The 142206-nt window shown below is 32.4% G+C and overlaps 18 protein-coding genes, 1 non-coding gene and 1 pseudogene across 20 annotated transcripts; 9 read left to right on the forward strand and 11 right to left on the reverse strand.

Moving 5' to 3' along the window:
* The first annotated feature begins 4191 nt into the window (after window positions 1-4191).
* Window positions 4192-6753, forward strand: LOC114393690 (F-box protein CPR1-like). Its single transcript, XM_028355088.1, has 3 exons — window positions 4192-5473; window positions 6066-6130; window positions 6322-6753. The coding sequence occupies exons 1-2, from the start codon at window positions 4335-4337 to the stop codon at window positions 6103-6105; spliced, it is 1179 nt and encodes a 392-aa protein (XP_028210889.1). The 5' UTR covers window positions 4192-4334; the 3' UTR covers window positions 6106-6130; window positions 6322-6753.
* A 2104-nt stretch (window positions 6754-8857) lies between these two features.
* LOC114393455 (E3 ubiquitin-protein ligase UPL5-like) lies at window positions 8858-11165 on the forward strand. The gene is made up of 2 exons (XM_028354813.1): window positions 8858-9799; window positions 10645-11165. Exons 1-2 carry the CDS (start codon window positions 9151-9153, stop codon window positions 11163-11165), a joined length of 1170 nt encoding a protein of 389 aa, XP_028210614.1. The 5' UTR covers window positions 8858-9150.
* Window positions 11166-15891: 4726 nt separating this feature from the next.
* On the forward strand, window positions 15892-22175 carry LOC114391951 (E3 ubiquitin-protein ligase UPL5-like). The gene is made up of 3 exons (XM_028352974.1): window positions 15892-17839; window positions 20089-20678; window positions 21541-22175. The coding sequence occupies exons 1-3, from the start codon at window positions 16090-16092 to the stop codon at window positions 21802-21804; spliced, it is 2604 nt and encodes an 867-aa protein (XP_028208775.1). The 5' UTR covers window positions 15892-16089; the 3' UTR covers window positions 21805-22175.
* A 1519-nt stretch (window positions 22176-23694) lies between these two features.
* LOC114392302 (histone H3.v1-like) lies at window positions 23695-25394 on the reverse strand. The gene is made up of 2 exons (XM_028353379.1): window positions 25227-25394; window positions 23695-24335 (listed from the first exon to the last, which is right to left on the reverse strand). Exons 1-2 carry the CDS (start codon window positions 25239-25241, stop codon window positions 23994-23996), a joined length of 357 nt encoding a protein of 118 aa, XP_028209180.1. The 5' UTR covers window positions 25242-25394; the 3' UTR covers window positions 23695-23993.
* A 5483-nt stretch (window positions 25395-30877) lies between these two features.
* Window positions 30878-34559, reverse strand: LOC114391437. The gene is made up of 6 exons (XM_028352448.1): window positions 34053-34559; window positions 32980-33091; window positions 32674-32845; window positions 32178-32362; window positions 31696-31855; window positions 30878-31239 (listed from the first exon to the last, which is right to left on the reverse strand). The coding sequence occupies exons 1-5, from the start codon at window positions 34436-34438 to the stop codon at window positions 31721-31723; spliced, it is 990 nt and encodes a 329-aa protein (XP_028208249.1). The 5' UTR covers window positions 34439-34559; the 3' UTR covers window positions 30878-31239; window positions 31696-31720.
* Window positions 34560-38405: 3846 nt separating this feature from the next.
* LOC114392420 lies at window positions 38406-41667 on the forward strand. Its single transcript, XM_028353553.1, has 3 exons — window positions 38406-38639; window positions 40840-41061; window positions 41178-41667. The coding sequence occupies exons 1-3, from the start codon at window positions 38484-38486 to the stop codon at window positions 41397-41399; spliced, it is 600 nt and encodes a 199-aa protein (XP_028209354.1). The 5' UTR covers window positions 38406-38483; the 3' UTR covers window positions 41400-41667.
* Window positions 41668-43405: 1738 nt separating this feature from the next.
* Window positions 43406-46535, forward strand: LOC114393082 (rho GDP-dissociation inhibitor 1-like). The gene is made up of 5 exons (XM_028354343.1): window positions 43406-44145; window positions 44443-44509; window positions 44951-45169; window positions 45309-45433; window positions 46178-46535. Exons 1-5 carry the CDS (start codon window positions 43879-43881, stop codon window positions 46247-46249), a joined length of 750 nt encoding a protein of 249 aa, XP_028210144.1. The 5' UTR covers window positions 43406-43878; the 3' UTR covers window positions 46250-46535.
* Window positions 46536-51993: 5458 nt separating this feature from the next.
* On the reverse strand, window positions 51994-55665 carry LOC114394109 (alkaline ceramidase-like). The gene is made up of 3 exons (XM_028355682.1): window positions 55473-55665; window positions 54254-54568; window positions 51994-52731 (listed from the first exon to the last, which is right to left on the reverse strand). Exons 2-3 carry the CDS (start codon window positions 54505-54507, stop codon window positions 52221-52223), a joined length of 765 nt encoding a protein of 254 aa, XP_028211483.1. The 5' UTR covers window positions 54508-54568; window positions 55473-55665; the 3' UTR covers window positions 51994-52220.
* Window positions 55666-57165: 1500 nt separating this feature from the next.
* Window positions 57166-60669, forward strand: LOC114391403 (probable carboxylesterase SOBER1-like). Its single transcript, XM_028352405.1, has 6 exons — window positions 57166-57496; window positions 58039-58091; window positions 59110-59233; window positions 59379-59500; window positions 60169-60276; window positions 60365-60669. Exons 1-6 carry the CDS (start codon window positions 57235-57237, stop codon window positions 60455-60457), a joined length of 762 nt encoding a protein of 253 aa, XP_028208206.1. The 5' UTR covers window positions 57166-57234; the 3' UTR covers window positions 60458-60669.
* A 4479-nt stretch (window positions 60670-65148) lies between these two features.
* Window positions 65149-66040, forward strand: LOC114392558. The gene has a single exon (XM_028353735.1). It carries the CDS (start codon window positions 65205-65207, stop codon window positions 65811-65813), a length of 609 nt encoding a protein of 202 aa, XP_028209536.1. The 5' UTR covers window positions 65149-65204; the 3' UTR covers window positions 65814-66040.
* A 6548-nt stretch (window positions 66041-72588) lies between these two features.
* On the reverse strand, window positions 72589-77307 carry LOC114393227 (serine/threonine/tyrosine-protein kinase HT1-like). Its single transcript, XM_028354497.1, has 3 exons — window positions 76220-77307; window positions 75088-75543; window positions 72589-73443 (listed from the first exon to the last, which is right to left on the reverse strand). Exons 1-3 carry the CDS (start codon window positions 76658-76660, stop codon window positions 73195-73197), a joined length of 1146 nt encoding a protein of 381 aa, XP_028210298.1. The 5' UTR covers window positions 76661-77307; the 3' UTR covers window positions 72589-73194.
* Window positions 77308-79373: 2066 nt separating this feature from the next.
* Window positions 79374-81674, reverse strand: LOC114394111 (tropinone reductase-like 3). Its single transcript, XM_028355685.1, has 6 exons — window positions 81461-81674; window positions 81262-81378; window positions 80562-80696; window positions 80288-80413; window positions 80085-80186; window positions 79374-79993 (listed from the first exon to the last, which is right to left on the reverse strand). Exons 1-6 carry the CDS (start codon window positions 81587-81589, stop codon window positions 79844-79846), a joined length of 759 nt encoding a protein of 252 aa, XP_028211486.1. The 5' UTR covers window positions 81590-81674; the 3' UTR covers window positions 79374-79843.
* A 1176-nt stretch (window positions 81675-82850) lies between these two features.
* Window positions 82851-87485, reverse strand: LOC114391930 (EH domain-containing protein 1-like). The gene is made up of 16 exons (XM_028352946.1): window positions 87132-87485; window positions 86979-87058; window positions 86765-86833; window positions 86608-86665; window positions 85983-86038; window positions 85840-85882; window positions 85694-85755; window positions 85126-85239; window positions 84926-85028; window positions 84765-84814; window positions 84513-84641; window positions 84175-84426; window positions 84002-84081; window positions 83567-83693; window positions 83223-83366; window positions 82851-83147 (listed from the first exon to the last, which is right to left on the reverse strand). The coding sequence occupies exons 1-16, from the start codon at window positions 87214-87216 to the stop codon at window positions 82962-82964; spliced, it is 1638 nt and encodes a 545-aa protein (XP_028208747.1). The 5' UTR covers window positions 87217-87485; the 3' UTR covers window positions 82851-82961.
* A 793-nt stretch (window positions 87486-88278) lies between these two features.
* LOC114391931 (RPM1-interacting protein 4-like) lies at window positions 88279-91809 on the reverse strand. The gene is made up of 3 exons (XM_028352947.1): window positions 90556-91809; window positions 90202-90405; window positions 88279-88519 (listed from the first exon to the last, which is right to left on the reverse strand). The coding sequence occupies exons 1-3, from the start codon at window positions 90847-90849 to the stop codon at window positions 88484-88486; spliced, it is 534 nt and encodes a 177-aa protein (XP_028208748.1). The 5' UTR covers window positions 90850-91809; the 3' UTR covers window positions 88279-88483.
* Window positions 91810-93623: 1814 nt separating this feature from the next.
* LOC114394314 lies at window positions 93624-93756 on the reverse strand. The gene has a single exon (XR_003662719.1). It is a non-coding gene; the product is annotated as a small nucleolar RNA snoR111 (small nucleolar RNA).
* A 315-nt stretch (window positions 93757-94071) lies between these two features.
* LOC114391929 (protein CLMP1-like) lies at window positions 94072-97105 on the forward strand. The gene is made up of 2 exons (XM_028352944.1): window positions 94072-94265; window positions 94377-97105. The coding sequence occupies exon 2, from the start codon at window positions 94390-94392 to the stop codon at window positions 96718-96720; it is 2331 nt and encodes a 776-aa protein (XP_028208745.1). The 5' UTR covers window positions 94072-94265; window positions 94377-94389; the 3' UTR covers window positions 96721-97105.
* A 3824-nt stretch (window positions 97106-100929) lies between these two features.
* LOC114392269 (1-aminocyclopropane-1-carboxylate oxidase-like) lies at window positions 100930-103049 on the reverse strand. The gene is made up of 4 exons (XM_028353328.1): window positions 102866-103049; window positions 102542-102771; window positions 102085-102418; window positions 100930-101491 (listed from the first exon to the last, which is right to left on the reverse strand). Exons 1-4 carry the CDS (start codon window positions 102968-102970, stop codon window positions 101201-101203), a joined length of 960 nt encoding a protein of 319 aa, XP_028209129.1. The 5' UTR covers window positions 102971-103049; the 3' UTR covers window positions 100930-101200.
* A 10330-nt stretch (window positions 103050-113379) lies between these two features.
* Window positions 113380-114508, reverse strand: LOC114392708. Its single transcript, XM_028353926.1, has one exon. It carries the CDS (start codon window positions 114239-114241, stop codon window positions 113645-113647), a length of 597 nt encoding a protein of 198 aa, XP_028209727.1. The 5' UTR covers window positions 114242-114508; the 3' UTR covers window positions 113380-113644.
* Window positions 114509-121226: 6718 nt separating this feature from the next.
* LOC114391923 (probable transcription repressor OFP9) lies at window positions 121227-122014 on the reverse strand. Its single transcript, XM_028352936.1, has one exon. It carries the CDS (start codon window positions 121749-121751, stop codon window positions 121293-121295), a length of 459 nt encoding a protein of 152 aa, XP_028208737.1. The 5' UTR covers window positions 121752-122014; the 3' UTR covers window positions 121227-121292.
* Window positions 122015-125387: 3373 nt separating this feature from the next.
* Window positions 125388-131766, forward strand: LOC114393361 (annotated as a pseudogene). Its single transcript, XR_003662553.1, has 16 exons — window positions 125388-125839; window positions 126203-126364; window positions 126440-126561; window positions 126894-126947; window positions 127051-127157; window positions 127539-127644; window positions 128065-128128; window positions 129002-129090; window positions 129181-129312; window positions 129443-129613; window positions 129701-129816; window positions 130030-130141; window positions 130291-130375; window positions 130527-130571; window positions 130912-130980; window positions 131162-131766. The product of XR_003662553.1 is annotated as a pyrophosphate--fructose 6-phosphate 1-phosphotransferase subunit beta-like (transcript).
* The last annotated feature ends 10440 nt before the right edge of the window (window positions 131767-142206 follow it).

Raw genomic sequence — 142206 nt, forward strand, 5'->3', positions numbered from 1 at the left:
TAAGTCAATAAAAAGTTATGTATTAATAATATTTTATAATATCGTTTAATTATACATTATTATATATATTATAATTTGTCTTAAAAATTATATCAATAATAATTTATAATAAATAATAATATAAAATTATTTTATACACTTAACATATAACCAATAAACTCTTATATATGTAATAAATTTTTATTTATGACAAATATTTAATATAATTATATATTTATAATTTAAATTTGAGTTCACAAGTTATATTAACTATCGGTTAATTAAATTAAAATCATTTTACACTGGTTAATGCACACACTAACAATAATAAAGTTGATAATCAGATTTTTTTTTTCTTAAAAAAAAAGAACGACAATATGTTGCCTCCAGTCCATGGAAATGTGGAATTCTTGATTTGATTGGAAGATAACAAATAAAATATGAGCAATGAATATCCTGTGGCGAGGGAGTAGAGAATAGAGAATACTGATCACTTTCAAGTTTCAAGGGCAATATTCTGTGTACGAAACTTCCCAAGACGAGCGTAATGACGTCGTTCATGTAAGAAGCTATCCCAAAGAGAGGGAAGAGAAAGAGGTCACCGCATCGAGGTTGACAAACAGACATATAATTACGAGGGACAACAAGCCTCCTAGGATCACATACAACTTGTTGATTTCAGTGTTTCTTGGAGTCGAAGAAGAATGGAAGAACACCTCGGACTGTGTTCTCCGCTCATTTTCGACACAACACAAAGGTAGAGGAACTAGGAACAAGCTATATATGACGAGCTCGAATCACCAGCACAATGAGCAACACCTCGCGAATGAGCTTTAGCAACATGGGAGAGCATGCATGACTAGGAGACTTATTAAGTGTGAGGAAGTTATTTTGAGCAAACATTTCCATACATTTTTGTTCATTTCAAAGCCAAAGTTTTCACTGATGGGACTTGCCGTTTTTCAAAAATCTCATATTCATATGTCTCTATCAAATAGACAAAAAATCTAGCAATTCCCTCTCATTTTTCTTCACTTCTTCTTACTTCACTAGACATAAGAATATGTTTGATCGGGTGAAAGGAAGAAAATTAAATTTTGAATTGAAAATAAAATAAAAACTTTTAAATTTGTTTTAGAAATATTTTTTCTCTTGTCATTTTTTTAATTCTCTCTAACTAAGCAAGAAACAATATATCATTGCATGTGAATTCTTTCTTCTGTATTTTCTTCCTCCCTAGCTAGACATATCATGAAAATCTACACTCAAAAAGTGTCTACTAATATTATTTTTTTGTTAAATTGTAATTTTAAATTTATAATTTTAGTTTTTCTATTTCTAAATCAAAACATTTAGTTCCCTTATTTTTTTAAATAAATTCTTGTATAATGATTACGTACCGAGCAATATATAATAAGGGTACACTTTTGAGAACGATGACTAAACAGCATATATAAGGGGTGAATGTATAGTGAAAATGGCTCTTAGTAACCGCAAACACTGTGTTCGCAGGCAAATAGAAAAACTGAATAAGTTTGCAATTGGCCAACAAAAATGCGCAATCAAAGGCAACACAAAAATTGACGATAAGTTTGAGTCTGAACTGGCTCTGCTCCTAAAAGAAAATTCCCAACATAAAATTGAACACACTATTCAGATTAGTGAAATTATGATATTAGTTTTTCTTTTCTGAAAAAAGTAACTATTAACTAAGATATAGGATGCTCAATGTTATTAGTTATCAATCATAACGGCAAGGGTTTACTAAAATCTAACAAATATTTGGTGTACGGTATATATACTTTAAAATTGAAGAACTAATTTTTGGAAGGAAAGATTTTTTTTGAAGAAACATATTTGAAGAAGAAAACATCCCTCGTTACAAGCTAAGATTCCCTTCTGCAAATCAATAATGTCGAAATTTAACTGAAAAATCTTGATGTATTTAACTTTGCTAAGTTTTTTAAAAAAACTAATTTTGGTTATTGCACCTAACTGTTTGTAATTTAGAGGCATGCAGCGTCGGGGCGTCACCTTGGATAAGGTTTGCATATCTAATTGCTCAGCATTTCTTATCCGTGACTGGTTCGTATCTGGTCTTGTAAGCAAATAAACCTTGTCTAACCCACAAAAGTGCAGGTCTGCCAAAACACAAATGCTACTTGCAATATTACTATGCTAATAATAAGGGGAACAAACTAAATTGTTTATGCCGTGGACACAAATTGTTTTCTTATACATTCATTATTTGATGAATTGGGGACCATGGCAGTAAATTGAAAATACTCTTGCTCGCAGTAACTATTATTATGTGCAAATGTAATCAAATCCAATACATAAGAGATAATAAGGTATTTCATTACAACAAGAATATGGTATTTCATTACAATAAATAAATAAGAGATAATAAGCTGATGCTTTTGTTGTTTACATTTTGTAACTCAGTAGGTAATTAATAGCTAGATTTTTGTACCATTTTGACATTCCTAGGTATTGTCCAGAACTTCGACTGAATATAACATTAACATTAGATTGTGTGATGAGTCTTTTAAGTTTTTAACATTCCTAACCATAAGGTCTGCTCTATTTTATTGAGCGAGAGAACACGGGGGTCCAAAAATCTTTAGCATTTTTTCCAGGCCATATGAAGAGCTCAAGCTTTGTAGTTCCTATTGAATTGGGCCTTAGACAGACCTCTCAAGCTTACATGAATATGGGAGTTACTATTGCCACTACAATAATTTCTGTATGCACTACCAAGCCTTAGCAAACTACCATTTTACCCTTCTGAGGTTTTCTTACACCCCTAACCCTTCTCCTTTCTTCTCTCACTTCTCCGTCATCTCTCTCTTCCTATTTAACAACACCCCCAACCATTCCCCTTTCTAATTCATCTTCTACTATCTCTCGTTAGACTCACATGAGATAAGGTAATTTTTTCTATCCAACGGAATCACAATTTTATTGTGTTAAGACACAAGGAAATGATGATTTTATTTTTTTTTGTTTTCAAAACCCACAGCGAAATCATGCTTTTGTTGTGCATACATGGGTGCCTACAAAATCTAAAATGAATATATTTTTCTATTGTGCATTTTGTATGTGGAAACATGTTTCCATTTTAAATTTTGTATGAGCCTCTTATATAACAAGGAAAATACATTTTCGTTGTGGCATGAAAACTACTTACAAAATCTACATCATAAATATATTTTCATATTATACTTTGTACGCATCATCCTTTGCTGCAATGGATAAATGTTTTCTTTATAGATTTTGTACGGGATTATACAACGAAAATATTTTCGTTGGAAGGATATTTTTGGAAATTTCCAAAAACTACCCAGGTGGATAGTGTGAACAATTTTGGTAATTTTAGAAAAATAAAAAAAGTAACTTGAGAAATATGCGTAAGCTAACCTAGGAATTAGGACCAGCCAGAACGCCAAACTTTTACACCAGAAAGATACATGATTTCGAGAAATTGATTTTGCTAGATTTTGCATGTCTTCACTAGTTCTACTTCACATGATTCCCACCATCTAGTCTAGTTACTTAAACTACACGCAATTGGCTTGGAAAAATAAAATACCCTCCATTTACAGTATGATTGGTTTACATAGGAAAAAAAAAGTCAAAAGAAAGAAATAGAAAAGTAGAAAATTATCTAATTTCTCAAGTAATTTGATAGAAGAGAAAATAAAAATATTAATTTTTTTCTGATTTACTTATATAGAAAGTAAAAAGTAAGAATATATATATATATATATATATATATATATATATATATATAAAATAGCATAAACATCTTTAAATAAAAAGATATATAATAATAATATTGGAATAAGATAAACAAATATATAAAAAAATATAGTGATATATTATTTTCATTCATTTTTCTCAAAGCAAAAGAAATATAACTAATAAAGGCTTAATTATATTTTTATTTTTAAATATTTCAATTGTAAAATTCATCTCCCAAGAGTTCTTCTAAAACTAGAACATTAAGTTAAGATTCCTAGAAAATTTCGTAATAATAGCGTTACTTACATTATTATTATTTTAGAAAAGAAAAGAAAAAACTAAGCAGGAGGGAAGGAAAGTAATATTATTTATTCCATTTTATACGGAATTGGTTTTAATTACAAAGTACTCTACTAATATAAATTTAGAAAATTCATGGGGGAATGTGGTAAGTTAAACTTACTTGAAATGGGCATAGTCTAACTCCAGTAAATAAAGTAAAAAATGTGGTAACGCGTGTTTCAGTAGAGGTTTGCAGTTGGTAAGTAATGACACGCAGACACAGTCTGGATTTCTCCAGACGCAAACCCTAGGAAAGAAGAAGGAATTGGATGCATGCAAATCCAATCACAGTATCGAACATGGCAAATCTTCCGGTGGAAGTTGTCACCGAAATCCTGTCCCGTCTACCGGTGAAGTCGGTTATCCGGCTGCGGTCCACCTGCAAGTGGTGGCGGTCCATCATCGACAGCAGGCACTTCATCCTCTTCCACCTCAACAAATCCCACACCAGTCTCATTCTCCGGCACCGCTCCCAGCTCTACTCCTTGGACCTCAAATCCCTCCTCGACCCCAACCCCTTTGAACTTAGCCACCCCCTGATGTGCTACAGCAACAGCATCAAGGTCCTCGGCTCCTCCAATGGCCTCCTCTGCATCTCCAATGTCGCCGACGACATCGCCCTCTGGAACCCTTTCCTCCGCAAGCACCGTATTCTCCCCTCCGACCGCTTTCACCGCCCCGAATCCTCCCTCTTCGCCGCCCGCGTCTACGGCTTCGGCCACCACCCCCCCTCCAATGACTACAAGCTCCTCAGCATTACCTACTTCGTCGATCTCCACAAACGCACCTTCGATTCCCAGGTCCAGCTCTACACCCTCAAATCCGACTCCTGGAAGAATCTCCCCTCCATGCCCTACGCTCTCTGCTGCGCTCGCACCATGGGCGTCTTCGTCTCCGGCTCCCTCCACTGGCTCGTCACCCGAAAACTCCAACCTGACGAGCCCGATCTCATCGTCGCCTTCGACCTCACAAGCGAGACCTTCTGTGAAGTGCCGCTCCCTGCAACCGTTAACGGAAATTTCGACATGCAGGTGGCTTTATTAGGTGGCTGTCTCTGCGTCGTGGAGCATAGGGGAACTGGATTTCATGTCTGGGTCATGAGAGTGTACGGATCTAGAGATTCTTGGGAGAAGCTTTTTTCATTAACAGAGAACCACCACCATGAGATGGGATCGGGAAAATTGAAATATGTGAGGCCTTTGGCTTTGGATGATGGGGACAGGGTTTTGTTCGAACACAACCGTAGCAAGCTCTGTTGGTATGACCTCAAAACTGGTGATGTGAGTTGCGTTAAATTACCTTCTGGAATTGGAAACACAATTGAAGGAACGGTTTGTGTACAAAGCCTGGTCCCGCCAACTTTACTGAGCCTGCGTGATGAGAGCCAGGAGAAAAATAGGAAGAAAAGGTACCAATGCAATGCTGACTCATTGTTTTTCTCTTCTCTGTTGTCAACGATTGAGTTCCATAGCCGTACTGGAAAAAAAAATTAATTTTGATTTTATTATACTGTGTGGCTCTGGGTCTGTCTAGTTGTGAGTTGACCATAAGCTTGAGCCAAGTCCACCCCTCTCTATTGACAAGTGAAATGATTGATAAAGTAAAGTTTTAGTGTCAGGTTTGATGTTAATGACTAGCTAGGGGAACCTTTCCTTCTCCAAGTCAATGCAAGTCAATGTAGGCTGTCTCACTGTCTGGTTCAATTTTAGTTAAAAATCCGAGCATGCATGCTAGTGTTCTCTTTGTTGGAATTAATTTTTCAAGGTTGGACTGTGGAGGGAGGGTTTTTTAAAAATTCAAGGTAAGCATCTTATGGTTGGTATTTATCTTATCTTATTATAAATAAGTAAAATACGCTGTCTCCTGAGATCTTTGTCTTATACTCTAATAATTACCCCAAATTTAATCTAATTCCTATCTTGTTAGTGGGCCAATTTTGAATTTTCAACTCTCCTCCTCTTTTTGTGATGTTGTTGTGCTTACTTTAGCTTTTTTGGCAGGGATGACTTCCTCTCTAAGGGGTTCAAATTGACATTGTAAGCGGGAAAAATATGAAGAGGAAATGGTATATAGCTGAAACTGGTTTATCCTGTGAATTGAGTTGTGATCTTGTTCTGAAATTAGACGCCCCGGTTCATGTTAAACAGTTGGAATGATCAATACCAAAAACCACTCTTTTTATTGTTAAAATTTGGGGACTTTCAGTTACCCCTCCCTTTACTGGCTTGAGTTTGCTCATGTTGTTTTTCTCATCAGGATTGAAGGGGAACCAAAGTGCTATAGTTCACAATTTTCAATACCAAGAAATCGATGATAAAATGGATCTCGGGTAGATGTTGCTTTTGATTCCTTTCCTTACATTGGAAGCTGTTCATCCCAACAAGGAGAAAATTAATGCGCCATCTCCCGTTTTGTTTGTAATAAATTTGTGTTTATATTTTATACTCCTACGCTGCTAGATACTTGATGAGTTCATTGCCCCATCGGGTGGGTTTATGCATCTATGTATTTATTGGTTGTAGCCACCCTTATACGGGCCGATGGAATAGGCGAATCTCATACAGCTTTACATGAATGGTTATCTGTTAGAAGAAAGTAAGTTTTGTTCGCTTGATTGATAAATGATTCGGAACACTGGGATTAGAATGCTTTGTAACAAGTCAATGATACCGTTTTTCATACTGAAAAGTAAGCAGGTATTTACGATTTATGACAAGAGGACCGTCATTTACACAGCAATAATTCGTCACATTTGTCAGAAAATTACGAAGGATGTTATTCATCAAAAACTCGATCTAGTGATATTTTCCTTGCTGTCACTCAAATTAACTCAATCTTTCAGGGTGTGGGTCAAGTCTTTAACTTACTGAAAATATTTTGTAATGGAAAACAAAATCATAATGAATTTCGGCGTGAGGATGATATATGCAAGAGCATGACGAGTTTTTAAAACCGAGGAAGAAAGTATTTAAAAAGTGGACACACCAGCATGATAAACTTCAAATTTAATTTCTTCGGAAATCACCCTCTGGCACATGAAGAACTGTTACAGTATTGCGACAGTAGACGTGACTTGTGTGTTTGCCAGTGTTGGTGATGGAGAAGTTGTCCAAGCTTCTTGCGGTTGTCCTTCTCGAGAGTAAGACGAGTACACGATGTTTAGGAATTTTAAATTGGATGAGAGTCTGTTATGAGTAGAGGTAGGGGAGAAAGACTAAGCTACTTGATTTCGAGGACCAAGACCTCTTCACAAGCTAAGTATCAAAATTCTTCTCTGCCTTATTCATTGATTGGTATTGCTTTTATACACAACTATGGAAGTGCATATGTAACAGAATCCTAACAATTTTTAACAGAATGATAATTGCTTCTAACAACCTGAATATTGTTATAACTATTATTTGAACTCCTATGGCAGATTCCTATGACAGAGCACTGTTGTGATCAAACGAAATCCCTCAAGTGACTAGGCCTTGTACTGATCTTCTTGGGCCTACTGCTGCATCTTCTTCCTATCAGAGTCATGGGCGGAGGAATGGGAAATGAAGCAAGTGATTTGAGTTTGTTCTAGTGGAGCTTTGAATTGGGTGATTGGCGATCCATGATGGAGTGAGTATTCAATATTCTTTGTTGTAAGCATAGCTTTGTCATTACTTTTAATTTTGAAGATTACAAGTTGCGAACTGTGCACATGAGAATTATCACTTAAATGCAGCTGTGTTGGATGGAAAGTTAACGTTGTTGATGTCGGGTGATGATGGAATATTGGGTGAAAGAGTCTTGCGTGAAGCCATTCACTGTAGCACGAGAGCATCTGGATATATACGAGTCCCTTAGCATATTCAAAGAGCAATCTGGACATAGATACGTAAAAAAGTTACGTATGGGAGTAATCGCCTTATTGTTATATTATTGTTGTTATACATTAGTGAAATTTTCTAGTATACAACAATTAATGAAAAATTGGGATAATTGGAATTTTCAATTTTGGGTTGGAGGTTTGAACCGCTAGCTGGAAATTTAGAAAACCAGCACAAAAGAAATCAAGCGTTTTGAAATCTAAAGCTTTTTTCTAGAAAAATATTTACAAAGTTGATGTCCTGAAGACGAATAGTTGTGTTACCAGGCAAGTTGTTTGTACTGTGTAGTTTGTTATGTTGTTTTAAATGTCAAATTTCTTGTAATAGGTTATTGGTCTAAGTGGAGGGGAATAAGATAATAAAAATCATCTACTTTTCTTCGTATGATTACTTAATAAATGGAGAAAAAATATTAAAAATAAGTGGGGACTTACATATTGAGTATTCCTTCCAAAATAAGGGGAAAAAAAAGGAGAGAAAAGAGGTTATATGTGTTAAAATGGCCCAAATCTCCTTATTTTGCGAATTAAATAACATCATCTATGATTTAGCAAATAAAGAATGTGATTTTTTATATATTTTTAATGGATTAAATAATGTGATTTATCTCCTAAATATTATTATTATTATTATTATTATTATTATTTTATGATAGGGTTGGGTACTCACATACCCATAACCACCATCGTTTTCGTTAAAATTTGTGGATAATTAGTGTACCTCAGCTCATAATCCATTAAGTGGATAATTACTTTATTTATGATGGATAATTTTTTTGAGTAATAGTAGAATTTGGGTAAAATTGTGATCCCAAATATCAATGTATGTGATTAAAATTAAAAGGGCCGTTTGTGTAAGTTGTTTAAAATTTGGAGCGTACAAGTAGATTTGGCTGTGGATCCTTGACGAGCGTATCCAAAGCATGAAGCGAATCCCAGTGTTGGAGCAGAGGCAAACAGCTTGAGTGGGAACATACTCTGGCCTAGTGTTCCATTCAAAAACGACGCCAACCTTCAATTAGTTGAATCTGCCTTGAAGACTATCAATGGTTTGATCACCAGCTCTACGTGTCCCCTTACGCAGTTAGGCACTTTTTCAGTTCTTGTCGCAATACCTCGTCTAAAACATTGCACGGGCAGTGTGCGAGTGTGGTGTTGGGGATTTTTCTGCATTCTCGATGCCTCTGACGACTGCAATTTAGGAGCAACAAGCTGTCAAGGATTCTATGGCTCAAGACAAATTCCATAAGGATCTCTTGCTCGCGGGAGAGATTCAATATCTTCATGGTTTGTCCATTCAGTTGTTGGACAAAACTGATCAGTGCCTTCAAAAAATGGACCAAAGTTTGGCTGGCCGGGAAATGATGGAAGGGGATAATCTTTATCCTGCTTGTTCTCATTGTCTTTCAATCTTGAAGGAGTTGTATCAAATTTCTAAGCTTTATGATGGGGCTGAAGAAAAGCTTTGGGGTGTTTTGATGCGTCAAAGAAGTGTGCTGTGTCTGCTGATAGTTCGATATGCGAAGAGAACCGATGAGCATCAGTGGATTCTAAAGCGTAGGTGTGTGACCAATTTTGAGTCTAGAAGGCATTTGGCCATGATGATCTTCCCGGAGGTAAAAGAAGACTACAAGGAGTTGCGCAAGATGCTTATTGACAGGTCTCAGTTATTGGCTGAGTCTTTTGAATGCATAGCACTTGCTGAGCCTGAATCTCTACATGCTGGCCTGTTTATGAAATTCCAAAATGAGGAACCTACTGGCCCAGGTGTACTAAGGGAGTGGTTTCTTCTAGTATGTCAAGCAATATTTAATCCACAAAATGCTCTTTTTGTGGCATGCCCAAATGATCAAAGGAGATTTTTCCCTTATCCTGGTAACTTTCTCCTGAAATTCTGAATGGATTTTTTTTCTTCCTTCAATACCTCTGCTGTTTGCTATGCATTTGGAATGCCATTGAGCCGAAAATGTTTGTTTGACCAAGGCTTGCATTTTTCTTATATGAAAATACTTATACAATATTTACAAAATAATCTTTATTAGGATTATAAAACATGAGGCTTAATATGATCTTATTTTTCTCACATGATCCTTGTGTTAACGCCCACATAGTTTAGTGGAAGTCATCTCATTTAGTTGTGCATCTTTACTCATTAGTTTTCTTAAATGAAATGCACTCCTATATCCTTTTTGTGAAATCCTTGGATTTTTAGTCTTATGACCAAGAAGGACATTGGAAGAAGTTGTCAAGAGGGATCTTATGGTAAATAATATCTATATGACACTTTGGTCTTTAAACGAGCCAAATGACATTATGTGATCCATTTAGTTGATCTCACCTAATTGGATAAAACTTTGTTGTTGTTGTTGTATTATCTTAAGCTCCCTTCAGTCACCTTATTGAAGTATGATGCAATGGCTCCTTGTCTGTTACTCAAAATTCACATGTTCCATTATCACATGTAAATACGTAGGTCAAAGGCTGTTCACATTAACATATTCAAATTTACCCTTGTAAAAAAAAACATTCAAATTTACATTGTGTAACCATCATGTTTTAAACTTGAGTGCCTAGTTAGTATTAATAGGGACTTGGGTTGCTTGTGCATGGTTAGTGTTCGTATTTTTCTATGGTGTTGTATATCTTGTATTAGTTGCAATCATTATTATAGCATGTCTGGATAATCGAGTTTAGCTTATACTTTGTGTACTTGCTTGTAGCATCTAAGGTACATCCTCTGCACCTTGAGTACTTCAGCTTTGCTGGTCGAGTTATTGCATTAGCTTTGATGCAAAGGGTGCAAGTGGGTATTGTTTTTGATCGTGCGTTTTTCTTGCAATTGGCGGGAAACTCTATTACATTAGAAGATATAAGGGATGCAGATCCTTATCTGTATACTAGCTGCAAGCAAATATTGGATATGGATGCTGATTTCATTGATTCAGATGCATTAGGACTGACATTTGTTAGAGAGGTGGAGGAATTAGGACAGAGGAAAGTGGTTGAGCTCTGCCCTGGTGGAAAAAACCTTGTAGTTAATAGTAAGAACAGGGACAAGTATGTTGATATTCTTATACAGGATCACTTCGTAACATCCATATCTGAGCAGGTACCACATTTTGTCAATGGTTTTGCAGATATTCTCTCAAAGTCAAAGCTCCAGCAGTACTTCTTCCAAAGTTTAGACCTCGAAGATCTTGATTCGATACTGCATGGGAGTGTTGCCAAGTATCCGTTGTAGGATATTTCTCGATCTTCTTTTTTGGCTTTACACATGTTCTCGTTCTTTATAATCCCGATTTATTAACTATCTTGGACCGTTAGAAGACCTTAGTGGATACCTAACTTAAGGGGTTTGGCAATAACAATAATTTTAGCTTATAGGTTAGGAAATGATAGATTTTTTAAGTCTTGTTGCCAGTGTTAGCAATAACTTTAAAATTTATAAATGACCTTTCTTTCACTTGCAGGTGAGTATAGGAACCAATATGATTCAATCTCTTAGGTATATTAATCAAGATTTGACTCTTAAACATATATAAAGAAAGTTTTCAAGATGAGTAAAGTCTTACTCATCAACATTGTATAATTCAAACATTTTGATCCCTAAATATTTCAAAGTATCCCAATATTTCTTAACTATACAAAATGCTTTAGTTTAGTCATTTTTACTTTTATTGTCATTCTGCACTAAAAATAAAATGAATGATGTTTTGAAATGTAAGGAAGAAATTTTTAAAATCCCATAGGTTTAAACTCTAATTTTATGAGTATACTTGAATAAATTTTCATTAGTTAGACGAATTTCACTTTGATATATTAGTAATTCAAATGTAGTCAATATTTTGGATGTTAGGAGATATCCTTAATATTCATACAGAATATGAATAATACCTGCTGAAACATGTGATAGCAGGCTAACAGAATAGTTTAATCCGGATCACAAGTTGCTCAAATACTTGCTCGTAATAACCTCTGGTTAATATTGCATAACCTTATTATTTAAATCAAATTTCATTTACAAATAAATATTTTATAGGTGGATGAATTTTATGTTGAGCTTTATAAAGAACCAGTTATGTTTATTTTTTGGTAATTAACTTTTAAACTAGATGTTACCTAGCAATGTGCTAACTTTTAGTTTTTATTATTTATAAATAAATATATTTAATAAATAAATACTTAATATTTATTCTAATTAGTAATTTAAGCTTTATAATTTGAAATCTTAAAGTTTTTAGTTAAAATATATTTTTATAATAAATATACTTATAATTTTACAAATTACAACGGAAGCTTATATTTAAAGTTCAATAATTATATCTTTTTACTTTGTGTTATTTGTTGAGAAGAATATTTAGATCTATTTTAAACTTTATACACATAACATACTTATAATGTGTGCATTTTTACATGTTAAGCAATTTTTGAAGACTTAAAAACTTTATACCGATTATATTTTATGTTTTTCAGTGAATTCTTAACTTGATCTTATATAATCATGTTTTGAGTTTTGAATAAAAATATTTTGACAAAAAACACTTTCATCGATCTAACTTCTATTATCATAATTTTATGATATTTTAACCTGACAAATTTATTTTAAAAGACTTAAACAAGGGTTTAAAATATTAAATCAAGAATATACAGAAATTTAATTAGATTTTTTTTTCTTTTTAAAAAATTAAGTGATTGAACATAACTAATTAATATGTTAAAGTTAAAATTTAAACATTTGAATATTATCCGAGCTTGATAGAAACAATTCTTAAACAAACTTAATTGAATACTTCTTGATCGAATTTTGAATTTTGAATTAGTTAGATTTTTTTTTTATGATGAATAGAAGAATTAAGACATATATAATTTATGATTAAAGAAGAGAGAAAAAAAACACTTATTTTAATTTTAATTTTTTTCCTTATTTTACTTTTTCTTTGGTCAAACAAATGATAAATGATGACAATTTATAGTAACAATTAACAAGGGACTGTCATACAATTATACAGCCATGAATAAAGGCTATATTATTAGGTTAGAGTGTGAACGCTTAACCACTTTGACCGAAGCGGAAGGTGATGTACGCGCGTTGGAGAAAGAAGTGCAGAAACCGAGTTTATGAAGAAACACCGACGGACGGAAGGAACACGGAAATGAATGTGCTCTATCTCAGAAGTGATAAGTGAGAAAAATTCTAATTCCTCATCATTTTTTCAAAATTCATTCGATCCATTATTTTTTTTCATAATATTACCGACACTGCTTTCCTTTCCGAATAATGCTCGTTGTCGTTGGACATTAGTAACCAACCTATACCTATACAGCACATCTTATAATTTCAGAGGCAGCAAAATCTAAATATAGAAATATTAAAAAGGTATAATATGGTAAATAGAAAATATTAGATGTAAATGAATACTAAAATTTTATGCAGAGTTGTTTGCTTCAGTGTGTTCTTCATTTCACATTTGCATGTTGTTTACTTCATAATTTGGCTTGATTCTTATTGTTGCTGCTTGACCTGTTCGCACATAAATGAAAGAGGCATATTCTTTTTTTCAAGCCAGGGCGAATCAATGAGTCAATGACCACCCTACATAATTATCCTACTTTTTGAGCCTTAAGCCTTTTTTCTGTGAATTAGCTTATTATAAGTCTAAAAGGTGAAAAAAAATATTTTGTCTCTCTTGATTGGAATTTGGAATCAAGGATTAAGGAATTTTCTCTTCTTACGAAACATTTGTGTCTTGATTGATCCTAAGTACGGGGTTGTGTTGTTTGCTTGAAGCCTTGAAGAAAAACAACGGTTTTAAGTTTGGGATAAATATACGGCAAAATTCAGTCAAAATAAATAAATATGCAGCAAGATTAATTTTTGTGTTTCAAATACTGAAAAAAAAAACAGTAAAAAACTAATGAATAAAAATAAAAAGGAGAAAGAAAAAAGCAAGAGTTCAAAATTGATATAATCTGAATTTGCCGTGTAAAAAAAAAAATAGTTCAAAAAGATGTACTGTACTATTGTTTTATGTTTCATTATTTGTCTAAGATTGCTGTGAATCAGTGGGTGCGAGAAGCAGTCAAAGTGTCAAACAAAAAGAAAAGAAGTGCGTGGGAGAAAGCATATTAAATGTCAAGGAATGATAATAGTATTTTGATCTAATATGCCCATAATTTCAGTTACTTAGCCTAGTTCCAAACACTTTCTCATCTATGTCCCTAACTCCGTTATCATTCTAATTAATTTCATCCCTTTAGAATACATATTTTTCTTATTATGTTTTTTTTATGCATGAATGCTAATTTTGTTTAAAATATCTATAAAAGATATTCAAATTTTTAATTCTTTTATTCCTCTTTTCCTTTCATCCTTAAACTTATATTTCCAACCATAAAGTCACTCTTATTATTTAGATCAAAATTTTATCCCTTATCCTACCATGACAACACATTTGAGAGGACAAACATTTGTTGCATACATGATGAATTGGAGGAACAAATTTAAAATAAATAAAAATAATGTGAGTTATGTTGATTTGAAGGACATAAGTGTAATAATTAGTCAAGTTAATTAATGTCTATAACTATGTGTAATTTTTTTTTATAAATTTGTAACATATAACGTAAAGAAATAAAAAAAAAGTCATGTATCAGTTTTTTTAATCAAACGAGGATAATTTATTTTCAAAATTACCAAAGATGGTAGATTTTTGAAGAAAAAAAATTCATTTATGACAAGTTGTAAATGAAAACAGGACTTTGTACGCAAAAGTCATAAATTTTGTTATATTTTTTTTTTATTTTCTTGTGGAAGTCACGAATAAGATTTTTTTTTCAGTTTTTTCATCTTTTTTCATTATAGACATTTCACCACCTTTAATATTGTGTTTGATTACGAAGGATAAAAAAAATAAACTGTGTAGAAAAAAATAAATGAAAAAGTGAAATAAAGTAAAAAGAGAATAAAAGATAAAGTTATTTGGTTAAAGTGAAATAAAATAAAAAATATTTATGTTAAAGTTGATTGACAGATAAAAATTCAAATAAAAAGTTTACTTTTGTCCAAAAAACTGCTTCATGGTATTTCTCTATTATTGTTTCTTTCAGTCCATTTCATTTCATTTGTACATGTATTTACTGTTTTGTAAAACCCAGTTTTTTAAAAAAAACTTTCATACCATTCTCATCCGACCAAACAAACTTACTTCTTATATTTTTGCTATATTTTGAGTATTATTTTATTTAATAACACAATAATTAAGATATTAGACTCCTTAGTAAAATTAGATATTTTCACCGTTTTCAATCATTTAAACCCATTATAAAATAAATCCTCACTCAAAATTTAATTACTTTTATAAAATTTCACCTTGTTTGATAGGAAATGGGATCTTCTAACCTTTTTTGTTTGCTCCAGGATGTTTGAATAGAGCTGCTTACACTTTAGCTAGTCTAGCTTTTGATGTTCTAAAAGAATTTTGTATTAAGGAGGTTCCTCATCAGATTTTGTCCATTGTAAATGTGGAAGAACTTTAGCCCCTTCATTTGAATGAAATCGTTGACTTAAAAAAAAAAAAACTCATCATTTTCACGAGTATATTTTGAGTATTTTTCACACATTTTCACCGAAACCAATCACAATATAAATGAGGTGGCGGAGATTGAAAAAGGTGAACTTAGAACGGACGGCTTTAGTAAAAAGGTTTTTTATTTTTGATTCTTATAACCTAAGAAAAAGTCTGACAGGTTCTATGCTAAGTATACAGTAGAGGTCCTTGGGTGAATAAATATAATACAAAAATTCCAAATAAGCATCCGCTGCTTCCAAAAGGCAGAAGGGCCCCACCATCACCTTATTCGTGAGATCACCGTTGGATAGTTCCAACACACAGCGGAACACGACACCGTTTGGCAGGGAATTAAAAAATAAAAATAAGAACAGACACACACAATGTAATAATAGTATAAAAATGAAGCAGCAAGGGGATTAGAACATGGTAAACCACGGCAAAACAAAATCCCAAACTCTCTCTTACATTTCACACTCTTCATCTCCCTCCGTCGCGGCTCGGCTCAGCTTCCCTGCACAGCGCGACCAACACACCGTTCCGATGGCTTCTTTGGCTTGTCTCTGACCCACTCTCGGCGGCCGCGGCGCCTCCTAAATGTCTGTCATCGAAACCCCCGCCGTCCACCACCGCAGCGGGGGCTCAACCGATCACCGTCACCCTTCCAAGCGCAAATTTGACGATGAAGACGACGAGGATTTCTCGGACTTAGTCTGCGTGAGGATGCGGAAAGACGAGGCCAAGGCGGTGAATTCCTGGTCCGCCTCCTCCTCCGACGCCGGCGGCTGCTCCGCCTTGCAGCGCCAGCAGCGATCGCACATCCAGTTCTTCGTGCGAATGATGTGCGGCGGAAACACGATTGTGATGCAAGCCTTCCCCGAAGACAGCGTGAAATCGATTCACGAGCGTATCCAAAGCATGAAGGGAATCCCATTGTTCGAGCAGAGGCTTATTTATCGCGGTAAGCAGCTCCAGTGGGAACAGACTCTGGCCGAGTGTTCCATTCAAAACGACGCCAACCTTCAATTAGTTGGTCGTATGCGCAGCACCGAACACCCTCAAGCCTGGCAAGTTATCAACGACATGGTTTCTCTCGTTTACCGTCTTTGCTGCGGCGAAACTGTTCACGATTCCTTGAAGACTATCAAGGGTTTGATCACCAGTTACTTGAACATGACGCCCAGAATTGACAACGACTCTGCCTCTGGTTACTTTCAGATTTTCATGTCTTCTTCTGCCCCTGCCGTGCTTGTTATGCTCTACGTGTCCCCTTACGCAGGTAACAAGGACTGTGCTGATTCCTCTGTTAGGCACTTTTTGAGTTCTTGTCGCACTACTTTGTCTAAGGCATTGCACGGGCAGTGTGCGCGTGTGGTGTTGGAGTTTTGTAAATTGCTTAGGAGAGTGGGCTGTCAAGACCCTTTGTATCTCTATTGTCGGAGTGCTTTTGGGTCCTTGTTGGAAACTGCTGGAGTTTCCTATGCTGCTTCTGCTTCTGGCAATGTTAAGGGGCTGGTTTCGATTCAGGATATTTTCCCCTTTGTTCGTGATCTTGCCAGTAGCTTGTTGAGGGATTTGGACTTGAGTATGGTATCCCCCACGGCCGTGGGGCCTTTGTCAAACGATGTTGGGGATTTTTCTGCATTCTTAATGCCTTTGAGGACTGGAATTAAGGAGCAACAAGCTGTCAAGAATGCTATGCCTCAAGACAAACGCCATAAGGATCTCTTGCTCGCGGAAGAGATTGAACATCTTCATGGTTTGTACATTCAGTTGTTGAACAAAATTGATCAGTGCCTTCAAAAAATGGACCAAAATTTGACTGGCCGGGAAATGATGGAAGGGGATAATCTTTATCCTGCTTGGTCTCATTATCTTTCCATCTTGAAGGAATTGTATCAAATTTCCAAGCTTTATGATGGTGCTGAAGAAAAGCTTTGGAGCATTTTGACACGGCAAAGAAGTGTGCTGTGTCTGCTGATTGTTCGATATGCGAAGAGAACTGATGAGCATCAGTGGATTCTTGAGCATAGGTGTGTGACCAATTTTGAGTCTAGAAGGCATTTGGCCATGATGATGTTCCCGGAGGTGAAAGAGGACTATGAAGAGTTACACGAGATGCTTATTGACAGGTCTCAGTTATTGACCGAGTCATTTGAATACATAGCACGTGCTGAGCCCGAATCTCTGCATGCTGGCCTGTTTATGGAATTCAAAAATGAGGAAGCTACTGGCCCAGGTGTATTAAGGGAGTGGTTTCTTCTGGTATGTCAAGCAATATTTAATCCACAAAATGCTCTTTTTGTGGCATGCCCAAATGATCAAAGGAGATTTTTCCCTAATCCCGGTAAGTTTCTCCTGAAATTCTGAATGGTTTTCCCCCCCAATACCTCTGCCGTTTGATATGCATTTGGAGTGCTTTTGAATGGAAAATGTTTGACCAGGGCCTGACATTTCTCATCTGAAAACACTTGTACAGTGTTTACATAATGATCTTTAGTAGAGTTATAAAACATGTTGAGGCTTAATATGATCTTGTTTTTCCAAAATGATCCTTGCCCCCCCCCCCCCACACGCACACACACACAATTTAGATTAAATTCGTGTTATTTATTTATGAATCTTTACTTATTAGTTTTTCATAAATGAATTGTGCTGCTGCTATTTTTGAAATCCTTGGATGATTTCCATTGGCTTGTAATGTAGGCCCACTATGCTTCAATTTATTTGGCTTTGCAGGGGACTATACTTTAGTGTGGACATTGACACAGACACTAAACATGACACAACATAGCTAATGTCTTAAAAAAATATAGGACAGGACAGCACACGTACAACACAGACAAAGGTATTGAAGCAAAGAAAGAAACTTACATATTGACCGTTTATGTTTTATGGAGTTTGATGAAAAGGTACTGAAGCAAAGGAAGAAACTTGCATATATTGACTTGGAAAAAGCTTATGATTGAGTGCCAAGACAAGTGTTGTGGAAGACTTTGGAAAAAAAGGTGTTCACATGGCTTATATTTGGGCTATACAAGACATGTATGAAGCGGTAACTACTAGTGTGAGAACTCTAGGAGACAAGACTAAAGATTTTCCTTTAATGATAGAACTACATCAAGGCTTAGCCTTAAGTTTTTAATTGTTTGATCTAGTCTTGGATATGCTTGCTAGGGACATACAAAAGGCTATGCCTAATTGCATGTTTTTTGTGGATGATATAGTTTTTCTTGAGGAATCAAGGGGAGTAGTCAATCTTAAACTTTGGAGACAGACACTGAAAAGGGTTTTCACTTAAGTAGGAGTAAGGCGGGGTATATGCATTGCAATTTAGTAAGAGATGAGAAATATGACTTGGAGGTAAAAATGAGAGAAGATGTCATATCATGTGTTTCTAAGTTTAAGTATCTGGGATAATACCACAAAATGATGGAGAAATTAATGAGAATTCCACACATAGGATACAGGCAAGATGGTTAAAATGTAGAAAGGAATTGGGGGTTAAACTTAAAGGCAAATTCTATCATACAGCTATACTTTATGGCAAAAATGAGAATGTTAAGATGAATGTGTGGTCATACAAGAAAAGACAAAGTATGAAATGATTATATACAAGGAGAGCTTGGTGTAGCCCCAATAGAGGAAAAAATGATAGAAAATCGATTAAGGTGATTTGGACATGTACAAAAGAGGCCACGGAAGGCACCCATGAGAAGATTAGATTGCATTAGTTTTATTCCTACGAAGAGGAAAAGGAGACCAAGAAGAACATTGGAACTTGGAAGTTGTCAAGAGGGATCTTATGGTAAATAATATCTTGTGAGATACCAAGAGTGGATGAGTTTTATTATTAGAATAGAAAAAGAGATTGACAGATTGATCTACTGCCTCCCTCTCCTAGAGCACCAGCTCCGCAGTACAAATTCAAGAGAAATTCACCAAAGAGTGCCTCCCCCTAATAGACTGTTCAATATTTATAATTCTCTCTCAACTAACTCCCTAAAAGATAAAATCCTAAAGATAAGATATGATAACATAATCCTAAACAAATGATAAATCCTAAAGATATATGCTGTGACAGAATTCAAATAGCATAATCCTAAACTAAAGATAGATCCTAACGATTAGATCAAATAACAGAATCATAAATTAAATCTATTGATCTATGAGCTGGGCTCTATCAATATCTTTGAAACTTTGGTCTTTAACCAAACTAGATGATGTTGTGTGGTCTATGTAGTCGACCTCATCTACTGCAATAAGGCGCTGTTGTTGTAGTATTTATGCTTCCTTTTGTCACCTTTTGAAGTATGATGCAATGGCTCCTTGCTTGCCTATTACTCAAATTCACATATTTGATTATCACTTGAAAATACACAGGTCCAAGGGTTTTCAAACTAACATATTCAAATTTACATTATGTAACCTGCCCCACCATGAATGCTTTTGTTCTAAACTTGTGTTCCCAGCTTGTTGCATGGTTGGTGTTCAATATTTTTTCTATGTTGCTGTATATCTTGTATTAGTTGCAATCATTATTATAGCATGTCTGGATAATTGAGTTTAGCTTATACTTTGTGTACTTGTTTGTAGCATCTAAGGTACATCCTCTGCACCTTGAGTACTTCAGCTTTGCTGGTCGAGTTATTGCATTAGCTTTGATGCATAGGGTGCAAGTGGGTATTGTTTTTGATCGTGTGTTTTTCTTGCAATTGGCGGGAAACTATATTGCTATAGAAGATATAAGGGATGCAGATCCTTATCTGTATACAAGCTGCAAGCAAATATTGGATATGGATGCTGATTTCATTGATTCAGATGCATTAGGACTGACATTTGTTAGAGAGGTGGAGGAATTGGGACAGAGGAAAGTGGTTGAGCTCTGCCCTGGTGGAAAAAACCTTGTAGTTAATAGTAAGAACAGGGACAAGTATGTTGATCTTCTTATACAGGATCGATTCGTAACATCCATATCTGAGCAGGTATCACATTTTGCCAAAGGTTTTGCAGATATTCTTTCAAACTCAAAGTTCCAGCAGTACTTCTTCCAAAGTTTAGACCTCGAAGATCTTGATTGGATGCTGCATGGGAGTGAAGATACCATTTCTGTTGAAGATTGGAAAGCACATACTGAGTATAATGGCTATAAAGATACAGATATTCACATATCTTGGTTTTGGGAGGTATGTGCATACTGCTATTATTGAATCAAAAAGTCTGTCTCTATGTTTTATCTTCCCCCCCCCCCCCCCTCTAGTGGCTAGTGGGAAACAAGTACCTGCTACGTGATGTTCTCTAAGGCGGTCTCTGTGATCATTTTATCAATGAAACAGAATGGGTTTTATTGCCTTATTGCTTCATAGAGAGCATCACTGTGGTGGCTACTTGTAAAGTTTCCCAGCTGCCTAAGGGAATTGTTTTCTATTCACTGCTCTTGGAATCCACAACCTGGTCAGCAATCGTGCTAGTATGCCAGAGTCCTTGACTGTGTCAGTGTAAATTATTCCTTTCCTTTAGCCCTGATAGGCTCAGCCTTTAATGTGCTTCATATTATTTATCAACACCTCTCTTCTGTTGTACATTATCTCTAAATTTTTGTTGCTGAAGCCTGAATCATAATTGTCATGCCTTGTTTGCAAGGAGACTGGTCAATACTGCAGCCATATTTTTCTTCTTTGTAACTGTACTAACAAAATTGTTTTGGTGATGATTGTCAGTTTGGGCCCTTATTCTGATAGTATCTAGCTTTTTTACATTTCGAATATACGTTTATTTTGCTGTTTAGTAATGTCATACCAAACACTATTTATGTCGTGGGTTTCTAAGTGCTAGCATATAATTTCTTTTGTTGTGAAGTCTGAACAAGTGAGTATTCACTTCCCCTGTGTCTAATTGATTTATCGATGATCTCTTTTAAACTAAAGCTGGGTGGTTTTTAGTTAGTTCTTGAATGCTTTTCAAATAATCAGTATTTTAAGATTTGTTGAGAGATGCTGCTCAGTTTTTTCCCTTTTTATGTTGTTTCTGTTGAAAAACACTTGGCAGATTGTTGAAAGAATGACAGCAGATCAAAGGAAGGTTCTTTTATTCTTTTGGACATCTGTAAAATATTTACCAGTTGAAGGTTTCCGTGGTTTGGCTTCCCGTCTCTACATATACAGATCCCTTGAACCTGGTGATCGCCTGCCTTCATCTCACACATGCTTTTTCCGGCTGTGTTTCCCAGCTTATTCTTCTATTGCTGTCATGAAAGATCGTCTTGAAGTCATCACTCAAGAACACATTGGCTGCAGTTTTGGTACTTGGTGAATGAATACACCTGCAATCTGAATAGAAGTGGTTTTGACTGCACATAAAATTATCTTTGTACAGATTATAGGAGTATTCCATCTGTTCTCTAATTGGATAATGTGACAAGTTGTCTGTTTTGCAAAGTAGTCAAGGGTTGCAGTGGCATTGGTCTTTGTAAAATGTTTATATGGACAGATTATAATAAAACAGGGTTTAAAGAAAGAAAATTCGATCTCTTTTGTGATCCTTTGATGTTCTAGTAAATAGCTGATTTTGTCATGCCATGGACATGGGGATATAGTTTGGATTTGGCCATTTGGGATAATTCTGCTCTGAAATTTAAGCCAATTTACGGCTTGCTCAGAAAGAAAATTACGGCTTGCTGTTTACTTGCTCCCTCCCCCAGTAGAAACAACAAAATTTTTAAACCAACTGTCTTCATCTATAATAATTATATTCAGGTCTAACGACTTTTTTTTTTTGTGGTTATTATTTTGCTATGATTTGTAATTGTTTAGCTACAATAGATAACGACTAGTTTGTCATAAGTTTTGGTTATCAACTTATAACTGATTCGTATCCTTCAAAAGATATACTTATGTTGCTGTATAATTATGTTGTCTCTTCTCATAACCTGCTTCCAGAAATTGTTTTCAGATATTATGGGCGAACTCTTCTTTTCTTGTTAAATCCGAAGGGTAACAAATAATATTACAATTGTTTCCTACTTTTCCCAATTTTTATACAGGTATCTTTCAGAAAATATTTTTTTTAAGTACAACTGAACACTTTGGAAACAGTTAACAGTAGGTTTGAACTTTGGATACAAACTTTTCGCTTAAGTAGAGTAAGATAAAGTGAATGTACTGTAATTTTAACGAGGCAAGAAGACTTCAGCTTGGAAGTAAAATTGGAAGAGGATCTGATATGACAAGTTTTTTTTTTAAGTTTAAAATATTTGGAACCAATTATATAAGATAATGGTGAAATTGATGGAAATGACAAATACAAGCAAAATGACTTAAATGAAAAAAATATTGTAGGTTATTTGAGATCACAAACTACTTATCAAACTTAAAGATAAGTTTTATTGTATAATTATACATCAAATTATATTATATAATACTGAATGATAGATTTTAAAGGGACAACGTGAGAGAAAAAAATGAGAATAACAAAAATGAGAATGTTAAAATAGATGTATGATCATACAAGAAAAGATAGAATACAAAATGATATTATACGAGAATATTGATTGATATAACATTCATTGAAAAAAGATGAAAAAAAAATAGTTAAGATGATTTAAGTATATACAGAGAAGATCACAAGAAACAACACTTAAAAAATAGATTGTATGATTTTTAGTTCAAAAAAGAGAAAAGAGAGAAACCAAAAATGACATTGAAGAAAATTAATAAAAAAGATTTTAGACTTAATAATATTTTTAAAATTAAGTGTTAAATAATATCGTATGTTTTATGTAGTTGATGTTAATTAGTAGGATAAGACTTTATTAATAAAACACTGGATAAAGTTCAATTGAATATTTTATTGAAGATTAGTCTTCAGTTATACTTAATGTCATTTCTTGTTTGTTGACCATAATAAAACAATGTGATACCAGTGTCACATAACCGGATACAGTTCACGCCATATTTATTAATCTTTTATTTTTCGGCCTCGCCCCCAAACTTTTTCCTCGGCTCGCTGGAATGTTTTGTAATTATCTAAATCTCGAGCATCAAGAAATTAAAGTCCTAATTCTTACAGTTTTTCTTAATACCTAGTGTAGTTCACATTTATTTAGCAATAGAACATAGTAAGAATAAAGTTACTTAACAACATCATGCATAAACTTTACGTGTGGAACTGAAAGCAAGGCTAAAAAAATTAGAGTTTTTCACATAAGAAAATAATAACAAAAGTAAATATAATTTATTCAAACCAAGAGGAACAGGCAAATGAGCAAAGTAATTTTCATCCCCAAACTAGAGCAACTATAGTCCACCTCAATGCATAACATAACCCATAGAATTCTCGTATCCTCCGCTTGGCATGCATACTGAGTGGTGCTTATATATATCCTTCATAAATCGTAAAGCCATACCCAAAGACTTACCATTACAATAACAACATTAATAATATATAAAATAAAAATGCAAGAACCTCTTTTTTCCCACTCACAATAACATATATCAATGGGCTTAAACTTCAGTCTTCTCGACAGAAACTTGTTCTGTTTTGGGTTCCTCTACGGTTTCAGCTGGTTTGTTCTCCTCCTGCTTCTCTTCCTCCACTGGTGCTGATTCGGTTTCTTTAGTCTCCTCTTTCACTTCTTCTTCTTCTTCTGTTTTCTCAGCCTTCCCTTCCTCTGTAACTTCTGTTGCCTCATTAGTCTCAACTGCTGCTTCCTCTTTTGCTTCTTCGTTGACTGTTTCTGGGGCAGTAACCTCGGTGGCTGGCTGTTCTGGGGTAGTTTCCTCAATCTTGGTTACCTCAGTCGTTGTTTCATTCTCTGTCACAGTTGTTGGTGTTTGCTGTGCAACCTGCGGGATCCATTTTCATTAAACTAAGCATTCGATAATCCAAGCTTAAGATCGCATATTCTTGTGAATAACAAGCTAAGAGATCGATGGGGGCATCACCAAAACTAATATGTTACCAGATAAAAAATAAAGTTAATGAATAGTCTTAATTTTAAAAACTTCAATAAAAATTTTAGTATAACAATCTAGAATGTAGTGCTAAAAATACGATGTTACATCATTCACTAATTTTATTTTCTTCTTATAACTGAAGAAGTGATTCAACGTGGAATTTACTGTTAGTGTTTCTTCTTTGAATCCAAAACAAGAAGTGGAGAAGGCGTTAGTTTGAAGGCACAGCAAGCTTAACACAAGTAATACACTACTGAGAAAACGGCAGTAAATTGATGCCTAATGATTGATCTTTATTCTTTTTACTTAATTTGGATTCAACTATGGTTATAAAAATAAAAACCGAGAGAGATCTACATGAAGTTATTGATCACAAGCCATTCAATAAATACGTAAGAAAAGTATAATCAACCCACTGGAAAATGTTGCGTGATCAAGATGGTTATGAAGCACAGTGACACTGATCATCCTGGCTATCGAGTATATATATATAAGTTCGGTTTATAATATATGATCAAGATAGAAAGTCGGAAAAGAGAAAAGAGAAACCAAAACAAGAAAAATAAAAGAGAGTTGATTTGTATGTTGATGATTAGGAGTAAATGTGGCGTGCTTGAATCCAAAATGCATGTAGATCGCACATCAGAAAACATCAAACGCGTTCTGATTCGACGATCGAGAATGAATCGTGGCAAATAAAACTGTGAACATTATTCACAAATGGTTGATTGGTTTCCATAATCTAGATAGAGGATCGATAAACAAAACTATGGAGATTACCTCAACAGTGGCCATTTGGAATGCAAAGAGGGAAAGTAATAATAGGATGAAGTATGAACTGGAAAGGAAAGCTAAGAATAAAAGAGAGTGGTTGTGAGTTGATCCAAGTAAGAGAGGTTTAAATATATAGTTGTAGAGTCTTTAACACTAATACCTTCCTAGAGACTGTGAGGAATGGTCACTTCCAAGAATCTTTTTCAAGCAGACACCTCATGCCACTGTATACCAAAAAATTAAATGTAATAATAACAGACATCACCATTTCCGGTTGTAAATGATTTTTGTTTCCTTTCATTTATTTTTCAAAAATATTACTTTGACAAATAACTAGAATAAGAGATACACGAATATATATATATATATATATATATATAATATCACTATTTATATTCATATATTAATTTATAATTTATGCTAGCATATAAATTAATAAAATAAATTATTATTATTATTATATTATTTTTAAATTTTTATTATTAATTAATTTAGTAGTAATATGAACCAAAATTTTAATTCTTTAGAAAAAGACTCAAATAAAAAGATATAATAGAAATTAAAAGGTTATTTAAGCCTTAAAAATATTAACTAAATTTTTCATTAACATAAATTAATTGTTATTTTGGCCTAAATAGAATTTTAGTCCTTCTTTTTATTCAATTTTAACTTTGTACCATTTTAATAAAGTAAAGACATTTGATTCTGTTATTTTTTTATTAATAAATTAATTTAAGATTATTAATTATTAAAAAAACCTCTTTAAATAACTTGAGAATTTAGGTGAACATTAAAATGAAATAATAAAAAATGATTTTAATTAAAAATATACTTGAGTTATATATATATATATAAAAGATGAAAATATTTATTAAAATTTCACATATAATTAATATCTGAAAAACTTATTTTACTTGTTTTATAATTTTTTTTTAATTATATTGTTTTATCCTAAAACTCAAATTCAAAATCTTATCTGAAAACGGCAAGTTGAATTTTACACTAATGAACTTAAGGTTAGTAAATAAATAAATTAATATAATCCATGTCAGCAAATGAAAAGGCAATAAGGGAGGCAGGGGCGGTGCTGATGTGGGTCCATATGAAGTAGGGATCATGGCAAGTGGCGATCACTACCGTCCAAGCGAACCTCACAGGCAGTGATGGCCCCCCACATACGCATCACAGTCAGTCAGTCACAGAGCAGCCATAACCGTTAGATTTGCGCACCCACACGCTCGATGCTTGGGTGCCACCTCACATCACCCCTTCATTATTTCTTTCCCATGAAAGTTACTCTTTTCTCGTCTGTGTTAAATAATTTTAATTTCATAGCACTTTTAAAAGATATCCTAAAGAATTAATTAAAGAATACCCCAATCTAATTAACTCCAATCTTGGATTGAATCATTCTAACGCTGATGAAATGGACCAATAATTGTGTAGCACATGTATACCCGTAAATCATGGAATCAAGCCATGTGTTACTCATTGGCTCTTTTGTTTGGTAATGTGAAATAAATTGAGTTAATAAAAAATATTTGGTTAAAAAAATAAAGAAGAAAAATAAAATCAGAATACAATACGAGTAGACCGGGAGAACAAGGGAGTTTTCACTAAAGAAAGATTTGGCCGTGTTTGTTTTATGTTTTTAAAAACTATTTTTTCTTAAGAAAGAATAAATATGATTAGAATTGTTTATAATCATTTTTAAAATGAATACTTTCAATTTTAAAAACTAAAAAATTAAAACATTTTAAAGTTATTTCAGTTTTTTTATCATTCATATTTGTTCTTATATATAATATATTTTTTATTATACCAAAAAAATTATTATTTTAAATCAATTTTATAAAATAAATTCGAAAAAAATAAAAAACAAAAATACAATTACGCATTTAACAAGAAAAAAAAAGGTAGATTTTTAATTAGTTTATGAAGAGAAGAGTCGCAAATTAAAATAATTTATCATCTTATTATTATTATAATAATAGACAAATATTTTTCTTTAAACTTAAGCAATTAAAGTATCACTTATTTCGTCAATACAATTCACCCATTTTAAATAATTTTGCTCATTTTCATTTCGTTTTTTTTCTTCAATACAAGTCACTTCATCTCATTCATTTTGAGTGATTTTTTTATTATAGGTAGAAATTAAACGTGATATAAAAAAGTTTATAGCACTCATACATTTTCAACCAACTGAATTATACACTCTTAATTTATTTATTTCATTCTGTGTGATTAAGTTACACAATTTTAAAGAAATTTAGTTCGTTGTTAAGTTACTCATTCATTAGCTCAAACATCTCAAATTCTTTATTAATCCGTAGTCGTTTCTTAATATTTTTTTACTGTATTAATGATATTCTTTTTAATGGAATGATGTAATTATCTTGCAGTAAATAAAAATACATAATTTTTTTTTATTTTGATAATAATTTTACATGCGCGTGAAATGTAGATCATTGAAATTTGGTCATATATGCATTTAGCTTGTATTATTGTAAAGATTTTTTAAAAATGTTGTCTATATTTTATACTAAAAAACTGAATGTAATAAGATAATCATTAAATTAAGAGTTTAAATATTTATGTATTGATACTAAAATAAGTAATTGTTTAAATTATTTTAAGATAATTATTTTAAAAACAAATAAATTTATTATATATTGTGAGTTATGATTGAATGATTATATTTTTTTTTTACAGAATATAATATTTTTTCTCTTAAATTAAAGTGTGTATAACCCAAGAAATTAAATCAATTTTGGTATTTCCTGATTGTATGTATAATTTTTTTTTAAGGAAAAATAAAATCATAATCTCTAAACACCTGCACCTCAAAAAGTTAAATTCATGACTTTTATAATCACCTTTGGTAATTTTTGAAGGTATAAGATTGGCCCAGTTGAAAACAAGTGAAGAAAAAAGGAAAGAAGAAGGAATTATGTGTTTGAATCTTTGTTATTGATATTTTTAATAAAATTAACAGATTTGTTAATAAAAAAACATTGTTAATTTTTATAAGAAGTGTGTTATATACATGCAGTTATTATCTTAGTCTAAAAATAGGACGCTCGAATTTGTATATAATGATGTTTCCAACGTGTAGACACGTAATATTAAGATGGAGTCACATCTCCGTCTTGGTAAGATTCATGGTATACATTACTTTAAGACCGAACCCGAAATTGCTGCTATGCGATGGGGGCTTTTCCATTAATGTTTTCTAAATTATAACCACAGAAGTGTCTAATGCAAACAATTAGATTTGCATTATTCTTTTTATTTATTTATTTATTAATATTTGCATTATTCATATCAACTACTTCTTAGCATAGGTGTCAAGATAAATTAAAGTGTTGGCGTTGCCAACTTCAAGCAGAGAAAGATCAAGTGGCCTTGACTGTAACTTTTTGACTGGATCATCAAGTCTATTATTTTGGGAATTTATTGAAATATACTGATAATATAAATAATTTTTATATTACCAATTAATTAGAGTTTGTTATATTATTATAAAATTCTTAATTTTATTGATAATTATTTAAGGTAACATATCTAAAATACTATTTATTTAGTCCAAACATGAAATTACAAACGCTTATATTCAGTCCATGTTGTCTAGTGTGCAGAAAGATAGTTATTTATAAGCATTTTGACGCTCAAAGTATGTTTTGTACTTATTGAAATTACTGGCTCAAAGAAGAAGGCTTATCGGTGGTGTTATATAATGGTCGAAGGATAGAGCATGTGAAGTTTAGTGAGAGTTTAATCCCTTGCGTGTTGGCCTGAATACATCAATGTGCAGCCGAGATGCATGATTCAAGTGCTGCTCCAAAACACTATTTATTTAGTTAATAATAGACATTTTTTTAAGAAAACAACGTATTCAAATCAAACTCTTCATTATTTTAAAGGATAAGTATAAACTAGAGGAGGATGCCTCGATTTAAATTAGAAAATAGTATTCAAAGTATCTATTGTTGTGCTTTGTGCTAGGGATCTCTTAATTAAATTATATTGTTTTAGGGTGATGTTTAAGAATAGGATTGATAATTTATACGGACAATTTATAAAATGAGTGAGTTTTTATTTTAGTTTTTGTAAAGCAAAAATTATTTACTTCTGGTCCTTTTAGATTTTGAAATCGCTATTTTTAGTTTTTGTAAACTGAACGATTTTTGGCTTTAATCCTCCTAAAATATTTTTATTTAAGTTTTATTTCTCGAAAATCTGAAATTACTATTTTTAGTTTCTATTATTTAATTTAAGGCAGATAAATAAAATCTATTTTGGGGAAGTAAAAAAAAATAGACATGTGATGTGACGATATATATTCTTCTTCTCACGAATACCATCATCATATTAATGTGGTTTCAATATATGTTTCTAAACACCATAAATTTCAGCTGATTAAGGATAGTGAGTTGAATCTTACCTTGACATTGCAGAAGAGATCGAGGTTCCAATCCGAACATATTATGCCATTTTCCGTTTATTTAGCAGGTTTTCATTACGTTTCCAGCTGCCAACCCATACGAGAAAGATAGTTAGTTGGAATGTTTTACAAATATGCCATCCATGCATTCTAATCTATACGCCAATATTTTATTGTCTGATTGTTAATTTGAGATTTGTGACTTTTTTGGGTAAGAATGTAAACGATTCGATTCGAATGCGAAGCCTGCATTTTCATGTTGGTTCAAAATGGAATCTTCCAAAGGCTGGTCTTTCCTAATAGGGACTAGTAATGCCATCGTGATCAAAGCTATCACAATGGCTTATATATAAGCTTTACCTAATAGTTGAATAGTAGATTACCTGAAAAAAAAAAGGGATAAATTAAGTAATCCATTCTATCCCAAATTCAGGTTTTGATCAATTTTTATGTAATACAATTTAAATCTTTTAATATGCAAGAAAAATTAATGACATTAATATATATATATTAGTAAAATTCATTATCATCTAAACCACTTAATAATTTCCCAAACAAAAAAATCCAAGTATTCTTTTTTGGTGTAATAAAAAAATATTGAAACTTCTTATTTGACACTCAATTAAATTTATCCATTTTAGGATAAAGTATGACATTTAATTACGACTTCATATCCAAATCAAAAATCAAATATTTAAATCTTAGTTAAGGACTTAGTGTAAATTACTTTTGTCAACAACTAGACTCCAAGCAATATTTCATCTTATTAGTTATTATTGGTTAGAATTTTCAACTAAAATTAGCACTGGTTCCAAACACACGTGAATAAAAATGATACGGGAGTTTGATACAATTTTGTTTGGGAGGAAGAAAGAATGGATGAACTAATAATGGAATTAAGAATAGCTTCGATACTTTAATTTTGAGGTAAAGAATTATTGATCTTTAAAATATGAAAAGCCACAACAAACCCACTGATACTCGTAATTTTGAATCTTTGAATCGAAATGATCCATTCTGTATCTACAGACCACAGCTGTTTCAAAAACATCACATGATAAACTCTAGTTATGCTAATCATTTCATTCTGTATAAACTAGCTCAATGGCATTCCAATTATGAAAATAGTAAACATAGAGACAAGACGAAAAATATAAGTATACATTAGAAACTTCAGATTAGATGTAAGTCTGCACACGGCTCATGTATGTAAAGCCAAGAGATTTTTCACAAAATTTGGTAAAAACAAGGTGCATTTCAGAGTAGTTGGTGTATCTCAATGTACAAAAGTATCACTAATTCGATCAGCCAGTTGAGGTTAGACATTGAGAACTGATAAAATAAAATGCACGGGTAACCTAAAGGGCATATATTAAATACAATATACTTCTTGCCTAGCTCAAGGTATACATTGTCATTCTAAACAACCAACCTAATAACCGTCAGACAACATACAGTTTACATACGTCAGTGAACAAAGAGATAAATGAAGTGACAGGAATAAGTAAAAAGTTCCTATACGATCTAGCAACGAGCAGAAACATATAACCAGCGTTTTGTGCAGATCATACCCTGCATCATAATAAAAGAAAAATTGAACTATTTATCAGTCAATTTTCATGTGTAGACCATAACAGAACACTCGTTAAAAACTCACAATGACATAAAATAACTCATGAAGATTAGCATCAGAGTGGTAACAGAGAACACGGAGCTCAGGAAAGGAAATGAGGCGGGAAACATACACAGAGATATTGCACAAGTGGGGAAGACAATTTCAAACATACAAAATAAGTAGGGACATAAAGAGGATTTAGTGGTCAATCTAATATAGAAATGGTTGGACTCTTGAATAGTAAAAGAAACATGCAAGTTTCAATTATTCAGTATTGTATAAAGAAAAAACATATAATGGAAAGGGGCGATTTGTTTCTGCCATGACAAGCTTACTGAAGAAATGCTTTAGAAAAAAAAATCTCATGAGGACAATAGTAAACAGATAAAACTAAGATGAAAGAAAAAGTTAACCTTATATGGCAATAATTGATCAGCACTAACGGGTGTCAGACTGTTTAAATAGATGATGACGTGCTAACATCTCTGGTATTCCTAAAGCAGAAATGCTTTCACATCCAAGTAGCTCTTGAAGCTTTGCATCGCATAATATCACCATTGAATTTAAAGGATCCTACAAATAATATGCAGCAATTGTAGATCAAACAATTATGGACACCAATAACGCCAGGAAAAGAACTTCCTAAATGAGAAGAACAAATATTCCCTAATCTTTATCCATTATTCAAAAGAAAAAGACTTTTCTTTATTTTGATTTATTTTTGGCTTTCAATCATGATTTGATTTCAAGTTAATTGTTTGAACAACTGTTTAAACTTCACGAGAAAAAACCATGATCTTAATTCTTATGTAAGTGTTGGAATTGTCAAAACTGAAGGTTGGAGCATCTCTGAGTTTGTGGGCATGCAAAACGTAGTGGACATATGACTACACACCTCCAAATGGTGAAGCTTGATGTACTCCCAAACAAGTCTTATGGCTTCAGACTGTTGCATCTCTCTTCCCTCAGTGCCCAAAAATTTGGCAAGCGCTTCAGATATTGCCACGGTAGATGGAGCAGGTTCAGCACTTTCAGTCTTAATTTCAGTATCCACCTTCACTCGTTTAGCCTGTGACTCCTCTGGAGCAACAAAATTGAAAGCTATTTAGATTAAAGAACCAACAGTACAAAAGATGGTAACACAGCATCCTCATTAATGTGGGATTTGGATAAACTTCTCGATAAGAAGGTAAAATGAATTAAGTTTTTTTCACAAGTTAAAATCAACTTTTAGAGAATCTAAATGAGAGAAGTTTTATAGAAAGTTAAACTGCATAAGTTATTTTTAATTTATGGGAGAATCTTAATTTATTTTACCTTCTTATTTTCTTTTCCTATAAATACTTATCGAGAAGTTAATCCAAACAGAGCATTGGGTATTTACTACTTACTTGTAGGACCAAGTGGGATAATGTGTTTAGCTAGCAACTGATTCATCTTGAACATATCGGTGCAGTCTGTCTCAAATACCAAACGCAGGGCATCATCACAAATTATCTTTCTTTTGTTACCAGGATCTTGGAGGTTGTTTTTCTTTATGTATGCCCACAGCTGCCTCACAATCTGAATTGAGCATATTATAGTGTTCCAAAAGAATTTGTTTCTTAATCAGTGGTTTATTTCAGATAAATAAAAATTCATGTTTTTTACTATGAAATTAAGAGAGTATCTAAGTTAGTTAGGGAAAAGAAAACTACTTCAGTTCTTGGCATTGCCGGCTCACCAACAACCGCCTGAAGTTCAGGAGAAACACCACAAACTTTGTTTAGACCACCAGCACCACCTCTTCTTTTGCTTCCAGTTTGCACACTGGTAAATCATTTATAAAGAACACCAACACACCATCTCATATGTTAATTCCATCACGCCATTCTAATTACAATAGAGACAGATTGGAGAAAATCATGCATGTTCAAAGCTAATCAGAAGACGACATCAGGCACAGATATTGATCCTCAGCCTTCAAATTAACTTAATATGCAATACTGTAGCAAATATGCTAGAAGCCTAGAACCTATCGTGTGCATTACATTTACATCTCAAGGCAAAGGCTTAAAGAGTGAAGAAAGTCACAATATAACATGGGCTAGCAAAACGCTAATTATGTTCACGTACATATGAAAAATATATAAATATAAGCTGTGTTTGGACAGTATATTTAAAAAAACAATGCATTTTAAATTTTGAAAAACGACAAATAACATTAAGCAAACAAGATTGTCGCACGTCCTGGTCAATGGAATGGGAATAAATACACAATAGGGGCAGGAGAAGGCTAGCAAACAACAAAACTACAAGAGGACAATAGTTTTAAAGAAAGTGATATTTGGGGACCGGGGGTATTCTCTTCCAATAAATAAAACTATTATTAGTATAACGTAATAAAATCATCAAACGGAAAATGACATGACATGAACAAATTTACAACTATTTTTACAAAAAAAAAAAAGTTAAAGCTATGAAATTTCAACGACAAAATAGAAAAAAAAAACTACGGTGTCCAATAATAATAACAACAACCAACCAACCCTTAGTTTCTAGAAATGGAACCGTATTCGAACTGCATACAATATAAGATCAACCCAAGATCGTAACGGTACTTTGGACGAAACCGAAAGCGGACAGCTCTAACCCAAAACTAAGTCGAAGCAAACAAAAAACCATCGGAGCTAAGATCTTAATTAATTAACGGGACAACGACAAACCCCATGAAGACTCACCCAGTTAAGAACTTGAATAGCAAAACAAAAGGGCATACGAAAAATCGCACCTTTCTTTGGGCACTTGAGGAGGGGCAACATTTTGAGGAGGAAAGGTCTCGACTTTACGCGGTGGAGGAGGGTGGGGGTGCTGCAGGAAGTTGATCTCGTCATGGAGGGCAAAATGGGAAGCAAAGTGGGTGGTTGGGAAGTGCAGTTGGGTGTGAGGGGCAAAATAGTCTTTGTGAAGTGGAGGAGGGTGAGGAGCAAATGTCTGTGGCTGTGACCGGAGAAGATGATCGATCTGGTCTCTGATGAAACTGGCCTTGTGAGAGAGGTCTAACCCTAGTTTGGCCTCCAGCTGCTGAACGACGCCGTTTACCGTAGTTATGGAGTTTGGGTCAGAGTGACGCAGTAGGGACTCCACCCCTTTCGCTATATCTTGGTCCGTCACCATTCTTCTTCTTCTTCCTTCACCACCTTCATATACCAACAGAAAAAACGGCTGCTTATACCTTCTCTCTTTCTTCTTCTGTTTCTCTGTCTGTCTCTCTCTCTTTATAACATCGAAATCACAAAAATGCCCTCTATTCCGATTTCGAAATGTAGGAAATGACAATGGTGTTGTGTGGTGAGGTTATCACGGTGTTTGGTTTCTCTTTTCATTTTTATTTTTTAAAAATTATTTTTATTTTTAAAAGATTAAAATTTTGAAAATATATTTAATTTAATGTCTTATTTTTTATTTTAAAGAAATAAAAACATTGTGTTTCTAAAAGAAAATATATTTTTAAATTTATTTAAAATTATATTCTTTGTAATTGTATTTTTATTTTATTCAAAATGAGTTTTTCGATTTTAATCGAAATTTTATTGTTTCTAGTTTTTGATTTGTTTGAAAAAATATTTTCACTAAAAATATTTTTAAAAATATAACAAAATATATTTTCATCATCATTTTTTATTTTCAGTAAAAATAAAAACAGAAAACTATGAAACCAAACACCCATTAATGATAAAAGTGTAATTTCGTGGGATAAAAGGGAGTAGTGGTTGAGGGGTAGAAACGTAAAAAGGGGTAAAGGTTGCAGTGGGAAGGAAGGGGCTAGCTTCTTTTTGACGTTAAAGATGAATGAAATGTGGCAAGACATGGATAAAGTGGAAACCGTCTCCATCTCTTTAGACTTTGGCAACGAGGAATGAGGTAAAACGGAAGCAATGTGGAATTACAAAAATGCCATTTATCTTCCAAATCAATGAGTTTGAGTGGTTAGGGATTAGGGGAGTTTGGTCATCTAATTAAGATTGTCTAATTGGTGGGGGGCTTCATCTACTACTCAGCTAACACAGTCAACGTAGAGGAATGGAGAATTTCAGTCCTAGTCCTAGACAACAACCATGGTCCATGGCCCAGTTTAACCATGTTTTAAAATAGCCAAATATGGAAATCTACCCTCTTTGTTTCGTTTTTAGCATACGGGAAATCCTTAATAATTTGGATCCATGAATTTACTGCACTGTGTGACGGGTCTTTTTCACGCAAAGATCTCTAGATCGAGGCAAATTAGATGTTACATCCCCTAGCCCAACCTCAGTGTTTATTGGTTACACTGTGTTTGCTTTACTTCATTTACACTTTTCGAAGCAGGTTAAAACGTAAATTCTTGTCTCACTTTAAATTTATATATTCAAGTATCTGAACACTAATACAGACAGGTACTTAGTCGTGTACATGAATTTAGGATATTGATAATAACTGATGTCTTTAGTTTCGTTCACGAGGTAAAAATCATGACCACCAAATAGTAATAAGCTTTAATATAATTTCATGATTTACATGTTTTAGTTAGTTTAAAAATAATTTTTTAGTTTTTATAATTTATATTTTAATTTTTTTAGTTTTTATAATTTAAAAGTAGTTTTTTTAGTTTTTATAATTTATATTTTAATTTTTTTTAATCCCTATAGTTTGAAAGTAATTTTTTTAGTTCATATAATTTATATTTTAATTATCTTTTAATCTTTGCTACAAATATAATATATATATTATTAACTATAAATTAGTTATATAAATTATCAATTATTTTTTTATTATAAATTATCTTACAATAAAATAGTTATAAATTACTTGTTAATATCTTTGTAATTAATTATAATTGATAATATTGCTCATATTTTGATGGTAAGGATTAAAAGAAAATTAAAATATAAAATATATGATTAAATAATCACTTTCAAATTATAAGAACTAAAAAAATATATAAATTACGAAGACTAAAAATATCACTTGTAAAACAGAAAAACTAAAAGAGAATTAAAATGTAAATTATAAAAACAAAAAAATCGCTTTCAAACTATAAAGATTAAAAAATATAAATTATGAAATTATAAGGAACAAATTAAACCTTTTAATAATAATTTTTTAAAACTCTTCAACTTTTAGAGTAGTAATTAGTAAGGTTAACATTGATTTTCTTAGGAGAATATTCCTCGATCAAAAATAAAATATTGATAGTAAAAATATTGAAATTTGAGTGATTTTTAACATACTAATGAAATAGAATCAAATTCATAATCACATATTTAAAAGAATAAAATAAAATGATTTGCTAATCATATCATGATATTTGTTAATATGAATGATTTTTTAGTTGGATTGAACAAATAAGTTAGTTAAATTATACACAAAAGAAAACTGAGTATATTAAGAAAAAACGAGGCTATAAATTTCTTAAGTACATGCAAATCTACGTAAAAACTAAAAATAGTCATCACAAAATCTCATATAGATCTATAGATCTAATATATTTAACTGTATACAAATAGTAGGTAGTAGGAAAGATACCTGTGCTGATGTTTCTAAACATATGTTAAAGTGCACCTGGTATTTTTGTCTTCAAGTAGAGTCGTAGAGATATTAAAATGTAAGAGAATTCTAAGCTAGTTGTTCTAAAACAGATCATATAGGATGACAATGGAGAGAGATAAAAAAGCTAGCAATCTTTCCACACCCGGTTATACTTACAGGGTATCAATTAAACAAATATCCACAATTATATACAAATATTTATGTGTTTCTGTAAATATTTGTTAAGATATAAATATAATTTAAAAACACTAAAAAAATTCATTTTATACATACATTTATATTAAAAAATAACTTTATAAAATATATTCATAGTAAAAATAAATAATTTTGAAATATAGATTTATACTAAAAATAAATTCAAGCAATTTACTTTATATATAATTAAAAGTATTTAAATAATTATATGCTAGTGTACTTTGTTACAAGTATCTTACTACTTGCGCACCACCCTATTAATAAACGTGTGTCTGTCTTATATTCTTAGCAAAACCTGCAGCTAATTAAATATTTTTTCTTTTAATTTTTTAAACAATATATCAAAGAGGTTAGTAATATCCTAATTATTTTTTGACCAAAATATCCTTAATTATTTTACAACAAATGTTATGAATTACTAGTAAGAAGATAAATTTATTCTCTCTCTTGTGAAAATGAAGAAGAAGACTAACATATGTTAAATAATTAAGTGAAGAGATGAGTTTAAATACTTTCAAGGGTAATTTTGAACAAAAATATAAATTGCTAAAAAATTTAATGTTATTGATTAAATTAACCAATCTCTTAAACAAATTCTTAAAAAATAAGAACGAGTTAAAATATGAATCATGTTAATTAGTATTTTTAGAACATTGATTAAAAAATTAAAAAAGCAATTGAATTATTTATTATGAAAATTACATGAGAACATAAAAAAAATCATAAATAATATAATTTTGTGCTTCTTAATATTTATTTTCTCTTTTTAGTTTCTTAATCATGAACCTTTATCATTATATTTAATGACAGAAGATTATGTATACTCCTTTACTCATCTCTAATTATAAGAAATAATTGATTAATTTAGTTATTAACACTAAATTTATCTTTCCACAAAAATATTAAATTTATTTATAATTATAATATTTTTTAAAATTTATCCTTAGTTTTATTAAAAATCTATTCATATTCTCTCTAATATGGAAAGAGACAATTTATGATATTTTAGTCAAACAATAGTTAATACATAAAGAGAGATAAAGTAAAATTTTATGATATAAGAAAAAAATTATTGCCTATATTTTATATATTTCATAAATAAGAACAAAGTAATAGTGAACATATATATATATATATATAAATTGTTGATTATATTTCATATATTTCTTTTAACCATTAGATTTAAGAATAAAAGAATTACTTGTGTAGGTGGATCTTTTTCTTGTATATAAAATATATAGGATTCGTGATTGAATTAAGGCAACCGAATACAAACACACAAAAAAAAAAAACAAAGAAATTAGGCAACCGAATCAAAATTAATTTAGGGCATAAAGGGATGATGACGATTTCAGCTAAAAAGATAATATGATAATTGGAGTTAATAAAACACAAGTGAAGTGACATAGAGAGGAGAGAAGAGAAGGAAGAGGAGAGCATGGCAGAGATTCAGATTCTAAACCTCGGAGGCCCGCCAAGCTTAAGTACGAGGAAACTGCCATGCCATTCGCATTCCCAAAACTGGACTTGTTTGCAGCACAAGCTCAAGTGCAACGGCAGATTCCTTTGCCTTTTCTCCAACAACAGAAAGGAGGTATCTACTGTTTGGTTTTCCTTCTCCTTGCATTTGGGAATGGGCTCTATGCTAAACTTTCCACAACACTTGCTCTTGCTCAATTCTCTTTACTGCACTTTTTAGCATTTCGTGGCACTATTTGTCCAATCATGGTTTTTACATTCCTTCTCTAACTTTTTTTATAATGGCTTATCAATTGGAGAGGAAAGCAAACATGGATAACCATGCATTTCCTCTTGTTTGGTTGAAGAGAAATTGAAAGAAAAGGGAGACAAAATTTGTCTTCTAGAAACAAATTTATTTTTTCCCTTTCATTCTCTTATCAATTCAATTTTTTTTATCTCCTTTCTCGTTTTCTCTCCCACCGTACCAAACACAGCATCAGTCTCACCTCCAATAGTTCTCACACTAGTAGTTTCTCAGTTGTAGATGTCTTGTCTTGTATTGCTTAGATATAAGTCACGCTATACCTTAGTTTTCCAAAGCCTTCCACAATATTCTCTCTAGTCTTGGCACTCGATCATATGCTTTTTCCAAGCCAATAAACTTCATATATAAGTTTGTTTTTATGTTTAAGCACCTTTCCATCAACTTCCGTAGAAGATAAGTAGCTTTTGTTGTAGAACTTCCTAGCATAAATCCAAATTACATATAGGAACCAAAGTGTTCCTTCTCTACTGATCTGATATCACATTTCTTAGTGAGCTAAAATGATACATTGTTCTCCGACACATTTCCAAACTAAAATAGGAATACTTTTAGGACCAATAACTTACCATTATCCATCATTGCAAGGACTTCTTTTGCTTCCCAAACAGTCAAACTAAAATCCTTGCCCATCATTGGAAAATCTAAGAATTTAGACTTAGGGCTTAACTCAACCTCAAAAATGGGCTTGTAAAGTGAGGATTGTCCAAGCTTTATAAGCTCAATTTTAGTCATCTCAAGTTGATATGGGCCTAAACACCACCCTTGAGGCTGGCAATTAAGGCAATCACAATTAAGACGACTTTCCAACACATCCTCTCGCGCCTAGGGCTATCATCTGGAGAGTGGCAAATGCAGGTGGCCCAATAATGGATCTAGAATAGGGTTTGATACCATCCTATAATTTGGACTCAGTGTCTAACTCAACCCTAAAAACTAGCTTGTAAAATGAGGATTGCTCAAGCTTTATAAGCTCTATTTAAATCATATCTATAGTTGATGTGGGACTAAACACTACCCTTGAGGCTACGATTAAGGGAAGCCCAAAGAAGCCGCAATTAAGGCAACTTTGAGATAGAAAACTTATAAAAATAGGTCTCTCAGCTCTCTTTGATATCTTGTGGGGGAGTGTTGAAAGTCAGGACTCAAGACAGAATATTCTACATTTATTTTATAGCAGTTTGTTGGCAAGAAATCTCTGATCTAGAGGAAACAATATATCCTTTAATTATTTGTATTTAATGTAACAAGCCTATATAAACCAATCTATGTGGTGTCTTCAATCACCTGATGACTCCTAATTGTGATAGATGCTTCTTCAAACTGTGCCCATGTGGATGTTGGATCTTCATCCACTGTCTCAGCCTCTCTCTTGTCATATTCAGCAGTGGAATCATTGCTCTCTCCATGAGAGAGCTTTGATACCATATCATATTTTGGATGGGAATGCAAAGTTGGTGAGGTCAAAGATCATAAGTCTAAAAGAATAACAGAGGAGTTCCATAGAAGTAACTTTTTGTATTGAATGAATAAAAAATGGTGATATAAGAAGGACTTACAAGTATTTATAAGAATGCAATGGAAGCTAAACTAAACTATAACAGAATGATGCAGGCAGTTACAACTAATTGACTGATCTCCTAACTGAATGATTTGAGCATATGCAAGTTAATTTCTATTACTTGTCACATGACTATTAGATGTCAAGGCGATCCCATAATGTAATGCTGTGTTTCAATTCCTTTTCCTTTAGGTAATGTTTAGAAGATGCCTTACACAACATGATGAAGCCGGCAGAATATTTATACTAAATAACAAACCAAACTATCAGTTGATATTGATATAATTATAAAATTTTGGCCTCATGATTGGTTATCCATGGAAATAGTTTATCACTAAAATAAGTCAAATCTATTTTGAATCTTGAGATGATGGACTTTGTATAGTCCTTGATGCCTCACAAAGCTGGTGTGAAGGGCACTAAAAAACTGAAACTGAATTTGAATTGCAGGAACAAGCTAGAAAAGCATTAGAAGGTGCACTAAGTGGGAAGAAAAATGAATTTGACAAGTGGAACAAGGAAATTAAAAGAAAAGAAGAGCTGGGAGGTGGAGGTGACACTGGTGGAGGTGGTTGGTTTGGGTGGGGTAAACGGTTTGGCTGGTCTAATGATGATAATTTTTGGCAAGAAGCAAAACAAGCTATTCTTACTATACTTGGTCTTGTTCTAGTAGTAAGAAGTTTCCTCATTCCTCTTTCAACTCTCTTAGTAATAGTCATGAATTCATAATTCATAATAAGTACTATGTGATAAGTATGATATTTTTCCTTTCCTCTCTGTATTTTCAGTATCTCCTAGTTGCAAAAGGCGATGTGCTCCTTGCTGTCATCTTCAATCCATTGCTATATGCACTTCGGGGGGTGAGAAATGGATTTGGTTTCATTTCATCAAAAGTCTTGAAAAATACTTCTACCAGCAATCAGCCAGATTTTGGTGGACTTTCACAGAAGAAAGCTTATCAGCATACTTCTGCCATGGAGAATGTTGTAAGAAAATGGGGTAGTGACTAGTGAGTAAATCTTCCTGTAAAGGTTTGGCATTACCCCTATGATGCAGACTGCTATTTATATTATCCCTCTTAATTTGTTCAATATCACCTTTGCTCCAAGCAAATATTTGTGCAGGGGATTTTTGTTGTAACTCAAAGTTTGTTTATTTCCTTGACATCTGAACAATGGTTAATTTTTGTTTCCTCTTTTGTTCTCCTGAGAAGTTAGTTAAGACTACAAAATGATCCTTTACAAGCCTGCAATTGATAAGGAAAATTTGTTTGTGAAACTGGGTTTTAACTTTCAACTGTGGTTCTCTAATACTTATTTTGTATATTGTATTAGCTAACCATAGGTCTGCTCTCGTTGATGCTAGGCTGTTTGTAAATCAGTACCACTTGTACTGCTTTCATTAATATATATAATATATCTACTTTTGCCGTTCAAAAAAATAAACTTTCGACTGTGGTTACTTCTAAATTTTATTATCAACTGCCTCTTGATTGGTTTCGTGTTTCGGTTTTGTCATATTTTATAAAAATATGCCATGAAAGTACAAGATCAAGTACGAAAACAAATATTCTCGTTGGCTTGAATACTAGTTTAGTGTACAAACAGCTGAAAAATGCCCCCCAAAAGATGCCTGGTGCATTTTCAGTTCTCTGTAAACCTGCAAAGTCTTATTATTATTATTATTATTGTTCTTGATTGTTTGGAATACAATCCTTACGTGGTATGGCCTGTCATTGAATTATTTGCTCATTTCATTTTCATCTGAGCTTGTCTCATAATTTAAACACCAGATTAGCAAATAGAATATTTTTTTTAGTAGAGTTGTTATTTTTTTGGTTAGATATTTCTATTAAGACACATTGACCCCAAAAATGCTCTATCAATTAATGAAATAAACATGAAAGCAATTTGTTTACGGTTGCATTAAATACTCCAATACCAAAATACTTAATCAACAGCCGAGATTTTATTTGATTTTATCATAATTGTCACGCTAGGTAGCTGAACGTCAACAAGCTCCCGAACAGTAAGATGATGCTCATTAGGGTGAGATGTTCTATTTATCAGAAAAGTGAGAAGAGAGGCAAGTAATACTTAATTGATGTTGCCACAAATCATGAAACTCAAAGAAAAATAGAGGATTACCAACAAAGTAACTCATTGTGTCTGATTAAAATTTGATAAAAGATATATTGACAGTAGGTAAATGCTCTGTATATAGAACTTATTTCTAACAAGCTAATATTACTCTTAACATTACTTTCTAACTAATCAGAATAAATTATAAGTTTCAGTGTATATCGATGTGCGTCCCAAAAGGTTAGACACACGATACCTGGAGGCAAGAATATGTACTTCAATAACGTAGTTCAATAATTTCTAGGACAGTTAAATAAATCTGTTCAAAAATAATTATTGATTTTTGTATTCCTTGAAATAGTTGGCAATAGATTGTTTAATTTTTGTTTAAGCAAAATGTGAGACCGCAACCAATCATAAATGATGAGAATATCTTGCATTTAAAATGTTTTTGTTCCACCCGAATATAATGACGTTATGTGTTATATTTCAAATTATTCTTATGGACCTAAAATCTACGTGATCATTTTTTCGTTGGAAGAAAACTTCATCGTGAAGATGAAAAAACTAGTGAGGCAATATGCACTAAATGATATATTTGGTGGGGAAATACAGACTCTTTTTTTTTTTTTTTTACATTCTAAGATCCATCAATATTTAAAAGTCACGTTAAATATTTATTTTTTATTTTATTCACAAAAATTTAAAGTCGAAACTTTATTTAAACGAAACCAATAAACTTCTTAATTAGTTTTTTTTTCTTTCGATACTCTCTTGATTAGTTCTTACACCATGGTAAGCGTGGAATGTATATATAATATTGAAATTTTGTTTAGGTCACCAGCTTATGGATGGTTTATTGTCAGCTTTTAACATTTTTCTTGATAGTAACGGTATTACCCATAAAAAAGACTGAAGGAGTCAAACTCCATGTTTAGTTCACCACCCAACTCAAACCTCGATCAATCTTATAAATTGTTTTAGTTAGGTCAAGACTATCAATTCGTTATTTTCGTTTGTTTTATATGTATAATCTTTCTATATATATATCTTGGGTTTAAATGTTACTATATTTTAAAATATAAATTTGCAGTTAGTGCTACAAGAGTGAGCTTCACGATGACGAGGAGTCTCTCCCATATTTGTCGTTGAATATTTGTGAATTGCGGATCACCACACGACCATTTCCTTCCCTCTTTGTTGCCTTCTTGACATCTTTTGTTGCTGCAACACTCATTTTTTTTCAATTAACCTTTTCTTCCTCAACGAAGTTCAATTCTTCTTCCTTTTGCACGTAAGTTGGACAATTCAATTCAATTATCTTCGTAGCGGGTTTTCTTGTGTTTCAAACTGGCTAGGTGGTGGTTCTTGTAAAAAGCTAGCTTCCATCTGGGTTTTGGCACCGTTGATGTCTTTGGCCATTGGGGTGGTCTCCAATTGCAAAAGCAATATGGGTTTTGATGACAACAAAGGCAAAGAGGTTCCTGAAATGCAGCACTCGGGAAAAACGGTTCATGTTCATGAAGATGAAAGTGGCGATGAACGAGGCACGAGTCTCAGTAGACACATGAGTGAAGGCTCCATTGCTGCCACCGAGGATGAAGATGAGGACGTTGAGAGGAGGATTGACTTGGGTCCCCAGTGCACCTTGAAAGAACAGCTTGAAAAGGATAAGGTTTCATCTTTTATTCTCAAAGATCTATATATATATATATATATATATATATATTATGCTTTGTTCTCCAGATAAAACTTAGATGCAATTCTATAGATATTTTTCCATCAAAATTTCAGTTTTATGTTGATAATTTGATTAATAAAGATTTGCATTAAAAGTCAACATACGTTAACTCTAATTCTAGTTTGAAAAACAATGTCAAAAGAACCTAATTAAGGAACTGTTCTTAAGTTTTTTCCTTATTCTTCTGTGTATCATTTATGCCTGTGTTGTGTTTTCTGCTTGAGTTCTTAGGATGATGAGAGCTTGAGGAGGTGGAAGGAACAGCTTCTTGGCAGTGTTGACATGACTTCTGTTGGTGGTAATTGTACTTGTTCAATTGCTATCCTTTAAAGTTAAATTGGTGATTCGGTTTCTTCTGATTTCTGTTTGTCCAGATCATCTTGATCTCAAACAGGAGTCTAGTCGTAAGCTTTTTAACAGTCAAATATGATGTAAAACAGAATGTTGTTCAATTATACTGTGAATTGATAATAGATTTAAGAAAAAATCTGTAACATCTTTTGAGACATGAATAAAAAAAATCGAAACATTTCTTTATAGTTTTCTGCCCCTAATATTGCTGCTGGCTTATCCTATTGATTATACTAGTGTTTTGATGGTTTACTGCATGTTAAGTGATGATTTTTTTTAATTTGTGGTTGCATGTTTTGTTGCTTCCCCTAATGACAGTAATTTTGCCATAGAATTGTATTTATCAGTTCTCGACTTAACTTTTGACATGTTTTTGTGAATACTTAAGAATCTCTGGAGCCAGAAGTGAAGATACTGAGCCTTGCAATCAAGGCGGCCGGTAGAGAAGACATTGTTCTTCCAATACCAGAGTCAGGAAATCCCAGTGGCTTATGGTTTACTTTGAAAGAAGGTAGCCGTTACAGTCTCATGTTCACTTTCCAGGTCAGCCATAATATCGTTTCAGGTCTCAAATACACCAACACTGTATGGAAAACTGGTCTCAAGGGTAAGTAGTTTTTAAAGTAAAAAAATAAAATAAAATTATATAAGTAAATCTAGCTCCTAAACATTAGAAATTATATAAGTTTATTCATTTATTAATCTTTAAGTTGACTTATATATCTCATTATGGGGCCTTGTTACAGTTGACAGCACTAAAGAGATGATTGGAACATTCAGCCCTCAAGCAGAGCCTTACACGCATGAGATGCCCGAAGAGACAACACCATCTGGGTTATTAGCTAGAGGGCAATATTCGGCTAGATCAAAGGTACGTAGTAGTTACTAATATTTAATGCATGCTTCCTTAATGAACAGCTTGTTAATATTCCTACATACGGTTTGATTAAGAGGTTTTAAAATTGCTAGTATTAAACCTGCAATGGTCACGAGATCCAGCACTGGTGCATTAAATAAGAAAAAAACTTGGCCTATCCTGTCTATATGTCCAACTGTCCGTATTGATGTTGTGGCTTGTTTTGGAAAGGAAGTGAGCACAAGTTAATGTCTCTTTGGCATCAATCATCCCACCAATAAATGTTCTAATAAATTTGTTGCCAGACTTCATGTGTATACATTTAACCACTTACTATTAGAAATTCAAATTCACGGGAGTACATTTCAAATTTTAGTCCTCAAAATTACTATGAATTGAGACATTTTAACTTCTGATATTTAATTTAAAAACTTCCTGTTAATTCTTAAATTTACAAAACATCATTGACTTTAGTTTTTAATTAGTACAAAAACAACAATGAAAAAATAAAGTAGAAAAATATTAAAATGGGAAGTTTTGTGTGTGTGTGTGTGTGAAGTTAGGAACTAATTAAGAACTTTTTAAAAAAATCTTAGATACTAAAATGTTGACATATACAATATTCTCAACTCAAGGACTAACAATGTAGAAGTTTAATCCTCTTTGTATCCTCACAAGTCATCTTTAGTTACAGTTTTTTTTATTTTTATTTGGATTAATGCATTACTTGACCTCCTATTTTTGTGTCACGTTTTTCAGTTTGTTGACGATGACAACAAGTTGTATTTGGAGATCAACTACACTTTTGATATTCGGAAGGAATGGCATTAGGAATGGCTCCGTAGTCATTGTTATTTGAGCTGAAATCGCCTTCAGTGTTTACTTGTTTCTTTCTTCATTGTTTATTTATCTCTAATCCTGTCTGAAACCAGTAATCTTAGCAATAAGAAAGGGATTTTTTTTGGAGGAAGAAATTGATATTCATTTATTGGCGGATAATTTTGTCAACAACATCTAGTATGCCTCTTTCTTTGGGTGCTCTGTTTAATTTTAAGTCTCGCTCTTTGTAACTACTAAGCTAATAAGGAGCATTTTTCTGAATTTGTTTGTGCCACTATATCTTATTATTATGTTCTTTCAGGGTTTTTTTTTTTAGAAACATTAGGAAGACTGTGATGACTGGAATTTAAGCAAGCTTGAGGTGTTGCTCTCACTTGTGCTTGTTAGCTGCTTCTCAGAAAGATTGGAACTTGAAAATATAACCTTGAGCTTGTATTAAATCAAAACCATACCTCAAAGATCAATAGCCAAGTACACCATTGCTAAAAGGTGAAAAGGATTCCAGTGACTGAAAATGAACATGAAGACATTCAAATCATTGACTTGCTTTGCTTTATTGTGTCCATTCAAATAAATAAATTTGCAAAAATAGATAAATAAATAAATTTACGTTCCCTTCCTCCGTCCATTTAAAATAGTGAAAGGAAAGTAAAAAATAGAATTCACCGAAGAGTAGAATAAATGAAGAAAAATAAATAATTGAAAAGTAAAAGTTAATAGCGGACTAAAATGAGCACATTTACACTTTGCATCAAATATATTATGAACATGACTTCATTAGTAGGACATATTGGAAATAATTGTGTACGGGTAACATCCAATACATCATATAATTAATTCTAATAATAAAGTGTTATTATTATTTTTATTATTTTTTATACTATTTGATAAAAATAATTGATTTGATAATTAAAATTAAAAATTTGTTATCATAATAGAGATTAGGAAAATGAGAATAAGTCTCTTATAATTTTAATCTAAATTATTCTTGATCTTAAAATTATTGTGAACAAGACATCAATCATTCATATAGATCAATATATATGTAATGATTTTTATTGGATAAAGATTAATAAATTTTATTTATTAAATTTCATATATAAATGATGTATATGTGGATGTCACTCAATTGAGAATTCATAATAATTAATATTACTTTGATATGTCAATAGGAAGTTCTCAAGAAAAAATATAATAGTTTTCTTTGATCTAAGATTATTATAATAACTAACAAGTTATTTCTTATATTGTAATTTTGGACACCTAATGTCTTAGGGTTTGAACTCTATAGTAGAATTAAGACTTTGGCAAGATAATTGAATGAAAGAAAATTTTTTTTAAAAGTCATTTATTGATTAAATGTAATGTGATAACTTATTAAAGTTTGATGAATAATTATTACGACTTTAGTATTGAACTTAAAGGATCACACATAAACGAGTGTTTCAATCTTTAAAAAAAGAGTAAATAATTTATTTGATAATTAAATTAGAGAATTTAATTTAATCAAATAAATATTTTAGGTGAATATTGTTATATTCTTTGTTAGCACCAAGAATATAATTAATATAAACAAAGAGTATTATGTTATAAATGTGAAAGTTGCCATAAAATAAGAATAAAAATTTATTGCTACATATGAGGATCAAACCATATGATTACTTATTGAGATTAGTTATGTAATTATTTGAGAATTATCTTTGGACTTATATTAGGAAGCTTATTAAGATAAAAATATATAAGATAATTTTTATTTTCAAATATAAAATAAAAATATATGAAATTATTTTAACTAAAGTCTCTTCTTTTTAAAAAGTTCAATATCTAGCCATATCTAAGATTACACATCATCACAGGATTCTTCAACAGGTGTTTTTAATGGAAAAAATAATTTATAATATTTTTGTAAAAAAATTATAAATTTTTACAAAATATATAATGTTATGGCAAAAAAATCTAAATATCTATATTCTTATAAATTATAATTATTTTCTACACATTTTTTTTTATTTTAAAGATGTATGCTTTTTTTTTATAGTTAATACTACCAAAAACTAAATAAAGTGATAAATTAATATCAAATTATTCTCTCTTTTATCTCATAATTTTTTACATTTATTTAAAAAATAATTGTTTTATGGGGATAATACTATTTTTTGTTGGGGGCAAAAATAAAAATTGTTAGATATATTCATGTAAAAAAAAATTGGGGGGCAATTGTCCCTATACTTATCAATGGGGATCTTTTGATCCTATTACATTATTAATTATATCAATCATTTATCTATTGCTTCTAATTTTTTTTAGGTGTCTACATCCTTTGCATGTCTATGGTCCTTTTTCAACTTTTTAAATGATATACATTATGATAATTTATACAAGTATTATTACCCTTTTTTCAAATAAGATAAATAATGATATATAGCAAGTCATGTTATCATATTTGTGGTGTCACACAAGGATTAATTTTAGCTCCATAACTAATTTAAGTAATTTTTTATTAGATAAAAATAAATTATAATAATTTTTACTACTAATATGTTTTTAAAATAAAAACATCTAAATTCACATAACTTCAAAATTACTTTTAACTAAAATGAATTTAATTAAAAATAATTTTGTAAACTCTTACTCAAACAGTATATTCTTATGGTCAATACATTACACATACTTCACATTTCATAGAACTTCAATCAATGGATAAAATTACTGCACTCTTAACAAAAAATGAAAAAGAAGAAGAAATTGGGCCATTAATATATCCCCTTGTGAGAATGTAGAGTATTCATGCATCTGCGTGTTCAATTTTTGGCTTGAAACTTCTTCAGTGGGTGATCGAGTCACACATTTCCACTAAATTTTATCCATTCTCTTTAAATTCACTGTGGTGGTTAACTTGCAAAACATGCAGACGTTAACGGATTAAACAGTCACTATCCTTGCTTCAAATTTTGGAAGAGACAGAAACATGAGGAAGAACATCCACTGCGAGTTTGATCAAGGTTTCCTCTGCAGAAGAGTCAAATGAATATTCTCTGCAGATTGATGAGTAGAATGAGTTTTCACTTTCACTGCTATTATAATAATAGCAATAATAAGGCTCTTTCTCCTCTGGGGAGCGAGGCTCATCAGGTGAGTAAAATATGACATTATGAGGGAGTTTAAAGCTCACTTTTTTCTGTGATTTCTCACTTATGCTTCTACCAATTGATGTGGAACTTAACATTTCTTCATTACGGTTCATGGGTCTGTCCAGGCATAAACTGTCTTTAGCTTCAGCTATCAATGATCTAGGAACTTGACTCACACAAGGGTGCACCTTTTTCTTAGACTTAGATGAACATGAAGAAGAGAATTCTCCTGATCTTATATTAATGTAGTCTGGCTTCAAACCTGGAGAAGCTAATATCCAATCTTCTAGAGTCAGATTTGGAACCACCTTCTTCTCTTCTGTCTCCATCTCCTTCTTTCTTTTCGATATCTTGCAATACATTCCTTGCTTCTCTTTCTTCAAATTGTTGCCATCTGATATATGGTAACACAGCAGAACGCAGAGTCTACCACCCATTGTTGTGATATAAGAAAAGAAATCAAAAGAATGAATATGAAAGAGAAGGCATGGATGGGGAAGAACAAAATGTGATTAGTGAACTGATTCAGTATATCTTTGAGAGTTTATAAAGGGATAATGAGACGGAGAGGCCTAAAGCAATAAGAAATGGATCTTCACGATCATAATTGCTTCCTGGTTATTATCAGCGTTGTATTTTTCAAAGTACTTCATAGGTTGGGTTATTGGACAATTACTTGATTCTTGGAATTTTACTTCATTTTTTTATGGTTTTAAATTTTATTTTGGAGCTTAGTACTTAGTTTAACCATATGAGGACAGCAGAAACGTTAGTTTCTATTATTTATCTCCAGGATTACAAGAAGACAGTTTCTAGGTTGATCCCCCACCTAATAATTTCGATGGATTCTAATTTTGACAAAATTTGATGGTAAAAATGATGGTGCCAAACACAAAAAGGACAATTACCAACAAGAAATGGGTGATTCATTTTTGTTGTTATTCTGTGGCTTTGCTGGATAACCTAGATTTTAATCCCTCTCTTATGGGCATATTAATTCAATTATAATGACATATTGCTGATAAAAAAAATAATTTATAGTCATATTGTACATTGCAACGTGCAAACATTATGCGTTCACCTTGTTCTGTAACAAATCACTAAACTTTTTTCCTCGAGTGAAGGAAATTTCTTTCCGTAACTTGAGTGTTTTACTTTTCAAATTATGTAGAATAGTGATTTAAATTATTATCAATGTATAAATATTTCTATTTGAATTATAGTCTTTGACAATTTAAGTTTACATGGTTCATAAAAAATAAAAGAGACAAATTAGTTTACTTGATTTCTGAAATATGTATTATAATGAATATTAAATAAAAACTATGTTAACGAATTCTTATATCTGATGGAGATAAATTATGAATCATTATTATTAATACTTTGTATCACCACATATAGTGTATATATATATATATATATATATATATATATATATATATATATATATATATCATAAAATGAAAATTTTATATAAGGACATATTAATATTTAAAAATCTATTTGATTTAAAAATCCTTTGTTATTAGAAAAATCCAGTTTCAGTCCCGCGAGAAACTTCTAAGGACAGCCTTTTTTAATAATAAAATAAGAGTGCTAAGATAACACTTTCCTTGACAAAAAAAAAAAAAATCTTTTTTTTAAGAGAAAAGAAAAGTTATCTCACATACTTCTTTAAACACATTTTTTAATTAGTTTAATTTTATTAAAAATTATAAAATTAAAAAAGAAAATCATTGAATTATTAAAATTTATATAGAACCTACAAAATTTTTCTTTTTCAATAAAATTTAACTAATAAAAAGTGTTCGGCCTTACAGTTAAAAAACAAAAGTATGTTCTTAATATTTCTCGTGATAAAATGTCATGCAATTAATATATAACAAGTAAACAACCCACATGTTTCCTTTGTTATTATTTTGCTTAGTCAATAAAAATTCTTGCCTTTCAAACAAAAATTATTTTGTATTGTATATAATTGGATCACCTCGTAAAGAATCAATTTGATAGTTGAAATTCTTGTCAAGTCAAGAATTTAGGGCGAAATTGTTGTTTATTTAAAAAAAAAGAAAATTGTTATTCTTCGGCATTAAACTTTATCAAATATCACATTTTGAGATTCCACTCATCCTTTCAGTCAATTAAATTCTCAAATGTTATAAAATAATTAATATTATTATATATAATATTAAATTTTTTAATATATATTTAATACACATAAATTTACATAATAAATTTTATGATAATTAATTTTAATTTAATAATTAATTTATTTATATATAAAATTTTTTATTACACTTTAATTTTTATTTAAAATTTATATATGTAAAAATATACATTACAATTAATTTTAATTTAATAATATATTTTTTTACTTATATAAATTTTAAATTAAAAACATAAGTTTCATAAATATTTATATATGTAAAAAATTAATTATTATATCAAAATTAATTGTCCCAAAATTTATTATTTAAATTTAAAAATACATTAAATATACATTAAAAATTTTAATATTATATATAATGATATTAATTATTTTATAATATAATTGATTTATTAATTCAATTTGTTAGAACGACGGTGCACGAAACAATTGCCCCATTTTAGATCTAAGGTCTAGGCTCAAGAAAGTAACCAACGGGATAATTATGGTACATGTCCTAGTTCTACACCGAAATATGTAAATAATCAATCATCATTTTCAAGCCAATCTAAACCACAAAACTATATAAAAAAAAAAAACTAACAGGGCACATGGTTTTCTAACAGCTTATCTTGCCAAAATGTATCATCAAAGAGAGGCTTCCTTCTTTTCCCACACATTTCTATCACTGGCTTTTTGGTTTCTCAATCTTGACATACGGTACACCCATTAAATGAAGAACTTTTGGAGACCACCCACGCTGTTGAGCCCGGCAAAACATCAAGAATGTGTTGGCAAAGTAGGAATTAAAACCCATGAACACATGCCACAAAGCATGACCCTGAGGGTTAATAGGCCAACGGGAAATCTCTTTGCAGAAAACACGATCACAGAACCCAAACAAACTTCCTAATACAAAAGTAACTAAAAATAGCTTTGCAAGCCGCTTGGCTGAAACATCTTGTGTGTAAATGTAATACTTGTACATTCTCGGAACGCAGAGGAGAATGAGAATGATATAATGCACTTTGAAGCCAATACCAAAATGAAACACTGAATGGGCAACGGCAAACAGAGCACCATACACGAAGAGGAAGATGGGCATTGTACTGCGGTAATGCCAATCTGGAGAGTAGAGGATGTACATGTACAGCAACACCTCCCATACCATAGGAGTTTCATCACTTTGCTGTTGCCTGAATTAAAGCTCAACATCTGAACAATAAATAGTCATCCAAAACAGAAAGACATTGAATTATTGACAAACAAACTACTACAATTAAACAACCCATTTTTACAAGAGACACAAACTTAAACCTAATAATACTTATTCAACAGAAGAAAAATGTAACCAATGATTAATTCCTGGGGAAAACTGATGCATTTATCAGCACAAGCATCATTTTTTTAATTAATAGGCAACTGGTCCCTGGAATTATTAATTATTTAGTCCTTGAATTATTTAAATGTGCAAGTTAGCCCCTAATTTCATAAGATTTCATATCGCATCAATCCTTCTTGTACCTCACTTTAGTCCTTATGAATGACTTGACATTAAATTTGTTAACTTAGCAACTAACTAAAATACATAAATAAATCAAAAGACTAAACTGAAACTGAAAGATAATTTCAGAATTAAGTTGGGGGGTTGATAACCCAAGTCAAATCCCATCATAAACCCTACCCTTATTGTATCTAAACCAAATTAAGAAACTAATTATTCAATCTGAATGTCACAGAATTGAACACCTTATGTATAAAGAAACCTGACAATCTCAATGACGGTAACTAGCTTAGTAGTACTAAAATGGTTCAACATTTAACATAAACATCAATTATTTTATAGCACAGCTTCATATTCAGTGTTCAAGTACACCATTGGAAAGTATAGAATTTCTCCCAGCAACAAAAAGGGTATAAAGTCTCATCCACATATGCAACCACACGTGAGAAAAATAGAGATAAAATCATATAAAAACTATCCACCTAATTTAACTAGACATATCATGCTTGAAAACAAGTATTTCTGAGGAAATAATTGTTTTTTCCCTCAACAACTCTAGTTAGTTGTTAAAAAAAAAGACTCCAAAGCTAATCCAAACATTTAGTCAATATGCATGAGCGGAAGTATTTTCTTTCAGTTTATTAATTTTGGAATATACTTTTGGCTTTCAGCATGTCATCCACCATAATTATATTGGTGAAACTTTGGCTTTCAGCCATCTGCCATTAGTAACAGTATGGAATGTAGATAAACTTTAGTTGCAAAAAGTGGCATAAAATAAAAAAATAAAAAATTGATTTTTGTGAGGACGGGCCGTGGGAGAAAAGCAACCCTAGTTGGTCATAAAAATGAAAATCAATTGAGCCATATGCAAATTAAAAAAAAAAAAAATTCATATTTCTGGTTCAATATCTCCAAATTCAGTTAAAACAATAGCAGATTTCTTGCCAACTGCCATAGGCAATTTGTGAAAGGAGACCCACTATGGCAGTGCCAAAGGCTGCAATGGCATGTTTAAATGGCAGAATGTTGGCCTTCCGCCATTGATAACACTGATATTTCCTCATTACAACGTGTGACTAGAGTGTGGTGATATATCCCTTGCAAACAGTTCTATAATGCAAAATAAACTTGAAACAAAATGAAACCTATCATAAAAGCAAACATTAATTTATGTAAACTACTGCAAAAAAGAAAATGATGGAGATACTTACACATGTTGCAGCGTGGCATGGTACAACATGCTTCCAATGGCAAGTGTCATATTTGAAACATGAAGAACACTAAATCTTTTCTCAAACCGTTGTCTTAATGCATTTATAAGACCAATCAGAGCCAAAAGTATTGTTGGAATGTTGGATATTGTATTAAAAAATTCAGCAATGTAAGACGAATAAGCATAATTTATTTCACAACACTCTTTGGTTGACGTGACTGGACCCCAGAAGCTAGATATAGACTCTGCCATTATCCTCTAATGCCTGATGATTGGTTTATCTATATTTCAGAGCTGCAGAATTCAAAAAATCCTGCAAAGCCATGTAGCAACATAAGACAGGCAGTTTTAAAATATCACATATATGAACATGGTAATTCACAATGAAATATGAAAGCCTGATAGATCAGCATCAGTGTTATCAATTGCGGATTGTGGAAAAGGGCAGAAAGCCAATAATCTATTATATCATATATCAGACAGCCTCATGCAAATAGCAGAAGTTGCATTACGATTGAAATAGAAGAATGACATATAAAATTAGTTCCAAATGAAGATACGGATGCCATTCTATGACAATTTTTAAAAATATCAATAGAAAACCTACAAGGATCTACAGTTAGGTCACTGCATTTACTTGATAAACAATAACTGCGTAGATAAAAACCAAGAGAGAAACCTCAAACCGTTATCGAAATATGGACATGCGATATATATTACAGACATACACACCGGAAGTCTGAATCTGAAGAGATATTCAGTTTTTAATTAAGGCGTTCACCCTTGACTATAGATCATGCGTTAAATCCCAAGGGGAGGAAAATGCCAATGCAATTGATTACATTAAAATGGAACCAAAATGTTTTTAATGCTGATAGACAACGACGGTAGAGAAAAATAAAAACTCTTAAATGCTAATGCCGAATCCGATTCTCTCGGGATGAACAGGGAATCAACAGGAAGCAAGATTTGTTCCTCGGGCAATAAGAAGAGCGAATCTCCGATCGGAAGAGTCCGGAGAGGGAAATGGAATATTGATTGGGGAAAAGCGGCGAAAAAAATATTAGAGCGTATCAAGTGGCAAAAGTGAAGAGAATAATTAGGTCTAGGGTTAAGAAAATTGAGAGAGAGAGAGAGAGAGAAGCAGAAATAGAAGCAAGAGTGGTTAATTAAGTTATGGGCATAGTTTAGAATGAAAATGAAGTGAGAAATGGTACCTGAAGCCACGAACAGAAAAGAGGCAATGGCCGCGAAAGAAACACAGTAAGGATTTTGATAATGCGTGTGCCGTCAAATCTCCACGAATCACAAATCCATACAACCCATCGGAAAGGAACGACACCAACCCAGCCCTTACCCTATTGCGCTGTTATGCAATGCTCTACGGATTTTGATTGTTATTGTTATTTTCTCTGCCATGCCGTATTTAAAATTATATAATGTACGTATATTATTTATTCCAATCGTATGGCCCATTCCACCAGGCCCAAGTTTTGACGTAAAATAGTCCAACTCAATCTACCACGCTCTTGCCCACGACGCATGCTCTCACGTCGCCTGAACACCAACACATTCAGGATCTTGTCCATAGTGAATAATAGTATACAAAAAATTAAATAAACTTATGTTCACATGCCTAAAAATAATTTATTGATCTTGTGGATTATATTTTCTGTTAATTTTAATTATAATATTTAACAATTTGAACTAGCAATGCTCTCATTTTTTTTCTTTCTAAAAAGGAGCAAGACAAAATGTGCATCCAAAATCAATTCTATAAAATAGAATTAATTTTATAGACTCACATTTACTTAAAATTAATTTTATAAAATTGTTATTTCAAAATCAACTTTACACACGTATATCTAAACACACGCGACATAAACTTTTGAAAATGTTTTACTTTAAATCTTTAATTTCTTCATTTCTTTGACCTTAACATTATTTCACTTTCACTTTACATCAGGGAAAACATGATCTGCTTACCATTCGATGGAAAGAAAATTTAATAGTCAAAAGCAATGGAGTGTTGGTATTTTTGTTAGGAAAAAGCTTTCCCGAACCAAGATTTTGAAGTTTTGGAAAAACCAATACACTTTGTGCATACATTCGACATGTTGATTTTGGATCTCCAAATACTTCTATTTTGTTTCAGAAATTAATGTACAAAAGAGAAGAAACTTGTTCTAATTTATTTTTTTTCGTTTGTTTTGAGTCTTGGAATAATAATGTGGCCACTTTCATTTAAACAAATAGAAAGAAAAAAAGTATTTTGTGGGCAGCGTTTGTGGAAACTGCCAGAAAATCAAAGCAAATTGCTTAGAAGATGAACTTTCAAGAAATCAGAAATGTCTAATGTAAGGGTCAAGGCAAAAGCAAAATCTTTTCTTCCCTTCTCATCACAAACTCCAAACGAGGAAAAATTGAACTTTAAAGGGACAGATACAGAAGAAAGAAAACGTGAGGGACTCAGTAAGCAAATATGTTTTCCTGGTCTGTTTGTACATATATAATTTCTATTTCTGTACCAGTCACTCGTTTTCGCCCTTATCTTGGTAAAGGCTTTATTATTAACCTATTTGCGGTAAGTTTATCTCAAATTCATGCGAACAGTATAAGTCCATCGACTATTGAATTTATCTCTCTAGCCCCGTCTTCACGCGCACACACACAAAACACATCAATTTTTTACACTTATAATATTTAACATTTTTCTGCAAAATATTAAATGGCAGTTCGTTGTCAGATAATTTATTAATATTTGTAAAAATTGATGGATATTATATAATTAATTAGAAAGATAATATCAAATGATTCAATGAATGAATTAATCAGTTCCATATTCTAAAAAGTTAAAAAATAAAAAATGGGGGCGGCTGTAAATAGGAAAATGCGTGGGGTGTTTGAGGAAATTAAGAAAAGAGAAGGGTGGTACTGGACACTGGTTGAAGGGTAGGGATGAAATGAGAGCGAGAGGAGATGAAGCTGATAAAGGGCAGTGTTGTGTTAACAATCACAATCACATTAAGTAGCGCCATTCTGTTGCTACTATTGTTCCCACAAAACCAAAAGCCATCTTCTTCTTCCATGTCGAGGGCGCGAAGCTTTGTTCTGTGGCTTCACGGCCTGGGTGACTCTGGTCCCGCCAACGAACCCATCAAAACCTTATTCACTTCTTCCCAATTCAGAGACACCAAATGGTCCTTCCCTTCTGCCCCTTCCGCCCCTGTCACTTGCAACTGTATGTCTTTACACTCAATTTCTCTCTACTTTCAACTTAATTACCTTCAATTTGCCTGTTCACTTTCATTCTACATCCCTGTTCGTAGATCGGCTATGCTGCGCACAAAATTGACCTTCTGATTTCCTCAATTGGTCTAATTTAATTTTCTAGTTCCATACCACTTGAAATTTTATGATCATTACTCAAATCTCAACCACCAAATACTGTAATTGAGGTGTTTGGGAGATCATAGCGTACGTAAGTTCAAGGAAATTATTTATTAGAATTGCTGTTCTGACTGATGGTTCTTGCTCATATAGCTGTATGCTAAATCCGTTTCCTGTCATCTCTTCTCCTATTCATCCTTTGCTTACCCTGGATTTTCTGCTTGGTATCTTTTATTGTACATCCTTTCAAATTTTAACATCATCTAAGATGCCATTTGTTGACATCATGATAGCCTTACAATCCTGTTTTCTTTTAGATACAATGCTATGAAAAATGCTGTATGCTTATTCATTTTAAAAGATAATTAATATACTGATTTGCTCTTTTTGTAGATGGTTCTGTAATGCCTTCATGGTTTGACATTCTTGAGATTCCCGTGGCAGCTGTAAGCTTAGCTTTCTCTTCTCTCTTGGATTATTTCTTGGATAGGCACTTTTTTTTCTTTTTCTTTTTTTTAATATTAATGCTGTATCCTGTATGAACAATCGTGAAGGGAAAATAATAAACGGTATAACAAGCTATAGCCTTTCCTGTTTTTTAGAGTGCTAGGGGCTTCTATATCTCCTTTTTCCTTGTTTTCTGTGTTGCAAACTGTTGTCAGAATGTAACTTGGAGTACATATATTACGTTTGGAGCGAATTATAATTTTTTTCATTTGCAAAATGTGAGACAGTGAGCATAGTTCCGTTGAAAGCTTCACTCTTTGTGTTTTTATCATGGCAGTGCCAACTGTTTACCAATTATAAAATCATGAAATCTGTAGACTGCTCTTCTGTATTGCCTCGATAATACAATAAACCAAGTTCTCATTGTGCTCAAATGAAATATGACTTAAATTGATAAGAGTATTCTAGCCTTGGAAGCACAATATTGGTCCAAACTTGAAGCTGCCTTCTTTGTCATATGTACATTTAGAATTTTACATTGATATGTCAGAATTTTTTACATATGGTCATAGTTATTCTTACATCCTTTAATTTGATCAATTGTAATGTTATTTTAGAAGGAAAAAATCTCCTTATCTGTGGTCCTAATTTATTGCCAATTTCCGCATTATGCAAGCTACAACCTTCTCTTATATATGGTGCACAAGTGTGCTTCCTTATCTTAACTATGTAATTTTCAGGTCAACTGTCAGCAATTGGGTGATTATGAGCATGACCAATTTTTATTATAAATTTTGTTGAAACCATATGTCACTGCATCTTTTAAATATCATGTAACAAGCTTAAAGAGTGTCTCTTTTCTTTTTTTTTTTTCATTTTTTACTTCAACTGCTTTGGTTACTAAAAAGCTTAGTGCACTGGCTGAGCAACTTGAGTTAGGAAGTTACTCTTATCCTTTTCAGGATGATGTTGATCTAATCAATTTATGCTAAAAAACGTTTTGCTCACATTTGTCAGGATTCTCCAAATGACGAGAGTAGTTTACTTAAAGCTGTTCGAAATGTGCATGCTACTATAGACAAGGAAATAGCTGCTGGCATAAACCCTAACAACATATTTATCTGTGGATTCAGTCAAGGAGGTCTCTCTTTTATTTCCTGTGTCTGAGTATGTCAGTGCATGTGTTTGCTTGTGTGCACATGTCTCATCCTTCCCACTATTTCATTAATAGAAACACACACACACATATATATATACAGTCTGCTAATGGTGAAATTGTTTTGCAGGTGCCTTGACCTTGGCTAGTGTTCTACTGTACCCTAAAACTTTAGGTGGAGGTGCAGTCTTTAGTGGTTGGGTTCCATTCAATTCATCTATTATAGAACAAATTACACCAGAGGCAAAGCAGGTACTAATCTTCAGTAGTAGTATGTGTGCGACCTTAATATTTTTGTCTCGGGGTTCCTTTTTTGTCAAGCTTAGCTATTTTCCGTCCATTTTCTTCAAGAGTAATTCATAATTATTATCATTTTGGATGGGAAAATAAAAGGGTTGCTGCAACCATTTTTTTGGTTCCATACTAACCACCTTTTGGATCCAAGTTATTCGTGGAAATATTGAATTTTACTTTATCTTTATTCTTTGGTATTTGGAACAAGACATTTGATGTATGCCCAAACAAAAGTGCACCGACGCAACTTAGGAAACCACATCCATGACCTTAAATACACAGAGCAGCTTAGATTTCTATCTTCATCCACTGTCAAGAGTGGAAGCCAGCTGTGTTGGTTTTCCTGATCGGGGCATGTGGTTGTTGATATTCAATTTTCCTTGGAACAATGATACTTCAGTCTTTAACTGTTCTTGTCATTAGAATTTAGAATCACTTTCATGATGCCCATCAGCCTGACACTAGAATAACTTAGTATCAATCGATGGGGTATTTTAATATGTAAATACATTATAATTTGTATAGCCTGTCCTTATAATTTTTTACTCAACTGAATTTTGCGGTATGCAGTTGTCTTCTGTTCTATTTTTATTGATCTATTATATTATATATAAATAAATATCCAGACACCCATACTATGGTCCCATGGGCTGGTTGATAGAACGGTAATGTTTGAGGCCGGACAAGCAGGTCCCCCGTTCCTTGAAAAAATTGGTGTGGGATGCGAGTTTAAGGTGAATTCTAAGTTTTAAACAATTTGGTTATTTGTCCAATAACCCCCCTTGTGGCCATCATCCACATTGACATTTGTTGTGATGGCAGGCTTATCCTGGTCTAGGCCACACGATAAACAATGAGGAGCTGCTGTATCTCGAGTCGTGGATCAAGGCACGCCTACAAAGTTCTTCCCAATAATTATTTCGGCCTGGAATAATATAATCTAAACATAAGCTTTTACTTGTGGAGACCCCGGATCAGTTTGTTGTTTATTTTCGCTTTATTCATAATGTTTAACAGGAATGGAAATGATCTTAATGTGTGTTTCGTATAACGTTGCATAAGTCTGAAAATTTTCACGTCAATTTGCGAATTCGCGCAGAAGCTATACACGTGCCTATTTGGATTCATGTTCTACTAGCAAGAATGCAGTGAAAACTTGAGGCTATTTGAACATGGTTTGCTTTTTACATAATTATCATTTATGAAAACATGGGTAATAATGATCATGGCCATGAATGGGGACAGATTATCTCTGAGTTTAACGCAAATGTTGGAATATATGGAACTTTTCTGACTTTAGACGGGTGTGGCGGTGAATAATTCACTCAAATTCACCAGACCATGTAGGAGTAGTAAAAATAGTCAAGATGTCAGTGATGCGGTTCCCTGATGCCTATTTCCTTTTTGAGCTTTGCAAACAGCCCCACCTAAGATAAAGCACATAGTGTTTACACACTGCATCCAGTGGCCAAATGATTTTTTCCTCAAGTAGCAACTATATGTAACTAATACATTGCAACATATTTTCTGCGTCTTCTCTCTGGTGGGACCAATTCACATGCCAATTATATCGCTATTGATAAGTTTACTTATTACATCAGATGCTTATCGCTAGCTCTTGAGCATACTATTGTTTTAAAATTAGTTTCTTTAAGCCAAGATTTATTGCGTAATTGAGGATGGGATATACTAGCTAACCCATTAACCAAACTCCAAGTGCCAAATTTTACGATATAATATCTACAATTGGTGACTTGAGCATGCAGATGAAAACCTAATTTTGATTTTCTTCTCTCTCGTGAGTGTTGTCCCTAGTGGTAGTGGGTTTTTGTTACCTTCCTTCATTTGCGTCTTTTCTTCTGTTAGGAGTGTAAGTAGCCAAATAGATTGATTCATTGGGTAGGGGGGCTCACTCTCTGGGATAAAATGATAGTGAAGACAGATGAAGTGCCTGACAGTGACACATATCAAGCATCCAAATTTAACGTCAGAAGTGCATCTTATGGCAATAATGTTGCAAGCATCCAATGCCTTTTAAGCACACTGGACTGGACTGGAGCCACCGTTTTGCACCTTCCACATAGGTTTCATTTCATAATTTACAGTAGTCTCTGTCTCACTCATATAACTCGATGGTCGATCCTTTTTTGATAAAGATAAAACTCGATCGATGGTTAATTCTTAATAACAACAAAGACAAAAGGGCATGTTGTGGACTTGTGGTAATCAACCATGTTCGGCCCCGTCCCCACCTTTTATTTTATATTCTAAAAGTGCCAGTTGAATCATCACTATATGGAATCCTTTTGGAGCTTTACAAGATAATTGATAATGTTAACAACTTTTAAATTCGTTCGAAAATGCTTAGTATTAGTAGTAAAGGACTAAGAGGAAGCAATCTTACGTTTCCTGTATCAACTAATAATAACAAAGTTCTAAATTGACACGTTGAGTTCAAAAAGACTCGTAGACAGAATTGTTTGGTAGATAACACGCCGGTTATATTATGTTCGAAGTCGCATAATGTTAATTTCGTCCAACAAATTCATCATATTACGTACATGCTATTTGCGAATTGCTTTATCATTATCTATCAATTGAATTATTTCATGTACAATGATAATAGGTTGAATGTTTAAAATACTCTTAAAAAACTCTCATTTTTCTACTTGAACTATAACTTTTTAACTCCGGCCAAGCATCAACATTCAACAGATTTAGAAATTTTAAGCAATAGGAGTAATATTTTTTATTTTACATGATAAAAAGCAACATAATTGGGATGGAGTTAGAATGCGTTTGATAAAACTTAAAAGAAATGAAAATTTATTTGAAATTTGAAAAGTTAGTTGGTAATTATAAATGGTTAGCTGAAAGTTGAGTAGACATCATATTTTCAGTAAATTAATTAGTGTAATGGTTAAAATATTTTGAAGTGTAGTATCAAAAACAATGTAAATAGTGTAAAGGTTAAAATAAATAGTATAATATAAATATAAAAAATAAAATAACCCTATCATCTATTATTATTAATATGTTGAAGTATAATACTAAAAATAACAAATAGTATAATGATTAGAATAAACAAGATAATATAAAACATATATACAAACATATTTGGGAATATGTAAATTACATTATAATTAAAATTTTATAAAAAAACATATTCAAATATATAAATCTAGAATAATACTTTAATTAGTGATATAAAATTATTTTCAATTATTGATATTTAAAAAAAAAGATAAATTGAGACACATGGGTGATTAAAAAGATCAATTATATAAATATACAGTAATACGCAATCACCCTGGAGTCAACGAATCTTGTTGCTGCGTATTGGAAAGGTTAATTTTTATTTCAATTCAACTGAACATATTCCTACTTATTTTACGCTTACTTGTTCGAATTGAGACTTGATAGAGTGTAAGAGGAAAAAAAAACAGAGAATTTAAAGAAAATCAATTTGTTTATTTTTCATTTTTTATTTTTCTTTCATTCATAAAAAGGAAATTTTATGTTCCAAATTTATTTTCTTTTTTAATTGAAATGCATGTATATTATTCTGATTTTGAATTTTGAATTTCGAATTTCCGTACATGTTGCATAGTCATACTCAACTGCAAATATATTCTCTTCTAAATTAACACTTGCGTTTATTTAACAGTTTAGTTGTTTTTTTTCTGAATTATTTAACAGTGTACTTATTCTGAGACTTCTGAGTCTCGGCAACGAGTGTTTTTAGAATATTGGTAAAAGAAATTAAATAAATGTTTTAATTAAAAGTTAAGATAAAAATATTTTAGTAATTTTTTTATTCTAATTACTTAATTGAGAACGTAAGAAGATTCATCAATATTTTTCTTATTCTTTATATTGAAAATCAACTTATGTTCCCCTAGGCCAAACGGCGAGAGATGTATCGGATCCTCCGGAAGAGGGAGATGATGTAACAGACATTCTGAGATTCAATCCCTAAAAACTTGGGGGGCCAAGCGCCTTAATTGGCAACCTTATGACCTTAGTCGGATATCTATTGGAACAAACACTAAACATGAGTTTGGTTGATTAGAACTCGTTTGACCAATAACGAATGGCTACATATGGGTAAAAATTATTAATAATTAGAAAAGTCATTTATATCTACATCAACGTCTCAAATTATATTTTTATTTGTCTTGAAAATTTAGATTAATTTAAAATTTAAAAATATTTTTTAATATATCAATTCAAACCTATTTATGTACCATTTTTTAATTTTGGATCACTTTAGTTAGTTCTAAAATACATTGATTTTTTTTAAGTTAATAAATCAGTCATGATATTATTTCTTGATTGAACCAAACAAATCAACCGACTTATAACAATTTTTGGAATAAGGTTTTTTTGGGTTAAGGAAGACCTAGTCTAGAAAAATTTAAGTATAAGTGTAAATATGACCAATTTTTGAAATAAGGTTTTTTTGGATTAAGGAAGACCTACTCTAAAAAAATTTAAGTATAAGTGTAAATATAACTGGTCTATGAGTCAAGTGTTTGGTTATATACATTTAATCTCATTTGACTGGGTAGTATTAATTAAGGGTGATTTTTCTTAATTGATGTAACAACTATCTCAAATGTATTATGGGTATAATCATTTAAAAGTTATATAACATACATTCAAACATTTATCCGAGACTTCGTTGGTATATATGGAAAACTCAAATCTCAAATGATTTATGACTAATTGAATTTACACAATTCCTCAATTTTAAGTATGTAGCACAACGAAATTTATAATATTCTAATGAATTAGTCATCGAATGACTAATAAGATAAATAATTTCTTAGTCTCAAACGCATTAACTTAAAGAGACTTAAAATCAAGAGTAAAGGCCTCTATCGATTTAAGTATTAGGGTACAAGAACTTCATTATTTAATAATAATGTTAAAAATATTTATATCATTAATACATGCAATATGTACTGATTAACGAATATACTATTACTAAGCGACGCCAATTTATACCTCTACAAGTAAAATTTATTCTTGCATTGTTTATATATAGTCTATTAAAAAAAAAGTTATGATAAATTTCATTGAAATTCTGAGTTTTTGTCATACATGCATTACATTTCTATATTCATTTATATTAAAATCAATGTTATTCAGTTTAAATTTGTTTAAAAATGATTTAGTTATATGATTTTTTTTATAAAAACAGTTTTAATCTATCACTTAAATCAAGAAAAAATATTTTAAAATACTAGTACAATGCAAGAGTCTTACACCGATAGATCCTCCACTATTATAACAGGGCAAGGCGAAAACCCTAATGAAAGTATGTACTTGGGGGTAGTTGTAGCCGATGATAACAACACAGAGAAAGAGAGAGTGTGTAAAAAGGCGTTTGAAATGAAAACCCCACAAATGTCGAAGCATAGACACTAGACAGGGACAGATGAGAGGCGAGGGACCCAACACTGCACAAATCAGAAGCGTCGAATCTCGCCTACGGCAGAGTCGCAGCATGTACCCGCGTCGCACTCGAACCCTACCCATAAAAAAAAAAATGTACGAACACACAGCATTTTCAATCTCTCTCTCTCTTAATAGAGAATCAGAATAATAATAAAAGCTCATCAACCCTTTTTTTCTTCTCTTCGTTTTCTCCTTAACCATGAAGAAGCTCTACCGTAAAGGAACCGTCCACCCCTCTCCCTCTCCGTCGCCGCCAACCATCTCCGACCACCTATCCTTCCTCCCCGCCGCCATCCTCACCCTCACTCTTTCCCTCTCCCCGAAGGACCAAGAAGTCCTCGCATACCTCATCTCATGCTCCTCTTCCTCATCCTCCACCACCAACTTTTCCGGCAACCATCGCCGGAACCCTAAGGTTGTCGTGGACGGCGATCACCCTCCTGTCTTCAACTGCAGCTGCTTCCGCTGCTACATGAGCTACTGGGTCCGCTGGAACTCCTCTCCCAACCACCAACTCATACACGAAATCATCGACACCTTCGAAGACTCTCTGGCTCACACCACAAAACCTTCTAGAAAGGATAAGAGAAACAAGAGGGGCTCCAAAACCAAGCCTTCCGAGTTGACTCGCTCCGAGTTTCCCTCTTCGCCGCCGGAATCGGTGCCGGAGAGTAGCAGTAGCAGCGCCGGCGCCGGTGAGGTTGAGGCTGGTCAGGGCGGTGATGGTGGCGGCGATGAGGAGAAAGGGTCGGTGAGAAGGTTTGTTAGTTTCATTGGAGAAAGGATTTGGGGCGCTTGGGCTCAGTGAATGAATTTTCAAGGGGAAAGGTGGGTTTAACTTCACCCTTTCTTTCTCTCTTTTGGTTCTTCTTTTTTTATTTATTTATAAACTTTTTTTTTCTTTTTGTACATTAATCACTTCTCTGCAATGTATAAAAGGAAAATGGCAGTTTCGTTTTTTGCGTTTCATTAAGTTGTCGATCTTATGGTATAGTTTCAATTAAATCATGGGGCATTAATTAACTGCCTTTTTTTAGGTTTTAATCTTCAGTCATCAACTTATAGCTAAATGTTCTCTTATCGCATTGTTTGAGAAGGGAAAAAGAAATCAGACTGTTTTTTTAATTGCCTGATGGATTTCGTAGGATGTAGAACTTGGCTGTTGCTACCTTTTTCGAGCTCCTCCTGTCCTGTTCTTTCGAAACGATATATATTAGTTTGCAGGGTTAACCGATTAGGTTTTTGCAAATTCTGTAACTTTCTACCCATATACTACTTGATGTTGTCTGTTGAATGACTTCATATAATTTTTTCAAAGGAGGATGCATAGGTCTTGATTTTTCTTTTGACTGGGCATGCAGAAACATAACTAAAGCAACACACAAAAGATGTCTGGGAAATTTAAGCTATTATTACTGTCTTTTTTTTTTCAAGTAATGGTGGGCCTGATCGTATATGATTTATTTTTCTTATGAAAAGGATTATTAGCATTTCCCTTGTCACGCAGATTTTGTTAATGAAAGTTATAGAACATTTAGAAAGGGACATAACTACAAATCTTTTATTACAAAAAATATTACATGCCAACGGGAAACGTTGTTGCCATTTGCAAAGTGATGATGCCAATGAAATGATTTACCTAGTAGGAGTTCTAGAAGAGGTAAAAGAAAACTCAAATTATATAAAGGCTTAATCATTTTTAGCCCATCGAATTAAGAGGTCTATTGTTTTTGTCCTCAAATAAAAATTGAATGAGGCAAGTGAATGATATGATGATTATGATTATCTTAATTCTCAAAGTGTGTTTGGTTTTTTTTTTAATATATATATATATACTACAGAGTAGTAGAAATTGAATTGATGAATTATTTTAGTATGACATAAAATAATGATGGTAAATTTTGAGACGAGGCTGAATCCTTGTGGAAATGAGAAGGGCCTGAGAGGAGATTTAAAAGGAGCGCGCTTGTGTTGTGTTGAGTGGTGTGGCATCAAAATAATTGGGCGGTGGGGGCGATTTTGTCAACGTTGCAGTGCCGCTGTTCATTGGTCCGAATTCTTTTACCAAAACTGCCCCGTGGCTGTTGCATTTATTCGTCGACGATACGAGGCTACTATCGGAAAAACGAAGAAAAATGAATAATTATGCGAAACAGGGTAGGTGTCGCGAAGAACGAGGTCGGCGAAAGCAAAGCTCTCTGCTTGTTTCTAATGCCACTCCACTACAGTCCAAATGTATTCTTCCTTGTTCTCCAAGGCCAAAAGCCATTTATGCACTCTAGCCTCTCAAACCAAACATCAATCTATGCATATTATTTGTTTTTAAATTCAGGAATATTAATACTCTTTTCATCCTAAACTATTACAAGTATTACTCCCGCCTTTTCAATATAAATAACATTTTTATTTTTATTTTTTTAGTCTCATATATAAATAAATTTTAATTACTTAAGGATTTTTTTCTTGAATTAAAAAAATAAAATAAATTATTTATTGAAATAACCGTCACTTTTTTTATTTATAAATACAGCACATTACTGGTGATCAATGATAGTGATTGAAAATTGATATTTCAATACAGAGAGATTATTAAATTTAATGTAGTTTGTTTCAAGTACATTTAGAATAGAAATTATGATATTTCATTCAAATCTAAAAAATTAGAGTTTAATTGACCTTTATTATCATCATAAAAGTTTTTATACTATCATCATAAAAGTCCTATAATATTTTTAACAAGCTTTTTTTATTTTAATATAATTATTATAATAAGTAGTAACATTTATATATAATTAAATAATTATATAATTCTATTATTTAAACATAATTTTTTTATGTAAAGTAATTTTTGAAAAGTTTAATGAAAAATATTATTTTAAGTCATATCTTCAAAATAATTATAATAAATTTTAAGAATGTTGTTATAATACTTATAGAAGCAGTGAATTTTTTATGTGATCTGAAATTTTGAATGATATGCCTGTTTTATAATAATATTCTTTCTTTCATCGTTTAATTAAGAGCTTTAAGCTAAATTTTTTATTTCTATATTTATGTACACTAACGGTTGTCTGTTTGTTATGATTTTAGTGAATGAATTTGTTTTGAAAAGATTATATACAACTCATGTCGCAGCAAAGTTTGTTTATTATTGTATGTAACATTTTGATGAGGGCATTCTTCATGTCTTCGATGTGTAATAAAGAAATACTTTCGTCATATTTAGCGCAACAAATAATAGTACAAGTTGAATAAGATATACATGAGTTAGTTGTAAATTTTCTTATACATAATGTCTTTGATTGTTTATTATTGTGTGTCTTATTTAGTGCAACAAATAAAAGTAGTAAGTTGAATATGATGCATGAAAAGGACCCGCCTTTAATTGGAAATTTAATATTGATCAGCAAATTTCATTAGAGAATAGTTAATTTTACAAAATTATTATTCTATTTTATTTAGTTATTGTAGATTTTTTATTTGTGTAAAATAGTTTAGACAATTATAATAAGACAAAAAGAATAATTAGTTCACACAATTCATGTTTTGTATTCATCCAATAAATAATTACTCCGTTCGTTTATATGTATAAGATTCGATTATCTAATGAATCAAAATCTAAAAAATAATTAATTTAATTGGTAGTAATAAATTTATTTTAAATTAATAATTTTTTCAAAAGTATCCATGTAATTAATATCTCTTTCTCTTTTAATTATTTATCAATACATTTTATCTTTTTTAAAAATTAAAAATATTTCTAATTTAAAGATAATTAATACAAAAAATATTATAAATTAAATCTTATAAAAAAAACATTATTTCGAATTTAAATAAATAGGAACGGAAGGGGTAATTGAACTCTCTAAACGGCCTTCCTTCTCTTTCGTCGAGGCCTCTCCGCTCTACTGTCTCTTACATAATGTTTTTCCATCATCCCACTTTGGATGTCTTTAATTTCTACCCAAAAAGCCTTGTCTTTTCCCATCAAACCATTAATTAAACCTTTTATGGTTTTATTACCACCTTTTCATTTAAGTGGATGATTTGCTTGTCGACACACTTATAACATAACAACTAAGATATTTGATTGTTTGTGTTTCACTCATGTTCCACAAAGCAAGCGAGACAAGCTAAATAAAAGAGCATTAGTAGGAATTTTTATAGGCTACAACACAATTAGCAAAACCTATAAAATTTTCCAACCCCAAACTGAAAAAGTAGTTGTTAACAGGGATGTTCACTTTGTGGAAGATGAATAATGGAATTGGAATAATCCAAGGATGATAAATCAAGCTTCTAAGCATATGAACTTAAACTTTCCTGCACCAAGTTCAAAAATTTGGCAAAATGAGCTAGTTGATGATGTTTCGGTATGATGTATTAGACTTCTCTCTGATATTTATTACAGGTGCAATATTGTTGTATGTGAACCCGCAGACTATGAAGAAGCCAAGAAAAATCAAATTTGGGTTGTTGCAATGAGGGAGGAGTTCTCAATGATAGAGAAAAATAAAACTTGTCATCTTGTACAAAGACCTCAAGACAGGAAAGTGATTAGAGTCAAATGGGTATATAGAACTAAGCTTAATGCCGATGGCTCTATTAATAGACAAAAGGAAAGACTCGTGGTGAAGGGCTATGCTCAAGTTTTTGGAGTAGATTACTCATAAACATTTGCATTGGTTGCTCGATTGGACACCATTAGGTTATTGCTTGCTATTGCTGCGCAAAAGAATTGGAAAGTTTATCAACTCATGTTGAATTAGCCTTTTTAAATGGTTTCTTACAAGAAGAAATCTACGTTGAGCAACCTGAAGGCTTTGTGAAGGAAGGAGAAGACGATAAGGTTTATTTCCTCAAGAAGGCTCTTTATGGGTTGAAACAAGCTCCAAGATCCTGGTACAACAAAATTGATGAATATTTGTTGAACTTGGGATTTGCCAAAAGTTTAGTTGAAGTGACATTGTACATTAAGAGTGAAGGAGCTGACATTCTTATCATCTCACTCTATGTTGATGATCTCTTTGTAACGGGAAGCAACACAAGTCTCGTGGAAAAACTTAAGAAAGAAATGATGGAGGAGTTTGAGATGACAAACCTTGGTTTAATGACCTTCTTTCTTGGCCAAGGAGATTTTAAAGAAGTTTAAACTTGAAGAATGCAAAGAAATGAACACTCCAATAAATCAAAAGGAAAAACTTTGAAAGGAAGATGGAACCGAGAAGATAGATCAAGCATATTTCGGAAGCATGATTGGGTGTTTGGTGTACCTTACAACAACTCAACCTGATATTTTAAATGTTGTAAGCATTTTGTCTCGGTTTATGAATTGTGCAAGTGAAATGCATTTCAAGGCTGCAAAAAGGGTGATAAGATATGTCAAAGGCACTAGCAATTTTGGCATCAAGTTTAAGAGAATTGAAGAGTTCAAGTTAACGAGTTTCTCAAATAGTGATTGGGGTGGCTCAATTGATGATATGAAAAGTACTTCAGGGTATTGTTTTAGCTTTGGATCAAGTACTTTCTTATGAAGCTCGAAAAAACAAGATACGGTTGCTCAGTCTACAATAGATGTTGGATTTGTTGCTACTACCGCTGTTTTTAACCAAGTTTTGTGGCTTAAAAAAATCTTAATTGATCTTAACATGGATGAAAAGGAAAATACAAAGATTTTTGTTGCACAATGAAGCTGCTATAGCTATTTCCCATAATTATGTTTTTCATGGGAAAACTAAACATTTTAATATCAAGTTGTTCTTTGTAAGGGAAGCGCAGAGAGATGGAGTTGTTGTTCTTGTTTATTGCAAAACAGAAAACCAGGTTACAAACTTATTCACTAAGCAACTACCAATTAATAAGTTCGAGTTTCTAAGAAATAAGTGAGAACTTTACCGATCCTAAAACAAGGAGGAATGTTAAGAAAATTATTTTAAGGATTACACGCAACATCCTTGCCTTTTATTGTTTCAGTTGTTGAATAAGACTTTCAATCAAAGTAGTGATTACTAAACTCTAAGAAAATAACTCCTAAACTTTAGAAAAAAAATATTTTTGTTTTATCTTAATTAGCTTTTTCTGTTTTTCCTACCAGCATTATAAATATATTATATTGGTAGCTAAATAAATTATAACTTTTACTATTTGTTTCTCTCCAAAATATTTACATATTATTCTCTCTATTTTTTAACATTCTCTTTATTCTTTAAAAACCAATATAAACACATTTGTGCTGAGAATGAGTCAAACGTCAAAGTTAGACAAAACTCATCCAGTTTTGTATCCTAAATTTTGGTCAAGTAATCCTTGACTTTGTTTTCAAATTATCATATGCCCACTTTAATTTGTTTGTGATAAATTTTCAAACCTCTAGTCTCTATTTTCTTAAAAGGAGAAAAATGATACTAGAACCAACGTGTGTGCTTATATTTACATTAAAAAAAGTTAATATTTATACGCATCCGCACAGTACTAGTAATAAAATCTTATACTCATCTGCATGATTTTTTTTCTAACCGGTCACTTCACTGTAATAAAATCTTATAATACTCATTTACTATCTTATTTATGATTTTAAATCTCACAATCTTGTAGCAAAAGCAACATGTATCAATTTCACCGATGCGGTCTAAAAGTGTTACAGCTAGTCGCATCCTATCATATGCATATGCAGTCAATTAATATTCTCCTTTTAAAACATGGGCCATATTAGTTTCCGCATTGATATAGGATGAATTATAACTTCCTAAGAGACAATAGCCACTGACAAAAAACAAGAGTGAACATAGCCAAAAGTTGCCTTGAATAGTGGATAACAAGGAGGATGTTTAAGCAGATAAGTCTACCCGCTAATGTAAATCTCAACAACCAAATGCTCCATAAAGAATTGAATTTATTCATTTTCATTTTCATATTTGCTACTGCTAACTAAGGCTACCTTTCCAGATATTGGATACTTTTAATATTCTGCGCTACAGATTTTTCTAGATTCATGTGCCCCACTACCCAACAAACAACATTTTTTTCTCTTTATGTATACAGGATAAGAAGCACGGCCTCAAAGAAAGTGCACAGAAGGGTAATAGAAAAGCAAAAGCAAGGCGTGCATCTAGTGTAACATGCCACACTTGTGTGAGTGATACAACTCTACTTAAATATGAAATTATAATTATTAATATGTTTGGATTAGATTCAATTTTCCAATCGATTCCAAAATTATGTTAAAGATCAAAGCAAACAAATAGTTATTTCTATGCTTTTTTAATTTTCACAATAATTTTGGAGGCCAAAATCAATTATGGTAACTATCCAAACACACTACATAAATAATTGGTACAAAACTTATGACACCATGCGCATCTTGATTTCTTAACACAAAAACAGCTAGTGGACTGACCTACATTCTACAATTATTGTGTGACACTTTCACTGTTTATTTATTTTATGCATTTGAAGTTGGACTTCGAGTCTTAGCCAATTCCTTCAATAACTATTAAAGTGAAAGTTTAATTATTCATGAGTGGCTATCACAACAGAAATTTACTAATTTGGCCAGCTGACAGTTCCAGTTCAGTGCAATTGTTTTTATAGTTAGCTTGCTGGGTGTTTAATTAAGGTGGAAATTAACTTCTAAGACAAGAAGAGGGATAAAATATCGAGGAGGGTTCCAACAATAGTGTAGTTGTAAGAGTAAGACTAATGTCAGCGTTTTTGGTGGTTGGAATGTAACAGTTGCCAATGTATTAATGAAGTAGTACTCTTTGCTTTGCTCTCATGTTGTTTGGTGGATGGATGCTGTTGCTGAGTTTGGTTAATTAGCATCTGGTAGTTGGAGGTTGGTGTGCTTCAGATTACGATTCACTGCTATAGCAAATTATATAATCTCACATTTTTTGCATGCACAAAATAGCGCATAGTCGAAGCAATTAATTCCACTGTATAATTCTGTAGTTTGTACTAGACTAAGATAAGACTAGGTGTATGTTTGCAAATTAAGAGTTGCTCAGATCACATTCGTCCTTAATGAAATAACTCATCCCTTTGACACAACTGAAAAAAGGTACAGTTACATAATACAGTTGAAAGAACATGAAGCATTTATATATATACATATATATATATTTAAGTTATATGATATGAGCTTCAATATGGATTGGAAGGAAGACAACAGCAATATACCTTATAGGGAATCAAGCTTGTACAGGTATGGAAGAGCTCATAGGGACGCAACCTTTTAAGCGTTCGATAATGACGTTTTTGCTGACTAGGCCTGAATGATGGGTCAGAGGTAGACCCTCCTTCACACACTCATCGTACTTCTCCAGAGTACACACAATGTCACTGAAATCTGGCCTCTTTGAAGGGTTTGCTGACCAACAACGTTTTATCAGATGGGCAAGTGCTGGCTGGCAACTAGCAGGTAGTGGAGGCCTTTCATTCTGTTCGAAATCAGTGCTTATTATTAAGAGTTTAAAGGTGATATATTAACATTATTAGTCAATTACAAATCACCATTAATATAATTTTTAAAATAATTTTATAAAAATTAATAATTTATTATAAATTATGATTTGTGATTAAATAACATTAGTGTATAATTTTTTTTCTCTATTATTAAATAAAACAACACAAAAATAGTATATGCATTTGTTGTGTAGAAGATAAATTTATTATTTTTTATAATATTTATTTTAAAATTCATACTAATAATATTTTTTTATAAGTTAACGATCTAAAATTCTTTATACTTGCAACATATAAAAAATAAACTCATAATCCCTTATGCTTACTTAAGTAGGGATGTCCATAATGAAAAGAAAGGAGGAAATCCAATTGCAATATATTTGTCACATTTATGCACCATATTGGAACAAATGTTTACTGATGTATTTTCAACATATTATTATTGGGCCATTTAGGGAGTGTTTGTTGGGACTAACGAGAGAACACATTCAAGGGCCATCAATCCATACTATTCATTATGGGAACCAAGTCAAGACCCATTTTGGTCTGTGGACCCCCTCCCAGAAAAAGTCTAGACCCATGGACTTGCTATTATACATTTTGCATACAATTTCATCTTCCGACAAAACTAATCAAAATTCAAAAGGAATTCTTGACCAAAAAATGATAAAGAATTTCAAACGGAAGATAGTACCATTATTCCTCACGTGGAGTTAGCCTACAGTGGTCAAATAATTCCAAACTTCCATGCCAAGAATGTTACCTTGCTTGCAACAGTGACTAGGCCGGATACTACGTCATTAATTAGAAAACATTTTATATGCCTCTCATAATTTCGGGGGAAAGGGAGGGAGGGTTTAAATGTGACATGATGAAAGTAATCACTTCAAGTGGTTTTTTTTAGTTGAAATGAATGACCAAAATAAACAAGAATAACAGCTTCGTATGGTTATTTGTTCCACCATAGGAATCACACTTATCAGCTGCTCCTTAATTGCTTATTTCCCCCATACAGTGGTAAGTAGCCTACTTAATTCTACAGAAAGTTTCGGTTTTACATGAAAACGCAATGACCAAGTAAACCTTGATAATGGTACTCAAATGATCTTGACAAAACTATTAGTGTAGCAGTTACATTTTGCTTGTCATCTTACGTTTCTGTTTTATAGTTACAGTAACATGTTACGTACAAAAAAATTTATATGAGCAAATCAACAACATTTTGGACGGGCTTTAAAAGAAGAAAAATATCTGAAATCCATAACACCCGAAGTCTGAATAAAGGGCATTTATTGCTCTGAAACTCACAGAGCAAATTGAATTGCAAGTCAGTCGCCTATACTATTAACATTAAGATTATTAAGTAAAATACTAAAGATTTTAGATCTCTTAACTAACAGGTATAATCTGTTAGCTCAGTATGCGATTCAAGAGTCTTCACATTGTTTAAAAAAATGGGATGCCTCTTTATGGCCAGTGTTAATTATATACCCGAATAGTAGTTTTATCTATCAAGAGGCAAGATGACATATAGATATATATTTAGCTTAGTGATGCAGTATTATAATCAATTAAACATTCATGAAAATAAAAATAGTTATAGGAATCTGAGATCTGACCTTCTCAGCAACAGCAAAAGCAGCCTGCACAGGGGTCATTCCTTGGAAGGGAAGAAGAGCGGTAGTGAGTTCCCAAAGCACAATTCCAAAACTGTAAACATCAACTTTACGAGTGTAAGATTTCTCCTTAATCATCTCCGGTGCCATCCAACGATATGTTCCCATGTTTCCCTTGGTCTCCCGACACCGCGTTTCAAGACACGATGTTCCAAAATCTGCCACCTTAACCCTCATCTCATCATTGAGAAGCAAGTTATTTGACTTCAAATCTCTGTGAATCACACCTTGCGAGTGAAGGTACTCCATACCCCTAGATATGTCAAGAGCTAACCTTAATATAGTTTCTGTTGAAAGAGAGTATGGCTCTTTCTTGTTCAGATACATCCTCAGTGTTCCTTGTGACATGTATTCTGTTATGATACAGTACACCGGCGGTTTCTTACATGCTGCAATAAACTGTAAATTAACAGTCATTTAAACATCACACCTTATATTAGTCACCCTCTCATATTATATGAATAATTACACACTCCCCTGCATTTGCAGTTCAACATAATAAATGCGATTGACTACTATAACCACACACATAAATATAAATCATACTATATATACATGTTGCATCCCGTAAAAATACACGACAAAAGTCAAAAGGAAAGAAATAATTTTTTAGAGCAAGTTCATCTCTTTTCTTTTTTCCTTTTTTCCCACTAAAGTGGTAATTAAGTGGCAGTGGCCTGTGGGTATTTATTTATATAAAAATCAAAAACTTTAAAACCATAATTACAGCAAACAATTTTAGGTGAACTTAGGGTATCTCGGCCGGGTGTAGAGACTAATCTGTTATGATACGGAGATTCATTCATTTAAGGATTGATCTTTCTCTCAACACCATACACCTAACTAAGGGATATGATTATCTCACAAGTCCCTTGAATATGTGGTCAGGGTCCATGGTCAGTTATGTTTGTAGTAGAATTTTGAAGTCAAAGCAGTTCAAACAGTGGTTTGCTTCAATTCCAAAACTGACAGAAACAAAAAGCCATAAAGCAAAACAAACAAAAACCATGGGGACAAGAAGGTACGTGTATACAGACTCACAGTTGAGTTGTGTAGGGTGTAAGAGCTTAATTACCTGCACTATGTTGGGATGAAAGAGACGTGAAAGTAAAGCCACTTCAGACTTGAATTGCTGTTCGAGCAAGCCTCTCCTCTCCTCGTCCTGCGTGGGAATTCTCACCATTTTGACAGCAACGGCTCTCTGCTTGTAAATTCCACGGTAAATCCTACTGTGAGCACCAGAAGCAAACTTGTTACCTATGAAAAGTTGAGAAAGATCAGCAGTCCATTCTTCTTGATCCTCCTTTGAAGCTTCCCATGTCTCCACATTCTCAGAGTCCAATATCATGGACCATGATTCCAAGCTATCAAACCTTCTTCTCTCCATGTTCTCCAAGTCAGAATCCAACCTTGTCTTGGAAGATGAAGAAGGTTCTGGCAGAGCCTTACTCTTGAACCTCCTCAAACGAAGCGCATGGAAACATGAGCCTCCCATTGAACCTCTAACAAAGTGCATGCCACTCAAAGACTCAAACAATTAATGATATATATGCAGTGACTGTCAAAAGGAGATTTTCTTCTGAACGTGTGAACGGATTTCAGGAAGTGCATAAACGGATTCCGAAACATAGGCTCCAACAAAAAATGAAGAAGAAGAATATGTGTCAATATGATTCATCTACGATAGAATTCAGAAAAGACCCTTTTGGCTTGTATGGGAAGAAAAGAAAGATGTGTTCATGTCAAGCAATTGTCACACTTGGTTTATCAATTCAAAGCTGAGAAGGGTGAAATTTTTTTAAAACACTTAGAAGTTATTGGAACTAATTGCAGGGAACGTTCATGAAGATGAAAATTGTAAAAGAGAAGAGAAGGAGTAGTTTTCACGGTTTGTTTCTCCAAATAGGACGGGTCAGGAGGATTAGGTCGTGTAGCATCATAAAGATGAATTCAAAGGGTGAAGCCTCAAGTGTGTCTCGTGAGTGCTTGGTTCAAAAGTAGAGAGAGAGAGAGAGAGAGAGAGAGAGAGAGAGACTTTTTGCTCGATGTAATATTGAGCTAGCTTGCTTCTGTTTTTTTTTTGGGGGGTTTCTTTTCTTGCATGCATCATCACATCATCAATGTTTAAGTGGCCACAATGCAAAGCATGGTAGATTTGAGCTTTGCGTTTTGCTCATCCAACAATTTTGCACTTTTCATTCTTCTCATGGTTTGGGATATGTCCCATATCCCATCCTTTAACTGTAGTAGCACCACATCGTTGGCACCAAAAAAAGTCCTAGAATACATGTACATGTGCCACGTAACGTAACCAAAAGATAAAGATTAAAGCGCACACAAGTGCCAAGTCAAAGACCGTTTGATCCAAATGCAAGTGAAGTGATGATGATTAAACTGTTAATTTATCTTTCCAATTGACGAGGTACTGAAAGGTACAGAAAGTGTAGTACCTTAATTAACGGATTTGGATTAACTATATTTATGGTATTGGCAGACATTTTTTGTGAGGACCCTTTATTCGATCTGCGATAAACAATAGAGTACTAAATAAAAAAGATAACAATATGATCTAGGCAACATTTTGTTCTTTAAGCATTTTAATTGTGGATCATCTAAGCTTGTATTCCAATCCAAGCATTGGATTGAAATTTTGCAAAGTAAGAGATTCTAAGCGTGGAATCAGACCTTTTAAAATAAATTGAAAGGTGTGGAATCTGATTAAGATTAATGTGTTGAGAAATAAATTACGGATGTGGAAAACAAAACGTATAAAGATGAAAGATTAAGGGAACATAATACTCGTACCAAACCCTCTGTTTCACCGTCCAATGCTTCATTCCAATTCCTCCACATGGCCCAAAATAGTTTGATTCCAATTTCCAATCAATCTATAGCGACGAGCATGCCGTCCGTTGATGAAGTTTGATTATTTTGTATTTTTCCTCCCCCAGATACAATTCAGTCATTCTGTTTCTTTTTATGAATATAAATTTACCGTTTTATACTTATATTTGCATATATAATTTTTGTAAAAGAAAATATTTTTTTGACATATATGATATAAGTTTGTTAATTTTCATAGTAATTATGTTAAAAGTTATACTTATTACAATTTTTACTTTGTTAATCATGTAAAACTTTTATGCTATCAATACATAGATATCAAAAGATTAATTTATACTTAATAATACTTTTAAAATATAATTTCATATAATAAATTTTATTCAAAAAGTATCTTTTCAATAGTATTTAAAAGTAGCTTATGCCTACAAAATGTGAATACAAAAATATAAACGAACAACAACAAAAGATATGAAGTTGAACATGATTCTCCAACAAAATTTCCATGTTAATTAAATCTTGATTAATCATATCTTTTTGGTGTCCCGGACTTTGAGATTTTTTCTGGTTTGTTTATCCGTGAAACTTGTTCCATGAATTATTGGATGACGCTATACTTAATTGAAAGGAAACGGTCATTGGAAGCCAAGAGAGAAAGAGAAAGCTAGATGCTCGTTATAATGGTGCACAAGGCGCAAACTGGAGACAATTATATCATATATCGATTAGATAATAATATATGTAGTATGTATTCAATAACCTTTTGGGTACATCATTAATTCATTAATATATAATAAAGTAAACATCTTACAAGATTGACATAACTAATGAATACCCCCGTTCATTTTTTTTAAAGTAAAACAGTAGAGAAACCTAATGCCAATGTGTCGACATATATTATCATGAGAAAGCCTGATAATCACTTGCCCTCCTTGCATAAAGCAAACTAAACGGATGGGATTAAAACTAAAAATGTCTGGAAGTTATTGTGAAGGTTTACATTTCTCTAATTCAGTGTTTGTTTACTCAGTCAGAGCAATCTGCATATTTAATGGGCTAATAAATGTACTTTATACGCAATTTATAAAACAAATGTAATAAAATAAAATAAAAAGAAATATTTTTTCAGTTATGACCTTTTAATTTAACATATTCTAAAATAAAAGAAATACATTTTAAAAGATAAACATATCAATAATTTAAAAATTAATTTATAATAAACATTTTATCATAATCTTAATAATTCATTTTTTAAGTAATAATTATAACCATACTATAATAATTTTTAAGTATCTTCTAACTCCCGACACTCTAAAAAAACTAAGTTTGTATTTGTTTTCCATAAATTACGTGTTTCAAAGCAGGTTGAACGTAATTTTTGGGAGAAATTTTTGTCGTTGAACGTAATTCAACACCAAATCAAACAGAGTCTAAATCTTGGAAAAATAAAAGAGTTACTGAAACCAAATTAGTACAACGCATTGCTCTTGCAGACAGCAATGAAGATTTCTCTTCAAAAGTTCCCTCGGCATTTCAAGTAGTAGTAGACAAATACCCGTGAGTTGCCACTTTCCACTTACCTGGAGCTAGGGAGGGCACTTTCGGATAAATGCACGTGTTTGATACTTTTTCTTTTTCCACCATGTAATTCCCTATTACTCTCTTATTGTGCATATCTTTGTGTGTTTTCCCCCTCTTAAAAAGTGATAACTTTTATTATTTCATTAGTAATGGCAAACATAGCCTAGTAATCTCATGCCAGTAACACATAATCCTCAATCATGTAATAATTTCAGACGAACAAGAGCTTCAAGAATGTGTGGGGCTGGCCCACAACAGAGAAGATTGATAGTGGAATCTACAACCTGGAAGGCGTTCCCCCAGCAACTACAATGGTCTCTCCTGTTATATAAGCAGCATCGTCAGATGCCAAAAAAGCTGCTGCAGCACCCATGTCTTCTGTTGTACCAAGCCTTCCAAGTAATGTCTTCTCTTCCAGTTCTTTCTTCTGCAGTGATCCAAATGACTAAATATGCAGCGAGGAATGGGACTCAAGGGAAGAGGAAAAAACCTATTTGGGTCAAAATTAAGACACTCACCACAGCATCGTTACTTGTAATGAATGAAGCAAAATTGGTTGGCACAAAACCAGGAGCAACACAGTTTACACGAGTGTTTGGGGCCATCTCAGCAGCCAGGGCCTACCCAATATACATCATAAATAATTAGCAAGTTTGAAAGAAAAAAAACATAGTATGAGTTTATAATCTTTTGAAGGAACAATTGCAAGCCAAGTACCAACTTTAGTAAGTCCAAGAAGGGCTGTTTTGGTCACTCCATACATAGCCAGAGAAGGTGGCGGGTTAAAACCTGCAATTGAGGAAATGATAACAACAGAAGAACCCTTCTGCAAGTGAGGCACTGCGTCCTGCATGAATCATAAAGTGGATAGCAAACCATATACTATCACAACATCAGCACATCATATTGAGATCGCAGAAAAGGAAAATGCTGAAACATATATCAGATTCTTTCTTTCTTCTCTTTGTTTTGGCCATTTCACAGAGTGAATTTACCTTCAGAAGAAGTATAGTGGCTTTGACATTTATCTCCCATAGCTTGTCAAGGACCGAGTCTTTTGTTTGCAAGATGGCATCAACAGAAGGATTTGCAGCAGCATTGGACACAACAACATCTATCTTTCCATACTTCTGTAACAAACCATAATATTCAATCAAATGGTTGGATCGCCAGTTTTCAATGTTATAGAAACTAATGTATTGAACAAAATCAAAAGTCTCGGTCTAGCCTCCTGATGAAGATAACAAACAATAATGGTTGTTAAAGAGATTCAGGGTGCCATGACTGTAATGTGTAATCGAATCATGTATTGAGCCTGTTTAAGTAAATTTTTCAATAAACACTTTTAGGAGAAGAAAATAAAAAAGAAAAATGAAATGAGTTTCTCCACAAGCTAAAATTAGCTTATGCAAGTTAATTTGTAGAAACTGTCATGTCAGTTTTTCTAAAAGATAATTTTTAACTTATGTATAAGCTAATTTTAGCTTCTGTAAACCTTATTTAGTGAAGTGCTGAGAAAGAAGTTTATCCAAACATGACTAGTGCCCGACTTCTAATTGGATTACACCATATCATCTATTCTAAAAAGAATTACTTAAAAGATTTATAATTGGCTTAGAGACTAAAAAATATTTAGATATCAAAATTAAAAAGGTTTGTATTGATAATAATGATTAATTTGAGAGTGAAAGTGACCTGGACAGTTTTGTCGATCAAATTCTTCCTTTGCTGAGCATTTGAAACATGGCAAACAACCCCCAACACTTGAATTCCTTTGGCCCTCAGTTGTTCCGCGGCCGCATCAACATTTTGCTGCGGTATGATATGAAGGGAAAACCTTAATTTTTGCAAGAAAGAAAGAAAGAAAAGAAAAGATAATAGGAATGATATGAACCTGTTTGCGAGAAGAGATGACGACAGATGCACCCTCGAGGCCAAGCCTCTCGGCTATTGCTAAGCCGATTCCCTGTGTGGAAGCAGTCACGATGGCTACCTTACCTTCAAATCTCTTCGGCGTTTCCATTTCGATGTTGCAATCACGATGGCTACGAGACTCGCCTACCAAATCACGCTCATCTACTTCTTACTATTTATTTATTTCCCCAATTCTTATACTAATCGCTCCTAGTATTTTAGAATATACACTCTTGTCGTCTTCCTCTTAGAAAAAATAATGTTTTGGATAATTATGCTTCTCAATTGTTTCAATTTCTTATTTAAACTTTTAAAATTTTCATTCTGATGTTTTATATTTTTAAAATGTGTTATTTTTTTTCTAATTATTCATTAATTTTTAAATTAAAAAAATTAGAATAAAACTTTTAAAATTTAACGTATTAAGACAAATCAACCGTAATATATAATAGATTACAAGTGACACTAATTTTTTTTTTAAAAATAATTAACTTTGTGGAGTGATGACTAAAATCTGTCATTATTTTTATTTTATTTTTTTAAAAAAATAAATAACTAAAATAATCATCATCTCCTCTAATATTTTTGGGATCTCAGAGTAAAAAATATAATATTATGTGAATTGAATGAGTCAACACATAATCGGGTTAAAATTACATAAAAAATTCTTATATTTCTCATCAAAAAATAAAAATAAAAACCTTTCATACGGGGTATATTGTTGGAAATAGAAGCCGGATAAAAAATGAGAGTTCTCTCTTTCCCGAACAGAACATTCTAATGGAAAATTGAAAAAAAAAAGTACACTTTAAAAACATAAAGAATCCTAATAAAACTTTTAAAACTTAATATATCAATACGAAATAATTATAAAACATAATGGATAAAAAATGACATTAAATTAAAAATAATTGAGTTATAACTTATGAGTTTTGGTAACAAGTGTCATTAAAATATTGGTTAAAAAATTAAAAGAAATAAGTATTTATTGTGAAATCATAAGAGATAGCAAAAAATAAAAATAACACAATTTTACACATCCTATTAAAAACTTTTATCATTTTAGCTTTTTAACCAATACTTCTAGGACATTGGTTAACATTTGCAATAATTTATTATCTAGACATTTTAGCTGTCTATTTTTTTTTTTCTTTCAAAACATTTAAAATTTCAAAGTCTAATTAATATATTTTTCTCAAGCATACCCTTTTTTAATATTCACTGCTAGTGGTTCAAGTATGATCAAGATATTAAATGAGAAAATTTTAGTTCAGATATAATAATTTTTAGTTTCAAATATTTTTAGTATAAACAGCTATTGATTATTCTCCAATAACCTTAATCATAAAAAAAATATATGAAGGAGACAATAGACATCCAAACATAAGTGAATTCACCATTTTTAAAGAATCTAAACATCAAAATCTCAGCCAAAAACCATTCATCACAAAATCAACAACACGTTAAAACATTCTTTTAATTCAGCCATAAGGATTTCTGAATTTCTTTAATAACTCTGGTATTTCATATCCAAGCATATCATCGACGGCTTGAATCATTTTGGGCTTTAGTTTCTCAAATTTGTCAATGCTGTAACCACTCAAAACCTCTCTGAAGTGTTCTACATTGGGAAAGTCACCAGCTGGTAGATGATACTCCCTTTGAACCTGTTTAGCAAGATTAGATATGATAAGAATTAAGAAATTAAGGGAAATAAGGGAGAAGAAGGGGAAGGAGGAAACCTTTCTAAATTCGTCTTCAAGATTATCTATAAGCCTTTGTTGAGTCTTAGCTTTGCCCATCATTGCCGGCATCTCATTCCTAAGATGACTAATTATATATGCATGAATTTTAGCAGATCTGGCACGTTTCACAAATTCATTGATCTGCACGATTCCAACATCAGATTTTAGAACCAGATATATTATAAACAAGAATTAGGAGGATTATTAGAAAGATATTGTATGAGGATATGGCATTACTCGTAAATATAAGATTGCAGTGATCTGCCATATGCACATAATTCACCCATTTGCATTACCAGGTCAAACAATATTATCAAAATAGGATCAAAATAGGACCATACCCGACTGTCGCATGCCTTTCTTGGAATATCTACCAAGTCTGCCAGGAGATCATTCTGTTCCTTCTCAAAGAGTTCCTGTCCTAATGGGCCAACAAAGCCTTTGTTTATAGGCTTATCATTAAATGAGCTGCAAAGAAAAGTAGGATAAACTTACTACTGAAGAATGTCAAATTAAATGGAGAAGGAATCAATAGATGTGATGTGAAAGCAATTTGAAACATCGACAAATGCTATGGATTTAAATGTGAATTTCAACCATAAATTGTTAAGAAAAGACAATAAAATCAATTAGTCACCAAAACTGAGATTGAATAAAAATCTTATGCTCAACTGCAGCAAGACAGTGCAATCTTAAATGAATGGTTAAATACATGAATTGATCCATTGTAAATAAAGCATTAATCGTTAGCTGTATTTGAAAGATGAGTAACCTACCCAATATATACACGCACAACTTCTGGAGTATTCAGAACTTTCCCCAAAGACCACATCAATGCTCCATAAACTCTCATGAGCTACAATATTAAAATCAGGCATAGAAGTGAGTCAAAGAGTAAATAACAAATTTATTTAGATGAGGTTAAATTATGTTGTCGATGCTGCATTACTTGTTGAGTATCAATTTGGTCTGCCTTATTCAAAACCACACGTATCTTGTCATCATGACCGTGCAGAGACCCAATAACACGTTTAAATTCATCACTAATGTCAAGTTTATGAGGATCAAATAGGAGAAGAATCAGATCACATTTCGCAGCAAACCAAGAAATAGCGCCAGTGAAGTCATAACTTCGTTGAGTCCTTTGCTTTTCTCCAGATAGGACACCAGGAGTGTCCACAAATGTTATTTCATCTAGCAGCTGAAAGAAAAAATTGCTTCAAGTTCAAGGAACTTCGACAAAAATGAACCACCAAAAATGAAATTGTAAATATATAGAAAACTCACTGGATGTGGCATTTGAGAACATTGGAACTTCGACAAAAATGAACCACCAAAAGTTGTAAGTCCACTAAAAGGCATATCAGCATCAACAGCTATTGTATTTCCAGGAATGCTCCTTTCATCAGGACCAGACTACAAGTAAAAGTAAATTCAGATTTGAACCTCCATGAGCACAAGCAAAGCACAAATGAAAACAACAAGGGAACAAATTAACAATTTTCAAAGCCAGTACTAGAAAAAAGAAGATTATGGTACCATGACAACAACAAATCTGTCAGTTGTAGGCTCTGGTCCAATGTGTGCTCCTGTGTGAAGAATTAAAAGGTGACAAATGATCAATAAAGTAATTTATATCCCTCGATTGTATACTTTTTGCATGAAGGATTTCAAATAATATTATCTACAAATTAACCAACCTGGATAATCACATCTTAGTAAATGTTTTATAAAGGTTGTTTTCCCAGTGGAATATTGACCAAGGAGCATGACCATTGGTTTAGCATCAAAATCACTGTTGGTCTGAAAGACACACCACAGACATTCTTAAACTTAATATAATCACATTTGTATGAATAATATGTCATGTTAATTAATATTGGGTGTATATGTCACTAACCAATAATGGAGATACAAAATCATTGAATCGATAGGTGACCTCCAATGGCTTAAGCCTCTCCACATACAATCTCTTCAAGCCATCAATTATTGATGTAACTGCACTTAGAGGTAACTATAATAGACCAAAATTTCATGATCAGAGTATACCTGACAAACAACTGAAATAAAGCAAGGCATATGTAATATAGCTTGAAAAAAATGAGTTTACAAATTCTCCAATGTTGCCTTGCATTCATCAACTGATTCATCAAGGCAATGAATGTAAGCAAGATGAATCGCTATCAATTCTGAATGCACTTACCTCTCAAAATAATTCAAGAATTTTTTTTCCTTTAAAAAAGCATTCACTAATTAACAGGTGTCTTTTAATTTTTGCACCAGAAAAATAATTATCATTAGTTCATTACAGTCTTCAAATGGATATACAAAATTTAAAACATTTTTACGTATTGGTTGTTCACCTGTAAAACCAAAATGACTTTTCGTCTAAACATTTTTTTTTATATATATAAAATAAAGCAAACTACTTATTTTTGTCAAAATGGGCATCTATTTTGGGGACTCACTTTCTTTACAGATTTTGGAGCAGCCCATGAATTGAGTGGGAAAGGCTGAGGTTGAGCAGTCCCTACATTATCAGTAAAACAATACAATCAACATCAATTAAACAGTACAATGTCATGAATGTTGAAAAAAAAATTACATGTCTAACCAAATATATCAGGTTGTGCATTTATTGTCAAACTCTTTGTTTTCTGAAAAAAGAGGAAAAAAATTAAGAAAAAGAATCAACAGAAATATTATGATTTAATTGATAAAGACAAAATAAGATAAAAAAATAAATAAAGTGCTTACTGCTATTAGAGCATCAAGCCCTTCCATTACTGGAGATTTAATATTTTCCTTGTCAACTGAAACCAAAAGAAATGGAATAATCAAATGCATTGTACAGAGTGAATACTGAATATTACAAAGTATTAAGAATAATAGACAAAAGGGAAAATAGTCTCTTTGAATCCAATAGATAAATATATGTTCATATGGCCTCAATATTGTAAATCATTATTACTCAAATTGAGACCAACACCCTTCCTGTTTAGGTGGCTCAAGAAGTTTGGTAGGTTATCCATTTCTATTAGTATCAAGACGAGCAGATTCTCAGTTCTGTTTGCTCTGTCAATGTTGCTTAAGATTTAAAATTATAGTACATGAGACATAAAACCTCAATGAAGTGAATGAACTTTCTTTTATGTATATGATATATTAGTTAATTCAGTCTTGTGGTCACACACTGAATTGCTAGTATCATGCCAAATGATTCACAACTGACATATAAAAGAGGTCATGAGACCTCAATTCAGCATCCTTACAACCACACATTGAACCCGTATCATGTTTCACAAGAAATAGAGGAAGCATCTGACAAGGTAAAGATCAATACAAACAAATAACAGGCATGAGGGATACTAAGTGAACTTACTTTCAGTTTTAAGGATATCTGAGTTGATATCGTGTCCTACCTGTGCCAGGGCAACGAGCTGTTTATTTCAAGAAACATTCAATTTTAAAGTCAGATTAATTCTGATATCAGGTCATCCATATTAAACACCAATAGTCAATATTTCAAAACCCCAAACCTGCATTGCCATAACAAACTCTTGAAAACCTAAATATCCTTGTCTTTTGGCATCAGCAATAGCCCAAACCTACGGAGGGAAAATAGGGAAGCATGGATGAAATTTCACTAAAATCGGAAATTCAATTAAGCCAAGTCAGCTTATGAAGAATGAATATAGCAGGAAAAAGCATTCCCGTTACTTAATTAGAGAATGGCATAAAAGGAATAAATACCTGCTTGAGTTGAGAGCGAGATAAGTTGGAGAGAGCAAAGAATTTGGTTGCATCATTTCCAGTGATGCGGCCATCTCCGTCTACGATCAAAGACAAAAGAATTAGTTGTATCCGAAAGGAAATGAAGAATGAAATGAAGCGAAGCAGCAAAACCTGAGTCGGCTAAGTTGAACCATTCCTGGTAAGTCTTCAATTGCTCTTTCGAACACGAATCGATCCAATCGGATACTGTTTTCATCTTCGGAACTTAGAGTTTGATTTGACTAATCCCTAAGCGAGACAAGCGAAAGCAACTCTCACCCTCGATCTGAAGGGTTTGCTTATAGTTCAGTTGAGAGTTCGTTTCCTTGCTTTTCAATTTATTCGAAATGAGAATCGTGATTTTGTTTCATAGTGATTAGCGGCGGCTAAGATCGTGTTTAATTATTTGCTCGTCATGGGGCCCTTAATTTTACGCAACAAACATGGATTTACGGATACGCTTCTATTCTCACCGTTTTGAACTTTTGAATTGCAGCGCCACTATCCGGGGCCCCAGTTCTGCTAGATCCATTAACAAAACGGTAATAAAGAAGTAGCGTGTATAAATATACAGAAATTACCGGTTTTAATAAAACTCGTTTTCATAAATTTAAATTTAAATCATTAAACATAAGTAATTGAGTCATGTCAAAATAATTGAACTTTAACTGATCATTTATAGAGTAATTTTGCTTCATCAATAATAATTTAAGTATTGATACTTGAATCTTATTGGCCATTATAAAAGGAATTGAAATCTATCGATCTCCTAGGTATGTCGTTTTGAATTTAGTCCTAAATTTTTTTATTAAAAAATTATTGAAAGACAATTTCTACTTTAGTACCTATTCTAAGAAATTATCCTTATATCATATCATATATAAATATTTGAGAAATAAAAAACAAAAAAGTTTAACATTATTAAGATTTTTTTTCACTTTGCATCAACCAACTAATAGATTTTGTTTAGTTAACTATTTACTTATTGTTTGCCACTTTACTGAAGTATATAGTTCATGCTACAATTCTCTTCTAAAAAATTGTTTCTACCAAATTTGACATTAAAATAAAATAAAAAAGTTTTATGGCAATCATAAAATATGCTTTCTCACTTATTTTGATAGCATCATGCCAAAAGAAAACTTATATCTAAATATATAATTAAAAGATGAGACACCAATTTATATAGAAAATTGATGTATCGATTAAAAAACATATTTTAAAAGTTATTGAATAACATAATAATAGTATAAAAGTTTACACCAGTGTAAAACAATTTCCATTATTCCACAATTGTAAAGAGTTACATATATAAAAATGATAAAATATCCCACGTACATTAAAAATTTAGGGTATACAGAAAATCAACGGCATTTTTTTAGTTCTTGAACATAGATTACAAAGTCTGATGCAGAAAAAAGAATGAAATTGTCCGGTTTAAAGGTTGAGAACTCCCGTGTGTCAGGGCAAACGACAATCCGAGTTCATTGGCTTTCACTCGAAAACAAACAACAGCAGCACTGCGTAAAAACCATGAAAGGTGAAGTATTATGAAATGCTAACCGTTGAATTTATTCAGTCTTTGACATACAATAATATATTTAATTTCACTATTAATTAATTTTCAACCAACCATTTTTGTATATATGATAGGATCAAGTAACTATTAGAGATATAAATTAGTTTAATTGGTTATAAGTTAGTTAAATATTAGTTTAGTTGGTTAAGTTAGTTATTAGCTTAGTTTGTTACAAGTTTAGTTATATAAGGTCAGATATATTCATGTAAAAATTGATTATTTGAGTATATAAAGTAATATTCAAGTTTCTCTTTTTTCTTCTTTCTATCTCTTCACCTTCAACTTTATCATAGTATCAAAGCAAACGAAAATACATCCTATTTTTTCTCTCTCTCTCACACACACTCACCACTCATCATTTTCTTTATGGAAGATCAAAGGTATTAGTCGTTGACTATTACAATCACCAATGGCAGCCATAATCGGTTGCTCCTCTTCTCCTTTCCGTGACTTCCAACTCAACACAAATTCCAAGTTAAGGTTATCGTAGTTTGTCAACAAGCAAAGTGTTGTTCACCTGACCATTTCTGATCAAGACAAATCATATGAGCATATACTTGGAGTACCAAAGTTAAGAGCAACCAGAACAGTTTTTGTGAAGATAAAGGATATTAGTGGGAAACGGAAGAGGAACCAAAACAGTTTCCATTTGCATGGCTAGAGTAAGTTTCTTCATGTCTAGCACTATCGAGTTTTTGCTTACAAGGTGTTTGATTAAATGCTTTTGAAAATTTTGACTTATTATTTGGCTTGTTTTGATGATTTTAGCTTCTGCCATTTGTGGTGGTTAAGCATTGTTCATTTGTTAGCTTCTATCATGAATGGTTAAGCCTTGGTTATTGTTGGTTCACAAAGTGTTTGTGAAAAGTCCTCAGAGAAGACAAATTTTGTAATTCTTCTATTTTGTTGATGTAAGCTTCTGTTGATGGTGATTAAGTATTGCTTAAGCTTTTGTCATGGATGGTTAAGCATTGAATTGTTGTTTTGCTTCTGCTCTTGATGGTTAAGCCTTGTTGTTTCTGCCAAGTGGTTAAACTTTGAGATATAGTTTCTGCTTGGTGGTTAAGCTTTGATAGTTTTATGGATTAATAATGATTTGAGCTTCTGCCAAATGATTTTGTTGTTGATTTCGCTTGATGGTTAAGTTTTGATGCTTGTTTTGGACTCTTGGAAGAAATTTGAGAAAGCTAAGTTGGCCAAAATTTTTTAAAAATTTCTGTTTTGAATAATGTATTTTCGGCATGTTTAACTATATTTTTAACTATATTTTAAGTTTTCAATACCTTCCAGCTTGCGGGGGTAGAGGTAAAAATGAGTTTAGTTGGTTATAAATTAGTTAAATATTAGTTTAATTGGTTACAAATTAGTTATTAGTTTAGTTAGTTACAAATTAGTTACAAGTTTAATTATATAAGACTTAATGTATTCATGTAAAAATTAATTTGCTCATTTGAGCATTATCCCAAGTAATATTCAAATTTCTCTTTTTTCTTTTTTCTATCTCTCTTCCTTGAACTTTATTTGTAACAAATTAAACTAATAACTAATTTGTAACCAACTAAATTAATATTTAATTAACTTGTAACCAACTAAACTAATTTTTATCTCTAATAATAATATTACCTTGGATAAAATGGAGGAAGGTCTGCCACATTGATTCTGGATACTAGAACAGTTGTTTATCGATGGTGTCTTACTAGGCATGCGGCCAGACGCAATTTCCTTTTCTTTTCTTATTTCGCTGAATATAGCAGTATATCCTTCTCCTGATTTAGGGTCTGTGACATCCCAAGCACCAAATTCTGGTACTAGTGCTGCTTCATGGTTCTGTCCCGGACAACCCATAAACGTGATTAGTAAGTAAAAGCATTTAGCTTTAGATATCAATAACCATTGTGCAAGGAGCCATTCATATTTCATAAAAAATACCTATAATTGTCTATTAACTAAGATTTAAAGAGAATGAGAAACTTATACCACGTGGTCATTAATAAGGGAATGGCTTCCACCTCTGCCTTTAATATTGTGATTTGATGAAGAGAAGCTACCAATGAAATCTGACTTCACTCTCTGAATGACAGAGTAATCGGAATTGCTTCTTTCACTGACAGATTCTGTCGTGTGATGGGAATGGCTTTTAGTATTGCTTCTCCCCTCCTCATGGTCATGTTCATGGCTTGTTTGTTCTAAAGAACTAGTACTATAGGAGCGCATGCGCATACGAGTAGAAGAAGCCTTCACTGCTTCGTCACTTTTTTCAACTCCTCTCATGTATAGATTGAAGACCTCCGGATTTTGTTCTGGGTCGTTCGGATTTATAAAAGGCTTTTTGTTGCGTGCATTATCAAAATATACTGTGTATGGGATGTTGTCACAGTCCCAATTACCAAACTTTGGGACATGAGAATGCTGACATTTACAAACACTTTGTGAGAGGACTCGGGATCAAGGATTGGATACATTTAAATCTGATGAATACGTTGATTCTCTATTCTTAATGATGGTTCTTGCTATTGCTAGCTAACAAGGGGTTAAAAAATTAATAAATGATTTTTTTTTTTATAAACAATTTCGTTGTGAGTACATTGAAAATCACGCATAAGTGTATTAATAAATAATAAAACTTCTCGTAGTATTACTTTTTTCATTTGTGAAACTATTCTCCTCAAAACACAATTAAATCTTACTATCAAAACAAATAGTATAAAATCATTCAAAATTATGATGTATGTCAATTAGTTAGAGGCAACTCCTCAGACAACTATATATATATGTCAGTTAGCCACCTCGCATTGTCTAATCCCGATTGGATTTGGCTTAAGGATACACAAACACCACTGTATTTGTAACTCACTAACTTGGCTTTGTTGGAACTTATTAGTCCCCGCCATCAATGAAATTCTCCTCCAGTATAAAAAAAAGTTTAGACGGTTTGCAGCTTAATTTTTACCCAGTACTATGGGACAATAAAATTAACCTCTATGCATATGAAACTGAGTATATTTTTTTTCCTTGCCTCCTAATAAATTTTTGTAGGACGCTTTTGATGAGTAAAAAACAAAGTCACCTATTTAAAAACTATGGGCATTGCGAAAGAAAAACACTATGAGAAGGGAACATGAAAAAGAGGAAGAGCTAGTTCATCATGCTTTAATAATACCTATTTATCAGATTTTAGAGCAGAGAATATATAGTAAGAACTCTTACCGTCATATTATCGAGAGGCGAGACAGAAGTCGTGGCAGAGCAATTATGTAATGACGAAGGTGCACAAGATTCAAACGGTAAATATGAGGACATGACCAACAAAATAAATCGATGGTTACAATGCTTCTTTTATCTTTTTCTTTTGTACAACTTCTTTAATTTACTATATGTTGAACACTAAAAACAAAAAATGGCATCGCTTTCTTCTAATCTACAGTTGGTTTAATTGTATTTTTATTTTCTCTGTTTTATTCATTTAGTAAATTTTGTTCTTATAAATTTAAATTTTCGTATTAAATTATATAATTTTAAAAACTATAAAAAAAATTGGACGAGCAACGGAAAGTTACCGTGTTATATGAGAATATAAATTGGGCGAGAAAATAATAATATGGGTAGATTTTCACCATTGTACTTCTTGACTGAAATCAAACTTAGAAAGTTTATGGTATATTGTGTGATAACAAATTTCTGTATCGTCTTAATCAGGGATCTAAGTTTAAACATTTATTTTAGACCAATCTTATGGTATATTGTGTGATAACAAATTCCTGTATTGCCTCAATCTATTCTTTTATTTCTAAATAGAATTTTAATAATTTTTTTAAAGACATTATAAATGATAATAAAAAAATCATATGACAATATAATGTATTTTTTTACTGTGTATTTAAAATATAATTTATATATTAAATTTATTTACTTATTATAAACTTAGTTATATATAAAAAATTAAATAGTAGTTACTTTTTTTAAGAGTAAACACCACTTAAATGCTCTCCACCAAATCATGAATTTCAACTTGTAAAATCCAGTGTATGCTGTCCACAAAACTCGTGTGATTTAATTTTGTTCCTGCAACATACATATGGGAGAGATTCACCTAATGGGTTATTTCAAGAGCCAAGAAAATGAATGAGTGAGAGATAATAATTTATGTATGTAAACCTTTATTGTGTAATATAATTTTCTTAGAAACGTGAAGAAGTAATTAAAGAGAACCATGACACGGTTGAAAAGCATGCTCAATGATCATGCAAATAAATGTTTTGATAAGCGATTGTTTAAGGATTTTTTTATTTGTTAAAAATATAATATTGAACATACAAAATAACACATGATAAAAATATAAATAATAGATAATACAAATAAAATAATATTAAAATTTATTAAAATACTTAATTTTAATTATCTTAATATAATTTATATCAAATTTAATGTAATTATCAAAATAAAGAGAGAAATTAAAATTAAAAAAATATTATTTTTTAAATGATTATGTTAATTAGTTATTATTTTTTAGGTTATTAAATATATGCGTAAAAGTAGTTGGGATCTGAGACTGTCCTCGTTTTGCTTATTTGTGTTCTCCCTTAGGTTTTTTTCCAAATCAATCGTCTACAAGTTGATCTTTATATTTTATATGTTTGACTTGATTCCCCATCATGCATCCTTCTTTAGATAAGCAAAAGAGTAATTTTCACTGTATTATTAGCAGAATGCCTCTATGCAAAACCTTTGGTCTTATGAATTGTGTTATGTTTCACTTCAACGAACAAGAAAAACACTCATTATTCTCCAGACCAGTAAAAGTAACAATGGTCTCAATTCTCAAACTCAGCAAGAAACGCTTCAAACGTCCTAGAAAGCAAGCCATTATGACCATCATAATCAAACCAAAAAGGTTACAAGTGTATCAGCTTTTGAACAGAGTCCACTCGGCTCAAAGTGAAGAAATTTTAAACACTTACACGTCCTCTGCACTTTTTTCGACTTTTTAATCCAAAGACCAAAACAATAAATCGGACAGAGAAAAATAAGGAGAAACAAAAAAGGAAATGTAGACGAGGAACAATCGATTCGCCAATCAGAGAAAGGGCGACCGAAACGATGACTCGCCCATTAGGGTTAGTTATTCCTCAATGTTCAAACAATGGCAGAGACACTTTCAACAGTCTCTTCATCATTCTCATAGAAATCATCGAGGCCTTTCTTTTACAACAAATTAAAAACAAACAATTGAAACTCACATGATAAAATTAATCGCCAAACCCTGTTATTCCCTTCTACGGCGTCGGCGTGTTATTGAGATGGAGACTTAGAGAGTGTTCATCTTAGAGGGGTCAATTCGATATAAACCCTAACCACTGGACAAAATTGCCCCGCCTCCTTCGCGTATTTACAAAAATGCCTCTAAACCCTTAATAATAGAAAGGTCAACGAACAACAGAAGATGAGATGTTTCAACAGATCAGAGGGTTGAGGATAACGATGATACGGTGGACCTACATCTGATAGGAACGTTAACTATCTATCTAGGGTTTCAGACACGCCGAGGGAGTTCTCATTCTCATTCTCATTGAACTCACTAACTAAACTAAGCTACCATTTTTCTTTATTTAATCACACACGCTATCTTCTTCTGGACTCTTCCACTGGTACTTGCTGTCCAATTTTTCATTTCGTGCGGCTTCTCACTGGTAAGTGTAACTCTCTTTCTCCCATCTATCTGTTAATTTGGACTTATATTCATTGCAACGATAATTTTAGTTTGTGTGGATTTGAATTTGAGTAAAATAAGTTGCGCGTAGGGAGGACAATAATATGGGGAAATCAGGGGGTAGAAGAAAGAAGGGTGGTTCGAACTCAAACCAAGGTGGTGCGGTTGATAATTCGGGTTCAGGTGCAGCAGCAGCCCCAACGGCTAACGGTGGGGTGGAGGTGTTGGATTCGTCGATATTTTTGAAGAAGGCGAATGAGCTGAAAGAAGAAGGGAATAAGAGGTTTCAGAACAAGGACTATGCGGGTGCTCTTGAACAGTACGAGAGTGCTCTTCGTTTAATCCCCAAAACGCACCCTGACAGAGCCGTTTTCCACAGCAACAGGGCCGCGTGTTTGATGCAGATGAAGCCCATTGATTATGAAGCTGTCATTGTGGAGTGCACCATGGCGCTTCAGGTCCAGCCACGCTTTGTCCGGGCACTTCTCCGCCGGGCTCGGGCGTTCGAGGCCGTTGGAAAGTATGAAATGGCTGTGCAAGATGTGCAGTTCTTGCTGGCAGCTGATCCTGGTAACCGCGATGCCTTGGAGATTGCCCAGAGATTGAGGACTGCATTGGGGCCACGCCAAGAGGCCCAGCAGGACCTCCACAGTCGCCCCTCCCCGGCTGCACTTGGCGCTTCGGCTGTCCGTGGTGCCCCTATTGCTGGATTAGGGCCTTGTTTGCCAGCTCGGCCTGTGGGAAAGAAGGGAGCAAATTCGGTGGTTGGATCTGTTGTGTTGCCTAATAATAACAAGCCAGACAAGTCACAGCCAGTTTTGCCAACCGAGAATGGTCCTGACACCAAGTCCCAGTTGCCAAAACTGGTATTGAAGCCTTCAAATGGTTCTGTGAAGCCACCTAACCGTAAAAAGGAAGATCACAAGGAACTGTCATCGACCATTCATGGGCAGCGTTTGGAGGTTGCAGTTCGGTGGAGACCATTGAAACTTGTTTATGATCATGACATTAGGCTTGCCCAGATGCCGGTCAATTGCCATTTTAGAGTACTAAGGGATGTAGTAAGCAAAAGATTTCCTTCGTCAAGTTCTGTTCTGATCAAGTATAAGGATTGTGATGGTGATTTGGTTACTATAACCTCTACTGATGAACTCAGATTGGCAGAGTCTAGTGTTGATAGCCATCTCATGAAAGAACCCGGGGAAGATAAAAGTGATTCTGTAGCAATGCTGAGACTGCATATTGTTGAAGTTAGTCCAGAGCAGGAGCCTCCTTTGTTGGAAGAAGAGGAAGAAAAACCAGTTGAGAATGAAGGGGTCATGGGAGAAGAGAGTGGATCTCATTCTTCTCTCAGTGAATCTGTCTCTGAAGTTGCTGATACCGAGGTTGATAAGACTGCGAAGGATACTCCAAAGGAAAAGCCAGGAACCACAGGAGATACTGAATGCAAAGAAGTGGAGATGGATGATTGGTTGTTTGAGTTTGCTCAACTTTTCCGCTCTCATGTTGGTATTGATCCAGATGCCCATCTTGACTTGCATGAGCTTGGGATGGAACTTTGTTCTGAGGCACTTGAGGAAACAGTTACTAGTGAGGAGGCTCAGGATCTATTTGACAAGGCAGCTTCAAAATTTCAGGAGGTGGCTGCTTTGGCTTTCTTCAACTGGGGTAATGTTCACATGTGTGCAGCTAGGAAGCGGATTCCCCTGGATGAGTCAGCTGGGAAGGAGGTAGTGGCAGAGCAGCTTCAAGTGGCTTATGAATGGGTCAAGGAAAAGTATTCTTTAGCAAGAGAGAAGTATGAGGAAGCACTCTCGATCAAACCAGACTTTTATGAGGGATTGTTGGCTCTGGGGCAGCAACAATTTGAAATGGCTAAACTTCATTGGTCTTTTGCACTTGCTAAGAAGATAGATCTATCAGGCTGGGATTCTAAGGAGACACTTCAACTTTTTGACAGTGCAGAGGAGAAGATGAAAGCTGCAACAGATATGTGGGAAAAACTGGAGGAACAGAGGGCAAAAGAGCTAAAGGACCCAAATGCAACCAAGAAAGAAGAATTATTGAGAAGAAGAAAGAAACAAGGTGCTACTGAAGGTGAGTCCTCAAGTGTTGGAGGTCAGGGTGAAATATCTGCAGAAGAAGCTGCCGAGCAAGCAGCTGTCATGAGATCACAAATTCACCTCTTCTGGGGTAATATGCTTTTTGAAAGATCCCAAGTTGAATGCAAATTGGGAATGACTGGATGGAAGGAAAACCTGGATGCTGCAACTGAACGCTTTAAGCTTGCAGGAGCTTCTGAGGCTGATGTTTCGATGGTTCTGAAGAATCATTGCTCAAATGGAGATGCAAAAGATGGAGATGATAAAAAGGTTGAGAACCCACAGCACAATAAGACTGTTAAACCAGAGATCAACAATGCTAATCAAGTATGAGATAAATGGTGTGACTTTGAAATCTCTTTTGCATCTGTTCCGTTGAGTCTTGAAATAGGACTCTGGAGTCTGGACAAAGGATATGCTTGTTGTTCAGAGTTCAGAAGAGGGATATCTAATTTTTTTGAAATAGAAATTGAAAATTTAGGGTGCCTTAACTAAATGGTTCTGCTCTTTTTTTTCTTTTCTCTGAAGTTCTCAGTGATCTAATGAAGGGAGATTATTTTTTAACATTATTTGCACAATCATTTTTGTCCCCTGCTATGTTCGTAGTGCTGATGCAACTTAGTTGAGGCTTGCTTACTTGCTGAAATCTTGACATTTGTTCTGTTAGGTCTTATTTATATGTTGAATGTGTTATTGAGTGTATAAGTTATAACTTGAAGTTTTATAGGGTTATGTCTCAAATTTGTCTCGATCGTTGACAGAGCTTTTGTCATAGGCATTTGAGACAGTGAGTGGAATTAGTAGGGGTTTTGAAGAAAGTTTATTTTGTTAAGTTTCACTCTGTAGCTGCCTTATAATATGCTAACATGACTTATAGGAGGTTCATAAGTCATTTTCCAAAAAATACCTACAATCCTTTTACGGAGTTTCTTAAGAAACTTCATGTTAGTGCCCAGAAAAGTATAAGCAAAAGTGGAAAGCAATTATAGCAAAGGAAACAAAATATGAATTCCTCCAAACCTTGAGTATCCATGCTCATAATTGTTTCATTGAAGTTGCTTACTGTAACAAATTTCATTAAATATGAAAGTGGTAAGATTTTATCAAACATTCTTTACTAATTTGGTAAATATTCTTTACTGTAATTTAGTGATTAATTCTGATTGTGGAATTGATTTCATCTTGGCAACCATGCGCGAAGAGTATCCCCTGTGACCTGTTTTGTCATCGTCCAGCAGCAACATGATTTATTGCATCCATATGTAATATTATTGCAGGCCAATTAACTTGCCAGTTTGTCAAAGGAGTCTGGAATTTTACCACTAAAATGTTTACTGTTTAAGTTGGAGGGATTCTAGGTTCTAGCATATATTATTCCCATGCTCAGTGGTGATCTCTCCAGAGAGTTTATTATAACTGAATATCTACTGCATTTCGTAAGGATGAGAGGGCACCCAACTCACTTGGAGTACAACCACGAGTGCCATTCATTTGTAGTTCAGTAAATCGCAAGAGTTTTTCCCACTGATATTGGAATATTCCCGAAAAAAGAAATGTAAAAGAAAATTTCTCACAATATGCTTTTTTGCGTGAAATTTATTAAAATAAGAAGTCTGTTCTGCATGATTTAGTGATTTTTAACAAGTTATACAGAGTATCTTTGAGTGTATTTTTAACATTTCTCTCTTTAGAAAAAATTAGTTGGTGAGAACCTAAGAGCATTTCTAATGGTGCACTTAAAGTGCAGGTTTTTAACTCAATTTTCTTGAATCCTACCGTCATATTGTATTTAAGAACTTTTAACATTTTTTTGTACTTCAATGGTGTAATTATTTAAGAACTTAAAATGAGGTTCACATGTTATCTAACAAAATGTTTTTTTAATCATAAGAACCCGGTTCTCACAGCTGAAAGCTATATTATCCCCTTTCTATGGTAATCTTGAGTAAGAATTAACTCTTAAACCTAAGAATCTAACAGAAATATTATTGGAGATGCTCTAAGAAGTTCTAAAGTTACTGTCTTAACTTGAAATGCACCTAGGAAGTTGTTTGTCTGAGATCAATTCGTAAGAGCTACCTGCAATGGAACAGTTCCATAGGCACTCAACCAGAAAGATAATTCGATAAGGCATTAAAGGTAATCCAGACTATAAATGACTGTTAGAGAGGTGAAGTGTTTGCAAAATTTTGGATTTACCAAACAAATATGGAATATGTATGGCCTATAGAGGATGACTAAGGATTTAGATGGCTTTCGACAGCTGTGAAATACTCTTATGAGATGGTATTTACATTTATTATACTTAAATAGTTTTAATTCTTATTGAAAAAAAATATTTATTAAAAACAAACTTTGCTTTATTTTTTAACTAGCCATTATTATTTTATGCAAAAAAAGTATAAAACACTTCAAAGACTTTTTTTTGTTTAAATTTAAAAATAATCTTAATGTACAATTTCTTAATTTTTCATCCTATAATTTTTGGGCAAAATTTTTAATTTGCATCATTGTACATTTTTTAAATAATATTTTGTTTAAAAATCTAACATCATTACATGATGTTTTTGTAAAAAAAAAAATTAAAAAATAATAATTGAGGAGTGACTCATAATTTTTAAGCTCCACCATTCTCAAATTTGTCATACATATTATTGCTTTACTGCTATTTTCTCCTTCAGCCAAATCAACGGTGACAAAGCTTATGAACAATGATGTTGAGAAAGGTTTTACAAGCATTGGAAACTTTATCCTTACAATGCCTGTTAATCCAAGTATGAACTTGAGTGGAGAATAGTAGCATTGACGAACATACTGGTTGTCACAAATGCGTGCATATATAGGTCAAATTTCTTGGTCGTGTGCTCTAATTCTTTGTCAACATATTCAACTCAACTGTAATGTATAGTGAGTAATTTTAGCAGCTTTGGCCGGGAGGTAGGCAGATTAATGGTCCTTCACTCCTCGTGCATGGTCCCAATTGATCATTTTATCACTAGATGAAATTGTCCATGCACCTGTTATTAAATCAGACTAAACATTGAAACCATAGTCTATTGTTAGTTCTTGAATCAACTAAATTGATCTACTTTTTTCCAACTCTTATCGTGATGCTGTTGGAAGCCATTCGGGGTTGATTTTGCAAATCCAACGATTATGCTTTCCTACCTACTTTGGATTCTTAATATTATCAACATTCTTGTTTGGTTGCTTTCCAATGTCAAGGGATTGATAATAATTTAATGCATTAGTTTGTTTTTCACAAGGAAACTTGGAATTCACAAGAATTACGTTACCAAGGAGAAAAACATCTGTAAGGCACCGAATTTTCTTTTTAAGAAAATAAACTGTTATGGCAATAGAACTTGACAAGGACAGAGAAGTTAGAGACTGATTAATGTACATGTACTGCGTATAACACACCTATTGACCTCATAACCTGTATGCAACATTAAAACCATGTATGTACGACAGTACGAGGGGGGAAAAATGGAGAAAACGTGTTAAAATTTGGACCAAAATATCCATAAAAATAAGAAAACGTCAACAAATGTTTTTAGAATACTGATTAAGGAATAAAATAGAAATTTTTTATATGAAAAATATTATTCACACTCTTCACCTGATTTCATATAAAATATTACCATTATTTTTTTTATATATAAAACCATTTTATTTACTAATTCTTAATGGTACTAGTTGGGACTATTTGGTTCAAAGAAGATGAGAACAAAAATCTTGATTAAACATTTTGTTTGGTTTAGAAAAATGAGAGAAATATGATTTTAATGAAAAGGAGGAGAAATATTTCTTTTCCTATTTGATTAATAAGAAAAGGAGAAAATTTTAAAAATTAATTTACTTTTAAATCTCTACAACTTTAGATTTCAAAACACAAACAAAAGTATTTTAATAAATACACTTGAAATATATTTTGTTCCTCTCCATTTCTTTCATTTCCACCATCAAACACTAAACAACTGAGCCATAGAATGATAGAAATAACTAATTAATAACTAATACGAATAAAAACTAATTAATAACTTAATTAACTATGTGACAGTTACTTTTTTTTAGGTTTGCGGTAAGTCCTCCAAATTTTTATATCCAACATATCTCCACTGTGTGATGAGATGATCCAAGTACATATTTGAGTTTTTTTTTTTCCTTTCTTTTTAATTCAATTCATCATTTGGATATTGAAGTTTGACCCAATTTCCTAAAATACATCCATGTAAGAAATACTCATGGAGAGTTATGAAACTAAATTATTGAAGAAAGCACGAATTACAAGAATTATACGATATTTCCAATTTCACAAACCAAAATAGCAAAGGAAAAAAAAAATCCTCCACTAGTTGTTATGAAAGGTTCTAGTTATAGGCACTTTTTTATAACATTAAGGTGCTAGTAGGATATGCCAAGTACCAAATCCATAGGTAGGCAATTTATTTTTTTATTACTTTCTATTGTATGGCAAGAATATTTCAAAGCATGATAAGCCAAATGTAACAAAAAAAAGAAAGAAAAGAAGAAGCATAATAAGCCAAAGAAGAATCATGGGAGAGAGTTCTTTATAAAATAGCTAAGATCGGGTTACTTTCTAATAAAAGAAGTGCATCAATACATGACACCAACTTAACCATCACATATATTACACAAATAAACTACCATATCAAGCTAATGCTTTATTTTTGAACTATATATTATGCTACACATGCTGCATAACGGAGCATCCATAGCAAATAAAGATAGCAGTAATCTTAGTAAACATATATTATATTATAATTAATATAATGCTTCAATCTGAGGCTTAGACCGTTGCTATGGGCCCTAAATTAATGTTGGATGACTCCGTGGCCTTCATAGCTTCAAATCTTGGCTCTTTGTCCTGGAATTTAAGGCCAGCATAGAGCTTCATGTAATCATCAAAAACAAACTTAGGATAAACTTGGCTAGTCTCATCTTCCTTCACCAAGGCCGGTGCTGGAGCGATCAATGCATCATTGCCTGGATTGTAAAACGAGGCTATGGACATTCTATTACCATCCGTTTGAGTAATTACACGGTGCATCACACTCTTGTATTTGCCATTGGTGATGACCTGTTTTGACCAGAAACAACAAGCTGTTAAATTAATGAAGAAAGTTAATGTTACATACATTCTTTCCCCCCAAGTATGCCACCTTTTCTTTGAATATGACATTTTAAAAGTTTCTCTATTATCAATCGGTCAAAAATCATTTTTTAATATAACTTTTAAGATAATTATTTTAAAAATTAATAAATTTTAGTATATATGATGTTATAATTAAATGATCATATAATTTTTTTACTATATTAATATATATATTATTTATTGTATGATATTTTAGCAGTTTAAATATTTCTTTTGTCTCTTTAATTTAGTGTTTTTTTTACCATTGTAATTTTTTTTTATAATGTTTTAATTTTATAAAATATGTTTATTTTATTTTTCGTATTTACAAGTTCTTTAAACAACATTTTTGTCACTATTTAAAACACTTTATTGTTCAATGTATCATCTAAAATATTTTAAAGAAAAAAAACAAACAAATTTTGCAAAACAAATGTTTTTTTTAGGCAACAAGATGTGAGATTTTGATAAGGTGAGTAATATTAAGAAAGAGGGAGCAGGGGATGGGTAAATATAAAATAATAATAATAATAATATACCTCAAGTTGATCTCCAAGGTTGATGACAATGGAGTGGCGCATTGGGGGGACATCAATCCAGTGGGCATCCTTGAGGAGCTGCAATCCACTGACCTTGTGATCTTGGAAGAGTAGAATGATGCCACCAGCATCTGTGTGGGCTCTCAGCCCCTTTATCAGCTCTGGCTTCGGACATGGAGGGTAGTTGCTCACTTTTGTTCCAAAATTTGGTCCCTTTGACCCACAGAACACCTTCTTCAGATACCCTTTCTCTAGCCCAAGATTCTCACACAGCAACTCAAGAACTAGCTCCGCCAGTTTCTCCAGTTCCACGGCAAAATCCTTCATTACCTTCCTGAAAACAAAATGACCTCTGAATGAAACACAAAACTAAAACAAGTAGAAATAGAGGTTTTATATCTATATCTATCTATATATATATATATATATATATATATTGGTGTATGTGGAGCAAGACCTGTAATCTTCATCAAGATCAGGGATCTCTGAGATGTTAGAGACAGGAAGATGGCGCAAAAAGAAAGTGCTTTCCCAGTCCAAATCATTGATTTCAGATTGAGCAGACTCCAAGCCTTTGCTTGCTACCATTTCTTGGAACCTTTGCTCCATACACTTTTTGTAGTGCTCTTTTGTCATCCTCTCCACGGTGTCCATCATCAACTCTATGGATATCCCATGGTTCACCAACTTGAGAAAACAAAATAAAAACAAAGAATATGTTAGCCTTTTCATTTTGAAACAAAAATATGAAGGAGAATAGATTTTGCTTAATTAAGAGTACCTCAAAGAAACCCCAGTTCTCACAGGCATCTTTGATTATCTCCATGGTTGCTGATCTCTCTTCATTATTCAGGTTTCCCATGTCAACAACTGGAAAGTTCTCCATTTCTATCTTTTCTCCTTTGTTTTTCTATATATCTAACCCTTAATAGCCTATGTGACTATATGCTGTTAGGAGTGCCATTGTCTGCGATGCAATTTATAGGCCCTCGGCTTCAATGAGACTCTCTAAGGAACAAATTATTTAATTCAAAAATATAAAACATAAAAAGATTAGTGCTCTTCATGGGTACCATGATATTAAAATTCTTACGAAAATCAATTAAATACATATAATTTTTTTTCTTCTTCATTAAGAGACAACTCTCTCTCCTCCTCCTTGTAGGTGCTGTTCTATTCTCATAGTAAGTATTCATAATTAAAACATGATACAATTGATAAATAATTTTTCTTCTTAAATATATTTATATATAGTTTGTGAAAATATTTCTTCTAAAAAATAATAGTGTGGAAATTTGATAATATAAATTCTTTTGATGTTTAGATAAAATATTTTGATGTCATAATTTGATTTTCTTAAAATACACTACACTTGAAAGTATAATTTGTTAAAATACGTTTTTAAAAAAAAGATATATAAGTGAATATACTTTATAAAATCTCATATAACATACACGTACGCTCGCGCAGACAATTACTTAATTACACAGTCAGTTGACATTTTTGATTCTTAATATGATTATGAGAATCAAATATTTTCAATTGGGTAATAATGTACGTAGGATTCAATAGTAACATTTTCCTTTGTTAACCAAATGTGCAAGGAATAAATATGTATAATAATATTTAAGTTGAAGATTAATAAACTTTTTGATTGAGCAGTGTGCATTAATTGTTATATATATATATATATATATATATATATATATATATATATATATATATATATATATATATTTTAAACAAAGAATTCAGATATTTTCAAATCCCAAAATTGAGTGGTAAAGATTAATTTCTTTAAATACTGAATCTATTTAAAAGATCGACTTTTTTATTATGTCACACTGTTGTATTGGTAAATAACGGGAGGTATGAAGCTGAAATATTTACGGCAAATTATGAAGGGATCATTGTTGTTTTCACCATGTATATATTCTGTAGTGCCACTCACAGAGAATAAAGAAATTGGGTGGGCAACTTTAATCTGGGGAAATGGAAAGAGAAAATGGATAAATAATGGGAAACAAAATCTAATCTCAAAGTTCTAAAAGACATGCAGGAGAGACACTCGTGGAGTATGTGCGTGTTCACACCCTGTGGACCATCCCACTAGCTACCATCTTTTGTCACACAGAATGTGGCCTTGATACTCACACCCTAGGGAGTTTGAGTCATGCATCTTCATTTTTTGTAGGAAATGATGGGACCCTATATACTTCTTTGGTAGCTGTTCATCCTCTCTTAGTTTCTTCATCAACTCATGATCCAACCCCACATCCACATGTGGCTACTAACTACTAAGGGCTAACTTTAAAACTCCCACCCCATTAATATTAAATAAACCTCCACTGTGTACAGAAAATGTTACTTATCAGTTTTATTATAACTGTTGTGTAAAGAGAAAAATATTTTTCTTAAAATAATTATTATTTTATTTTTTAATATAATATTAATTATTTTTTTTATTTATATTTTTATAATATTAATGGTGAATAATATAATCTACAATAAATTAATGATGAAATAAACTTAATTTTATAAAATTATTATACTATTTTATTTATTTATTGTTTTTTTATTTGTGTAAAACATCTAGGACTACAATTATTATTTTAGGATGAATGAAGTATTTTTTCCTAATTTATGTAAAACAATCTTAAACTACAATCTAGCACTACTCAAACATCAAAATCACAATTATCTTAATATCTACTTTCCACCCAAAGAGAAGATAAAGAAAGTAAGGGTGAGTTATCAAAAACATAAAAGGGAGGGTGATATTCTAAATCTAATACTCCACATTCCAAATTTAATTTTTTTTTTCTATAATCTTAAAAATAATATAATATTTATTTATAAACTGGTACTTGGTATTAAAAGCACTTAGGCATTGATAGAAACAACCACCACGTAAATTAGTAGAATGAATCTCAACTCATTCATATATATTTTCTTAGTTAGTGAGTGTGGTTGGTTCCAATAATATATACTTGACTTTTTAAAATTAAATTTTAAGTTTATGTCTTGTGTTTGAAAACAAAAATTGCCTAAAAAAGTTAACTTCACGATATTATGGATATATATATTTGGGTTGAAAAGGCTTTATCTCCTACAAATGATTCCTCTAACGTACTAACTAGAAGAAAAAATGTGTTTTCTTCTCAAGTAGTATAGATCATTTACAAATAATCGGATTATAAATGTTTATGTAATCTATGCACAAGCTCTACTCATTATTTTTGGCTGTCTTTTTACAATATTTAATTATTAGTTGTGACTTGTGACAAAGGCAGCAACATTATCATTTCATCAGGGAAAAGGGAAAACGATAAAAGCAACGCATGCCATAAAAAGGTAACCCTTTTGATCACCGCCAATTGCACTAATAAAGGAATCAACTAACAAGACATGCATTGAGAGATTTCGGGAAATGTTTGCCGCATAATTAAATCCTAAACGATGATCTTCTAACTCAACATGTAAATATAACATTATTTACCTAAGCTATCATCGTACGTTTTTTTTTCGTACATAAACATTTATTTTTATTCTTACGTTTAATTATGTCACTCGTGACATATTTTTCTCTCTATCATTCACTAAATAAAGCTAAATCTTAGACTTAATATACCATCATATTATTATCATGCATATATAGAACCCAAAACTCACACTAGATTGAACACATGCATAAACATAGGTTTAATTGTTTTTTAATGCAAAATCGAATATAGGTTTAATTGTTAATCTTTTTCTTATAGTTAGTATACGATTTCAATCTCTCAATGATCTTTTATTTAAATTTCAGTTGTTTGGTTTGAAAAAAATCACCTTTAATTGCAAAATGATGTATTGTTAATTTTTTATTATATTTCTCATTTAAGAAAAATATACAAGAACAACAATTAGAAAACAAATTTTTATTATTTTATTTTATAGTTTTACTATTTCTTTACACAAACTTAAAACAAAAAACAGGAAAAAAAAATCTTAAACCAAATGCCCCCTTAATTTATCAATTATTACAATTAAATACTTTCATAACTTTTTCTTTATATAAAATCCTCAATTCTTTGTTATCTGGTTTAATATAGGCCAGGTTTGAGATAGAAAATGATTTACAAGATTCAAAAGTTGAAAAACTGATAAAAAGAAGAAAAGAATCAAAGATTTTGTAGATATAAGAGATTAAGGTCATGAAGAGGAGAAGTTTTGAGATTTTTTTAAATGACCTGCTTACAATAATAAAAAATTAAGAGAGGAGATTCAAGAAAAAAATCTTTTAAAACATGAAATCACATATTAATCATAACTAAAGGTTTTTTTTTTATAAGCCAAACGGCGTATTATTAATATTCAAAAGAAGAGAATAAAACAATGCAACATATATCCCCAAAAAAGAATAGTAACAAAAAAGTTTATAAGTACAATTGATCAGTCATAAATATATATAAGTTGATCAGTCACCAGGTACGAGTTTTGTTGACTTCCCTACGATAACATTGTATTCCTCACAAACAACCAAAAGTAATCCTCTTTACATGAGTATAATTTTGATCAGCATTAACTAACCCAGAATTAGTTAGCTAGCCGTTGGTCTTTTTCTCTTTTGTTCCTCTTCCTTTTCCTAATCGAATATAATGTTAGCCATAAATTGTATACCTGAGCAAATGGCACGAATGTCTCACTCTCTTTGTGTTTTCTGTTTTATGTTTCTTTCTTTTTTGAGGTGGAAATGGCATGGTGGTTAATTAATTACTAATTAATTTCGGTTTTCTGTATGCTACTACTAAACAGTGGGCTTTATCTTTCTACAAACAGAAACAAACAGAAATATATAATAAACAATGTTTGTTAATTTATTTTAATTCGTACAATAGCATGGGCTGCACAGTGTTGACGGGAATTGGACTCACCAACTTTCGGTCTCGACTCACATGCAATGTTACTTTCTATAATGGCAGTGGCAGATTGTGTCTCATGTTCTCGTTAGTTCATTAGCATTTCTTAATCACGAGCAAAACTTTGGATGGATGTTAAAACCATAACAGTTATGTAGGAAACTAACACGAAGCTGCATGCCGCTGAATTCCCTGTCTCTTTTTCTTTATCTGATGTCATTTCCACAAACCTTTGATTACTAGTGGACTATAGAGTGATTTGGTTAACCTATAATCTTTAAAAAAGTTAATGACACGAACTGAGTTGTTGAAAAGAATATATATGTGGGTCAACATATATGTAACTTCGATTAAAACGTCTAGATCCATTTCCAATCCAAGCTTAGATCATTTAATGGACCGTTATGGTATATTGGTATCTAAGAAAGTTCGTGATAACATTATCAAGAGGATTTTATTCTGTTCTTCAGTCAAATGTTGAACAAACAGGTGAACGCCTTTTCCAACGTGAACAGCTTGCGAATCCAGAGATAACTTTAAAAAATGATAATTCGTATATGCAATGTAAAAAGTTGGTCAGCTTATATGCTTTAGTTAGTAAATAGTAATTAGATTACGAACATTGCCCAGTAACTAATACGTACGTAAAGGGTAGCATAATAGATAGTATATATTTGTATTTCATATCGACGAGTCTGCAGCATTGGTTGAATGATTTCTAAATTTATCCTGACTGAACTTGCAATCATAATTCTTTCCACGGATTCCAAAGAGATTAGATAACTTAAAACATCCATGAATGACTTAGTGTCCATATACATAAGTAGTATAACTAAAAAATGCATGGATTCTGCGTGGCTCTAATGCCCATAAGTATGTTTTATGAATTTATTTGCAGGAGAGGAACAGAACACACACCACACGTCCAAGCAGGATCTATGGTACTGTCTCATATTCTGAATTCTATGAATTTGTTCTTTCTTTTCTTATTTGTGCATACCAATTTGTGACCTCCAATGACTTGTAGAGCTGTAGTCATGAAAGGGAATAATTAATCAGAAGAACACATATCTTTTGATGTCCAAAAGGATTTTTCATTTAATGCAAATATTGAGTTCTGAAATTCCTTTCCTGATTGTCAACCTTGTAACTTGTGAGGATTCCGCAGCCTACACAACTTTTTTTTAGTGTTGTTAACTACAGTTTTTAAGGTATTTGTTCTTAAAAACACATTTGTTAAGAAATTAAAAAAATTAAGTATTTATTATAAAAATAAGAGAAAGACAACAAAAAAAAAACATAAATAATATAATTTGATAAATCCTAATAATTTTTTTTATCAATGCCCTCATGACACTAATTAACACTTACAAGAAAATAGTTTTTTTTTAAAAAAAATATTTTTATCTATTCAAATATCTTGGTCTCATTTGATTCATCATTTTCAAAGATTGTAATATTTGTTTATGTATTTTAATAATGTTTGGTGATTATTTCATTTATTAAATTTTGTTAGTTTGTTTATTTAATTATTTTAAATATTGCAGATTTTTCATTTGATTTTTCTAAAAATCGGCCAATTTTTATTTTATTTTATTTCTATTTTTAAGAGACATGTTGATACTTTCTCGTAAAAAGTCATTTGGACCCTTAAGCATATATGACAAAAGTGGATTTCAAGCTATGTGAATAAAGCAATACACTTGGATAAACGAATTGTCCTACTTTACTTTTTCACAAGATTATTCGCATGAATTTTTAGCGTGGAAACATCTCTAAAAAAATAAAAGAAAAATAATATCTAACAAAAGAATTATATGAAAAATTTACGAGAAATAATTAATACTTTCCTGCCTAAAAAAAGAATTAATATATACTTTCCTTTATATAGGATGAATTAGGGAATATGTTCAGTAATGGAAATTTTTTACATACAAGATTTGATAGAAACTAAGTATCAGATCTCATTTTCATAATTATGTTCATACCTTTTCAATTTACTCAAAAGAATATTTTATTTGACAAGTAACATGACTTTTAAAGTTAAAGTTTAAGGATTGATCGAATATATATATATATATATATATATAAATTATAGATTTATACATTTATTTGTTTGTTTGGAATGAAACAAATATATAAGTATATCCATTTATACTTTTAGAGTAATCAGAAACTTTTTTTAAAGTGTATATATAATTTCTGAAAACATTTTGGGTTTAAGATTATAAAAGGAGCTATTTCTATGACGAATGTTCGAGAAGAAGTTTTTGAAGAAGTAAAAAATAGTTGCTCTATGGAGTGAAGATATACATGGATTACTGAAAGCTACTAGTGAGATGGATCTGTAATTTTTAGCTAGAGTTCAAAGAGACGTGGTTTTTGAAAGAAAATTTCAAGAAGTGCAGTTTGAGAAGTTTCGCTTTACTCAAAAGTTATGGGTTGAGAGTTTTTTTGAAGATAATTTATAAAAGATTTAGAGGAAATGCGCTTATTATTACTTAACGATGCTACTTAATAATAGAAATTAAAACTGTTAACAGAAGAATAATAAATCCTAAATATTTTATTTAAAGACTAAAAATAAACTTCACAAGATATTTAAGAAAATAAAACATAATTAATCTAATTCCCTCTTTTGAATGTTTCTCTTTAGAAGTACTAAATCAATTGACACGAATATATTCACATTTTTAAGAGGGTGATATGTAATCAAACTCATTCGTGATCAGGAGCCTTCAAATAATTAATGATAATCGCTTGTCATATCAATTGAAGAATGTAATCTCCGTTTATTAAGTTTGGAAGTGCTCTATTACAAATTCATAGAATCCCTTGACAGTTGACACCCATGTAACACATACAATTAATATTCAATTATTCATTAGCTGCCATTAGAAATGGTCATCATGGAGAATATAATCGCCAATCGCAAACCCACAAGGTAAAGATTATTCCTTACTGGCATGGTTTATGCGTTGTACAATTTATAATTTCGAATTAGTATACTGGTTATTTAATTTCTTTAAATTCATCCTTAAATTTTATTCTTTTCTAATTAAATACTTTAAACTTTACTTTTGTCTCAATTAATTCTGAAACTTTGTCTCTTCTTGCACATATAAACTTAAATTTAAATTTTATCTGAAGTAATTTTTAAAATTAACCCCTTTTATAAATAATCTTTTATTTTATATTAAATTAGAGTAAAATTACTAAGAAAGAAGAAATCTCGACCGTTTATTTATTTTATTCTCAAACATTTTTTTATTTATTTTTATAAATAACTTTTTTAAATTAAAAAAATCAAAATAAATACTTACAGAAAAACTTATCTGAAGGAAAACCTATTAATCAAGCACAAATCAAGAATCTGAATCAGTTTTCAAAACGCAGATAATATTAATATTTTATATGATTACGTCTTTTGTTGTTGATAGCTAGTGGAAGGAAAACTACCTTATTCAGGAACACCGTCCTTATGCATCCTAATTTGACTAATTTCAAAGCAAGATCTGCGTAATCATTGCTTCTGACAAGAGTCTTCAGGAACATTATTGGAGGAATGTCAATTAGAGAAATTAAGAATGTTTAAGTTTTTTATTGAAGAAGCTTGAGCGATAAAGAATCTTGCTGTCTACTAATTAAGAACCATTGCTCAATGCTCTATGCACTATACAGTACCTTAATTTGGGGAGGGGGGAATAACCGAATAATAACATCTTAGACACACACCAACGGGACAACATATGAAATGAAAAATTATTCAAATTGCACAATTACACCAAATACGTGGTTTCTATATTAAATATTGGATCGGTCAGCATCAGCAAAAATTGAGACAGAAACACGTTAACGTTGCGATGACCACATGGAAGGAATTAAGCTAAAAAGGCTTTCAATCTTTCTGAAGCTGAACTTACAACATGGAGACTACTAATCTTGATGACTACTGACCCTCGACCCATTAACTCAAATTAGTAATCAAAACAATGAAAGCTTTTCACGTCCAAAAAACATGCGTTCCTTGTACTAAACGAGAAAGCGTCTACTTCCAAGTGATTAATATAGTTAAATTCAAATGTATGTACGTAAGTCACTTTTATAAAACAGGAACGTTGTGGTTGTAGATTTTTTCAATTTATTATCATTAATTGGAAGAACCCATTTTTATCTAGTTATATATAATGCCTTTTACACTTTCTACTTCTCGTGGCCATACGTACAATAAGGATAAGGATTCGGGAGAAACATTGTATCAGGAATCTTTAGTTGGAATACTGATTAGTTCTGATAAAGTTATAGTGACACTAATCAATGAATGAACATTTATCTACTACTAAATTTTATTTATTTCGTTCTTAAATTCACAAATTGCAGTCCTTCCAAGTGAGAGTAACTAATCAATAGAAAATTATAAAACCAGCAATCCAAGTTATGCATTTTCCTTTTCCCAATCACCCAATAATATAAACCGAAAAGAATAAAATCAGGAAATGAAAAAAAATGGCATCCTAATTAAATGTTATCAGTTGATGCAGGTGATGTGATTGATTACTCTACTCAGAAAGCTTATATAATTTGGTTTTCAATAGTTTGGTGCTTGTGGCATGACTTCTGTGAAATTTGGTGTTCAATAGTTTGGTGTTTGTGAAATTCATGCATATTTAGAAATATTCAATTTGAAAAGGAGCTGGCAATGCAGAGTATTTTGTTTACGGGGTGGACTTGGCTAAAAAGCTTTGGCTCGGGTTGGTGTTGTTGACTTGGTAACAAGCACGTGGCTTATTAATGGATCAACATGGGATTGCTTGAATGGAGCAAATAATGGGAGTACTGTGCTTTTTCTTTAATATATACTAGCTGATATGTTTTCTTAGGATTGGGGACGGATTTAATGTGGCTGTAACGTGAGTACTGATTTTAAATACTCGATGTAGGTAGTTGTCTTGTCAGTGATTTTTTTTTTTTATATATATACATGAGTGATAGTGAAAGTGGCAGAAATTTTTTGTTAATAAAAAAAAATAAAATTGGGTGTTTATATTGTCTATGAAGTATTTGAAGGAGGGATGTATATTCATGGCACATACTATAAGAAGGAGGTCTACTAATTGGAATTTCGTGCTAAAGGCTCTGGATTGGTTGGAAGATGGATTCACGTTAAAAATTGGAGGTGGTCAAACGAGCTTTTGGCATCAATCTTGGATTCTAAAAAGCTCTTTTTGTATGGTGTTACCTGTGTAGTGTGTAGATATCCATGACATTGACTTCATGGTATGCGACATTTGGAGCAATGATGACTAGAATCTTAACTCTCTCTAGACTCAGCTATACATTAAGTAAATTTACACGAGTTTTAAAGATTTTAAGTTTTTCGATAATTTGTTAAAAATTGTTTTGAGTAACTAAAAGTACAAAACCCTTTTGAGATCACGAAACTATTAGAGTATAAGAGTGTTATAGCTCTCAACTTTGAAGCGCAAGACTATTCCCTAAAGTTCGATAAGAACAAATCAAAATTCTTTGTAAACAAATTTTTGTTATTTCTCAAAACAGATAAAAAAATATATAAACTTCAAACCCCATTCATCACCATTCACATAATTTGGATTTAAAATTAAAAATAAGCTTGAATATTGAATAACTTCAAATATCGATTCATCTATGTATACACCAAGAATCGTCGGGGTGTATTTATATTAAGCTTAAATTGACGCGGACACCCAATTTTTACATGCTTTTATAAAGAATGTAGCTGGATTTGATTAGTTTGAGAAAGGAAAAAATGGAAAGAACTTTATCAAGTAATTTCTTAAGATAATTTTAAATATTCAAACTTTAATTTTTGACACATATATTTCTTCTTTTATGTTTTTCGAATTCTCATCGTATCTATTTAACTTGTTGGCATTCTCTGTTTAATATATTTTTTCTACAAAATAGACAGCTCAAAAATTCATTTCTTTAACACCACCCGGCCCAGCCCACCAGCAAGTTAAAAGCAGAATCTCGGTGCAATATAAATTGAATATTTATGCTGTCTAAATGGTGAGAGGATATTGTGGAACTTTTCACTGATACACTCAATTGATTTTTAATTTTTGAATGCTATACTTGGGATTTCGTTTATATTTTTGGATCCACTCCTATATCTATCTGCCCGCAAGTGTAACACAAGGTAAATGTTGTCGTGTGTGTGTGTATTGTAGAATGTTGGGTACATTTGTGCCAACAAAGAGGGTTGGCTACTAACCGACTGCAGAATGCACGTGTCAATGTGACTGTGCCACAAATCACAAATGTGTGGCATGCATAAGAAAAACATCACCTCATGTGCGTGACAAATCAATTGTAATTAATTGAGCTTGAGCATAAAAAAAATAAAAGCCAATGAAAATGGTCCCCCTTGCTAGAAATGTGATCATTGAAGCGCCAAATTTATCCCAACATTAGCATATATGAATTTCAAACAAAATTAAAAGATCCGAGACATGGCTTTGCTTGCAGGTGTATACACAGATACACACCCATATCATATGAGTGAAGCAAAGATAGCTACAAAGCTAGTACTAGAGAAATAAAATACACCAATTATTATTTTAGTTGGGCTGTATGAATGTGTGGGCGAGAAGGATCCAAGAAAAAGGGTGATGATTTCAGAAGATGTCGAGAATCTCGAGTATGGAACGGTTGCAAAGGGGACAAGTACCTCTGTTCAACCACAGCTCCCTCGAACACACCCTACAGAATGTGTGCCCACACGGGATGAATGCCGCGCCTTTCTTCCTTCCCATGCACACGCAGCACACCCAATCATTCCCCACTGCTTCCACCGCCGCATCCCCACCCTCTGTTTCCTCCAACAGCCGCATCAACGACACCCTCAAAGGCGTCCCCTCACCCTCACGGAACTGACGCTCCGCCGCCAGCGCCGCCGCAAGATTCATTCCCGAACTCGACTGACTCGGACCCACATGTTCGGGCCCAGTATGATTCGGATCTTGACCCGCATTTGTTTCCTGCGGCTGTTGTTGTGCTTGTGCCCCTCCTCCTTCGTCCCTGACAATTGGACGGAAAACCCACGTGGCTCCACAACAGCCGATTCCGGTGAATCTGAGGCGTTCTTTGAGGGTCCGTCTCCTCCGTTGGCCTCTACCGACGCTGTCCATTTGCTCCGTTAACAAACCCAGAATGGTTCTTGCTTCTCTCTCGGTGCGGAGCGATTCCTGCAATATGAGACCGAGTTGACTCATGTCGACCACACAGAGAGAGAGAGAGAGAGAGAGAGAGAGAGAGATCCCGTGATGTGCTTCAATGACGCCAACGGAAAACGGATGGGTTGGACGCTCCGTTGTTGAAAATACAGGAATTCGAAACTAAGTGTGTTTGGGAAAAGAAAGAAAGAAACTGAACAAAGCTGATCAGGACAAAATAGAAGAAAGAGAGATATTGAATGCGGTGCAAGAAAACAAAACAAACACAACGCCAAGCCCAATGCGTTTGCATAATAACATTACTTTTTTCTCTCACTTGTTTCGGCTCCTTTTACTAATTATTCTTTTTTAAATATTACGCTGCAAAATTTAGATTCTTTTTTGTCAATTTTTCATGTCTTTTTTTACTCACTAAATTTTATTATAAATTATGAGTAGGATTCAGTAAGTACTGGGACTAGTCAAAAATAATAAAATCACATCATTTTTGTTATAAATTTCAATTAATAAAAACATATTATTGGTAACATTTTTCTTTGTTGCTTCTTCTGCTGGCTGCTGGCCTTAGCGATAAAGTCAAAAGCCAGTGGCCATTGAAGCTGACAAACGAACCAAGGATTTTCCACGTGGCTCTTTGCCGTGTGCAATTATCTTATTTTTAATAACAGTTTAATCAACTGTTTATTTTATTAAATGCATGCATGAATAGATAAACATCCTGAAATAGTTTGTATTCATAAACTAAAAAAGTCCAAATTCAGAACGTCCTATCTGCTACGAGGCACTAATCATGGGGATTATAATACTAGTTATCTGACTTTCATGACAATCATATCACTTTTTTCAATAGAAAACATCGACGTGTCAAGAAATTTAAAATTTCTTCTTCAATAATACAGTAATACCAAAGTAGTGAATCAGGGCATGTAGTTTTTTTAATTTTTATTTTAAAAATTAAATAGTGCAAAACCTCTAATCATTTTATACTATGTTTTATTAAATCCAAATTAACGCATTCTCTATATAATTGTTTTCATCTTGACTCCAACATAAGTAGTATATCCAAAAAACATTATCAAACATTAGTTCACACAGGATTATAATTAGAACTCTTTATTCATATCCAGTCTTAAGCAATGCAACGTCACCAGGTGGTGGGAGACAAACTAAAATTATGCTTTGAAAAACAAAACCCCGCACGCACGTCTTTATCAACAAGCAACAAGTAGCACCAATATTTATATGACATTCAGCCCAAATCATTTGACATTAAAAAACAAAAATCGAGATTTAATAAGACAATGGATTCTACATATGATAATTTTATGCTTATTTCTATTTAGCGGTGTTCAAAATTGAATCAAACCGACTCAAAAAATTAAAATAGTAGAAAAATTGACAATTATTGATTTGAATTTTGTATTTTTCAAATTGCTTAACACGAAAATCAAATCAAATCAAATTATATTGTAAATATTCTTAAAAATTATTGTTGCAATTAGTGTTTTGTTGTTGGAGGATATCTACTTTTTAAGTCTACATGATTAAAAGCAAGTATCATGAATGTTGAATGTTGTTTTACAACTTTTTTTTAGTTCACTCCTTGGAACTTGAAAGTAAATATTATATTATTTTTTTCTGTTGAATGATTATTATTCAAGTATTATTCAACTTGGAAACAATTATTATTTCACTTTAAGTTTAATTGTTGTCCATTTATACCGTTGATGGTTGAACTATTTATTATTCAACTTGTGATTTGTTGGGATGTTACATGTTCACCAACTTCCAATGATTCATCCTCGAACCACACTGTACTAGGAAAGAGCTTGTTCTGATACCATTTGTAGCATCTCTGATTTTTTACTTCTTGACGACTTTTATACTACGATACTTCACAACATCCTTATTGGTTAGAACCCTCCATCAGAATCTTCTGTAGACAACCCTTTTCGAGACCTCGAAAATCAGTCATGTTTACTTCCACGATCAATTACTGATCTCACAAATCAACATAAGACTTTTCAATGTGTTTTGTCCTCACAAACACATTTTTCGGGAAACTTCCTAAAAGATCACGCATTTCTTTGTTACTCAAAGTTAAACACGCTTAACTATGAAGTTCTTAAGTGATGGGTTAGCGAAAAATATATGCATCTTGTTGGTATTGATAGTACCAATTAATTTCTTTAAACCAAACATACTTAACTATAAAATCTCTTTCTGGTGTGATTCGTCCAGGTGTTACAAATTTCACACTTTGATTGATGACCCATTTCCAACTTTCCATCTATAGTCTTCCCTTAATAGAACCCAAGAATTGCATATGCTTCTCCAAGAGTATGAAGGATTATTTATGCCCAATGGCCACCAAGAAATCCGCTTTAGGATAATATCTAGCTTTGAAAATCTTTGAAACCAAAGCAGTTGGGTTTTTCAATAGATTCCACCCTTGTTTCCCTTGTAAAGCGAGGTTAAATCCATATATGTCTTTAAAACCTATTCCGCCATGTTCCTTGTGAACTGCCCAGCTTGTGCCAATCCATCCAGTGAATCCCTCTATGACCACTCCTTTTGGCACCCCAACAAAAGGAGCTCATCATCTTATGAAGTTCATTAGCTAAAGATTTTGGAAAATGATAAATGCTCATACAATAATTTGGAACTGTTTTAGCTACAACTTTTAAAAACACCTCATGCCCCGCCCCTGAAAGGGCCTTCCCCCTCTAAGAATTAAGCTTGCGCCACATTTGATCTCTGACATACCTGAAAGCAGACCTCTTATTTCTACCAATGACTGCTGGTAACCCCAAGTAATGACCAGTCATTTGACCTTCTCCTACACCTAGCATCTGTAAAATATCCTCCTTGGAGGCTTGGTCCACATTCCTGCTAAAAAAAGCCTCACACATTTTGGAAATTCAAAACTTGACCTGATGCCTCTTGATAGATATTAAGAATACTCTTTAGTTTACTACATTCAGTTGTTGAAGTCCGGAAGAACAAATAACAATGGTTTGCAAACAATAAATGTGAAACAATTGGTGATCTCTTACAGATCTTGATCCCATGCACATCTTTTTTTCTCTCATCATTTTTAACTAGAGAGGAAAATCTTCAACAAATATGATATAGAGATAAGGCGAGAGAAGATCTCCCTACCTCAACTCTCTCTCCAGCACCACCAGACCCACCAAGTCATGATTGACAATAATAGAATAATTCACAGAACTAACACACATCATTATCCATGTTGTGGAAACCCATCTTCTTCATCATATCTTTTAAAAAGTACCATTGAACTCGATCATATGCCTTAATAATTTCCTTTTTCAAAGCAATTTCTCCTTGTTTCCCTCGAACCTTACACTTCATATGGTGTATAACTTCATTTGCAATCAATGCATTGTCTAGCATAGATTTGCCTTGGATGAAAGCATATTGTTGTTCAGATATACAACGACCAATTACCTTCTTCAACCGGTTTAATAAAGCTTTGGACAAAATCTTATAAATCACGTTGCATAAAGATTTCAGTCTTAGATCTTTCATGCTTGTTGGTTGATCACACTTAGGCACCAAAACTATATTAGTATCATTGATCTTTTGAAGGAATGAGCCTTCATCCAGCCATTTCACACATTTTGCTGAAACTTCATCCCCAAATAAGCTCCAAAACCTTTGATAAAATGCGGTGTTTAATCCATCAGGTCTTGAGGACTTATCGGGGTGCATCTGAAACAAAGCCACCTTGAATTCATCCTTAGAGAAAGGAGCAATAAGCATACAATTATCATCATCAGAAATGCAATTCTAGACCATGTCAACAACATGGATAGGATTATAATGTTTACTCTTGAACAAATTCTTGAAATAGTCCTCAGCTACCTCTGTAATCTCTTCTTGAGTTTGAACAACAACCCCATCTTCTTTAACTGTGGAAACCAACTTGTTCCTTTTTCTCCTCCCAGTGATTGAAGCATGAAAAAACTTTGTATTTTTATCACCATCTCTTAGCCAAAATACCTTCAATCTTTGCTTCCAAAAAGACTCTTCATTGACCAAAAGATTTGTGAGCTCCTCCCTTTTTTTTGTTGAACTTTGTTATTGATACCTGTTCTGACAAGTGAATAAGAGCTTCCAGATCTTTCTTGCAGCTATTGATATCCTCCCTAAATCTTGATTTTAACTTACGACCCTAGAGCTCATTCTATTTGGGACACCATAGAAACCTGTTAAAACCTAATCTCCTTTGCGGACATTTCTCACCCTCAGATTGATAAAATTCTTAGAGCAGCTAATCACCTCACCACCCACCTCATCATCGCCAATCCTCCACCTCGACCTTCCCCCGTCCACTGTAAAAGCCCTCTGATAGCCTGAACCAACCCGAATTTCCTCTATTCTGCTAGCTTGAACCAATGCTTCAGACAAAAACAGAACATCAAGTTTATAGACCCTAACCATGTCTCTCAACACTGGAAGTGCTGGTTACCCAGGCTTCGATACTTCCAACTTAGGATGATCAACTAACACTTGATGATGGGACCCTTATTTGATTATATTAATGCAAGAGCTTTTCACGGGTCACTGAGTGCAGGGAATATGCTACACATATAAATGCCACACTCCGCCAAACATAGTTGCACTTCATAACAATTGAAATTATAAAAATTGAAAACCAATACAAATGCAACTATATATCACATAATAAGAAAGAAAAGAAAGAAATTACAAATACTCTGGCTGAAATAAAAAAATAGAAAATGAAGAGAACATTTTCCTGTACTCCACCGCAAATTTTAAAGCGGTACTTAATATAAAGGTGCAACGCGCAAGATCCCTTCTCCAACACATAGCAAGCATCTTATAAATTAGAGGTAGTTCCCTTAAATTGGTCCTTCCATCTTCTTTTATGCCCCATTTAATAAGGGTCTAAGGAATTGGATATGGGAGAAAGATCTTGCATAAGATCAAGTCCTATCCGCTTGGCACAAACACTATACTTATTGATTGGTATTCTAAACTCATTTGTCAAATATTCAGGGAATAGAGTTTATGCAGGGAGTTTTTAATTTCTTACAAAGAATGACAAAATGAATGTTTTATAAACAATGACGGATAGAAAGATTTTACGTCGTGGGAACAATATTCATAGTGGAACAATACTCATATTATAAATTAACTTTTTATATTATATTTCAAATTATGAGAAACAATTTATAATTACATGTATATATTATATTAAGAAAATATTAAAAGTTTATGGGGGAAAATTACCCCTTATTTACAACAAATAGATTCGTTCCTATTTATAAATATAAATTTACTTTCTCTTTTATTTATTTTTCTTTTTTTCTCATCCTGTTACTTATCACATTTATTAAGAGCACGGAAGACACTACCTTTCTTCCTTAATAACTTAATTTGCAGAACACATCCATCCGTAAACGTACCAACGTACAAGGCCTTCCTAAATCCCTTTCCTCCAGCTCATGACATATGCAAGATGTCTCTCTTACTCTCCCTTGTGTTTGTCTTGCGTATTGATAATGTTGGGTGTACTTATTTAACACCCCATCGACCTTGTTAAGATTAAGAATGGTCCCTCCCATTTGACACTTAAATGTTGTAATGGCATCACTTTCTCATTTTCATGTGATCAAGCAATTTCTGGATAATTTTTTGCCTGTTTTGGGCAAGTGATAAAGCAACAAGTTATTTAACTCACAAATATAAAAAAACCTATGTCTTCAATGGTAATTTTTATTAACAAGTTACTTAATATTATCTCCAATTATCTTTATATGAAAAACTTAATTTATGTGATCTTCAATTAATTTTCTCTTCAATGGTAGTTTTTATTAATAATTTACTTAACTCACAAATGTTTCTTTTCTATTTCCTATATTTAATACAAAATTAAACAACTCATAAGCAACAATTACTTATATAAATAACTCTTATTTTTTTCTAATCATAAAAAAATTAAATTAATAAATTTATCCAATTTTAAACAACTAAAAGTCATATTTAACGTATTAAAATAATATTTTTTTCGATAAACAATTCATTAAACAACTCCCATTGTGATGTTTTAAAACACAACAAACCATGTCACTTCTGCCTAACAAAAATGAATCACAGTAACGCTGTCATGTACGTTATTATGAATTTTGTTTCTCTTTTATATTGGCATGGTGAAAAACTTGGGCCTATTCTTGCTTCATATGTGTTAGTATAAGTAATTTTCAGATTGCTACGGACAAAGCAGCTAACCACTGAACTTATTAAGAGTTAAGACGTACTACTTTATTTACAAGACACGTCCTTACCATTTACCAAGCAATACATCATTCATATTGTACCCAAAAAAGAATACCATTCACATTATATCCTATTTTATTATTTTGGTTTAGGTTTTGTATTCTTCGCTAATTAACTGTTGTAGTACTTTAGCGAATGTTTTCTTTTCCTTATGTGGAAATCTTTTTTCGGAAGAAAACTTACAAAGTGAAAAATATATTTCAAAAAGTTATTATTTCTACATTATTAGAGTTATTTATTTAGAGGCCATTCGAATGAGATGTTTTGCAAACAAGCGTTGGAGAAAATAGAGTCGACTATGTATTTGAGCAAAAAACTATAAGCAGTACTTTCTTTTACCAAATGCTCATAGCAAAAGGAAACTGTGGGGCAATGATTCTTGGGGTTAGTGGTTACAAAAATAAGTAAATAACTGCCCTGGTGCAGTTGTAAATCTAACAAGAGATATCTCTAAATGAAGAGTTTCATTATTATTTTATCATAACTAATTAATACAGTTCAATGACTTACACTTAAAACGTCTTTCTTAATTTATCCGTTCATAAAAGATGGATTTGTAAAGAGCCAAGACCTCTACTAATCAATGACAGTTGAACATCCAACTTATTCCAAGTTTTTTTGTTCATTAAATTAACGACCACATTCTCTTGTTTTATCTGTGAAATAGCAAGCTCCCTCATAATGCATATATAGTACGTCAAAGCAAAATTAAACTGTTCCCCAGCTTGCTTCGTTCATGAATTCATTGGCAATGTGACATTTGTTAGCAATAGCATTTACATGATAAGAACAAACTAGTACAAACCTCATGAAAAACCTCAAGGATAAGACTATGGTACTCATCAGAGTTCATGGAGATATAATAGTTCAATAGACTACGAAGATCTTTGGCGTCTTGAAGGTGCTTGGCAGTAATCATCTCCATCATGGACTCCCTAAAATCCTCTCTTGGATCATAAGAGCTCTTCTCCATTGCTACCATTACAACAAACTTGGTCCCTTCTCTGTCGTGCTGCCTTCTTCTCTCTACATGCCTAGCTCTAATCATTTGGTCAAGCCTCTCTTGCACCATGGCATGTGCAAGGCTTGAAACAGAAGGGAACCTATCGGAGGCTGATGAGCTTTCTGCTTCCTCAGTGGAAGAAACACTGAACCTGCAACTGCAACAGAAGGTCTTGCATCCTCTTTGTTGGAGCTGCTTCTGTTGCTTTGAGTTGTTCATTCTTGGACACAAACACTATGCTTTGAAGGGGGAATTTGTGCAAGAATAATCACTTATGCACAATTGACAAGTGGGGGCACAGCAGTGAATTAATCATTATGTTCTGTTTTAAGAACATTCAAAACTGGATTAGGTGTTAGCTTGAAGGGCAGATGGGGGACATGGCTATAGTTAATTGAGCCAAAGTTCATTATGTTTAACTAGACTTATCATGATCTCAACCCTTTTAGGATAATATTAGGTGGCCTAGCTTTTAAAAATCTGACCAATAAGGAAGGGGCATGACTCATGAAGCCTCTTTAATAAGAGCCATCCCAGTTGATAACATGTATTGTACGTAGTTGTTGAACTCTAGCACACCTTGCTTAGTAATTTAACACACCATATGCCCCTTGACCAAGTTTCTCTTTGAAATTGAGGAAATTATAAAAGCAATGGATGGCCAAATACTACTAAAGTAGTTGTGATAAAGATGTCTAAATTCGTTGTATTATGCTTCAATGATGCCCTTCTTTCTCAATGTTGGATGACTAGTAGATGAATCAAACAAAGTCCTACTTCCTTGCATTTCTATCTCGTTTCTTGTTAATTGGAATTTCGGTTGCTTTAGTGTATGTGCGCAGGGTAATGGTTGTTAGCCAATTATGGAGAAAATCGGATAAAAGATACACACAGCTAATTAAGAATATCTTTAACAGATTCGTCTTTTTAATTTGTATGCTACACAGTACAGAGGCAGCAAAACTGGTTCATAAAGCAAAAGGTGAGCTGGGTGATTAGCATGTGATTATCATTGATTACTAAGCCAATTTGTGAAAAATATGATCCTCGTTTTTCAGCATAATTAGGGTAATTAAATGCCAGTAATCAGTACAACCAAGTTTTTTATGCATGTCACGAAGCACATGTTGCTATAATGATTTTTACTCACTAAAGATAAAGCTAAAGCGTAAGACCCCGGAGAGGAAAAAGACATAGAATACCGAAACACGAAGACAGACTGTCTCTTAAGTTTTTGCTTTTCTTTAGAATAAGGAACAAGGTGAAAATAATGAATGAACTCGTATGATTCATATGCAAGCAACATAAGTAGTTTCCATTTCTTTATGTGTTTCCCAGTTTATAATATTTTTACAAAATACAAATATCATAAGATTTTATAAAACATAAAATAATAATCCAAAATATTTAAATTTTTATAAATTATAATTGTGTTTTATGAGGAACAGAATGTTGGACGGTCAAGAGCCAACATGAGAATAAAGTAGGTGTAGCGGAGATGAGGATGTTGCGGTGGATGTGTGGTAAGACTCGACAGGATAAAATTAGAAACGAAGCTATTAGAGAGAGGGTTGGAGTAACGCCTATTGTAGAGAAGATGGTGGAAAATAGACTTAGGTGGTTTGGGCATGTAGAGAGAAGACCGGTAGACTCTGTAATGAGGAGAGTAGACCAGATGGAGAGAAGACAAACAATTCGAGGCAGAGGAAGACCCAAAAAGACTATAAGAGAGGTTATAAAAAAGGATCTCGAAATTAATGGTTTGGATAGAAGTATGGTACTTGATAGAACATTATGACGGAAGTTGATCCATGTAGCCGACCCCACCTAGTTGTGTTTTATGTATTTTTATTGAAAATATTATGTGATTATTTCATTGTCAATATTATAAAATAATATTTACATATGTAATCAAATAATTATTCAATCATTCATCTTTTTTTCATGTGATTGTGTATTCTATTTTTTATTAAATTAATTGTAAATAAACGTCTTAAATGATAAATTCTTTTAATTCATTTCTTATTCTATTTGAAAATTGAAATAAAATCATTAAAATCAAAATATGTATTGTAAATTAGCAAATGAATCATTATTATTTTGATCATATATTTTTTTAGGTTTAAATTGTTCTCTTAATTTATATATATTAGATTCACTTTAGTTCCTTTATTTTTAAAATTTCTAATTAGTTATTTATTTTTTAAAATAAATTCAATTTGCTCTCATTTCTTAAAAATATTCATAGATGATGGAAGAAAAATGAGATTAAATTGAACTTATTTTTAAAAAAATAAATTAGAAGATAAAAATGGTAATTAAATTTAAAAATTAAAAGAATAAAATAATAAAATTAATATCAATTTATTATTTTAACAAATTATCTTATAGAAACAATACCTATTTTTTGCAAGGGTATTTTTTTAAATCACACATAAATAACCAATGTTAGTGGATTCAATACTTATAGAAACAATTTGCCCCACTTAATGTTAGTGGATTCATTTCTAGTATTTCCCATGATAAGTTATAACGAATTAGTCACCTATCAATATTTTTTTCTTAACACGACATGATATCTAATAAACTATTCAAAAAGAATAGAGTTTTAGTAAGATCTTTCTTTAGTTTGATTCTTTTATAATTTAAAAGATTTAATACTAGAATTTGTCATGATTAATGTGAAATTTTGATACACTAATAATTTCTATTCAAATTTAATCTCTCAAGTTCTTTTAATTATTACAATCAATTGTTTCTTTGAGTTATGTTATTCTCAAAACTCACAAGATATAATCTTCTCTCCCCAAATTTATTTTACGAATCGAATTATTCAAACTACTTTTTTCAAGGCACTTTTGTGCTGATATTGTTAGATCAGTTTATTGTATCTAAGAGACTAAGATAACATTCACTTTTATTCTCATAGACCTTAATAATTTTGTCCTTTTAAAAAAATTTGATGCGTTAAAGGATGACCCTTAGCCTAGATATCTATCCGATTCCGATGTGTATGTGTGTGTTTTTTATGGAACAATTACAATCCTAACTCTAAAAGAATCTTATTTCAAAAAAAAAAATTCTTAATATGTAAATCGAAACAAGTCACTCAAAAAAAATATTTCAACAACTCATTTGAAATAAACAATAAGTTTTAATGATTATTATAAAAAATATCTTCAAACTTTATTAAGTAAAATGAGTTGAAATTCTTGTATTTTTACATTGATAAATTTAGTCTTCAAACTCATTTATTTTCCTAATTTAAAAAAAATGATGAACTCTTATGTTTTTTAAAGTTTTAGGACTAGATTCATTTATTTAAAAATACATGAATTTAAACCATATTTAAATAAAAATATAAAAACTAAAAACACAATTTTCTCGTTAACTTAATGATAATTATAATTACCGTGCGCTGGAGCCTGGAAGGAAACTTTTATCCGTGTGCAACTAACTGACCTAAAGTTGAATGTTTACCAAAGCCCCCTCAATTTAAAACTTTAATCAGTGTGCAATTTGAAGGCCTGCCTTGTTTGGTTATTATCTTCACCAAATACCAAGGAAAGTGAACCGAAAGTCACTGAGAAACAAACAAATCAAACCCCTCTATGAAAGAAAGATCAAATCCGTTTCTTTTACATTTTTATAAATTTAATTTTGAAATAAACGATTTTTTAAAACAAATGAGTTTTTTTTCAGTACAAATATAAATTTGTTTTACGAATTTCATTCTTAAAACTAATTTTATTGAAAATTGAAAATAATTTTTTCCTAAAAACAAGTTTACTATTTTGTTTTTATATATATTTACAGGAAATCCGAGGGTTAAGAAACTGCCTGATGCTTCTATTAACAGCACCACCAACCAAATGCCGTTTACCTCTCAAGTATCGTATCGTATCGTATGTATCGTATCATCAGTCATCTTCTTACCCAAAACGATAACCATAACAATAGGATAGTTTGATAAGCCTAATTTTGATTCTTCTTTTTATTTAGAGTTGAAGTTAGGTAAGCGCTTGAATTTGTATTTTGCACTTATCACTTCACTCACAGTTACTTGAACACCGACTCAGTCTCTCACCAGTCACCAACAAAACAAAATCCAATGGCGCCGTCTTTCGCAATCAACGCCGCTTTCCCCAGCGCCAGAGTCACTCCTCCTTCCGTCACCGGCCGATTCGCCGCCGTCTACAGCGAGGTCCAAAACAGCCGCATCGACCACGCCCTCCCTCTCCCCTCCGTTCTCAAAAACCCTTTCATCATCGTCGACGGTCCCCAAAGCTCCGCCGCCGGCAACCCTGGTCTCGCTCCCTCCCATTCACTACTTCAATTTTCCGTCGACAATTAGTTCTACGTAATTTTGATATTGTTATGAATATTATTATGTGCCAATAGAGCTGTGCACTCTTAGGTCCATTATCCTTTATTTGTCTTTTAACAATAATAGATAAATATGTATAATAGTTTAGGGACATTCTAGAATGTGTTTGTTATAATTCTATTAGAGGAGATTGTGAGTATCTCCCTATATATACTATGTAATCACAATGAAAGAGCATCAATGAACAGTATCTTTATCCCCTTTAGCTGTAGAATTAGGAGTAATGGTAGAATAGATATTTCCCTTACCTATCAGATATCTTCTCTCTCTTTTTTTTTTGCAGAGGAGATCGCGAAGCTGTTTCCGAACCTGTTCGGGCAACCGTCGGCGGCTTTGGTGCCGAGCGATTCCCACGCGCTGCCTGTAAATCAGAAGCTGAAGATTGGCGTGGTTCTATCCGGTGGTCAGGCTCCCGGCGGTCACAATGTCATTTCTGGAATCTTCGGTAAAGGATAATCTTCAATTGAATTGAGTTGAATCAGTGTTATGTTTTAATTTGAACGTTTGATTTTGGTTTTAGATTACCTGCAAGACCTTGCAGAAGGAAGCACATTGTATGGTTTCAGGGGTGGTCCAGCTGGCATCATGAAGTGCAAATAAGTTGAACTCACCTCAGACTATATTTATCCTTACAGAAATCAGGTTTATTTTTCTTTTAGTGTAGTTTTGACCCAATTTATTTTTTTCATTGTTCTTATGATAATTTATTACTGGTATATTTGGAGCTTCACATATTCCTTTGTTTATTCGAATATGGTTGTGTGGAATAAATATTTTCCTTTCACTGTCATGCTGTTTGTATTTCTTGACTTCTCAATCTGATGCTGTAAAGTTGATGCATATGACTTGCCTTCTATTGGTGGCTCATGCATGTAAATGTTTTCAGTTGAAGTATCTTGCTGTTGTTTCGATTTTTTCCTGGAAATAATAATCATGAGATTGCAACACCTAATAGGAGTAATTTCTGTTGGTAGGGTGGTTTTGACATGATTCGCAGTGGAAGGGACAAGATTGAAACTCCAGAGCAGGTTGGCCTATTTCTCTGCAGATTTGCTATAAAGATTGATCATATGAACTCTTGTACTATTACACATCTTCAAGTATGGGGAGTAATTTATTTTGCATGTACAGTTTAAACAAGCTGAAGAAACAGTGCAGAAGCTAGACTTGGACGGCCTTGTTGTTATTGGTGGAGATGACTCGAACACAAATGCATGCCTCCTTGCTGAGCATTTCAGGTTTCTCTGAAGGGAATTTTAATTTTGGCATGATCTGCATCCAGGAACAGGGACCCCCTCCCCCTCCCAATTTTCTATTTTTTCTGAAGTCATGTATGTAGTAGGCTTTAGCATTCAGGTCCATTATTTTGACTTTTAGTTGATGCAATTAAGCATGTTTGGGTCTTCAACCCTGTTAGATTTATTTTTTCTGGATTTGTCCCTATCTAGGAAAAAAAAATTTGTTTTTGCTTAGTTTATGATTTTACCTTCAATGGTCTTTTACCTGTCCCTCTGTTGTATAATTTGTTTGGCATATACATGAGAGAAAAAATTACCTTTCATAAATATACAACTTTTCCTGTTTCCTTAACTATTGTTTGTTCAATTTGGATTATACAGGAGTAAAAATATGAAAACTCGTGTGATTGGGTGCCCTAAAACCATTGATGGTGATTTGAAATGCAAAGAAGTTCCCACAAGTTTTGGGTTTGATACAGCATGCAAGGTGAATGAAGCTATGCAGTCAGCCTTCTCTGTGCATTTATTATTATGTGATTAATAATGGGAATATCCTAGTATATAATCAGAGAGCTTTTGAGAGAATCAAGTGAATTGCATTTTCTCCAGTAATGCAGTCAACATATTTCTTATAATATTATTTCTTTAACCTTGGATTTTGTACATAATTTGTTTTTGTCGTATGTTCCAATTCCATTGATGCTGCTTTTCCTTTTTCTTGTATCATATGATGTGCCATCTTCTTGGTTTTTTAGTATAAATAGCCTTATGATATTTTGAAACCCCATTCCCATAATGCTCTAAATAATGATTTGAAATGCATATTCTTCAGCTTTCCCCTTTTGGATTATATGTTGCATGCCTGCATAGTCTGACCCAGTTCTCTTTTTATTTGAATTTAATGCAGATATATGCAGAAATGATTGGCAATGTTATGATAGATGCTCGATCAACTGGAAAATATTACCATTGTAAGTTCTGAAAGCAGGAAACTCTTTAGAACTATAGCAATTATAGATTTGGGTGCTTTGCTGAGTTGCGCTGACCAATCTTTAATGCTTCACTTAGGACATTCAGATATTGATTGTTGTTGCTGCTCATTTGCTTCCCATTTCTTACAAATGGACCACTTAATCTTTTAAGTTCTACACATTGCACTTTAGTTACCAGTATCACTTGTTCTAATTCTGATGTGAAAATCTGAAGTCTGTTTCAATTTATTTTTTTTTGTTCTAAAACTGCAAATTCAATTATCGTGACAACAAAAATATGCTCTAATTTTCTAAGGGTCAATATGTGCTGCTTATGACATCTTTTTTACTCAAATAACATGTTAATATGATATCTTCTTCACCCATCTGACTCTTAAGATAGAAATGCCTTGTTCCTGCATCTTCCTTGCATTGTGTGAACATATCTCTTGCTTTGTGATTTTTCTACCTCTGATTCTCTTGAATTGTACGTGGTTTACTCTTGTTGAAAGGTTCATTTACTTTCATGACATTTTATTGAGTCATTGACAAGACGATGATTGAGTGTGAGCCCTGGCACTGTGGTAAAGTTGTGCCTTGATGACCAGTTTGGTCATGGGTTTGAATCCAAAAGCAACCTCTTTGCATATGTAAGGGTAAGGCTGCATACAATGATCCTCCCCCATACCTCCGCTAAGCGAGGAGCCTTCGGGCACTGGGGTATGTTAGTTTTTATTGACAAGTCCATGAATACAATATGAAGCTGCTCTCTCTCTCTCTCTCTCTCTCCCCTGGGTGTGTGTGCGTGTTACCTGTTCATTGTTATTCTACTGAGTTTCGAACAATGGGTAAGATACAGCCACTTGTCTGCAGTTGTTCGGCTTATGGGACGTGCAGCTTCACACATTACACTGGAATGTGCTTTGCAAACTCATCCGAACATTACTATTATTGGAGAAGAGGTTTACCTTGTTCAATTTTTCTTGTATTCAGTGAAATGTCAGGGCTCTCTTATCAAAAATTTGATTTGACATGTAAATATCTTATTTCAGGTTGCTGCCAAGAAGATGACACTGAAGGATGTCACTGACTACATTGTTAATATCATTTCTAAAAGAGCTGAGGATAATTATAACTATGGGGTCATTCTTATCCCTGAAGGTCTAATTGATTTCATTCCCGAGGTAGCTATCACTAGTCGTTAATAGTTTTTTTTCTCCCCATATGATGTTTTGGCATCTGTTCATGTACAATCAATATGGAAACATGTTAATGAATAATGATGGTCACTTTTATATTCTTTTTTGCTTGCAGGTCCAACACCTTATTGCAGAACTCAATGAAATTCTGGCCCATGATACTGTGGATGAGGGAGGGCTATGGAAGAAGAAACTCACTGATCAGTCATTAAAGCTTTTCGAATTTTTACCTAAAGCAATGCAAGAACAATTAATGCTTGAAAGAGATCCGCATGGAAATGTTCAGGTGCTTAATGTATTATAGTGCTATACTTTATCTTGCCCTGTAATGCAATTTGACTAAGCCTCAATGTTGGTATATATTTCCATTTAGGTTGCCAAGATAGAAACAGAGAAAATGCTTATTCAAATGGTTGAAACTGAGTTGGAGAAGAGAAAGCAACAGGGCTCATATAAAGGCGGATTTAGGGGGCAGTCCCACTTTTTCGGGTACTCCGTCTATTTTAGATATACCGTTCTTGGAGTTGCTAGGATTGATAATATTAATTGCTATGAGACAGAAAAATATGAAGAGGTCCTATGGTCCTGCTTTAGGATTTACCTTGAAGTTTAACCTGGATTAAAAAAAATATTTTGACCACTAATGGCATCATTATCTTTGCTTACAGTTTGTAGTCACTAATAATCTTTTAAAATATGCAGCTATGAAGGGAGATGTGGCTTGCCAACGAATTTTGATTCTACTTACTGCTATGCATTGGGTTATGGTGCTGCAGCCCTCCTTCAAAGTGGGAAGACTGGATTAATATCATCGGTTTGTGCCAATGCTTCTCATTATCTTCTCTAATCATCAAATTAAATATTTCTTCTAGATTGGTTTTAATGATTGACTGTGGTTGAAAATGTTTCGTAATACTGGGGCCATCAACTCAATTTTTGGATCTGCTATGATATTTTTATCAGGTTGGTAATTTGTGTGCTCCTGTAGAAGAATGGACTGTTGGTGGAACTGCACTCACTTCATTGATGGACGTGGAGAGGAGACATGGTATGTGATCTATTGGAGCTTTTGCTTTGCCCCAATACCTATTTTCTGAATGTTTATTCATTACATGACATTTTGTCTCTATGTTGTTACATTTATTTGAATGTGCTTTCTCTGATGTTCTGCTATTAATGAATTGTGATTTTCTTTTTAGGTAAATTCAAACCTGTGATCAAGAAGGCAATGGTGGAGCTTGAAGGTATATATATATATATATATATATATATATATATATATATATATTCTTCTATTGTCTGCTTACAAAATTAGTGAGAACTATATTTTTCACCCACATGGAAGGATAGCAATGAAATGATGGGGATGGGAAATTATTTTCTTTTACGGGTCCATAATGTTTACCTTGTCATATTAATCCCCATGACATGCTTTAGTTGCTCAACCTTCAAGTTCATGGATGCAGATTTTCAGTTCTTAATAAATAAGGATTTGCTATATAAGATACTATAAAGATTGTTGTTATAATATCTGCTCTAATTATCTTTGATAATGATGGACTAAATTTCTAATTGAATCTTCAGGGGCACCCTTCAAAAAGTTTGCCTCCTTGAGGGATGAGTGGGCCCTAAAAAATCGCTACATTAGTCCAGGTACGCATTGACTGTTTTCCTGCACTACTTGTTTGTTTCTTCTGTCTGCACCCAAGTCATGCTCCTCTCTTTAGTTTTTAAAATGTGTTGTTGTTTATGTTAGCTAGAAATCAAATATAAGTTGGAATTTCTTTTAATGTTTGAACTGGAGTAACGCTCCTGATGATGATCTTAAATGTAGGTCCAATTCAATTCACTGGCCGAGGATCTGATGCAATTAATCACACTTTACTCTTGGAGTTTGGTGCACAAGCTTAAGACATACTGAGGCCTTTTTGATGGTGGCAATTCATTTTTTTCGGGAACTACTGCAAATATAATAGAACGGAGATTAGTCAAGTGGTTGTGTTTTTCACTAGAGAATAGTTTATGCTTTAGTCGATGTGTATTTATTGGTAAACTCGTGTTGTGTCAACATCATCGACTTATGTTTATGTTTTGGGAATATTTTGCTGCATGATCGTCTAGTTCGATGTTCACTAGTCTCATCATTTAGGTACCGTAGTAGTGATGCAAATTTAGGAGGTGGAGACTTGAGTACCCGAGTGACAAATTTTAAGGTGGATTGTGTTTTGCATAAGATAAGGAAACCAAACGGTCCTGCTTCAGTGCTTTGTGTATTGGAACTCTGCGAGGGTGACCACAGTAACGAGTAATATTTCTCGCAATTTACTCTTGTTTTATTTTTCTCCATAGCTAACTACTAGATTTTTGTAGGAGTTTTTGAAAAGTTTAATAGTTTGTTTTCTAGAAATAATAATTTACATACATTTGTTCAATGTAGAACTCTGGCTGTTATGGTTTATACATTTACTTCGGCTTTAATTCAATACAGCTTGTAAACATAAATGCTAAATGAATAAGGCCCGTAAACTTGTAACACCAACTGAAATGGACAGATTCCTTGTTTTACTTCTGCTAATTTGAAAATCAACTGTCCTTTTTCCATAATTATTTGGGGAGTGGATTCTCTCGTGTGAGAGTTCCACTTTGATCTTCTCATATTGAAATCTCAACCATTAAAAATTCACATGAGAGAATCCATGCCCAATTATTTGGGAGTGGATTCTCTCGTACGAGAGTTCCACAGTTTGGTATAAAATGTAATCTTCTGAATTGCTTTTATTTTTTGTTTTGGGTGTGGCAACTGACTCGGTTTTGCCTGTGAAGATCTTTTGGCTGGGGAAGAAATTTTTTTTCCTTGTGTTCAAATCAAAGAAAAATCTGTCCTTCCCTAGTAGCTCTCTAAAATGTCGTGTCATTCTGTGATCATTCACGAATGATCTCTTGTATCTAAAAAAAAGGGGATAAATTACAAGCTAGCCCGTCAAGAATACATTCCGTGTAATTTGGGTGAAAAACTTTAGTGCCACCTCAATTTGAATAATATGGATTACATTCAGAATATAAATCCCTGCGCTATCTGTCAAACTCTAAACTAATGTCATAGACAGTGAATAGGATTCGACAAAAAAAAAAAGAAGACAGTGAATAGGGAACCAGTGTCCTATTCAAAATAGATATTTTTTAAGATAAGATAACGCAGTCTTTATGATATGCAGATATGATCATATGACCTGTGTTTGTCATGACTTGTTTTCACTGAATATAATTTGGAGCGATGATTGTTGGCAGATGAGCCAGGCGAGACTAATAGCAGCACAGGCGCAGCACATTTAAATTATGTATAATAATCCATGGATACTTGGGTGTTATTAACTTAACCAAACCTGATCATTCTTTTAAGATTAATCATTCTGCAGGAATGTAAAGGAGATAAAACTGTACGGAGGAATCTGTATTATTCAGCAATCTAAAAGATAAATTATTCTAAAAGGATAAACTATTATAAATATGAAAAAAAACTGATATTATCTAACATAAAACGAAGAGATAATTTAATCACAATCAAATTCTTCCTCAATGCGTCATATATATATCAGTAGTGATAAGATTGATAACATGCATTATCAACAAAACATTGAGTCAATCATTTACCTGTCTTGTTCAATTTTATTTTTTTAAAATGTTAACTTTTGGTCTCGATAACCAATAGAACCTAGAACTCTACTCAAATATCACAGTTAAGTTTAAGTGGGTTGTTCTATAGTAGTATAATATGAAATGAGAATTTCAACAAAATGAATACATAATCATTTGGATAAAAAAAAAACATGATCACTTCGAAACGCGTGGATGATCAAAGATGGTGGGGTGGAGTTGGGTGAAGGGGCAAAACCTTTTAGCCATTGGCAGTGTGTGTGACAATTAATCAACTAGACGTTTTACCATCTTTAGGTCGCAGTAGATAGATTTAATTTACATCAAAACGCATCCATTTCTTTATTTCTTTGTACACAATCATGCATTCAGATACAGACACGAAGGGTTAAAAAAAATGCTGGTTGTGTAGCATGACTCCGTAAGCATGTATCAACTCAAGTAACTTTAAGGTATACGACTTTTAAATAATGTCCATTGAACATTATTGAACCACACATGACTTAACCTATATCTCACCACCAGTACCGGAGGTTGGGTTGGGTCCGTAATTTTGTAAGCTTCTGCAGGATATGTATGGTATATCATGGATATCTGTTATGATTTGGAAGCAAATAAAATAAGCACAAGCATACAATCTGCTTCTGCTTCGCTTGTTTTCTTTCCCTTTTGCACCAAATTGGCTTCTTGTGAAGTGTGCATTTACACTCACTTGAATATGCACACTGAAAAGGAGAGCCATTTTTTTCTCTTGAATACACGACATACTCTATTTTTATTTTGGAAATAAAAGGTGTATTTATTTATTTTATTTAATTACTCATTTAATCTCCGTATTTACATATTTATTTATGTTTTACTCCTTATACCTAAAATTAACTCGTTTTAATTTATATATATATATATATATTAATCTGTTTTAGTTTTGTCATTTAAACATGAAGACTAAAAACAAGTTAAGAAATATACGTGAAAGGATTACGTGTAAAAATTTAAAATAATAGTTTTAAATATAAAAGTTAAAACATAATGATTATAAAAATATATACACTAATTGTGTGTTTGTTTGTACGCTACATATGTGCGCCAGTCTATTTTTTTCACGACAAATTATGCATTTACACATAAGTTGTTTTTTTAGCTATTTTTTCACGACCAATTATGCATTTACACATAAGTTATTATATGTAGCGTTAAGTTAGATGTGAATCTGAAATGACGTGAATTAAAATAAAAAAAAGTTGTAAATAAGTAATTAAGTCATATTTTTCTATATAAGTTTTTTTTTTGCTATTATAATTTTTAAAGTTTCATTCCTATAATTTAGTTTTCTATATATAGACCTATATACTTATCTTTTATGCTAAAAAGATAAATAGAACTTTTATTTTCTTTCTCGCTCTTTTTTTTTTTTTTAATAAAACAGGCACAAAATCAGCACAACAATTTAAGTATGAGAATGGCGATTTTTTTTCTTAATAGTACTGCTGCTTGGGATTATAATCTTTCCTGTTATTCGTGCATCGAGCAAGGACTATCCTGTACGGATACTGAGTTGGAATTTCATAGAGAAAATATGTTAATTCAATTTTTTGTATAATGTTTATCTAATGAAAGGAAAGATAGTAAGAAAAGAAAAAGATATTTTAAATATTACAAAATAAATCCTATGAATAATAACTTATTTGCTGTTGCTTTTGTAATGTTATAAAAGCTTTTTTCTTTCGGACGCTTTTTTTATTTGCCCTTTTTGCACAGCACTTGCCAATTTATGGAATAGCCCGTGAGATCTGTAATTTTCTGTATCCCTTCCCCACATTGGAGAACTAGGCTAATTTATATCCATCTCTTAGACTTTGTACGAAATCGAAATGCAAATAAATAATGAGAAATCATAGATGCAGAGCCTACTAATTGTATATATTAGTAATTATTACTATAGTGCCAACAAAAGCAAAAGTGGTTGCGATATATGATTGAGTGGATGACTTTAGCAAATCAATGATGCAGCACTGAAAGTGATAGAGTTGAGTACATTTGCTAGCAACCAATTGCAACAGGTAAATCGTTCGGCTTTTGCCCTTGATTCCGTGATTCTTCCCAACAAATAGTATGATTGTGAATATCTCATAATCGTGACTTTTCCTTTTGTTTTTGTCTTTGCTAGAATTATCGAATAATGATTTTCTCAACAGAAACCATTTTCTGTCATCATCTCTTAGGCAAATAAGACCCACTCTTGCCCTAAAAAAAACAAGCTAGCCCATTCATAAATATAATTAAACCCTTAAATTAAAACTTGTAAATCAACTTTAATATTTTAAAATGATTTGATACTTCATCAAATGCATATAGAGAAATGATCACCTTTTGTCTTCTTTTTGAAAAATAAAAAAATATTTTTTCTAAAATTTAAGCTAAAACAAGCATTGGTTTCACTTAATAAAGAAAAAACTTTAAGACCCTTAATTTTCTCTCTTTTCATAAAGTTAACAACATTAGAATACATAAAAATGAACTTAACAAAAATTTAAATAAATTTAGGACATTTTGAAATAGAAAAAAAGAAAACTGAGATTTGATTGGGATGAGGTAAATCTTATCAAACTTAAGTCTCCACTCATGAACTCAAACGTTATCAGAGTACAAATAAATTTAGGACTTGACAATTACCTTTCATAAAACTTAGTCTCCACTCATATTGTTAGGGTAAGGTAAATGTTATCAAAATTGAACAACCCAATGTTTGATTGCATGTGAAGATCAGTCGGATTTGGTGATATCATTATCAAAATCTCAAACATTGAATCCATATTATTCAAACACCTCACATCGATTAACAGGTGGTGAATCCCACAGAAAATAACCTATATTATGTGCACCAAAGTTAGCTAGCCTTTCTGAACACCACACATGACACATTGATTGATTACACACATTGCAATAAATTCAGATTCTATACTATTTGTTGAGAATTTAATTTAACTCAGGATAGTAGTATTATTTGTGAGATTTACAAGGCTGATCACCGGGGGAAAACTGGATTATCTTTCCTTGCTTGTCTTTTGGTGAGTTTGAATTAGCCACATGAGGTAGCTCCACTGTGTTTCGTATCGGTATCAAGTGCAATCTTGACTAAAAAAGAAAAGAGACACCTACAATGACATTAGTAGTTTGATACTTTAATTGACTGAGTTAAGGATGGAAATAGTAGTACTAACAAATTGAGAATAAGTTTCAAACGGTTGTGCGTACAAATGGACACCTAAACCAACAAATTAAAACAAGTGTTTCATGTTCCCCAGTTGGTTAATAATTAACATGTGATTTCCCAATTCCCCAAAACCTAGGGGAGCAATGACAATTGGTTGTGACCATAATGGCCATTAAGATGGTTGGTGACCATCACATCGTAACTAACAATCCAAGAAAGAAGATTGCTGGTGACATTGTCACAATGAATGAGAGCATAAATGAATATTCAATAGAAAGAAAGAGGATAATGGTGGAAGGAAGGGAAACCGTAAGCATCAAAGTCAATAGCGTAATTATCGAGAGAGCAAAATTGAACAACACCAAGGCTTAATTTAATTAGTTTTGGGAGCCATGTCCTCTAAGACAGGTCCGAAGGACCGAAAGAATATATAGGTCTCTTGTCCAAAGCTGTACGCGACAGCTAGGAGCATTATTATTATGACAACTTCTAGGGTGCACAAGTAACTCCGTAAGAATATGGTCAAAGTGTCAAACTAATGTTTTCTTTTCCACGTGTGCAATTCTAAAAAACAAAACAAAATATCAAAAATTGAATTACAAAGAAAAACCACGTACAACCGTTAATTTAAGAGTCCTACATCTAACGCCTCACAAAAGTTGTGCACGGTGCCAAAGAATATGTCACTTGTGCACACTAGAATTCGTCTACTATTATATACGTACTTTGCTTCTTCCATTTTCTATTCCTTTGTATCCTTTTCTTTTCGTTTTGCCTAATGTCTAATGAACGAGCGAGGATCCTTCATCTCAGAGGCTTTATCATTTCCTACGATGCATTGCAGTTTGCACTTTACACTTTGCATTAATATTTCATCATGTTACATTTATCCTAATAAAGCCTGTAAAATTAGCCTTGTATATTGAGTCTAGCAAGAACAAGAATTTTCAACTACCAATTCCATTTGGTAATGGGCTCTATACATTCTGAGCTACTGGACATGGGCTTACATGTGACTTATGGTAGATAGAAACTGCATTCATTAAGTAAAATTATCAAGTTTGATGGTGTTTGATTGAGTCAACTTTATTTGGAAAAAGAGAAAGTAAGAAACTCCATAATGCATGCCAAATACATCTTTTTTTGCGTTTCTTAGATTTTATATTGTTTTCAGAAATATACTTCGTTTTATAATGTGTATGCTCCATTTGATGATGATATTTTTATTTTCCCTCAATTCATCTTTGCAACTAAATCTCTCAGTCCCACCATGAAAAACTAAATATTTTCCTTAGAAAACCACACCCACGGTATAGTATAGAATCTAAAGACAAATACAAACAGGTGTTCAAACTATCTTGTTCCAAAACACACACAAAAAAAAGGAACAAAGAAAATGATATGAGAAGACATTTAGTTAAATAGTTATTTTTTTCAATTCAATTTAGGTAAATAGTTATTATAAGAAAAATTAGGTAAATAGTATTAATTCATTTTAATACTTCTGAGTATAATACTTTAAATTTTTTTCCATTATTTTCATTATAATTTTTAATTAAAAATTATAGATAAAGAGTATAATTTTTAATTAAAAGTTATAGATAAAAATTATAAAAATTAAAATTACAGTCACATATATTTTTCCTAAGGTAAGAATATAATGATTAAAAAATAATTAGTAAGATTTTAATATTTTATAATTTTATTAAAAAAATATTTATGTATTTTAATATAATTTTAATTAACAATTATGAAATTTTAATTTTACACCTAAATGATATAAAAGAAAAAATAAAGACAAAACATTAAATATGATACTCATAATATTAATGATTGAATTTAAAATAAAAAATATGTCTAAATTCTATTATTTATTGAATATGAGATTGTTTAATCCCATTTTTATCTAGAATCAATTAGACAGACACAATGAAAATTAAAGAAAGTGGTATATGTTTATAGAAGTACTATCTTAGTCCTGCACGAGTGGTCCAATTCTTCTCAGGGTGGCATGACATGAACTAAACAAGAGAGGAAAAACGAAAAAGAATGTTGCAGCTAAATTAGCCATGCATGCCAACAACTACAATTACTATTCCATCTAGAGGCAACTATATATAGAACTCGAACTATCAACTAGGCTTAGTAGTTAAAATTCATAAGCACTTTCCAATCTTGCTTCAACTTAACACATGAACGCCTCTATGGTTTTTCGTTAGCATAAATTCTCCACTTAATTGATTTACAACAAATATACTTAAAATTCCTTTCCAACCAAAAAATAAATAAAAAAAACCACAATTCAGCTTTGCTCAACGTGGAACAAATTAAAACATTGTCGTACTGTAGAACAACATCTGATAATCATTATCCTTATCTTAACACCTAAAAATATCTTCTAAGAAAAAAAAGACTCAAAAGGATCAACTAGTGGCGCCCTTCCATTAACGAAAAGCTAAATATGCTTATGAGAAAGCAAGATTTTAGATTTACTTTATGTTGGAAAATTGTGAACCAAGGACCAGTGAAGAAACATCAATTATTATCTCGCAGCAACTTGTCACTAGTAAGGTGCCATCTGACTTGTCGAGTGAAATTAAAATTAACTTTAACAAGATGATAACTCACGTTGGTGGAGAGTATACCAAGTACTAACATGTGGGGACCTCCCCGTTGTCTTGTGTGGCACACAGATCATCTTGCAACGCCAAAGGGAAGCTTGGACCCACCACTACTTGTACTGCTCATTTATTCTTCTATTAATTAAAGCGCCTTCCTAAGTGAGATTATGTGATTAATTAATATTAGTTTGATCGTTCCCATTTTTGGAGAATCTAATTATGTGGCACAAGTTTATCACTTTTTTGTGGTACTTACTTTGAAATGGATCTGATAAACTATCCCCTTATCTTCTCTAATTGACTGATTAACGAATGGAATTTTTTAATAAAATTTGAATGTGGAACCTTTTCAAATAAAAATGCATATTGTATAGTGTTGGAGGCTGCACAATGCAGAAAAGTATCTCAAATAAAAGGGCAGAAACCACGTATATTTGGCATAGAAGCCCAGCATGCAATGAACAGGACCCAACATGCCATAATCTCTTCCCCTATGGCACAACTTTATTGTGATTTGAATATAGATATGACTCTTTTAATCAAAATCATAATAATCGGTCTACAAAGTGGAAAAGCCCATTATGTCTACCAACCTAAAAGTAAAATGTTAATGATAACTTTGGGATAGTAATATTAAAATATTAAGCAAATAAATGGCCAAATCTTCGGGATTGATGTCAAATTCAACAATTTCTTTGAATGGCCACACTTATATACAGATAACACCACCTATAAAGGTTGCTTGCCTCCTTAAAGCCCCGTAAAATATTCTAAATAACAGTGCTAATTGCCATCTTTAGGATGTCCATTAAATATACTGTGCAATCATCATTGTTTTTGCCCAAAGGAATTAATTTTAGTAAATCTGTATATATTCCATTCCAGAACTATTTTACCATTTACATCCCTTGACGACGTCAAGGGCCAGATCCTAATGTAACCAAAGTGTGAGCTCCCAACTCTTCATCCAATTTTTTCATGAATAGTTATACTTGCACGTAATGTGTGCATGTTTTTAGTTAGAACTGTCGAGACGTTTCTTTCGTTGATAGACGATTTATATAAGTATCACAATGAGTTTTTGTTAAAACAGGTGTTGAGTATATAAAACTATAGTAAGTGTCTAATACATTATAAGAGTGTTTTTTGAGTAAAAGAAAATGTTAGAAAGAAATCGATGGCACATTCAATCCTACTGGGTTGGATAACATTGGCTTGTTAGGGAGACTAACAAAATCTTAACTCAGAATTTAATCTATCTATCGTATTTTACATTTCTGTTTATCTCCATGCACCATTTTCGTACTGACCTACTGTCTTCTCCGTCGCATCTTTTTATTGTTTTAAATTATTTTCCTTTTATGTCAATCATGGAGCTGTTGATAGACATGACGTAAAGCGATAAAATCAAGAAATTTTATTTAAGAAAACAAATCAAATAAAAGTATTCGCAATTACTCATTAGCATGTTTATTAGATACTGTTTGGACCGTCCCTCCCTCCATCACCAGTGACGTCTCTCAACTTTTCGCGTACCATCCCTCCTGTCTTTGGCGTCTTCCCACATGTAGCACTACTCTCACTCCTTCAGCCCTAATTCCAACTTTTCAAATCCTATGCCAAACCACCCTTATCAAACCCATTTTTACGATTTAAAAGTGAGTTATTTATTTCACTAAAATAATTTCTTATACACCGTGATACATTAAAATGGAAACATATATACATTTGTACTTTCATGAGATGAAATCTAAATTAAATACTAAATAAAATTACATGCTTAAAAAAATTTAATTTTTTACTCGAGATTACACGTTATAAGTGAAATCATTCTCTTTTTTCTTAAAAGATTCTTTACATTAAATTTTTACAGATAAAATTATGATAATCTCGTTTGTTATAATTGATTTGAATTTTAAAAAAAAGAAAGAAAAAAAGATGAAAGGGAGCGCAAAGGCAAAAAGTTTCTACTTTTTTTTTCACCTAGCCAAACACAATGTAAGAATAATAATTAGGATTTTTCTTTTACAAAATATATTCCAAAATAAGAGCATTCACTTGAATCAAAACTAAAAAAAAACAATGTATAAAGTAAAAATTAATTAACTTTTTTATTAAAAGAAACTCCGTATTATCAAATAAAAAATATATGACCGTATAGAATCTACTTTTATATATAATGAGTAATTTATTTTAAAAGCGTAAACTGTTAAATAAAAAAAATCAATTTGACATTCAATTAAATATTAATTAAATAAAATATTATATTTCCTCAATCAAGTTGTAATTTTTATACTAATTTATCGCTTTTATTTTGTAATATTTCTTACGTGAGTATATAATTTTTCAATAAAAGTTATAAGAATTATTAAAAACTAGAAATTTATAAATAAATAAAAGAACTTATAGATAAAATTAATAAACTAGTAAAAAATAAGAATTAATGAAAGTGGTATGTATTTCTTTATTTAAAAAGAATGCAAAAATTAGTAGTTAATTAAATAAATAAAATTATTAACATCTTAAACAAATGTTAATATTGTTAATTACTTTAATCTTTTGTGATTCAAGATGTTTAGATCATCTTGTTTGATACTTATGAGGTAATATTTTTTTAGCAAGAGAAGGAAAGTTGAAAAGTAAACTAACATAATTAATCTTATCCCTTAACTATAGATGAATATGTTTATTTAAGATCATTAAAGATCGTTTCAAGTTAAGGTCTATAACAGTTGACAGATATCTAATAAATAAAATATTCAATAGTATTTTTAAAGTTAATTTATATGCAATGAATATAACATTTAATACCAATAAACTCTAGCACATTTAATACATGATTGAGTTTCTTAATTAACATACTAACATGAGTTTGATTCTCCTAATTGTATGTATGAAAAAGATTTTATTAAAAGAGAAAATATTAGCTTTGATGATTTCTTGAGCATAAGAGAGAACACAAACCAAAATCAATCAACCAAAAATAAAAAATGCCAGACCAAGACGAGGTGTCCGTGATTGTTGATTAACCATAAAAACTGCGTTTATGATGTTTGTACTCTGCAATAAAATACTCGAATCTGATATTTTTGGGTGTAGTTTATGACCACGAGTGTGGTTTTGATTTGAAGTTTCGACAACCAATTTTATTAGTACACTTTAGTTTTCTTATGATTATTTCATCTTATATATTCAATATTCAGTGATGCTGAACTTTTCTTTTCAAAAATCATGATTATTTTGTTTCTCTTCTTCAATGTGTGGTGAAAAGGAAAAACCAAAGCAAGAAGTAATTTCTGATGGGTTTTTTAACCTTCAGAACATGAATTAAATATTATTTATTTGAAAAATTACACATGTTAGTCCCAATGATTGTGATGTCATCATGTC

Source organism: Glycine soja, chromosome 17, assembly GCF_004193775.1.
Source record: "Glycine soja cultivar W05 chromosome 17, ASM419377v2, whole genome shotgun sequence".
Taxonomy (NCBI): domain Eukaryota; kingdom Viridiplantae; phylum Streptophyta; class Magnoliopsida; order Fabales; family Fabaceae; genus Glycine; species Glycine soja.

Excerpts from the sequence above, each read along its gene's own strand:
- LOC114393690 (XM_028355088.1), top strand. The coding sequence starts at position 4,335 with ATGCATGCAAATCCAATCACAGTATCGAACATGGCAAATCTTCCGGTG. Across the intron at positions 5,474-6,065 it reads GAGAAAAATAGGAAGAAAAG|GGATGACTTCCTCTCTAAGG; the intron begins GTACCAATGCAA and ends CTTTTTTGGCAG.
- LOC114393455 (XM_028354813.1), top strand. The coding sequence starts at position 9,151 with ATGGCTCAAGACAAATTCCATAAGGATCTCTTGCTCGCGGGAGAGATT. Across the intron at positions 9,800-10,644 it reads GAGATTTTTCCCTTATCCTG|CATCTAAGGTACATCCTCTG; the intron begins GTAACTTTCTCC and ends ACTTGCTTGTAG.
- LOC114391951 (XM_028352974.1), top strand. The coding sequence starts at position 16,090 with ATGTCTGTCATCGAAACCCCCGCCGTCCACCACCGCAGCGGGGGCTCA. Across the intron at positions 17,840-20,088 it reads GAGATTTTTCCCTAATCCCG|CATCTAAGGTACATCCTCTG; the intron begins GTAAGTTTCTCC and ends ACTTGTTTGTAG. Across the intron at positions 20,679-21,540 it reads ACATATCTTGGTTTTGGGAG|ATTGTTGAAAGAATGACAGC; the intron begins GTATGTGCATAC and ends AACACTTGGCAG.
- LOC114391437 (XM_028352448.1), bottom strand. The coding sequence starts at position 34,438 with ATGGTGACGGACCAAGATATAGCGAAAGGGGTGGAGTCCCTACTGCGT. Across the intron at positions 32,846-32,979 it reads CGGCAATGCCAAGAACTGAA|ATTGTGAGGCAGCTGTGGGC; the intron begins GTAGTTTTCTTT and ends TGCTCAATTCAG. Across the intron at positions 32,363-32,673 it reads TATCCCACTTGGTCCTACAA|AGGAGTCACAGGCTAAACGA; the intron begins GTAAGTAGTAAA and ends TTGTTGCTCCAG.
- LOC114392420 (XM_028353553.1), top strand. The coding sequence starts at position 38,484 with ATGGCAGAGATTCAGATTCTAAACCTCGGAGGCCCGCCAAGCTTAAGT. Across the intron at positions 38,640-40,839 it reads TCTCCAACAACAGAAAGGAG|GAACAAGCTAGAAAAGCATT; the intron begins GTATCTACTGTT and ends TTTGAATTGCAG. Across the intron at positions 41,062-41,177 it reads TACTTGGTCTTGTTCTAGTA|TATCTCCTAGTTGCAAAAGG; the intron begins GTAAGAAGTTTC and ends CTGTATTTTCAG.
- LOC114393082 (XM_028354343.1), top strand. The coding sequence starts at position 43,879 with ATGTCTTTGGCCATTGGGGTGGTCTCCAATTGCAAAAGCAATATGGGT. Across the intron at positions 44,146-44,442 it reads AACAGCTTGAAAAGGATAAG|GATGATGAGAGCTTGAGGAG; the intron begins GTTTCATCTTTT and ends TTGAGTTCTTAG. Across the intron at positions 44,510-44,950 it reads TGACATGACTTCTGTTGGTG|AATCTCTGGAGCCAGAAGTG; the intron begins GTAATTGTACTT and ends TGAATACTTAAG.
- LOC114394109 (XM_028355682.1), bottom strand. The coding sequence starts at position 54,507 with ATGGCAGAGTCTATATCTAGCTTCTGGGGTCCAGTCACGTCAACCAAA. Across the intron at positions 52,732-54,253 it reads CATGCCACGCTGCAACATGT|GCAACAGCAAAGTGATGAAA; the intron begins GTAAGTATCTCC and ends GCTTTAATTCAG.
- LOC114391403 (XM_028352405.1), top strand. The coding sequence starts at position 57,235 with ATGAAGCTGATAAAGGGCAGTGTTGTGTTAACAATCACAATCACATTA. Across the intron at positions 57,497-58,038 it reads CGCCCCTGTCACTTGCAACT|ATGGTTCTGTAATGCCTTCA; the intron begins GTATGTCTTTAC and ends CTCTTTTTGTAG. Across the intron at positions 58,092-59,109 it reads TTGAGATTCCCGTGGCAGCT|GATTCTCCAAATGACGAGAG; the intron begins GTAAGCTTAGCT and ends CACATTTGTCAG.
- LOC114392558 (XM_028353735.1), top strand. The coding sequence starts at position 65,205 with ATGAAGAAGCTCTACCGTAAAGGAACCGTCCACCCCTCTCCCTCTCCG.
- LOC114393227 (XM_028354497.1), bottom strand. The coding sequence starts at position 76,660 with ATGCACTTTGTTAGAGGTTCAATGGGAGGCTCATGTTTCCATGCGCTT. Across the intron at positions 75,544-76,219 it reads TTCATCCCAACATAGTGCAG|TTTATTGCAGCATGTAAGAA; the intron begins GTAATTAAGCTC and ends GTTAATTTACAG. Across the intron at positions 73,444-75,087 it reads CTTTTGCTGTTGCTGAGAAG|AATGAAAGGCCTCCACTACC; the intron begins GTCAGATCTCAG and ends GATTTCGAACAG.
- LOC114394111 (XM_028355685.1), bottom strand. The coding sequence starts at position 81,589 with ATGGAAACGCCGAAGAGATTTGAAGGTAAGGTAGCCATCGTGACTGCT. Across the intron at positions 81,379-81,460 it reads TCATCTCTTCTCGCAAACAG|CAAAATGTTGATGCGGCCGC; the intron begins GTTCATATCATT and ends ATCATACCGCAG. Across the intron at positions 79,994-80,084 it reads TTACAAGTAACGATGCTGTG|AAGAAAGAACTGGAAGAGAA; the intron begins GTGAGTGTCTTA and ends GGATCACTGCAG.
- LOC114391930 (XM_028352946.1), bottom strand. The coding sequence starts at position 87,216 with ATGAAAACAGTATCCGATTGGATCGATTCGTGTTCGAAAGAGCAATTG. Across the intron at positions 86,834-86,978 it reads CTCGCTCTCAACTCAAGCAG|GTTTGGGCTATTGCTGATGC; the intron begins GTATTTATTCCT and ends TTCCCTCCGTAG. Across the intron at positions 85,240-85,693 it reads CTCCAAAATCTGTAAAGAAA|TTACCTCTAAGTGCAGTTAC; the intron begins GTGAGTCCCCAA and ends GGTCTATTATAG.
- LOC114391931 (XM_028352947.1), bottom strand. The coding sequence starts at position 90,849 with ATGAGAGGAGTTGAAAAAAGTGACGAAGCAGTGAAGGCTTCTTCTACT. Across the intron at positions 90,406-90,555 it reads CCCTTATTAATGACCACGTG|AACCATGAAGCAGCACTAGT; the intron begins GTATAAGTTTCT and ends TGTCCGGGACAG. Across the intron at positions 88,520-90,201 it reads CTTCCTCCATTTTATCCAAG|TGCTGCTGTTGTTTGTTTTC; the intron begins GTAATATTATTA and ends GTTTTTACGCAG.
- LOC114391929 (XM_028352944.1), top strand. The coding sequence starts at position 94,390 with ATGGGGAAATCAGGGGGTAGAAGAAAGAAGGGTGGTTCGAACTCAAAC.
- LOC114392269 (XM_028353328.1), bottom strand. The coding sequence starts at position 102,970 with ATGGAGAACTTTCCAGTTGTTGACATGGGAAACCTGAATAATGAAGAG. Across the intron at positions 102,772-102,865 it reads AGAACTGGGGTTTCTTTGAG|TTGGTGAACCATGGGATATC; the intron begins GTACTCTTAATT and ends TGTTTTCTCAAG. Across the intron at positions 101,492-102,084 it reads ACCTTGGAGATCAACTTGAG|GTCATCACCAATGGCAAATA; the intron begins GTATATTATTAT and ends TGGTCAAAACAG.
- LOC114392708 (XM_028353926.1), bottom strand. The coding sequence starts at position 114,241 with ATGAGTCAACTCGGTCTCATATTGCAGGAATCGCTCCGCACCGAGAGA.
- LOC114391923 (XM_028352936.1), bottom strand. The coding sequence starts at position 121,751 with ATGAACAACTCAAAGCAACAGAAGCAGCTCCAACAAAGAGGATGCAAG.